The following is a 114,851-nucleotide window of genomic DNA, read 5'->3' as shown; positions in this document are numbered from 1 at the left end:
ACCGAGAAACTTGACGAGGCCTGTCTGACTGTGCTCCCTTGTAGAGAGCACTGTGAAGGCAGGGAGAGCTGTAGCCAAGGCCTGGACCGCAGGAGTGAAGCAGGGGTGGGGAGGGCAGAGCAGTTCTGCAGCGACTTGGGTGTGCCCCAGAACTGGCGTCAGGACCCAGCTCCTCAATACAGCACGAGGGAGATTTGGGGGGCACGGGGGAGGAGAACTTAGGGAGTTTTGAATTGGTAGTTTTGCTAAGATAAAAATAGCAACTCCCTGGCTCTGTCTGCTCAAAGGGCCTAGCCACAGTCACTTAGCACTCTGGGTCCTGCAAAAGCATTCCCCCGTAAAAGGCACTGGGCCCCCTGGGAGAGATGGTAACTTCCCGGCTGGGACAGAGAATGTCAGGAGGAGCCTAGAAACTAAAGTACTGGAAAACCATGGGACTATGTCCAAGGTGCAGGCCCAGAAGGGGCTTGAAGGGGCGCCCAGCGGCCAGATGGAAAGTTTGCACACAAAATAAATAATAAAAGTAACAAATCTAGCCCCTTGGGTGAAACGTGAATCCACGGGCCAATACTGGCACTTTAAAAAATGTTATAAAACAGGGGAGCCTAGGTGGCTCAGTCATTTGAGCATCTGACTCTTGGCTTCGGCTCAGGTCATGATCTGTGGTTTGTGGGTTCGAGCCCTGCATTGGGCTCTGTGCTGACAGTGTGGAGCCTGCTTGGGTTTCTCTGTCTCCCTCTCTCTCGGCCCCTCTCTTCTGCTCTCTCTCTTTCTCTCTCGAACTCGGAATAAATAAATCTTTCAAAAACTTAAAAAGTAAAAAAAACAAAAAAAAAACAAAAAACATGTATGGGGTGCCTGGGTGGCTCAGTCGGTTGAACGTCCGACTTTGGCTCAGGTCATGATCTCTCAGTCCGTGAGTTCGAGCCCCGTGTTGCCTCTGTGCTGACAGCTCAGAGCCTGGAGCCTGTTTCAGATTCTGTGTCTCTCTCTCTCTGCCCCTCCCCTGCTCGTGCTCTGTCTCTTTCGGTCTCAAAAATAAAAACATTAAAAAAACATTTTTTTAAATGTTGTAAAAGAGAACATTTTTCTTCGGAGAACACCAACTAATAAATGTACAAGGAATGACAAACCAAAAATCGCCATTTTGCAAACGTCCTGGTAATAACTGATTTCAAGAAAAATCATCTCAATGAATGTTAAAACCATAGATGAAACATTTTGTTAAATTTTTTTTAACGTTTGGGGATGGGCTAAATGAATAAGAGGCATTAAGGAATCTACTCCTGAAATCATGGTTTCACTATATGCTAACTAATTGGGATGTAAGTTTTAAAAAATAAAAAATAAAATTAAAAAAAATTTTAATGTGTATTCATTTTTGAGAGACAGAGAGAGACAGAGTGCAAGCGGGGGTGGGGCAGAGAGGGAGGGAGACACAGAATCCGAAGCAGGCTCCAGGCTCTGCGCTGTCAGCACAGAGCCCGACGCGGGCCTCGAACCCACAAACAGCGAGATCATGACCTGAGCCGAAGTCGGACACTTAACCGACTGAGCCACCCAGGCGCCCCATAGGTGAAAGATTTTTTAAGGAACAGGATGTGTAGGAATCTGGGGACATCAGCTTAGGGAAGTAATCAGACGTAAGATAACCGATAATGGATAGACTGACTTCATGTGCTTCCTTGGTGTCACGCCTCTGAGAAGGGCCCAGGATCTTCTTTGCAGTGTTCCCATCCCAAAAGTTTAACCTAAATCAGACCAAGAGGAAACAACCGGACAAACACAAATTGAGGGACTTCCTGCAAACCAGCTGGCCTGGGTGTTTTGAACATGTTAATATCAGCAAAGCCAGAGGCAAACACAACACAAAACAAAAGGCTGAGAACTGTTGAAGACTGAAGGAGGCTCAACCACTAACTGCCCTGGTGACCCTTGATTAATTCCTGGATGAAAACTACCTACAAAGAGCCCTGTTACGGCTAGTAGGACAATGAGGGGAATCCAGATTATGGAATGCGTATCAGATAATAATATTGAGTAGATCTGCCATTTCCAGAATGCAGTCACGGTATCGTGGTCGCGTACAAGGAGCTGCATGCCGGACGATGTCACCACCTCCGAAGCGAGAGCAGATACATGAATAAGGAGGGACAGAGAGGAAGAGAGAGAAAATGTCGCAGAATGTTAACATTTGGTAAAAAAACATGGATGTTCTTGAAACGTGTCTATAGATTTGAAATGTGCCCAAGCGAAGATGTGTTTAAAAACCGGACACGCTGCTCCCCTCTCTGGGCCTCACTTTCCCCTCTGTGAAATGGGCACGAGTCCGAGCGCCCCGAGCCCTGACATGCCGAGTGGATGATCAGATCCTTATCTCTGGGAGACAGAAAGTGACAGAAAGTCTCTGCCCCAGAGATAGGGATCTCTTGGGCAAGGTGCTGGGGGGTTCCTCCAAAAATGTTTACAGGCTGACATTTCCTGTCCGATGATCATTTGTGTGCCTGGACTGGAACAGGACCTGGTTGAGTTGTTCGTGAAGGTTCAGCCCAGAATCGCCCGTGAGAGAGAGAAGACCCAGGCACCCGTGGCCTTCTCCCAGACAGTGCAGTTTCTCATGAAAAAAAACAAAAAATAAAGCCCTCCTGTCTCTTGTCTTGCCCAAATATGGCAAGAACATCTGGGGAAAAGAGTTAAAATAATCTGCTAAGGCCTCCAAACATTCTGGGAAAAAAAAAAAAAAAAGTCTTGGATTTATAAACATCCACTTCAAAGATGCTGACTTTTGTTTGGTGAATTCTGAAGAGGGGCAAGTGCAAGGGGAAATGGGGTCACTGTGGCACGTTGGCTGGGAGACACCACGCTGGTGTGCGTGGAGGGAAATGGAGAACCAGGAGGCCCTGACAGGGGGGTTCCTGTGCCCAGCGCCCCGGGGTGCACATTCCAAAACCGTTTTTGGAATATATATATATATATATATATTTTTTTTTTTTTTTAATTTCCCTTTTTGATCAAGCAAATTCCAGGGCACCGAGCTGCAGTCTGACTTTACATCTGTTTGTGCGTCTCAGTGCATCAGACCATCTTCGTGAACCCTGGCCCAGATGACAAGCTTGTCAGGAGGCCGCAAAGCAGGAAGAGCTGGGATGTGAGAGGTTATGCAAACCCCAGCCCTGCGCAGACCTCCTCTGAACTTGAAACGTGGGGAATTTACGGGTGGGAAATTCTTGACCCCGACATGTTTCTCCAAGCACCAGAGAGGCCTGGGCCTCTGGTTTCCATGACTCTTTTCTTTAGAAGCCAGAGAAGTTGCCAGAAATCCTCACCGCAGTGAGCTCTTGCCTTTAGTGTTGTCTACGTCTGAAAAGTCCTGGAGGCTTTCCAAGGTGCTGAGACCCAGTCACTTTGTTTTTTGTTTTTTTTTTTTAATGTTTATTCATTTTTTCAATTATTTAAAAAAATTTTTTTTAACATTTATTCATTTTTTGAGAGACAGAGCATGAGTGCGGGAGGGGCAGAGAGAGAGGGAGACACAGAATCCGAAGCGGGCTCCAGGCTCCGAGCTGTCGGCACAGAGCCCGACGCGGGGCTCGAACCCACGGACCGTGAGATCATGACCTGAGCCGAAGTCGGACGCTTAACCGACTGAGCCACCCGGGTGCCCAATGTTTATTAATATTTGAGAGAGAGAGAGAGGGAATGGGTGGGAGACGGGCAGAGAGAGAGGGAGACACAGAATCCGAAGCAGACTCCAGGCTCTGAGCTGTCAGCACAGAGCCGGACTCAGGGCTCGAACCCATGAACCGTGAGATCATGACCTGAGCTGAAGTCAGACGCTTAACCGACTGAGCCACTCAGGTGCCCCTGGATCCAGTCACGTGAAAACAAAATGAAATGAATGTAAGTAAGGTAACCTGAGCCCCGAGCCTTGGGAGCCTGGCCATCCACCCCCCACCCCCCCACCCCCACCCCCAGCTCCAGGCTGTTCCGAGAAGCTCCCACCTCCCTCCCAGGCTCCAGCCACCTGTCCTGCAGAGCATCCCCACCCTGGTGGTCCCGGAGGCCCCTGCCCCTGCTTCCCTCGGGAGCAGTCCCTGCCCCTTTCCAAAGCCTTAGTGTCTTTCTCAGTAAATGTGGGCTCTCAAGGTGCCCCCTGGCAGAGCAGAGGCATGAAGTGTTTGCTGTGTGGCTGGGGGTTGGGGGCTGGGCAGTGCTGGCGGTTAGAGCTCTCATCTGCCTCTGCCCAGTGCCATCGGGTTCGTCCTGCCTTCTCTCGACTGTCCTCAGCCCTCCCTTCCCGGTCCCTGTCCTGCCAGATCCAACCATATTCGACAGATAATGAGCACCTACTGTGTGCTGGGCACACGAGTTCCCCCCCCGCCCAAGCGACTCATATCCCTGTCTTCCTTTACCGGTCCTGCTACGCTGCCTGGTGTGTGTATCAGTTTGCTAGGGCTGCAGAAACAGATTCCACAGGCTGGGGACTTAAGCCATAGAAACCTTGTTTCTCACGGTTCCAGAGGCTGGAAGTCTGAGATCACAGTGTGGGCAGGTCTGCTTCCTTCTGAGCCTCTCTCCTGGGCGTCCTCCCCCTGTGTCCTCACGTGGACATCCCTCTGTGTGCCTGTGTCCCGACCTCCTCTTTTTCTAAGGACACCGGTCACGTTGGATTAGGGCTCACCCTCCAGACCTTATTTTACTTAATTACCTCTTTAAAGGCCCCGTCTCCAAATACAGTCACTTTCGGAGATACCGGGGGTCAGGACCTCAGCATGTGCATTTGGGGGAACACAGCTCACGATAGGTTCTGTCCTTGCCTTCTTGCCTGGACCAGTAACCAGTAACAGCAGGAGCCCCCGGGTGCAGGGACTATGCTGAGCGTTTGACCTATATTAACTCATTTATCACATCTGGTCTGGGAGGCGGGTGTGATTATTGCCTCCAGTTTACAGATGGGGAAACTGAGGCTGAGGACCTAGAATGTAAACATCTCTCTGGAACAGTCTCTAACCCCAGCACCCAGCGTCGGCTGCTACGCTGGACAAATAGGTGTGTCCAGTGGCCCCCAGGTAAGACGTAGGAAGCAGATTTTAAATGTAGGTCATGGGACCCCAGTGCCCAGTCCCTAACCACTACGCCGCCCTGCCTCCTCCTGGGTCTCTTTAACCTGTCACCCCTCCAGCGCATCTCCACCCAGAAGCCAGCGGGGACTTCCTTTATTTATTTATTTATTTTTAATATAATTTATTGTCAAGTTAGCTAACATACAGTGTATATATACATTGTGCTCTTGGCTTTGGGAGTGGACTCCCATGATTCATCACTTACCTACGACACCCAGGGCTCATCCCAACGGGTGCCCTCCTCAGTGTCCATCACCCATTTTCCCCTCCCCTTCCCCCCATCAACCCTCAGTTTGTTCTCTGTATTTAAGGGTCTCTTATGGTTTGCCCCCCGTCTCTGTTTGAAACTATTTTTTCCAGAGGGGCCTTTCTAAAATATGAATCCAGGGGCGCCCGGGTGGCTCAGGCGGTTGAGCCTCCGACTTCAGCTCAGGTCACGATCTCGCAGTCTGTGAGTTCGAGCCCCGCCTCGGGCTCTGGGCTGACGGCTCAGAGCCTGGAGCCTGTTTCAGATTCGTGTCTCCCTCTCTCGCTGCCCCTCCCCCGTTCATGCTCTGTCTCTCTCTGTCTCAAAAATCAATAAACGTTAAAAAAAAATTTTTTTAAATATGAATCTGGTTGTCACCTCCCTTGTGCAAAAAACCCCCTCGGGGGCCTTGACGGTCTTCAGGATACAGCCACACTTCTTACCTCAGCGCCCAAGGCCCTGCATGCTGGGTCAGCTCCCGCCAACCTGTCTGCCTCCCCACTCTCCCCTCACCCCTGCCACCAGCCCCACCGGACACTGGCATGTCCCCAAGCTCCCCATGCTCTCTCTTTTGCCCTTTGTGGCTCCAAAAATGAGAGCTTTCTCTGTGCTCCCCAACTTTGATATCAATAACTGATGCTTTCTCAAGGCCCCTCCCCTGTGCCCACTGCTTGAGGTGACTGAGCCACGATCCTGCCTGGGGGTCCCCTGTCCTCCAAGGCCCAGCCCAAATCCGTCCTTCCCCCGGGAGTCTTCCTTCCGGGGCTCTCCCGCACACGACCTCTATAGCGCTGATGACATCATCCCACTGGCATGTCCTGCTCCCCAGGCCCCAGAATAAGAGCCCCTCCTGGGCCACGATGGAGTCTTCTTTATTATAGTGACTCCGGTGCCCTGCCCAGGGCACGTGCCCATCAGTGTTGAATGAATGAGTGAAAGAAGGAGCTATGGCAAGGCACGGAGCAGGTTGGCATCAGCGGGGGCAGGAGGAATGTTCCCCCTGAGGATATATTTTGAAGGTTGGGCCACCATCCACCATCCACCGGCTGGAGTGGCCGTAAACTGAGACGGGGGGGGGGGGGGGGGCGCAGGAAGAGTGGGTCTGGAGGGGACAGGGAATCAAGATGTCGGTTTTAGACCTTTGAATTCCCTTTTTCCCAGTTGAGGCTCTGGGAAAGAAGCAAATGGGCTAGAACAGGTCACCCAGAGCCTAGCGCCGTGATCCATCTACAATGTTCGTCCTGCTCCCGACGGTGTCCACTTTGGGGTCTACGAGACTGGTCCTCTGTCCTAGAGTCTTGGGGATCTCTTGGGGCCAGCAACAGCTTCTCCCACCCAGTGACACCTGAGGGTGGCAGGAGGTGAGGGGACTGATTTACAACCTGAATTTACCGAATGTCCCCAAGTTCCTTAGGGCGCAGGGGACTGAGGGCAGCCCCTCAGACCCGCCGGGTCCTGGAGACTTTCTTGGAGCCCCATCCCCCACTGCTCCTGCCACAGAGAGTCAAGGTCAAGGGCTGTGCCTCGAGGCACAGGAAGGTCAGATGGATGCTCGGACCCCCACCCCCTTGCCCGGGGCAGGGAGCGGGGGAGGGGTGGGCAAGGTGAGGCTTCTCTGGTTGAGCCTTGGCAAACTGGTTTGTCCATCTCTGGAATGAAGCCTGGATTAGACATTAATCTCTCTTTATCTGTGGGATCTGGAGGCTGGCAGGCATGGGGCCCTTTCTTGCCCGGCCCCAAATGGTCCTTGTTGGCTCAGAATTGCTCTCCCTCTGCCTCATGGCTCAGTCCCCACCGGCCCCTCACCCCCAACCAACCTGGGTGGGTCAGAGGCTTGACTTTCTAGCTCCAAGCGCTTCCCCCTCTCTCGCTTTCCTTCCTTCATCCCCCCACACCCACCCCTGCCCTTACAGGGGAGAAAACAGGATTCACAAGCTGCAGTGACTTCCTCTGTCTCCTGCTGGAAGCTGAGCCTGCTTCCCAGGCCGCTGGTTCTGTTTACGCTCTGTTACGCTGACTGTGTGTTTCAGGACTTCTGCGGGTCGGGGTGGGGGGGCGGGGGCTGTGGATGGAGGGATGGGTTGGGGCACCCCCAGACCTCGGGTGATGGCTGGGCACTGGGAGCCTGTACTCCAGGCCTCGGCCTGATTTAACTGCTGTTCACCCCCTCCCAAAGCCCACCCAACTCAGGCACTGCCCAGCCAGCTGGAAGCCCCGCCCCCACCGTGTGCGTTCACAGCCACCAAGGCCCGGAGGGAAGAGCCGGGGACAGCCACGCAGCACAGCCCAGCAGGGTAGGCTCAGAAACCCCTGTTCTTGCCCTATTTGTGCCCACATCTCGATCAATCTGGTGTTACTCCTGCATCTGAACACCCTGCCAATAACCACACATCTAAAATGAGTTTTCTGTGTCGCGTCCCCACCCTAACTCCACCCCCTGTCCGGAAAGGCAGGACAAACTAGTTCTTGTGAATCCGTGAATGCCTCAGGGCTCCCTAGACAGTTCCCTCCGGAGGCCAGGAGGCACCCAGGTTAAGCCCAAGGGACTTGTCAGCCCCTGCAGGCTGTGCTTTGGGCAAATAAAATGCTACACGATGTCCTCATTTGGAAATGATCATAATCTCTCCCTCATGGGTCTGCTCTAAGGATGAAATAGACTCATGGAATGGGGCGCCTGGGTGGCCCAGTCGGGGAAGCGTCAGACTCCTGATTTCAGCTCAGATTACGATCTCGCGGTTCTTGGGTTGGAGCCCCAGACTGGACTCCGTGCTGTGAGCACTGGAGCCTGCTTGGGATTCTGTCTCTCTGTCTCGGCCCCTCCCCTGCTCACTCTCTCTGAAAAACAAATAAACTTTAAAAAAATAATAAAATCAGTAACTAATGTATATAACAAAGGACTCAATTGTGAGGATTAAGTGACCCGGTAAAGGCTGACTAAGCAGATCCTGGGCAGTCGCTTGTTAAGCAGTTTTCCTCCAGACAAATAACCCGATCGCACGATCTAGACCATGGAGGGGAGGGGAGGGGAGGGTGTGTTTCCGGAGGGGCGGGTCTGCGGCTGCTCCTCAAATCCATCCGTATGGTTGAGCCCCGCCCCTTTCTCTAGACCCGCGTGTCCGATTCTGTAGCCTCCGGACACGTGCTGTTCACAGGTCATCCAAATTAAAGTAAAAAATTCAGCTCCTTAAGCGCACTTGCTTGTAGGATAAAGCGCCTAATTCCTTCCTTCAAATGAATATGCATTCAACAAGCGCTTATTAAGTGCTGGGGCGCCTGGGTGGCTCAGGGGCTTAAGCGCCAGACTGTTGGTTTCTGCTCAGGTCATGATCTCACGGTTTCAGGGGTTCGAGCCCCGGGTCGGGTTGAAATGGAGCCTGCTTGGGATTCTCTCTCTCCTTCTCTCTCTGCCTCTCCCACTCACGCTGTCTCTGGGTCTCTCAAAAATAAATAAACTTCTTACAAAGTGCCTACAACTGTGTGCTGGGAATACCATTATTCTAACAATTGCAGGGGGAAACAGCCCCTGCGCTCAGGATGCTCTGTATTAGGAAAAGGGGACATTCATCAAATAATCACACAGAAACACATTAAAAAAACAAAAAAACCTACAACAGGCTAGGGAGAGGCTCGGGGAGCCTAGAATCGGGCTTGGACTCCTTCCAGGCTGCAGGAAAGGCTCCCCAAGGAAGCGGCACCTAGGCTGGGCTCTGGGGGGGATGAGGTTTGGCTGGGCAGAGGGGTCCTGAGTCAGTGCAGGAAAGGTTTGCACACCAGAATGGGAAATTTGGGACTGCGCACAAACGAAGCATGGGGTGGCCCTTCCTAGGCCTCAAGGGGCAAGGAGAGAATCTGCTAGAAGACAGGAGAGCTGGCTCCTGCCGGTGGCCTCCAGGAGAGCCAGACACACCCAGCTCACTCTCCGCTAGCCTTCCATCTCCAGCCAGGACCCCCGCTGCTGGACCCTAAGGGAAGCTTGGGAGTGGGGAGCCCAATGGTGCAGCCCATGGGGGGCAGGGGGCCCAGAGGAGGGTGGGAAGATGAAAAAGGGATCAGCCTGGTCTTTTCCCTTCGGGCTGGATGGCTGAACGTACCACGGGAAGTGATATCTGAGGGTCTCCTCCTCGGTGTTTGAGTTCAGCCTGCAGCCCTAGGATTCTGACGTATGACGCTAACAAACGCGAACACTTAGAAAATCCGATTTTTGTTATGGAGAACGTAAAGCACACACAGAAGTAGAGATAAGAGAATGTGTGCCTGGGGCTCAGCCTCACCAAGAGTCAACACTTGGCCCACTTTGTTTCATCTGTCCTTCTGACTTAAACATTTTTTCTCATGAGCGGCGCCTGGGTGGCTCATTCGGTTAGGCGTCCGACTTCGGCTCAGGTCATGATCTCACGACTTGTGAGTTCGAGCCCCGTGTTGGGCTCTGTGCTGACAGCTCAGAGCCTGGAGCCTCTTTCCGACTCTGTGTCTCCCTCTCTCTCTGACCCTCCCCCATTCAATGCTCTGTCTCTCTCTGTCTCAAAAATAAATAAATGTTAAAAAATATTTTTAATTTTTTTAAATCAAATAAAAAATTTTAAAAAATTTTTATGGAAATTATAAATACATACAAAAGTCGACCGACGGCACAACAGTTCTCTGTGCCCACCCCCCAGCTGTGACAATTATCAACTTTTGTATTAATCTTACTTTGTCTGCCCTCACACCCACTTGCCCCTCCCCTTGAATTATTTTTCAACAAATCCTAATTTACCATTATGAAAGTTACAGAATACTGGACTATTCTACTGAGTCCTTGCCTTCGAGTAGGAAAATGTCTTCAAACAAAGATATTCTTTTTATTACTATTTTTTTAAGTTTATTTTATTTTTGAGAGAGAGAGCACGAGCAGGGGAGACAGAAACAGAATCCGCAGCAGGCTCCAGGCTCTGAGCCATCAGCACAGAGCCCCATGCGGGGCTAGAACCCACAAACCGTGAGATCATGACCTGAGCTGAAGTTAGACTCTTAACTGACTGAGCCCCCCCAGTGCCCCAACAAAGGTATTTTTTATTGATACAATAACCAAATGAATGATGAGACAGCACAAGCACATTCTATTATGGTCACTTTCTGTAAGACATTATGGTAACTTTTTAAAAATGTTTATTTATTTATTTTGAGAGAGAGTGAGCCGGTCAGCATGGGGAGAGACAGAGAAAGGAGAGAGAGAGAGAGAGAGAGGGAGAGAGAGAATCCCAAGCAGTCTCCTAGCTGTCAGCGTAGAACTCGATGCAGGGACTGGATCCCGTGAACCGTGAGATCATGACCCAAACCAAGATCGAGAGTCGGGCGCTTAACCAACTGAGCCACCCAGCCCCCCCCCCCCATTATTGTAACTTTTTAATGTTCTATATCATTATGGGCTTGGTTTTTCAAAGCGTTAGTGTGCTTTAATCAAGTATAGTCACTTTTTTTCTTTTGAGCTCCAAATCGTCAGGACTTTGGCCAGTGGGAGTCCCTTAAGTAAGCTCTTGTGTCCTCTTGACGTGACCCCAGGAATCCTTAAAAGCCTTTTTGCCCTGTGGCTCACCAAGATGTTATAGGTCCACCGCGTAGCTCCTGGCCCACACACAGGGACACAGGGGCATATATATATATATAATCATTAATAGCTGTTAATGTAGTTATTTAAAATCATGAGTTTGTGTCAATATTTCTAACGTAGTTCTCACATTCTTACTTACATTATTTGATTCTGTGATTGGTACTTACGTTCTTACCTGAAATCTTGACTCCTAACCCATGAACATATATACTTAGTTGTATTTTTGCTTAAAATACAATAAAATAGTTCGAAAATAACTTTGCCAGTATAAAAACCAAGAGGAAGGAAGGAAGGAAAGAAGGGAGGGAAAGAGGGAGGGAGGGAGGGAGGGAAAGAGGAAGGAAGGAAGGAGGAAGGAGGAAGGAGGAAGGAAGGAAGGAAGGAAGGAAGGAAGGAAGGATGGAAAGGGAGGAAGGGAGAAGGAAGGAGAGAAGGAAGAAGGAAGGAAGGAAGAAGGAAGGAAAGAAGGAGGAAGGAAGGAAGGAAGGAGGGAGAAAGGAAGGAAGGAGGAAGGAAGGAAGAAGGAAGGAAGAAAGGAAGGAAGGAAGGAAGGAATGAAGGAAGGAAGGAGGGATGGAAAGGGAGGAAGGGAGAAGGAAGGAGAGAAGGAAGAAGGAAGGAAAGAAGGAGGAAGGAAGGAAGGAGGAAGGAAGGAAGGAAGAAGGAAGGAAGGAAAGAAGGAGGAAGGAAGGGAGGAAGGAAGGAAGGAAGAAGGAAGGAAGGAAGGAAGGAAAGAAGGAGGAAGGAAGGAGGGAGGAAGGAAGGTGGAAGGAGGGAGGAAGGAAGGAAGGAAGGAAGGAAGAAGGAAGGAAGGAAAGAAGGAGGAAGGAAGGGAGGAAGGAAGGAAGGAAGGAAGAAGGAAGGAAGGAAGGAAAGAAGGAGGAAGGAAGGAGGGAGGAAGGAAGGTGGAAGGAGGGAGGAAGGAAGGAAGGAAGGAAGAAGGAAGGAAGGAAGGAAAGAAGGAGGAAGGAAGGAGGGAGGAAGGAAGGTGGAAGGAGGGAGGAAGGAAGGAGGAGGGAGGGAGGGAGGGAGGGAGGGAGGGAGGAAGGAAGGAAGGAAGGAGGACAACCGAATCAAGTTCAAAGTTTTCTAAGTGATTTCTTTTAGGGGAGGCTGCATCCCATTGCAACGGTGAATTTTATGCCTCACCTTGGCTAGACCACAGTGGCCAGATATTTCGTCAAACATTATTCTAGATGTTTCTGTGAGTCAGTGGACTCTGAGTAAAAGCAGATTACCCTCCATGATGTGGGTGGGGCTCATCCCATCAGTTGAAGGTTTCAGAACAAAAAAGACGGACCTCACCTGAGCAAGGGGGGATTCTGCCTCCTGATGGTGTTTGGACCTCAACCACAGCTGTTTCAGGTCTCCAGCCTGACGGCCTGCCCTGCAAACCTTGGACTTACTGAGCCTCCACAATCCCATGAGCCAGTTTATTAAAATCTCATTCTCTACACACACACACACACGCACACACACACACTGTTGTGGCCAGGTCTCCCCGGAGGACCCCAACGCACCTTCCAAGGATGCTCTATCCAATGCTCGTTCCAGAGCAGAGGGTTTTCAGCAGGGGTCCATTCTGCCCCCCGCAGACATGTGGCAATGTCCGGGCACAGCGCTGGTTGTCCCATCCGGGGTGATGAGGAGGGGCATCCAGCGGGTGGGGCTCAGAAATGTCTCTAAACAGCCTGTAACGCACAGGGCAACCGCACACAGCAAAGAATGATCCAGCCCCCAGTGCCCGCAGCGTGGGACCCCAAGAGCTCTGCTCTCAAGGCACGGTGTTAACCCCCTTGCCCCGTGTGATTTGTAAGCAGTCCCTTCACGAATAGTGAGTTTGATTGTTCCCTTTTGCTCTCGGTTTGAGCGGATAATGTGATGGTTCAATCCCGGGGGGCTTTCAGCTTTGGGCCTTTTCTTGGGGGCAACGTACAGCACCCGGAGGAGAGGGGGGTCCGCTCTACGGGGCCACTCTGGGATGATGCCGAATCAGGAGGGGACAGTGTTGCCCGAGGCTGCGTGCTGCTTGGGGCTGACCAGCATCCACCAGAGTCGTTGATGGGGGGGCCCCAGGGATGCGGGACTGGGGGGGCTTCCGCTCAGGAGGAGAAGAAGGGGAGACAAGAAGTAAAGGAGAGCTTTCACGAAGTAGGGGGCCACGGAAGGAGTGAGAGAGAGTAGGAGTGAGAAGCCAGAGGGCAGGAGGAGCCAGTGATCCTGGCATCCACGGGGTCTGTGCTGGGGCAACGGCGGAAGGGCTGGGGGTGAGTGGGGGGAGGGGAGGGGCAGGAACTGTGGGATGGACTGGAATTGGGCGGCGAGGGAGGGTGGAAGCGAGAGCGATGTCTCCCAGCCCAGCCAGCACGAGCGCTCGTGGATGTGGGTTCGAGGTCTGAGCTTGGGACGGCAGGACAAGCATCAGCTGAGAGCGGGAGCGGAAAGAAAGCAGAATTGTGACCCTCACGCCAGGAAAAACGAGCCCCAGCAGCGAATCGTCCGAGCAAAGACAGCGTCCCAAGGACCTCTCTGTCCCACGTAAAGTGCCCAGTTCGGTGGCCTTCAGTCTATCCACGGGGCCGCGCAGTCCTCACCCCTACTGGACATTTTCATCACACCAAAAAGAAGCCCCGTGCCCATTAGCAGTCACCCCTGCGCTCCCTCTCCCTGGTCTGGCCTCTCTTTGCGGGGATTCGCCTGTTCCGGGCATTTTGCACAATGGGTGTCAGACAACATGTGGCTTTTTGTGACCGTCTCCTTTCTCTGAGCGCAACATGTTCAAGGTTCATCCAGGTCACGGCATCTGTCAGGACTCCCTTCCTTTCTTACGGCCGTCTATTATCGCACGGACAACCCGCATTGCCTGTATCCGCTCATCGAAGATGGACCTTTGGGTGGTTCTCGCCTTGGGGCCATCAGGAACTGACGCTGCCGTGGGCCTTCGGGCACAGTGTCTGCGCCTTTCTCCCGGGGAGACACCTGGGGTGACACTGCTGGGACGGACGCCAACTCCAGGCCACCCTCTGAGAAACTGCAGCTGGTCTATTTAACATTCCCTCCGGCAGTGCCCCAGGGTCCCGCTGTCCCCACAGCCTCATCCAGGCTGTCGTTTTTGTCGCAGCCGCCCCAGTAGGCGTGAAACGGTATCTCCTTGCGCAGAGAGGTTTCTGAAAATTAAAACCCTGGCGAGATCACGTCGTTTGGGTTGGAGTATTGCAATGGCTTCCTGTTCATCTCAGGAAAATTCCAGAATCCTCCCCTGACCCTCCAAGCCTGGCAGGCACGGGTGCTGCCACCCTGGACACCCCTCCAGGGCGCCCCTCCTGCACCGCTGTGGCCTCCGTGCTGAGTTTCCGCCGCACGGGGCAGCTGTCCTCTGCATCAGGCTGCTGTCCTCACCTGCGCCCGCCTGACCCCCACTAATCTTTGACAATCCGAGTTGAAACGTCCCTCCCCATCCCCCCCCCGGAAGGGAAACCTTTTCCTGACCCCCATTCGCCGGCTTCTGAAAACCGTATTTAAATCATCACTTGTTCAGCTGTCTGTTCCCCCCACCACCCCACCCCTGCCTACAGCTGAAACCATTTATACCGGGCTCCCTATGTCCCCAGAGCCTAGGACAGTGCCCTAAATGAAAAGGTACAGAGCACGGCCGTCTCAGTGCGGGGTCTGGGCCGAATCAGCCTGCGGGAACCGGAGCGGAGGTCACTGTGAGTGGGAGATGCTTCCTAGGGTCAAATCTTCCCTGCTCCCCTGCTCAGTCCCTGGAGCCAGGCCTCGGTTGGCCTGTGCCCCCCGCTGGTCCCCGCTGGCCAAGAAGGGGGCCAGGAGAGAGTAAGGGTCTCACACATCCAGCGCCGACTATGTGCTAGCTAGGTGCTGTTGGAAGAGTTTTGTACCTTGGATCTGGTCCTCACCATATCCTTTGTGGTCGGAGCTCTTATGCCCATTTTAAAGGGAGGTGTGTCTGTTTCCTGGGGCTGGAAAAAAAAAATCGCCACAAGCCGGTGGCTTCCAACCCCCAAGATGTATTTTCTCACAGTTCCAGAGCCAACATCTGAAACCCAGGTGTCGGCTGGACCGTGCTCCCCCTGGAGGCTGCAGGGGAGAATCTCCTCCGCTTTCTGGCCACCTAGGGCATTGCTCGGCTGGTGGCCACATGGCTCCAATCTCTGCTCCGTGGGTCGCGTGGCCTCCTACGCCATCTCTGAACTCTGCTACTCTCTTGATAAGGAGACATGTGGTTGCATTTAGGGCTCACACAGATAACCCGGTGTAAACTCCTTCTTGAAATACCCTTCGTTGACCATCCTGGAAAGTACTATTCCCGGGCCACGGTGTTGGGGTGACAGAGTAGGGCCGGGGGCGCTGCAGTGTGGCTCCTGAGCTCATGTCTCCCCAGGGCCTGCTCACCACCCCCCCCCCCCCCAGGAGCAAGGGGCCAACCCCACCCATAGGAAGAGGTGCTGCGACCGGTCTGGTGACACTGGAGGGGCAGGGGGGGGGGAGCACCCCATCTCAGAGCACCTGCGTCGCAGAGGCCCAGAAACACCATATCTTGGAGCTGCAGGCACCCGGGCGGGTGACCCCAGAGGGCATCGTTGAGGGCTCCCTGTGTTCCAGGCTCTGCTAGAGTTTGCCAGGAGTGACCCGTTGCAGGTTATCTGAGGCGCATGTGTCTGTTGTCTCAAACGTCACCTCCCCAAGGGCGGTCTAGGGGCCCCAGGAGCGGAGCCTGGCCCACAGGTGTTTGGAGAGCCATAGTGTGAGTGGCTGACCCTCAGATCATCTGGCGAGGTGGGTCCCACCGTCCTGCAGGGGGGGACTCTTCCCTGGGGAACACTGAGGAGGGGGGAGCGGGCTTCTCATCCGGGGTGGAAAGGGGTGGGCAGGGTAGCATGGGCCCCTTCTGCAAGCCCCAGGCAGGCAGGCAGGCAGGGGGGAGGGGAGAGGGAGGACCCAGGTCCTCAGACCAGCAGAGAGAAGGGAGCCAGGAAGTCCTGGGCCTGGTGCTCAGGCAGGGCCCGGCCCCAGCTCTGCCTCTAGACGCCCTGCCCTCCGGATGTCTTAGCCAGCTCGGGCTGCCACAGCAAAGTACCGTAGACACGGGCGGCTGAAACCGCAGACATTCGGTTTCTCGTAGTTCTGGAAGCCAGATGTCTCCACGATCGCGAGTCAGGCTGATTCCCCTCCTGGTGAGGGCTCTCTTCCGGGCACGGAGATCGTGGCCTTCTCTCTGTGTGTGTCCGCACACGTCCTTTCCTCCGTTTGCACTCGGAGACGGCGAGCTCTCTGGTGTCTCTTCTCACGAGGACACTGATCCTATGGGATCCGGGTCCCACCCTTATGCCTTCATCTCACTCAATGACCTCCGTATAGGCTCCATCCCCAAATACGGCCACCCTGGGGGGTTAGAGCCTCAACCTCAGCGGATGGATTCAGCATGTCCTCCCTCCGAGAGGCTGGGCACAGGGTCTGGTGGCTCAGCGGGGGACGCTGCAGCTCGGAGCTGCCGAGCCTGAGGCCACACAGCTGGGAGGTGGGCGAGCCAGCACCCTTAGCCACTGCTGGCACCGCCCCAGACCTACTCACTCATTCATTCATTTGTCCAGTCACTCATTCCTGCACTAAGCCCCCACATGAGGCTCCTGCTTCCTCAACTTAGGGCCCCCAGGGTGAAGAGTCCTCACCCAGGAAAAGGCAGTGACACCCTCTCTCTTCCCCCCAGGATCATGACTCCGCCAACGCCCGCGCTCCTCCGGGAGCTGTGAGTTAAGGGGATGGGTGTGTTCCCACGTGTGGTCGCGGATTCCAGACAGCGGCACGAAGAGAGAGGTTCTTGAGGGCCCAAGCGAGACCTCACAAGCCTGCCAAGGGCCCGGGGTGGGCCCAGCCACGGGGCCCCGAACGAGTGATGGCAGACTCTGTGCTTAGCAGCACTGCTCATAACAAACCCTTCTAAGCCCTTCCTCTGTGCTGGGCCTTCTCCTGGGTCCTCTGCAGGCCTGGTCTCATTAACCCTCCTGAGAACGGAGGCCGGGGCTGGGGGTGGGGGGGTAGCTTCGATATCACCATCCCGTTTTGCAAAGGAAGAAATTAAAGCACAGAGAAGTTCAGTAGCTTACCTAAGGTCACACAGCGAGCCAGAGTTGGATGGAGCTGGGACCCGAACCCAGGAGGTGTCTCTCCAGCGTGCGTCACACATCCCCTACGTGGTGCGTGTATGAGCCAGAGGCCAGCAGGGACCCTGGGGAGGGGGGATCTGGATGTTCTAGAACATTCAGACGCAGCCTTTCCAAAGCCATCCTGCCTGCCAGACACGAGACATCCTGCCTACAAGAACAGCCACCGCTGTGAGGTCAAATCACGTGAGGGAAACAGATCATCACAGAGATAACCGGAAGCCTCTCTAATTTATTAATTGTAAGAAAATCATTTCCAAACATCTCTGAGTCCTTTGCCAGAGTGTCAGGAGCTGACCACTCCTCTTAAGCAGGAAACAGCAGGCAGAGATGTATGGTACCAGGGAGGGCGTCCCAGTGGAGGGACCAGCTGGTGCAAAGGCCAGAGGTTGGGAGCCGGAAGGGGTGGGGAAACTGAGGCAGGGCTCAGCCTGCAGGCTAGGAGGGCACTCCTCAGAGGTTACAGACATGAGATGGGACGGGGGTGGGAGCCAGGGAACCCATTACTGACCGTCTGTAGCCACTTAGGCCCTAAGCAAGGGAGGGGTGGGGGGCCAGGACCTCCACCACTGATGACCCAGGAAAGGTGCGTGGGGCTCCCAGCTCCCAGATGTATTCACCTGAATACCATTGCCAGAGTGGCCATTCTGGGGTCATGGGTGACCCAGGCCCATCCCTGCCCAGGGTGTCACTGTCCACTCCCTTGGAAGAAGGGAGCAGGGCCTGGCAGTGTGGACAGAGCCCAGGGGGCTCTGGGAGGCTGGGGGAGAAGCCTGGCCCAGCCTGAGACCCAGGATGACTTCCTGGAGGCGATGGTACCTCAACTGGGTGCCGAAGGGGGAAGAGAGGCAGTGAGGTGCCCAGAGTGTGCTTTTGGTGCGGAGGGCCCGAACCCCCAGAGCGCAGAGCAGGATCCCGCTGGGGACGAGCCCGGCTCCTTCTCGCGGCCCAGTGGGAGCCACGCTCTGGTGTCGGGCGCCCCCTGGCGGCGTCCCCCGGCACGGTTCGGATGGGGACCCTCCCTGGCTGTGGGGTGGAGGGCCCCCTGGCCTGCGAGTGCAAGCAGGGAGCCCAGCTAGGAAGTCATGTGGTGCCCCCACCCCCGGATGTGTCCCCTCCCCTCTGTCCCCCTGCCTTGGGCCCCTTCTCTCTCCCCCGTGGCCCCATCAACAACCACAGGCCGTCCTCCTGAAGGACCACACGTTGGACAGGAGTCCCAGCATCCCACCTCATTCCTCAGGGCTCATAGGTAGAAACCCACGGGTAGATAGGAGGAGACCCTCCACCATTTCTAAGGAGAAGTGCCTGCGAGCTTCCTGGAAACCAGAGCACAAAGGGAAATCATCTGCTTTTTTTTATTAGTTCAGTGCATAAGAATAGTGAGGCGTCACTATTAAGGACTGAGGAGTCACTAGTCAAGATTCCTCGAGATTTCTGGGGTCTCAAATGTCCCCCAGATTTGGGTGAACTACAAGAGCCCAGAACTCTGGGCAAACTCTGGGTCACAGGATGGAACCGGTTTCTAGAGCCTTCAGATCTCATGTTTCCCAACTGATCCTGGTAATTAGCAGCTCTGAAGAGGGACAGGCTGAGAGGGGAAGGTGTATCCTCAGAGAACCAGGCCTACCTCCCCTTTAGCGGTGGGGAAACGGAGGCAGGGAAGAGGGGAAGGGATGTGGCTAATGCCGCAGGGGTCAATTCTGCAAATATTTATATCAGCTGGACCGACGGAGGCACCGAGCAACAGACGTGAGTAAAGCCAGGTCCCCTGCGTCCCCCAGCAAGAGGGGGAGAAGGGGGCGTGTGGGCAGAGAGCTCTAGGCCAGCCATGGACTCAACAACCCAGCACAGAAACAGTGTACAAAGGAGTGTTCGTGCAAGTCCTGCCGCCCTCCTCACCCCCTCGCCCATTCAGACAGTCCCTGTGATCCTCTTACCCAATGGTATGATGTCCATCATGAATTGATGAGCTATCACTCTTCCCAGACTAAATCCAAAGCCTGGTGTTTAAAGTTCTTCTTAAATTTATTTATTTATTTATTTATTTATTTATTTATTTATTTATTTATTTTAGAGAAACAGACCAAGAGCAAGAAAGCACATGTGTGAATGGGCACGAGTTGCAGAGGGAGACAGAGAATCTTAAGCCCCCTCGGGGCTCATCTCAAGACCACAAGATCGTGGCCAAAATCAAGAGTTGGCCACTCAACCGACTGAGCCACCCAGGCGCCCCTAAAGTTCTCCTTTTCATTTTTAAAAAGTGTTTAAACATGTATTTATTTTAGGGAGACAGAGCATGAGTGGGGGGCGGGGGGCAGAGAGAGAGAGGGAGACACAGAATCGGAAACAGGCTCCAGGCTCCGAGCCGTCAGCCCAGAGCCCGACGCGGGGCTCGAACTCACGGACCGCGAGATCGTGACCTGAGCCGAAGTCGGACGCACAACCGACGGAGCCACCCAGGCGCCCCCAAAAATCATTCTTTTTATGTGAAGAGCACAATACACATGCAGGATGGAAACAGACATATGTGGGATTAAACATTCAGGGGGGCAATTGGGAGAGCAATGTGGAAAAGGGGTCCCTGGGGGAGGGTGGGGAGAAAAGAAGGCTGGGAAACACCATTTCGGATGCCGGGCCTTTGTTGGATGTATGCTTCACGGAGAGCAAAATGTTGAATTTGGACAAAGTCCAATTTATCAATCATTCCTTTTATAGCTTGTGCATTCTGTGTACAGCTTTCTGGGCCACCGAGATTTTCTCTTATTTTTTCTTGTAGCCATTTCCTATTTTTATTAATTCTTTTTAGGTCTATGACCCATTTCCTAGACGCAAAATTTAGTTTTTTGTGTGTAGTGCGAGGTCAGGGTGAAAATTCATGTTTTGTTTTGTTTTATGCGTCTGGACCTCCAATTGATCTAATGCTATTTGCTGCAACTCTCTTCTTTCCCCACTGATCCGTGTATGTGTGGGTCTATTTCTGGACTCTTAGTTCTGTTCCAGCTAACTCGAGTATTTTTAACATGCCATGCGGACCAAAGCGAAGCCCATCTTTGAGCCACCTGTTCTGGGCCCTGCCTCTCCCCCGCTTGGTCTCCCGTCTCCAGGCCTCAGCTCCAGCTCGACCTGGCCGGGAACCCTCTGCCCTGATGTTGCCCCACATCAGCATCTCCTCCTCTGCGAGGGAGGCCCCTGCTCTCCGTGGCATCTCTCTGTTGATTTGGTTCTGGGTAGACCTGGGGAAGGTCGGCAGACACCTTTGCGAGTGTGGCTCAGGCTGCTGAAAGGGAGCAGCACGGAGGCCCCGGCCAGCCCGCGGACCCTGCCAGCCGCTCGCCCTGCCTGCGCCCCCATCATCAAGGCATCCCCCCACTTTAAGAGCAGCACAAGAGAGAAGGAAGGTTAGCTCCAGCTGGCCTCTCTCCAGGGCCTTGAGGTGAGGTGCGCTGGGTGGGGGGGAAGGGGCATGCTGGGCTGTTAGCGCCTCATAATGACCACTGGAGCAACAGCATGTGGCTGGCCCTGTCCTTTAGGGGCCACGCCCCTCTGTCGTCGACTCCCCTCTGGTCAGCAGGGACTCGCAGGCTCCCGTGATGACGGCACAGACCTCACTCACACCCGGTTCACGGGCTCCGCGTGTATTTATCGAGCCCCTGGCTGTGAGTCAGGTGGGGATATGATGGTGAGCAAACAGACACACGGTCACTCTCAGGGGTCCCAGGCTGGGCGGGCAGTGAGAGAGCAGTCAAGAAGTCACGCCCATGAGCGGGTCGTCGTGGACCGCGGTGGGTGCTCTGAAGGACAGGAGTGCGTTCAGGGCGAAAACAGGGTTCCCTCCGAGAGATCAGAGGAGACAGGGATGGGACCTGGTTCAGAGATTCCTGGGGCCCCCGAGGGAACGGCGGCTGAACTGGAAGAGAAGGCGCGGAGAAAGTTCCAGGTGGAGGGAACAACAGATGTGAGGGTGAGCAGCTGGAGAGAGATGGCTTGCCGAGAAGCAGAAAGAAGGCCAGTGGGCAGGAGGGGCAGGGGTGAGCGAGGGGACACAAGGGGCGGGTGGCCGTCACCCGCTTCAGGCCGAGCCGGGGAAACCAGGAGGTGGGTGAGGTGAGACATTCGGAAATTTGAATGTGGCCAGTGATAAGAAAGGGTGAGAGGATTAACGTTAATTTTGTTAAGGAGGCGATGATATCGTGGCTGGAGGGGTGGTGGGTGGGGGGGGTGGGCTCAATGGGCGATGGGCATTTAAGGAGGCGTTTGTTGGGACGCGCGCTGGGCGTTACGTGTAAGTGATGAATCAGTAAATTCTACTCCTGAAACCAACACTGCACCGTGTGTTAACTAACTTGAATTTGGATAAATAAATTGAAAATAAAAAAAATAAAAAAAAATGATGCACATATCGAAGCATTTAGAATTGGACAATCACCGCATCCGAAACCGGCTTCAAAATATTAAGGAAAAAAGATAAAGAAAATGAGGCAAGATGTGAACAAGTATTTCAAGTTAGGTGATAGGTGTAAGAGGTGTCCGTTTTTCTATTCTCTCAGTTTGGGGGTTTATTTGAAATATTTCGCGTGAAACTGAAAAAAAAAAAGAACGGAAAAGTAGGGAACATAGATCATTAATAGGTAGATGAATAGATAGGCGGACAGACAGACGGACAGGCAAGGTTACGCTGGTTGTCCAGCAGAGGCTGGGGGTGGAGGGGCCCAGGCGTCCCCGGCCGGGAGACCCCATGGAGAGGCTCTCTGTTGTAGGTGAACTCTAAAATGACCACCAGTGCTCGTGTATAATCTGCTCCCCTTGAGTGTGAGTGAGACCTATCGATATGAGATGGTATCACTCCCATAATTGGCTATGTTAGATGGCAAAAGGGAATTTTGCATGTGTAAACCAGATCCCTAATCAGTTGAGTTAATCCAAAGGGGGATTATCCAGGGTGGGCCTGACCTAATCAGGTGAGCTCTCAAAGGGCATCTTAAAGACCAGGGAAAGTCCGAGAGAGGGGCACTCTTGTGGCCTTGGAGACACAGCTTCCATGAGTCCTACAGCTGCCAGGAAAGGACTTCTACTCAGGTGAGACCTCGGCTCTTGCTGGCACCAGGATTTCAGCCTGCCAGACCGGGCAGGAAGGAACCCAGTCGTGCTGGGCCTCAACCTCTGACCTACGACAACTGTGAGACCGGGAGCCGCTAAGTGTGTGGTGCTTTGTTACAGGGCGACAGGAAACAAATACGTGTTAACAGAGTTCAGACGGAACAGAGCCAACAGTGTGGATCGGGGCGGTGACAGTGGGGACGGAGGGAAGAGAGGGGCTCAGGAGCCCTCAGAAGATAAATCGCTTGACGGGTCAGAGACGAGAAGGAGGGAGGAGGCAAAGGCACAGCCTGCTGGATTTTTGGCTTGAGCGGCCGCCGTGGGGAAACCGCAGGAGGAGGTTGGGGTGTTTCGGGCCCTGAACTCGTCACGCCGTTGGCTGGGCCCGGGGCGAGGTGAGGCAGACGCGGGCAGTTGCTAGCATGGGAGGGGGGCTGGCGCCATGGGAGTGAGCAGGAGGGCCCAGGACGGAGCCTGAGCCCGCTGTGCCCTCCTCATTGCCTTTGGACTCGGTCTTCTTCCCCATTCCCGGCACTGACACCCCCAGCCCAGGACTCCTGGCCCTTTCCCTGACCCCGTGTAGCAACTCATTCCCCTCAGGGGCCTCCCTGACTCCCATTCTCTACGCTCATCCTTGCACACTCAAATCTGAGATCATGTCCCTGCTTGGCGTCTTTGGGCAGGGGGGTTCCCTGGGCTCCTGGGACAGCTCTGAGAGGGCAGGAACGATGTCTGACGCCCCCGGCCCGCCCCCCTGCCTGCCGGGCCCCGTGTGGGTGCTGCCGGCAAAGCTGTAGATAACTGCTGTGGTCTGTGACATTTCCGTGGCCTGTAGCCTGCAACCGTGGTGGACGGATGCTAGCTTTGAGTCAGAAGTTAGTGAACATAAAGATGTGATGTCGTTCCCACCCAGGTGCCCAGGCCTCACTAGAATTCGATCCGCAGACCCCAAGATCGTGAGGTGGAGCTCCCTCCCCCCATGAGGCGTGAATCGGTGCCCTTGGTGAGCAGAACAGCATCGCCAAGGAGGAAGAAAGCGTCAGGAAGCTGGGGCAGCAGAATCCGCAGGGCCCTTCCGCGGAGCAGGACCGATGGGGCCCCTGGCGGCCCCGTGCAGGGCGAGCAGGGTCAGGGCCTGAGGGTCAGGGGGCATTCTAGGCGGCAGGCACCGCAGGGGCGGCCTCGGGCAGGTAGGTCCCACCTCTCTGTGCCACGAGCACACGGGACAGAGGCCTCCGGGGGCCCTCGCAGGGTGCTTACAGTTGACTGCCTGCGCCTCGTTTTCATCGCTGGTGAATGGGGCCCTGATCCCACTGTCCACCAGAATTCTCCCTTGGCTAAGCGAGGGCTCGCTTATGGTGCACTTCTGTTTCGGTCATGGCCCACAGCTGAGCAAGGGACAAGCCTCTCAGTTGGCTTCTGCAGGAAGGGGCGTGTGTCGGTCCCTGTCACCGATACCCTGATGGGTATCACTTGCCATCTCTCAGCCCTGCTCTCCTCTGTGTGGTCTCCGGCCTCCGGAGGAAGCCAGCACCTGGTCTCGTAACAGCCCCACTGCAGCGACAGCCAGAGCCCCAGATTGGCCCCGACTGGACCAGCCCTGGACCCATCACTGTGCCAGAGAGATGCCTTGCTCGGATGGGCTAGCTCTGGCTCAAGTGCTCACCCCAGGTGGACCGAAATGGGGGCCAAGTGGGTCCCAGTGGGAAAAGCCAGACCCCTGGCCAGAAGATGGAATGTGTGCTTCACCCACAAAGCTAGCAGAAGCCCGCTGTGCTCCCCCAGAGATACGCCCACCTGGAATCCGGGACGGTGAGTGACCTTCTTTGGAAAATGTCGTGGCAGATGCAATTAAGTTAAGACCTTTGAGATGAGAGCATCGTGGGTTTAGGATGGGCCCAAGGACACTGTCAAGTGTCCTTCTGAGAGGCAGAGGCACAGACGGGAGAGGCCATGTGACAACGGAGGCGGAGACTGGGTGATGTGGTGACAAGCCGAAGAGTACTTGAAGCCAGCAGGAGCTGGAGAGGCAGGAAGGGTCCCCCTCTGGAGCCTCCGGAGGATCTCAGCCCTGTCAACACCTTGAATTCTTATTTCTGGCCTCTAGAGCCGTGAGGGAAATACATTCCTGTCATCAGCCACCACACACCCACCCTGGTCTCACTTATGAAACACCTTCCAGCATCTAGAGGTGACTCCCAAAGGTTGAGGGTCCTGCAGGGGCTGGGCCTCCAACCAGCCCCTTACCTGCCACTCCCAGGGTACACCACTGCTCCCAACACGTCCGCCAGGAGAGGACAGCAGTGGGTGCGGACAGCTGCTGGGTTCTAAACGCTCAGCAAGAAGCCTTCGCAAAGCAGGTGTCAGTGAGCATACCACCAGGACCGAAGTGAGACCAAAATGTACAAATACAGTCACAGCATTCTCCTCCAGGCTCATGGGCTCAAATCTCAGCTCTGCTGCTCCCTGGCTGTGTGAATAAGCCACTTGGTGTCTCCGAGCCTCAGTTTACTCTCCTGTCAAATGGGGATGCCCATATCATCTCAAACATGAACGTACCTTTTTCAAGTGTACTTAAAAAAAAAAAAAAACTGAAAGGAGTTTTATAATTTTGCTCTGGAATTTACTTGGCTTCCTGATTCTGCCTTAAAAGAAAAAAATTTTTTTAATGTTTGTTTATCCTTGAGAGAGAGGCAGACAGAGACAGAGTGTGAGTGGGGGAGAGTCAGAGAGAGACGGAGACACAGAATCCCAAGCAGGCTCCAGGCTCTGAGCCGTCAGCACAGAGCCCAACGCGGGGCTCGAACTCACGAACTGCGAGATCGTGACCCGAGCCAAAGTCGGATGCTTAACCGACTGAGCCACCCAGGAGCCCCCTGATTCTGCCTTTGATGACTGTGGACCAGTCACCTAACCTCTCTGTACCTCAGCTGGCTCATCTCTGAAAGAGGGATAATGAATGATGGCCCCAAGTCCCAGAATTCAATGTCAGCACTTGCAAAGTCAGAAAACATGGTCGGTCCTGCATCCATGTTTGCTAAATAAGATGAAATCCATATCAGTACACTTTATTTTCTGATTTCCCATTGGCTGTCTGGCATTCTCAGAATCCTTGCTGCATGAGAAAATCGAACCCACAAAGAGTTCTCAAATGTCCTGAAACTTCTATGAATGTCAAACCAAACATAAAGATGATCCGGTGTCATATCTTGTAGGTATTTAATGAAGCATCTATTAATTTTATTTATTATTTTTTTAAAAACTTAACGTCTATTTATTTTTAATTTTTTTTTCAACGTTTATTTATTTTTGGGACAGAGAGAGACAGAGCATGAGTGGGGGGCGGGGGGCAGAGAGAGAGGGAGACACAGAATTGGAAACAGTCTCCAGGCTCTGAGCCGTCAGCCCAGAGCCTGACGCGGGGCTCGAACTCACGGACCGCGAGATCGTGACCTGGCTGAAGTTGGACGCTTAACCGACTGCGCCACCCAGGCGCCCCAAACGTCTATTTATTTTTGACAGAGAGAGAGAGAGAGAGAGAGCGTGAGTGGGGGAGGAACAGAGAGAGAGGGAGACACAGAATCGGAAGCAGGCTCTCCAGCTCTCGGCCCTGGCTCACCCCGCCGGTCTTTCCATGATATCGGGGCTGGAAAGGTACGAGGGGACATTGAGTCAGCCTCCTCACTGACAGACGGGAGGCCCAGGGCTCTGGAGCGAAAGAGACCAGACAAAGTCCGAACTGTGTTGGTCCCAGGTCCCCGCTCCTGATGATAAAATTTCTTTCCCTGTTTGATCCCTGCCCACACTTGGCCTCGTCCCGGGGTAGCCCAAGCCTGTACTTCCCAGCAATGACCCCGGGGCCTTGCAGCTCCTCGAAGCGAATCTTCTCCCTTTGAGACTCATCACCCCACGTCCGTTCTCCAACGGGCCTTGCCTCCTAGAACCAGATGAGTTGATGCCAGATGGTGTGTGTGTGGCTGCCTCTCCCTTCCTCCTTCGGGAGCTTCAAATCCTGGCTCCAGATCTCACTTGCTGTGTGATGTTGAGCATCACTCGGCCTCTCTAGGTGGTGCTGGTCTTACCCAACACATGAAGACAATACGAGCTGCCTTCCAGGGCTCAGGACCGTAATCGTCCACATTCAAGGAGCTTCTGGCATAAAGCAGTTCCTTGGGCAATGTGAGCACGCCCCCCGTCCCCAGTCCTATCAGGCGTGTCTTCCTGCAAACCTTCTCGGGTCCTTTCTTCTCGCTACCGTGTCGGGGCCTAAAATAACTTTGAGGTTATCCCCTCCAGGAGAATTTTAGCAGGGATCTATTTTAAAAAAGCAGAGCAGCTGAGGATGTGAAAGTATTTTGTGTGCGGCGGGGCGGATGGTGGAAAGAGGGCCGGAGGACGGGAGGAGGGAGGCGGTGAGCCTTCTCAGGCGGTTCCCCTACCCTGGCGGCAGGTGAGAAAACTCCAGTGTTTCGGGCGCTGTTGCAATCGGGATCTGGGAGCGGTCGGGGTTCAATTTCCGGAAAAACAGAGGGATGAGGGACAGGGATTTCAGCAAAGGAGAACCGTAAGTGAGTCACAAGGAGGGAGAAGTCAGGCCAGGAAACTCACATGACTGTGAAAAGTATTTTAATAGATTCTCTGGAATGAATGAAAAGCCTCTGAACCTGACCCTTGTGGTTCTTGTGCTTAATGATCGAAGGTGGGGCTGTGCAGACCTAACTTACCCCCGGGGAACTGTCTTTTCTTCTTGAGGACCAAGGAGAAAAGATCAGAGCCCAACTCTAGACCCACGGAACTGTACGGGCAGGAGGGAATCTCAGCCGTCATCCGGTCCTGTCCACCCTCGTACAGACAGTAGACAGAAGCCTGGAGACGAGAAGGTCGGTGGCACCATTTCACACGAGTCCCTGAGGCCTTCAGCTATGTAAGAACCACCGGGAGAAGGGTTCTCTGGGAGCATCTCTTGGTGACACTGGCTCTTTGAATCCGTTCAGCCCCCAAACATTAGGGCTAGAAAAGAGAGCTGTATACACAAGAATGGTGCTTGGGCATTGCCCCGGCAAGAACGTTGGAAAACGAGAAAACTGACCTAGTAAAGCAGATGGGTTGTGGCTGACTTTTCCTTTTGCTCATCGTTGCTTAATGGTTGCCCTAGTGTGTTTTGCAATCACCACTCGGGGAAAAGAGGCTTCAGCTGCAGGGCTTTCGTGATTCCCTTTGTTGGCTTATTGTATTGTTTTTCTCTCGCTGCCCTAACTAACAAAAGAAGTGCCTCGAAACAACATAAATTTAGTATCTCACAGTTCTCTGAGTATGACTGGGGTCACACTTTGGGCTAAAACGAAGGTGCAGGCAGGGCTGTGTTCCTTTCTAAAGGCTCTAGGGGAGAATCTGTGTCCTGGCCTTTTCCAGCTTCTAGAAGCTGCCTGTGTTCCTTGACTTGTGTCCACCTTGTGTGATTAGATTGGGCCCCCACGGATAATCACGGAGGATCTCTCTGTCTCAAGGTCCGTACCCTTAATTCCAGCTGCAAAGTCCGTTTTGCCCTGTAACAAATATTCACAGGTTCCAAGGATTAGCGTTGGACATCTTTGGGGGACATTATTGGGCCTACACTTTTTTTCCCCCACGTGGCTTTTCTAAAAGCACAGCTCATTTATTTGCAGAAAAGAACATTTTCATCATCATAGGAAATATGGCTAAACCAGAATTTTTCCAAGGATCTTTTATTGTGTTTTAAATGTATTTTATTTTATTTTTATATTTTTATTATTTTATTTTTAAATTTTATGTATTTGATTTTTTAAGTGTATTTATTTATTTTGAGAGCGAGAGGGAAAGAGAGAGAGAGAGAGAGAGCGCAGGGGAGGGGCAGAGAGAGAGAAGGAGAGAAAGAATCCCAAGCAGGCTCCTTGCTGCCAGTGCAGAGCCCGACGCGGGGCTGGAACCCACGAAACCTTGAGATCATGACCTGAGCTGAAACCAAGAGTCGATGTCGAACTGACAGAGCCACCCAGGCGCCCCCAGTCAACAGATATTTTCTGACACCCATCCTGGGCTGGATACCGGGGTAAAGACCGTGAGCTGATCCAGTGCTGGTCCTATGGCACAGTCTACGGAGGTGACCGTGAGGGGAGAGGTGGAGCTGATGACGAACGAAGCAGGTAAGAACACAAACGCATTGGCCAAAACTAACCAGAAGGCTTACCGGTTGACGGTGGGCCTTGAAGCCAAGCTCAGTGGAGACGAGGGTATTTCAGGCCCCGGGGTGGTGGTGGGGGGCGGGGGGGAGGACAACATCAGCAAAGGGGAGGCAGGGGGAGCAGGCAGGGGTATGACCATCGGACTTGCCAGCCTGGCAGCCCTCGGCAAGTCTCATTTCCCGTTTCTACCAGCCCGAAGCCCAGCTGTCCAGACTCAGAACTGGTGGCCGTAGCCCTCAGGCCGGTGTCCTCATTTTACAGGAAGGGACACAGACCCAGAGGAGAAGAGAGGCCTGCCGATGGCCAAACATGTGCTTCATGACCTCTCTTGCCCCACACTTCCGTACAGAGTGCCCCCCCACCCCACCCCCAGGCCTGGCTCTGAGGGCACAGTGGGGCCAGACACGGGCCCAGGGGCCCCAAACCAGCAGTGAGGCCTGAAGCAGGGTCCAGACCACCCATTTCCTCCCCCAGGCTATTATGCCTCATGGTCCCAGGCCTCCTTACTGCCTCGTCCAAGAGGCTCTCCTGCTTCCTATCAGGCCTCCGGTCCATCCTTAATACATTCCTCCCACATTCATTTACAGGGCGTCCGCCATGTCTCCACAGTGTTCTAGGTACCAGCTGTGAGCTGTGCAGGAATCAGACACTGAACAGAATTCATAGCTATGCAGTGTGATGTCCCCGGAGGTGCGTGCTGTGCTGTGAAGACAAATAAAGCAGGGTAAGGGACTAGAGGCGGAGGGAAAGCGGGGTTTCAGGTGAGATGGTCAGGAAAGGTGCCACGGGGACCTGAGGGAAATGAGGGAACAGGTTTCACAACGATGGGGGAGAAGAGCACAGCTGATCCTTGAGGGATGTGGGGCTTTAAGGGTGCCATCCCCCACGCAGGTGAGAATCCCCGTGTAACTTCTGACTCCCCCCAAACTGGGCCGCCCGGTGCTGACCGATGGCACCGTCGCAATGTGTGTTAGGTTTGTGTTATGTATTCCACGTGTCTGTGTATGTATTTGCATACTAAATTCTTACAATACGGTAAGCTAGAGGAAAGGAAATGTTAAGAAAATCACAAGGAAAATACATTTATAGTACTGTACTGTATTTCTCGAAAAATATCTTCCTGTAAGTGGACCCTAGTCGTTCACACAGTTCACATACCCCGGGGTGTTCAAGGGTCAACAGCACTTGGGCGGGTGGGGCGGGGCCTGGAGGCAGGACTTCCCTAGAGGGGTCAGAGCTGAGACCCCACCCCCACCCCAGCACGGTCTCTCCATTTCTACCGCCCCCTAGAAGTGAGCTGGCAGGCGTGGGTGCCCGCGGAGGCCTCTGGCTGCTTCTCCCCTGGGTCTCCCTCTATCAGCGGGGGCCAGCTCACCAGGGACGCCTGGCTGGACCTTGGCCTTCATCAGGATCATATGCACAGCCGACCTCGTACCTCCCTACTTCTCAATCCCCTCATACCTAGTCAACACTCAGGGAGATACCCCCATTGTACAGCTGAGGAAACCGAGGCTCAGAGCCTTTCTCAACACCCTGCACTGCACTCGGGCCAAGGACTCAGCGCGGGGAGGGAAGCGCTTTGCCTCGTGGCCCCTTTGACACTTCTTTACGGGGAGGGATGAGTTCTTCCTGGGTTCCGCGGAGGATGCTCCCGGAACTGGACGGGGAGAAGAGAGTGGCAACGGCGGACGGAGGTGACAAAGTGTTGTCTCGAGGGACGGGGGGTGGGGAGGGGGATGGGAGGGCAGAGGGGGCGCAGAATAGGCCCCGAAGGGGTGATGGGAGGGGCTCAAGGACGCCAAAGTGCTGGATGATGTTTGCGGGCGGGGGACGGCCGCGGGGGTTGGGCCTGGAGGAGGTGGGCGCAGGGGCTGAGGGGCCGGGGAGGAACAGCAGACGAAGCGCGGACGGTCGAAGCGGGCTCAGGGCGGCCGCTGTGGGTAGAGAGCGGCTAGAGAGTGTCGGAGGTGGGCGGGGCCGGAGCGGCCGCGGTCGGTGGGGGTGGGGAAGGAACCCCGCCCGCCGGGCTCGGGGCCCTGGAAGCCCGGCCTGGGGCGGGGCCTCATCGGTCGGGGGCGGGGCCTACCGGCCCAGGGAGGGTGGGAGGTGGGGCGAGCAGCGCCGGGGGGCGGGACAGGACGTGCCGGGAGGGGGCGGGGTCTGGAGGGCCGGAGGCGGGGCGGGAAACGGCCGGGGGGCGGGGTCTAGCAGAAGGCGGTGTGGGGGCGGGGCGGAGTCGGGGGCGGGGCGGAGTCGGGGGCGGGGCGGGGCGGGGCGGGGCCGGGCCGGGCCGGGCGGGGCGGGCGGTGGCCCGGAGGCGCGCGGGCGGCCGCGGCGGCGCGGATCTGCGCTCGTTTCCCCGGACTCGGCAGGCGGGCGGCGGCGACGGCGACGGCGGCGGCGACGCGCACAAAGGCGGATTGTGGCTTCACTGGTGCTCGCGGCAGGCGGCGCCGGGGCGGGGGCGGCGGGGCGCGCCGGGGGCCCCGGCGGGCGCGGCGCGGGCGATGAGCCGGGGCCCGGCATGGCCTCTGCGCGGCCGCCGGGCCGGGCCTGCGCCTCGGCGCCCGCGGCCGCGGGGCTCCGGGCCGGGCCGCCCGCCCTCGCCGCCGCCGCCGCCGCCACCTCCCCCGAGCCTGCGGGCGGCGCCGAGGCCGAGGAGCGCTCGCTGCAGCGCATGCTGCGCGCCATAGCGGAGGAGCGCGGCCGTCTCAGCCTGCGCCGGGAGGTCTGCGGCCTCGGTGAGTGGGGTGGGCCGGGGCCGCCAGCGCCGCGGGTGTGCGCGCCTCGGTCTGTGCGTGCGACCCTGTCTCTGAGCCTGTCTCGTCTCTCTGTGTCTCCGTCTCTGCGCCTCCGTCCGTCTCTGCGTGCGTCTCGGACTCTGGGTGTCTCCGTCTCCGCGCCTGTCTCCGTCTCTCTGTTAACGTCTCTGCGTGTGTGTCTCTATGCGTGTGTCTGTCTCTGTGTCTCTGGCTCTGCCTGTCGTGGCCTCCTCCATGCGCCCCCCAGGTCTCCACGTATGGGTTTTTCCTGTATCCCTGTGTGTTGGTCTCTGATTTTGGTCCCAACAGCGGCTCTGCACACTCACGTCTCTGTATCTCTTCCTCTTTCCCGGGTCACTCGGTGTCTCCCTCTGTCTGTCCCTTCGAGTGTGTCTGTCCATCCTTCTCCTTCCTCTCCGGGGTTGTGACAGGTCCCTTCCTTCTCTAGGAAGCTCTCCCCGGGGTTTCGGTGCCGCTGCGGGGAGTGTGGGCGTGGGATCTGGGGAGACCCTTAGCCCATCACCAGGCGGGGGCGGAACAGGCCCCCAGTGGGCTTTGGGCCGACCTCCCTGCCAGCGTGTCCGGGCCACCGTCCCCCGCTTCCTGAAGCCTTTGTCTTCCCCGCACCTCTCCACACTGCCATTTCTTCCTCTCCCATTAGCTCCAACTGGGGACCTGTTGGGCCTTGGCCCCCCCCCTCCCCCCAACCCACCTACTCAGCGGAGGGAGCAGGGACTGCCGCCTCTCTGGGTGTGATCCTGCTTAGCTGAGGCCCTGAGTCCTACCTCTGCTGGTGGGGTGGGGTGGGGTGGGGGGCACCTGGTATTGTTTGGAAACGCCTGGGGCTGAAGGTGTGGGTGGGGTCTCCCGGAGTGGCTGGGTATGAGGTAATCACTACTGTTGGATCCTGCCCGACCCGAGCCGAGGAGCCCCCTTCCTTGTAGTGTGTGGTTGTCATTTCTTTTCCATGAAAAGACCCCTCCCTTCTTCGTGCCGGCATGATTTCATACCACATTGTCAGCCAACACCCCCCCTCCCCACCCCAATCTGAGCTGGGAGTTTCAGAGGGGGTGGCAGCGTTGTGAAGGAGGGGATGCCAGCCTTGGAGATTCTACCCTTGCCCCCTTCCCAAAGTGCCAGCATATCCCCTCTAAGGTCACACAGCAGCGGGGACATGGCACCCCTAGGGGTCCGGGCCCCTCAGCAGGCCACACCCTGAGTCTAGAGAGGAGAGGAAATGAATCCGAATCCTCGTTTTTGTTTTTTTGTAGTTACCTTAGCAGAAGACTACGTGTCCCCTCAGGAAGCAGGTCCCAGCCCAGCCTGCCCCAGGAATGACCTTTCCTGGAGCGAGGGTGGGCTGCCTTGGAAGTAGGGACGGGCCAGGAAATGGGTTTCTCAGATTTCTTTTCTGATAAGGCGTCAAGACTCAGTGTTGAGCAGACATTGAGGGATCCTCATGAGTTCATTCTAGCGTTCACTGAGCACCTACTGTGTGCCAGGCTGCGTGCCAGGCCCACCTGCCACCTGGCCCAGGATGTCTGGGGTGGGAGGGGTCTGACGGACCATCTGCTCCAAGCCCCTCCGCCCAGTTTGCTCCCAAGCTCCAGGCATCCCCTCCCCACCTCTCTGAGCACCTTCTCTCCTCTGCCAGGCCCCGCCCCCAGGAGCCCAGGGGGCCATTCCCTGAGGCCGATCCTAATGAATTCTAGCACCTGACATTTCCGGAGCTGCTTACCCTGTGCCAGGGCCTTTATGCGCTCTGTCAGTTCCATTCTGACTTGGCCTGATAGGAGTGTCGTCTCCGTTTCACAGATGAGCAGGAGGTTCTGGGAGGGGGGAGGCTTGCCCAGGGAAAGCCAGTGAGGAGGTGGCAGAGCTGGGCTTGACCTGTGGCCAGTCTGACAGCAGAGCTTGCCGTGTCCCTCCACTGCTCCCCAGATGTCCCTGGCCAGACCTCGCCGTGCCTGTCGCCCTGCATCTGGGGAGGAGAAATGCCCCGTAGTTCCCGTGTCTCCTCTCCGGGCACGCGGTCCCCACTCCCACACCCTTCCCCCCTCCCCTCCTCCCTCCTGCCTTACCCACCCCCCAACCCCCGTCCTGAACTCCTGAACTCCTGAACTCTGTCCCTGTGGCGCTCTGATGCTCTGTGCTTTTGTGCCCGCTCTCTTCTCCTCCCGGAAGGCCACCCCTACTCCCCTGCTCCACGCACACCTACAGGGGTCTCTCCAGGCCTCAGCTCCAATGCCACCACCCTAGGGACCCCACCTCCCCTTCCTGTGCCACTGCCTAGGCTCTTTGTGCCCGATGCATGTCTTCTGGATCATCAGGCTGATTGTGGCGCTGTAACAGTCTGTGTGACCGTGTCCCCGGTTAGCAAGCGAGCCCCTTGAGGCCACTGCCCAGTCTGTGACTCCTCAGTGCCCAGCACAGGGCACGTGCAGAGCAGGTACCCAGTAAACATTTAGCAGCACCAGGGAGAGGCTTTCTGGATGAGTAAATAAGGGTATGGGTGTACAGAGAGGAGAATCTTAGCCTCTTAGAAGGGTGCACTTTGTCCCTCTTTCATTTTTCACAAGAGAAATGCTGTGTTCAGAGAGGGCCAAGCTGGCTAGTGACCTAATGCCAGAGTAGAGTCAGGACCCAGTGGGTGGCCTGCCCACCCAGAACGCCGCCCCCAAAGAACCTTCGCGTGTCCAGTAGATCGCCCGGCCCTTTCTTCTCCACTTCACAGCTGTGACAACCTGTTACGTTCCTGCATTTAAACCTCCCAGATTGTTGCCGTGGTTGTTCAATTAACGCCGAGGCCCTTGAGAACCATGCCATGTTCTCTGAGGTTGTTTTGAAGGTGGGAGGGAGCCTCTGGTGGAGACGCTTGACCCTGCACACACTGTTGTCATTTCTGAGTCACAGCGTCTGTCTAAGAGGGGAGAAAGCGACTGCTTCTCCCCCCCTCCCCCCGCCCCAGGGATTGTCACTTGGCTGTGATGATGAAAGGCACCTCGTGCATCCAAACCTGTCTTTTGAATCTTCTCTCCGGCCGTGTCTGCAGCGGAGACGTGTTTTGCGTGTCAGGCAGGGGGATCGGGCCTGGTCCTGCCCGCTCGTGCCTGGTGGGAGGGCACCGCTGAGTAGGGGAGAGAAGCCGGGTGCGCGGGTGACTCAGCCGGAGGAGAGACCCTGCTGGAAGCAGCCAGGGCTGTGGCTCCTCCGAGCAGGATTGTAGGGTTTTATCCACAGGAAGCTGCTTGGGATTCCAGGCAGCTCCAGGGACTCAGATTCTCGGGCCGAATCTGCGGTGTGATGCAGACATCTGGACCAGACGCCTCCTCCCGGGGCTTGGGCTCTCTCCCGGGCCCTGGACGTCAGCTGAAGCGTCCCGTACCGGGAAGGCTCCCTCTCAACAGAGGCAGCACCCCGCTGACGTTCAACGGGGCCGCGTGGACTTGACCTGGCCCGTGGACAGGCGCTGGGAGGGGAGGGGCCTACATCGTGCTGAATGTCTTTGGGCTCTGCCTGGGCCGAACACCTTTCAGAGCGGCTCTGCCTGGACCGATGTCCCCTTTTAGGTGGCCTAGGGCATTCTGTCTCTGGCCGGGCGTGCTGGGGGGGGGGGGGGCGGCGGTGAGAGGAGTGTTCCGTGTTCACTGTTTCCTTTTATTCTTGAAATCGTCCTATAAGGTGGGTATCGGTACGCTCTTCTCTTTGTCCTGAGGACCAGATGCAGGTTTCGAGGTGAAGTAACGTGTCCCCGGGTCCGTGGCTGGTAAGTGGCAGGATGCGTCTGAGCCTAAGCTCTCAGCGGCGTTGGGACCCACCCATACCTGTCCTCAGGGTGCTGGTGGTCCAGTCATCACAGGTGTGCGCAGGTGGATTGAGGAAGGGCCCAGGTGGAGGCATGAGAGGTTCCCTCAGGGGCCACAGAGGAGGGAGCCACCACGGCTGCTCAGGGGGATTGTGCAGTGTGGGGCCTTTGAGAGGGGCCACGGCAGGGCAGGACTTGCCTGGGCGGAGGCGGGGAGGCTGGCCCGGCTGGAAGGAGAGTGGAGGCTGCAGCAGTGGTCTGGGCCCTCGGCCCGGCCTCGGGGGGTTTTGTGGCCATTGACTTGGGCTGCCTGCCCTGTGCCCGTCACACGGCAGCTGCAGTCATGCCCATGGGCGTAGAGTCTGTTGGCACCCCATTTTGCAGGTGAGAAAAGCAAGCTTCAGGAAGCCAGGCGAGTCACCCAAAGTCATGTCGCTGGGAGGTGGCAGAAGTGGGATTTGTGGCGTTCCAGCTGCGGCCCGTCAGATGCCGGTAGCCATCCTGCAGGGGGTTCGTGGAATGAGCCAGAAGGAATGAAGTGGGGAAACTGCCTTCCAGGGAGCCTGCCAGCCTGGCCCTTTCCCATTTTGCTAGGTGCGGCGTAGCTGGGCATCGGTGGGGGGGGGGGAGGGGGTTTAGTGGGAGGTGTGGCTGGGAGGGAAGACCAGGGGGCTGAGCCTCTGTGAAGTGGTGACCCAGAGTCTGTGGCGTCACGGGAATTGCAGGAGAAGTGACAGCTTCACGGGCAGCGTGAGGAGCAAACGAGACAGGGCAGGTCCAGACCCTACACGGAGTCGGACCCCAGCCTTGCTTTTGCTGTTGCTGTTACAGAGGATACAGAGCACCCGGGCCGGTGCCCGTGCATGGAATTGGGGTTGTGCTTGTGCGGTCCCTGAGGACAGTTCCCCGGGGTTCCCTGGGGCCCCACGCTCTCCAGCCCAACCGAGGCAGGCTGGGCCGGGTCTGGGCCCGTGCTGTGGGGAGGAAGTGTAACCGTTTGCGTGGTGAACGGTGCCTCTTTCGGTTCCTGGGCCTATTTTTAAGGCCTGTGGGTTCCGGCCTCTGTCCGTTTCTGGGGCTGGAGGAGGCCGCCCTGTGGTCTCTCCTGAGGCAGGGACTCTGTGTCCTTTCAGGGAAACCTGAGGACTTTGGACCTCACACTTCAGAGACCAGGCAAGGGGCGCCTGAGGGCTCAGTCGGTGGAGCGTCCGATTTTGGCTCAGGTCATGATCTCGCGGTCCATGAGTTCAAGCCCCACATCGGGCTCGCTGCTGTCAGCACAGAGCCCACTTTGGATCCTCTGTTTCCCCCCCGCCCCTCCCCCACCTGTGCAGGTACGCGCACTCTCTCTCTCTCTTTCAAAAATAAATACACATTAAAAATAAATAAATAAATGAGGAGACCAAGGGTCACATCTGCAGGGCTGTCTCTGCAAGGCAAGAGTGTGAGAGGTTGTGTGGCCTGCCCAGGGTGGGTGCCGTGGCCCCTCATGGCCGTATTTGCCTCCTTCCCCGAGCCTGGAAGCCTCGGGAATACCCGCTGAGCCGTGAGGCCACTCAGGAGAATCCGCATGCAGGATACTTGTTAAAAAAACAGCCTCAGACGCCCAAAACCAAGTTTTTTTTTTTCCATTGAAAAAGTGTTCCACGCACATTACAGAAACTGGAAAATTTAAGAGGATGGGAAAAAAAATCACAGTTCCAATCATACAGAGACGACCGTTAACTTTGCAAAGGCTTGCTTTCCAATCCTTCTAAAGCCTTCTTAAAGAATACTCGACATTCCAGACACAAAGTTTCCTAGTCACGCTTTCTTTTTTTAAATTTTTTTTTTTTTCAACGTTTTATTTATTTTTGGGACAGAGAGAGAGACAGAGCATGAACGGGGGAGGGGCAGAGAGAGAGGGAGACACAGAATCGGAAGCAGGCTCCAGGCTCTGAGCCGTCAGCCCAGAGCCTGACGCGGGGCTCGAACTCATGGACCGTGAGATCGTGACCTGGCTGAAGTCGGACGCTTAACCGACTGCGCCACCCAGGCGCCCCATCCTAGTCACGCTTTCTTACTCAAAACTCCTGAAGCATCTTCCGTGTTGTTCAAACGAAACACCGTCGCCACGACCGCAAGGTCATTGGGTGGCTGTGCCCTCGTTTCCTGGTTTGGGCTCAGGCAGCAGAACGTCCTGTGGGTCACAGCCCGGCCTGGGGAAGCCCAATGGACAGGAAGGATCCAGAAGTCCACCGGCCCGACCCTGTGTCTGCACAGACAGCGGGGTGAGGCTCAGAGAGGACCCTGCCACAGGTGGACCACAAGGGGCAGGGTGCCTGATCTGACCCACCTGTAGCCCCCCGCACAGGTGAGAGAGAGAGCTGATTAGCGACAGGGCAGAGGCAGAGGCTCCCTTATTTTCCGTTTGTAGTGACAGGGCCAGGACGTGTGAGGGGGAGAAGCTCAAGTGCACCCCTTTCAGGGCCCCCGTCGGCTACAGACGGGGGCTGGGATGTTGCTTTTGGACCTACAGGTAAGGGGTTGGAGCGGCTGGAGTTGAGCCCACAGCGGTGGGGGCCAAGGTCGGGGGCCACCCAGCTTGGAAGGAGCCTTTGCCCAGCCCAGGCTGGGCGGCAGGAGCATCAGCTCAGTTAGAGAGGGACCCCCTCCTTTTAAAAAGGGAATCCTGGGGCGCCCGAGCGGCTCAGTCGGTTAAGCGTCTGACCCTTGCTTTCGGCTCAGGTCATGATCTCACGGTTCTTGAGTTCGAGCCCCAAGTAGGGCTCTGCGTTGCTGGTGTGGAGCCTACTTGGGATTCTCTCTCTCAGAATAAGTAAAGAAACTTTGAAAAGAAAAAAAATAAGTAAAAGGGAGTCCTGTGTCTGACATGACATGAGACAAACATCCGGCCAGCTTGAGTTTTTAAAAGAATATAGGGGCGCCTGGGGGCTCAGTCGGTTGAGCGTCCGACTTCGGCTCAGGTCACGGTCTCACGGTTCGCGGGTTCGAGCCCCGCCTCGGGCTCTGTGCTGACAGCTCGGAGCCTGGAGCTGCTTCGGATTCTGTGTCTCCCTCTCTCTGCCCCTCCCCTTCTCACGCTCTCTCTCTCTCTCTCTCTCTCTCTCAAGAATGAATAAACATTTAAACAAATTAAAAAAATATATATATACATATATATTTCCCTCCCTTGAACGACCAGCAAATACTTGAAAAATGTCTGTTGGCAAAGCAGAGAAGAGGGGGCTTCCCCTCTTCTGAAAGGGGGGTTTTCAGGTTTTTGTCGTGTTGGTGGAGTTGTTGTTCCTGTTTATCTTTCAGGTAAAACCCCTTTGCTTTTGGATGTGCTTTGAAAAATCTTGAAAAACGCCTTTTAGACTTGGGTGTCTTAAGACAGTGCGGAGGCGGGATCCTCTCCCTCCCTCGCGGAGGAGGGAAACGCTCCCTCTGCCTGGGTCTGGCCTCACCCTGTCTGCTGGAGATCTGCGCCTCTCTGTGGCCCTTGGGGGGGGGAGGGGGTGGCTCTCCGGCGGCTTCCTGACCCCTTGACAGAATCAGTGCCCCTGCCACTCCGCCAGTCCCACCAGTCCCGTGGCCCTCAGGCTGCAGCCTTCATGACCAGCAGGTCCCCAGCTGCGTTTGCGGGGCCTCCCTGGGTGATGCCAACACGGTGCCACCTGCCCGATTCCAGATTCCTCCCGACCCCAGGAGGAGGGGAGCGGCCCCCACGCGGCGGGGCTCTGTGCAGCTGCAGGGCGCAGGGGTGCGGGCCTGTCTGCGCAGAGGCGCTGCGCCCGGGAGCCTGCCGGGGAGGCCACGAAGCCCGCTTGCTCCCGCAGAGGGTGGGAGCCAGAGCAGCCACGGCCCCGTACAACCCTGTGGCGAGGGGTGTTCGCCCCGTTGGCAGGAGAAAACGGCGAGGCCCAGAGAGGCTGGGGCGCTTTGTTCAGGGTCGCAGAGCAGCGAGGGTGGGACTCGAGGCTGTGGCCTGTGCGCTCTCGCGCTCAGACGCGCCGTCTCCCCAAGGGGAGGCGTTTGGCACCCACTCACCCGGTGGCCTCGCCCGGTCTGGTGTGTGAGCAGGAGCCAGGCCGCCTGGTTTCCACAGTGAGGGGAAGGGGATCGTGACACAGACGGATGTGGGACTGGCCCCTCCTGAGCACGCGGCTGTGCGGCCCAGGGCCGTGACCCAGACCTGGGGGGGGGCGGGGCGGGGGGGGAGCAGGTCCCCGGGGGGCTGGGGAGGGTGCATTGGGCGTGTCCGTGCGCTAGGGGACGTTGGCATTGGTGCGCAGAATGGATGCTGTCATGTGGCCTTGAGTCCCTCTCGCCAGGCTGTGTGTCCGCAGGGACACAGTGCTTGGAGCGGGCGGGCTGTGGACGCCTTGCAGGGCTGACCTAGGCCTCTGGGGCTCTGTGACCTGCCCCCACCCAGGTAGCCTGTCGAGGTGGGGCCCTGGGCCGTGGCCAGGGCCACGAGCAAGTGGTCTCCTGCCCGGGCAGCGGGGTGGGGCGCAGGTGGGCGCGAGGGTGGCCGGTCACAGCTCCGGTCTGGGATGGGGCGCCTTGCGCGTGTGTCTGGGAGCCTCGGTGACCCTGCAGAACCGCAGCTTGTCTCATAGGCTCTGTTTTAATGTGTCAGAGCGAAGCAGTGAGTCAGGAGTTCGAACAAGGCCACAGCAATGACGAGCTCACAGGAGATGGAGCTTTGAATGTGCAGCTACTCTTGGGCCATAAGTGCTCCGGCAGGATTGAGGTATCTGGGAGCAGTTTGTGGGGAGTGAGGTGTGGCGTTGAGTGACAGTGGCCGCGGGGCATTTGCAGGCGCTGCCGCTGCTGTTCTGGAGAGTCCAGAGGATCGCTTTTGGGAGCCTCGGGCCAAGGACCCCTCGGGCGGATGCCCTGCCCCGTGAGAGCGACCTGGCGGTCAGGGTCAGGGTTTATTTTTCACTATGCCCGGGGCCTCATGCAGAGCCCGCTCTCGGAGCCGGTGCTGATCCGCCCTGGCATGGATTCCAGTCCCAAGTGCCAAGGCCCATTATGGCCCTTCTGGGTAACCTGGGTCAGGTGCCTCTGTTTCCCGCACCGCGAAGTGGGTCATTAGGGAGATCCCGGATGTGACCGAGGGTTGTAAACGCGCTTCGAGGATTTCACGGCGCCGTGCATGTGTGAGAAGGGGTCGGGAGTAAAGCGCTTGCTGGTGGAGGCTCTGGGCGACCGTCAGCGCTTCCTTCCGTGGTGTCTGTCCTCTGAGGGAGCTGGAAGCCGGAGGTCGGTCATCATGACGTATTTATTTGTTCAGCCTTCGCTGGTGCCTGCTGGGCCCCCCCCCCCTCCCCCCCGTGCTGGGTACTGGGTCATCCTGCCAGCAAGGTGTGCCAGCAAGGTGTCTCGTCCTGGAGGGGAGGGACACCCAGGCAGGTGTGTGGAGCCGGTGTGCAGAGGCCGTGGCCTAGAGCTAGGAGCGCGGCTCGGAAGGCAGCCCTGGGCAGGAGTCTGGTCCTGCCGCCTACTTGGAACTTGACGTCAGACGGGTGACTCGAGCTGCGAGCTTCACGTTCCTCATCAGCTGAATGGAAGCAGTGACTTTACCTCACAGGGTGTCTGAGCTGGAGTGTGCATCGGAGGCGGAAGGGATCAGGTGCTCGGGGTGCAGGTGGCCTGGGGCGGTGGGGGGAGGTGACAGCTGCGGTGTCAGCACAGACAGGCTTGAGACCAGCACGGCCGGGGGCAGAGACCCTGCGGTGGGGGGACTGGCAGGCTGAGGCTACGTTGGAGTTTGGCCAGGGAGGAAGGGCGGGGGACCACACTGCAGACTTTGGGGGGGCTGTCTGGAGGGCCTGGCTCATATGGTGAGGAGGACGGGGAACCGGGCAGGGGTGTGGGGATCTGGCCACCTTGCATCACCGAAACCCCATGCTTCCCGGAGGACTGGCCAGGCCCGTGGGGAGGACTGGCCAGGCCCGTGGGATCCCTCACGTGGGGACCCGTCTGACCAGTGCTTCCCCTTCCAAGGGCCTCGTCACCACAGCCGGGCACCCCGGGCAGCTCCTTTGTTTGTCTTCTGTGCCCCGAGGCAGGGTCTTCAGCCAGCTAGGAGCACTGAGAGGCACTGAGAGGCACGAGTTGGTGAAAGGCCTATTGAGGGGCCACAGAGGCCTATTCATCCCGCCCCGGCTGCAGGGGTGTGGGGGTGGCCAGGGGCCAAGGTCTCCCTGGGACTCTCCCCAAAGAGGCTAGTTGACCTCCCACCTTTGGGAAGGGGCCAGGCGGAGCAGAGGTGTGCTCTCAGGAGACCCCTCCCCACAGCAGAGAGACTCCGCCCCACTCCCTCCCCGCCGTGGAACCCTTCAGGGCTCCCCTGGCCCCTGCCAGCATGGAGGCCCGGAGGCCCCATTCAGTGGGGTCCTCTCCAGCTCTGGCTCCCACTGGGCATCTTTACCCCTGGGCCCCTTCCCCAGCCGGCCTCACCGGGCATCGCCCCACAGGGGGGCCTTGAATGTACTTCCCCTGCCCTCGCCCACTTAACCTGTAGGTTTGAGCCCTCACATGAAATCCCTCCTCGGGGGAGCCTCCCTAGTGCTCCTGACCCTTACTGAGGCAGTATTAACACTCGTGTGTGTGTGTGTGTGTGTGTGTGTGTGTGTGTGCGCGCGCGCACGCGCGCGCGTGGGTGAGTTGTGGATAAATCCTCCCTCCCCTGATGCTCCGGGGGGCAGGGGCCGCCCCACACCCCGCACTGAGCATCCAGCCCCTACGAGTGGCACCCCGTGCCTTTTGGCTCCAGATTAAACAAGGTGTGGATGGGAGTGACCTTGGACAACCGTGTCCTCACTGGTAAATAAAACCTGCTTCACGCAGTGTTAACGTCGGCAATACAAGTATTCAGCACAGTGCCCAGCACTCGGTAAACCCTCGGTGTTATTTCAGTTCAGAAGTGTTTATAAACATACGACAGAGTATGTGACAACCAGGAAGAGTCATTCCAGCACTCTGAACACGAACCACCGTGGGCCTTTGGTTTACTTCCTTCAGTCTGTCTTAGGCTTATTCATTTGCTTATTTGTGAGGGGGGGAGGGGAAGAGAGAGAGGGAGAGGGAGAGAGAGAATCCCAAGCAGGCTCTGCGCTCTCAGCTCAGAGCCCGAAGTGGGACTCGATCTCACAAACCATGAGATCCTGGCCTGAGCCGAAACCCAGAGTCAGACATCTAACCGAATGAGCCACCCAGGCGCCCCTTCTGTGACTTTTAGAACAGAACACGCTCAGGGCACTGAACTCGAAGGGTATGAGGAGAGTCCTCGTGAAGAAGGCCCCTTTCTCTGTAGCCCGTCTTGGGACGCCGTGGTGGCACCAGCGAGGGCGTGAATAACGTTCGCTCACCCGCCAGCGTCCTGGGGAGGGCTTCCCGTGTATCCGCTCATTAAAACCCCCAGCAACCCCGAGAGGTGGATTCCATTCTTACTGTGGTTTTACACGTGGAAAACAGGGGCCTGGGGTCTGCCAGGCACCGGCCAGAACCGCTGGAGCCCGGCGCCCGCCCTCCTGTGCCTCCGAGCGCCAGCGTTCGGTCGCGGCCGGCTGTCCCGTCAGCAGGGGGGTACCCCTCGGGCTGCTTTGCTGCTCACTTTATCCTAGAGACCTTTCCTCACCGGCACAGGTAGAGCTCTTTCCCTTCTCGTGGAACAGCCTCATCGCAGCCCGCTCTGTAAACCATCTCTGACCTCTGGCGTGACTTCCCTGTTGAGGGGACCATTCCAGTATTTCGCAAAGGGCTACAATTAGTTACATTATTTGGGGCAAACCCTCGGGAGGAGAACTGCTGGGTGGAAGGTATGAGCATTTGTGGTTTTTGTTCCCCGCCGTGTCCGCGGAGATCATTACCCGTTCTCCTTCTGCTGCCAGACGCGAAGTCCTGTTCCTCGGCATCGCCTTCACCCGGGGGTGTTGTCAGGTGTTTAGATTTTTGTAGATCGAAGAGGCAAAAAGTAGGCGTTTGTGGTTTTCATGTGACATTCCTGTAATTGTGTAAGTGGAGCCTGTTTTCACGTTTGAATCTCCCCTCGCCGTTTGGATCTGCCTTTGCTTTGCATCCTGTTTCATTTTGTGTGCATTTGATGAAACTTGTTATTTATTAGGGAAAATCAACCTCAGTTAAGCGGTCCAGTAATTTTGGGGCGCCTGGTGGCTCAGTCGGTCAAGCGTCTCATTTCAGCTCAGGTCATGATCTCCCAGGTCGTGAGTTCGAGCCCCACATTGGACTCTGTGCTGACAGAGCGGAGCCTGCTTTGGATTCTGTGTCTCCCTCTCTTTCTGCCCCCCCCCCCCCGCCCCCAACGCTCATTCTCAAAAATAAATAAACATTAAAAAATTTAAAAAAAGAGTTCCAGTAATTTTTCTGGTGTGTTTTTTTCTTTTGTTTATGATGCATGTGGTGCTTTTTTGTTCCCCCCATAGAAATATTTTATTTTTATGTAGTTTGATTAATCTTTTCTTTGAAATCTTATGCGGTCTATTTAGAGAGGCTTTTTCATCTCTGAGAATAAAAAAAATTCTCTCACAGTTTATTTATTGATTTTTTTACGATTTTACTTTTAACATTAAAAGTAAATGTTTTCTGGAGTTTATTCTGGAGTTTATTTTGGTTGAGCACAGACCCAGCCTCGTTCTTTTTCCTTAGCCTGCCAGTTGCCCCAAGACCAGTTGCTGAAGGGTCCGTCTCCAGCCTGCTGGTTTGAAGCGCCATGTTTATATAAACTAAATTACGGTGTGTTTTTTCCGTGTTTGCTTTCTGTGTTCTTCCCTTGATCTGTCTGCTGATGTGCTATCACCGTGTTGCTTTCATTAACCAGTTCGTTCATGTCACTTGCTTATTCAGTTAGCCAATATTGATTGCTTCCTGTAGGCTGAGCACTCTTCTAGGGACTAAGTATGCAGCCGCGAACAGTATGATCACAGGGGAAAAGTATTCATACCTTCACGGAGACCTTCACGGAGCTTACGTTCTCATGGGGCATCTCTGTCCTCCTAGGGGTAGGTGTTGGCAAAGCGTGGGCCACTTCTGGCCTGATGGCTGTTTTTGTGTAAATAAACTTGTGTTCGAACATAGCCATGCCCATTTCTTCACATGTTGCTCTGGGTGATTTTGTAGTTGAGACAGGACCATATGGTCTGCAGAAGCTAAAATATTTTCTGTCTGGACCTTTTCAGGGAAGGTGTGTTGACTCCTGTCCTAAGGAGAGGCCGAGAGCAAAGTAAATAAATAGGTAGAATACGGATGGTGTGCTACAGTGCCAGGTTCAGGAAGCTGGAGAGGAGAGGTTGGGGTGGGGTTTGCAGGCTTTAGTCGGGTCAAGGGCTTGGAAAGGCTTCCCCGAGAAGGTAGGTGTTTGAGCGAGGTGCTGGAGGGAGGCCAGGAAGCACTTGATGGAGATTCGGAGGAAGTATCCCCCGCAGGGAGGATTTTAAGCAGGGAAGGGACAAGAACTGATTTCACAGGACCAGTTAGAAAGCCGTACCAGTAACGCAGGCAGGCAGGCGAGGGTGGCTTGGGCCCGGGTTGGAACAGTGGTTCCTGAGAGATGGTTGGATCCCAGGTTTGTGAGAAGATGGAATCCATGAAATGATACAAAGTCACAGTGGCAGGGAAAACAAAGGAAGCAGTGGTAGAAATGAACAAATGTGTACATTAACAAACCTGCCCAAGAAAATGATGGAAAAGTTTTTGTTGGAGTCAGCTTCTGGTTGAGACGGTAGCCGGAAGGTGATGCAGGGTCGGGACGTTTCTCGGTTTGTTTTCTAGCATCCGGTGAGCCTCGACGTTGTATTTGCCACAAGTCTGTGGGTTAACAGGTCCCCGCTCTCTCCTCTGTTCTTGACCTCGCTGGTCAGTTTCTGTCCTGCGCGAGGCGGACGAAGGCACCCCACGGCCCCGGGCAACACCAAAGGGTGATGATGGGTGGTTGGGGCTGTTAGTAGTGCCTGAGGGTTTTTAGCTTTTTCCGGTGTGGTTTTTAACAACGATAGGAACTCTGTCCCCACATGGTTCTTCCCGAAGTGTCCTGGCCGTTCGCGCTAATTCGGACACATTCTCTTGGCATTTTCTGTTGGCTCATGTTAGATTACCAAGTCGCTCCCTCTGTGATTTGAATATTCCCAGCTAAGATCTCGGCAAACCTGTCAATTATTCAAGTCTTTGAAAAAAAACTCTGAACGGAGCATTTCTTCCCGTTACACCTTCTGCCTGGACTTATACTTATGACTTCTAGTGTTTGAATCATTTTTCAGTTGAGTGTTTTGCATTTTCCAAGTCAGGTATAATGTCATCTGTAAGTCATGATAATTTTACTGGACTTTCACGATTTCTATTCTTAATATTTTGGTTGTCTAATTGCAGTGTCTAGTATCTTATCTAGTACCTCATTATACTGGATTGTGATAATACTTAATTTGTCTCCAACTTTTTCTACTTGAGCTGTAGACCATGTTTAAGGATCTACTCATTCATTCCTATTTTATGGAGAATTAAAAAAAAATTTTTTTTAACGTTTATTATGTATTGAGAGACAGAGAGAGAGACACAGAGCATGAGCAGGAGAGGGGCCAAGAGATGGGGAGGCACAGAACCCGAAGCAGGCTGCAGGCTCCGAGCTGTCAGCACAGAGCCCGACACGGGGCTCGAACTCACAGACTGTGAGATCATGACCTGAGCCGAAGTTGGTCGCCCAACCAACAGAGCCACCCAGGCGTCCTGAGAAATTTTTTTTTTTTTTTAATTTTTTTTTTTCAACGTTTATTTATTTTTGGGACAGAGAGAGACAGAGCATGAACGGGGGAGGGGCAGAGAGAGAGGGAGACACAGAATCGGAAACAGGCTCCAGGCTCCGAGCCATCAGCCCAGAGCCCGACGCGGGGCTCGAACTCACGGACTGCGAGATCGTGACCTGGCTGAAGTCGGACGCTTAACCGACTGCGCCACCCAGGCGTCCCGAAAAATTTTTTTTTAAATCAAGAAGGGATATTGTATTTTACTGAATGTTTTCTCAGTACCATGGAAATGATCACGTGTTATTATTATTATTATTTTTGATCTGTCAATATATAGTGCATATATGGATGGATTTCCTAATAGGGGACCGTTTTTGTATTAGATTAAATCCTGCTTGGAAATGGCATATGCTTTTTAGTATTGCTTCGAAGATTTTTGTGTTGCTGTCCACAAGCATGTGCTTTCCTGCATGCACATGTATATGCATGCACTATTTTTGGAATCAACATTATGCTGCCTTGTTAAAAAGAATTTGCAGATTTCTTAGGCTCTAAAAATGTATGAGTCGCACTGGAACTAGCTGTTTCTTGAGGCTCTGGTAGAATTGCCCTCTCAAAAACATCTCTTGGCCTGCTACTCGAAGTACCTTTTTTAGAAGTGGCTCTCGGACAGTTTTCTCTGATGTAATACACGGTTCTCATTTTTAATGGCTGTGAATGTTTTACTCGGGGTGTTGTTACAACGGCTTGCTTATTAAGCCACGTGGTTTAATGGTCTTAAAGTGGACGGGGGTGATTTCAAGGAATGCCTCCCAAAATCTAATTCACGATTTTTCAAAGGTCTGGTCAGTGGACAATAATTTGCCGGAGGCAGGGGAAACAGTCGGACCCCTTGGGAGCTGACGGCTATGAGTTCTTCCCATGTGGCCCATCGTCATTATTCATGGATCAGTATTTGGAAATTCACCTGCTTGCTAAAATGTATTGGTGGCCACCAAATCAGTACTTACGGTGCTTTTGTGATTAATTGCAGACATGCGCACAGTGGTGAAAAGTTTGAGTTGCCTGACGGGTGCAGGTTACCCCCCTCCCCGAGGTCGAACAAGGTGACATTCTGCTTCTGCCTTGTCTCAGCTCATACGGTACACGAGTGTCCTTTTGCGGTGGATTTAGTGCCTGTATTTTGCATTTTTGTGCTTTGTGTTGGTGATTTTGCTGTTGAAAACAACACCAAGGGGTGCCCGGGTGGCTCAGTCGGTTGAGCATCTGACTTCAGCTCAGGTCGTGATCTCATGGTTCGTGAGCTCGAGCCCTGCTCCCAGTGAGCCCCACTTCTCTCTCTCTCTCTCTCTCTCTCTCTGCCCCTCGTTCACGTGCGCCCCCATCTCAAAAAATAAAAATAACAAATAAAGCAACCCCAAGCATAATGCTTCAGTCTGTCTGGTCCCAGGCATGAGAAGGCTGTGACGGGCCCTTGTGGAGAAGGTCTGTGTGTTAAGTGAGCTTCGCTCAGGCGCAAGTTACTGTGCTGTTGGCCTGCGTTCGGTGTTGACGAATTGACAATGTATTAAATCAGGTGTCCTGAAACAAACACACATAAAACAAGGTTGCGTGTTGATTGGTGGACGACAGTGTGTCCAGAGGCTTGCGGAACCTAACTGGGTGGGTATCCCCTTAGGCGCGCTGGTGTGGCTCTGCCAACCCCGTGCTGGGGTGACAGTGTGACCCCGCTGACCCCACGCTGGGGTGACCCTGCTGACCACGTGCTGGCGTGACATGGCCAACCCCGTGTTTCTGGCTACTTTAAAGAACATAACAGGGCGCCCGGGTGGCTCTGTCAGTTGGGCATCTGACTTCAGTTCAGGTCATGGGCTCACTGTCTGTGAGTTCGAGCCCCGCGTTGGGCTCTGCGCTGACGGCTCGGATTCGGATTCTGTGTCTCCCTCTCTCTCTGCCCCTCCCCCGCTCACGCTCTGTCTCTGTCTGTCCCTCAAAAACGAATAAACGTTAAAAAAAAAATTTTAAAGATGCTGCTTTAGGACCCCGGGCCAGCAGGGGAGGTGGCCCTCGGGCGGGGGGCTGTCTGCAGTGTTGCCCAGGTGAGAGGCCCAGCATCAGGGGCTGCCTGTCTCCCATAAGTCCCTCCACTGGGTTCAAGGGTCCTGAAAACCCGCTGGCGAAGGAGACAGGGACACAGGGGCGGGGAGAGTGTTGCAGATGAGGGAGCTCCCTGCTGCAGTGGCAGCTGCCTGGCTTGTGACCCAGGGGATCTCTTGCGGGGCAGGCCTCGAAAAGGCCACGTTGCTGAGAGAGATGTGCAAAGCAGCAGCGCAGAGGGTCCCCACGAACCCATGTGTGGACGGAACTTTACAGCTTTGCAAAGGACGCTCTGTTGGCCTCTCACCCCGTCCTCACCGTCGGTTCCGGGAGGCTGGCAGGTGAGACTCATCTTACGGACGGAGTCACTGAGGTTCAGAGAAGTTGCGTGAATTGGCTGCCTGGCTAGTGCGGAGTAGAGCTGGGACCTGAACTTGGGCGTGCCTGCAAATTCTGACACCGCATGGTGCCTCCAGGAGCCAGAATTCTCGCCCAGTCTGGACTCTCGACACTAGCTTTGGACTTGGAGCGCGAGGTCTCCGAAGACTGGCGGGGGGAGGGGGGGTCCCTTCTCCACCCCTGTCCATTCTCTCTCTCTCTCTCATCAGCCCTATGACATTCACCAAAAGTTGTACCTTCACGGGAAAAGGGGGTGTCCTCTTCCTGTTAGCAATACTGGAAATAAAATACAAGCAGAAAGGAAAAGATAGTCCCTATCGGGTCCAGCAGCTCCCGTCACTCTCGTTGGTACTTTCTTGTGGCCCCCCAGCTCTGGGCAGCGTGTCTGCGGCCGAAGCCCTGGGCTCTTCCCCGAACGTCGGATTACACGCCATCCTGGACCTGCTACAACTTTTTATTGACGTCACTAGGGCCTGATTCACGTAAAACAAACTGCACGTGTGTAAAGCGGAAGCCCTGATGGGGTTCGTGGCTGCGCGTACCTGGGGAGCCACCACCACGAGAGGCAGAACGTGTGGGGACACTGGCCGTTTGCTGCTTGTCCCTGCAGGCAGAAACCCGCGTAGCCGTCTACTCTTGTCTTCGGCAGGTCTGGAGATGCATCCGTAGCATTGTGTGGATCAGAGTTTGTTTTTACTTTCAGTAATAGGCCACTGACTGGCTGTGTCACGTCGGTCCGTTTTCCTGGCCTCCAGTTTGGGGCTGTCACGAATAAAGCTTCTAGGAATATCTGTGGCCCGGTGTTTACGTAGACACGTCTCATCTCTTGGGTGAGTACCTAGGAAGGGCTCAGTCGGTGGCAAACACGTATGTTTGTAAGACCCCGCCAGTTTTTGTAAGTGGGATTTTTGTAAATACCAACCCTGCCCTCTTAAGAACGACAGCTCGTTCTTTGTCATGGATTTTTCATTACCAGTGGGATTAATGTTTTCCCACATTTTTGTTAACTGGTTATGCTACCTCTTTGGGTGTTTCGCCCATGTAGCTGTTAGGGTCTTAGGCATTTCCTTCCGTAACTTCTGTGATGTGAGTTCCTCCTATATTACGGACGTGTGTTGCTCGACTGCGGATTTCTCTCTCCTGGTTTTCGAGTTCCCTTTGATTTTCGTTTTGCTTCTCTGGGACACGAGGGCAGTTTCAAGCGTTCCGGAGGACAGCTCTTGACCTTTGTGATTTCTCTTCCCGCTCTTTGACTTTGAGCGTCCCGGGGGGTGGAGATGGTCTGGGGGTCTGTGCCCCCGCCGTGTCGCCCGTGGCCCCCTTCTGGCGGCTGTCCTGGTGGTTCTTTGACTTGAACACCTCTCCCGCCTCCCGGTGGGACCTTCTTCACCTTGTGTTAGCGTGAGGTGTGCGGGGCTTTCCCTGACGGTTTGAGTTTCTTCCTGCGGGGCTTGTTGGGTTGGTACTAAGATGACGTTAACGGCGTCCGTGGCGTAGACCGAATTTCGAAGCCCCTTGTTCTGTTCAGAGATCGGCGCTGGGTCTCCTAACTTGCACGTGCCGGGCGCCTGGTGGCAGGCTGGGCGAGGGTCAGCCCTCTCCTCTTCTCTCCCATCGCATCTGCTCGGTGCACACAGTAGGCCTACCCACCCCACGCACTCGTCCTGCTTCCACCATGGAGTCATTGCTTTGGGCCCTGGGGAGCCCAGCAAGTGGGGCTTCTTTGGGGCTTGTTAAGTCCGGGACCTGTGGCTGACAGAAGGTGGCCCGGGCTTCAGCCGGAGGGTCCTGACTGGGCCACTTCCCTGCTGTGGGCACCAGGGCGAGTTGCCCACCTCACTGAGCCCGTGAGGTTGGGATGAGCCATTAATTTTGCCAGCATTCATTGAGCGCCTCCTGTGTCCTCAGCTCTTTTCTGGGCTCCGAGATCTGGCAGTGACCGTGGTGACCCAGACGACGTCCCTGCTCCCGGGATGCGTTCCTACAGTGGAGGACAGACAGCAGCCAGAAGTGCAGACACCGGGGGGCAGGATGGTCGTGATGCAGTTAAATAAGATGTGGTATGACAGGAAGAACCCTGAGGGCACGTTAGTAATACGGGGTCAGGAGAGGCTCCGTGATGAGGCAGCATTTCAGCTGGAACCGGAATGCAGCGAGGACCTGCCTGGACAGGGGTCCCAGGGCAGACAGGTGGAGGCGTGGGCTGGCGCCGGGCAGGGGCGGGACTGTCACCGGGGGGTTGTGGGAACTCTAGGTTTTGTTCTGAATTCTGGGGGAAGGTTCTAAGGGGGGCAGGAAGAGATCCTTCAGTAAAGATCCCGTGGCTGTGGTGTGGAGGGTGGGCTGTTGGCGGGGGGGGGGGGGGGGGAGTGCAAGTGGCAGCTGGTGTGTCCCAGCAGAGGTGGCGCTCGCTGGGGTTGGGGGTTGAGGGGAGGGGGGGGACGGCTGGGCACGTGGCACCCACAGACCGCTGCCGGCCACCAGGCTGCTGGGGGTTTGGTGGGGGGCATTTGCGTGCCGGGCCCAGCACCGTCCCCTCCGAGAGGTTTGGGTGTGGCCGGTGGAAAGTGGGGGACCCCGGAAGGGTGAGCTTTGGGCCGAGCCTTCGTACGAGGCGTGAACTACTAGCCGGCCGTCTGCTTTAGGCTCCGGGGCCCGCGGACTTTACTCCTGGGCCGGGGTGGACGGGGTGCGACCAGAGTGTTTTTAGCGCCGTGAAGCAGGGAAACGGGGGCCCCCTCGCCTGGCCCCTGCTGCGCCCCTCTATCGAGGGCAAACGGGTGCTTGTTTTGTGCCACCCCTGGAACTTTGCTCCTGAAGCCAGACTCCATCCCCCGCCCGGGAAGCCTTCCGTCCTCTGCGCTCCTCGGGCGCGACAGCTGCTCACCGGGCATCCGGGTCCTTCGTTCCGCCAGGTTGCCCAGCATAGCGCGGGGGCGTTTGTCAAGAGCCTGAGTGCGGGTCCGAGGGGTCTGCGGCTGCATCAGCTTCTAACTGTGAACTTGAGAGGGTCCTTGAACCTCCCGACGGTGGGTTTCTTCTCCTGTGCGGTGGGCGGTGAAGACAGGGCGCTGTGACTCTTGAAGGGCTCCCCCACGTGGGGCTCCTCGCCCACGACCCACAGGTGGCAGGCGCGTCACGAATCACAGCCGGTGGCCTGCTCGTCATCCCTGACACTGACTGGGTGCCCAGCTGGCACCGGGTCACTGCCGGGTGACTTGTATCAGCACAGCGAAAGGGATCCCCCGCGGAAGGACGCTGACAGCCAGCTTCTGCCTCTCCGTGGCAGGTGGCGGGGTTTTGAGCCGCAACTCCAGCAACTCACGGCCAGAGTTGCTTCTGGGGAGTTTTCCAGGGCTGACGGGGCGCCTCCCCTCGCCTCTGCAGGCACCCGTAGTGCCTGAGGTGGGCGTGGTGGGAATTTCAAAGCAGTGATGACACCCGGTGGGCTTGGTTCCACCTGGTGCCGGTGCGCCTGGGGCCGACGGGCAGGCTCCCTGACCCGGACCCCCGATCAGAAGGCCCCTTCTGTCTTCCTCCCTCTGGGAGCCAAGCAGGGCATGGGAGTGGGTGGGCCACAGACTGCGGGCGGCGGCCTGGCAGAGGGCAGAGGCTGGTTTGGAGCCCCGGTTCTTTGGTCTCGGTGTGGCTGAAATGAACAAAAGCCCGGGGTTTTCTGCGACTCAGTCTTCCAGAGCCTCACGGCTGACCCCACGGGAGACCACAGTCCTGTGTTGGGGGAGGGGGCCGGCACGGGCCGGCTCTCGGGTCCCCCATCTCTAGGGGTGGGGATTAGGTCTTTTCTGGCATCCCAAACCCAGGACGAGGTCACAGTGGTGGAGTAGTTTCTGGAAAAGAGAGGAAGAAACCAGCAACAGTTTAATCTTTTGAGTTCGTGAGAAGCAGCCCTGTCGGGTACCTTGAAATTTCGTCGGGTCTGCCCAGAAAGGAAGGAAGCCCACCGTCGTAGACCCCGCTCTGTGCCAGGCACGGGCTCTGTATGTGCCGCTTCCCGGGCGGCTCTCGGTCAGTCGACATTCGCTGTGAGGAACCTACGGACCAGAGGGTCCCAAACAGCCTGCCTGCCGTCACCCAGCAAGTGGCAGAGCTGGAGCGGGCACCCAGGTCTCGTGCGGGAAGGACGATGACAGATTTATGTATCCCGAAGAAAAAGTATTTGTAACGAAAGAAAGAGTCCCCCCCGAAGATCAGGCAAGAACAGATCTGGCGTGAAAGGCTCCGCTGCGTGCAGGGGTGAGGGAGGGGGTGGACGCCTTCCCTGCTTTGTGCCTGCGGCCGGGGCTGTTCCTTTAAGTCGGGTTCTCCGTGGGAACTGCCGCAGCCTGGGGTGGGGGTGGGGGATGCTGGCCGAGGGTGGTGCCAGCCTGCCTGAGCTCCCTCCGGAGCCTGAGCCGTCGTCAGCTCCCAGCCCAGACAGCGGTGACGCTGACTCTCCTCAGGGCCTCCCTTCCCTCCGAAGCTGCTGATTCATCCACGCTGAGTCGCCGGGGCTGTGGGGCTGGGAGCCGGGGCTCTCGGGCTCTGCTGGGTGGAGGCATTGGGCCTGCTGGGAGGTGGCCCTGAGCCCCGGTCCCCTGGCCGGGGTGGGGGTGGCGGTGAGGGAGCAGGGGGCTTAGCGCATCGCAGAGAGAGCTCCAGCAGATTTCCAAGCAGACATGCAGGTTGGGGGTTGGGAGTGCGGAGAAGGCGGGGGAGACAGGGCTTGGCCAAGGTCACACGCCAGGGCCGGGTTGGCCCGTCCTTTCTCAGTCTTCTCTGGCCTCCCCGCTGCAGGGTGCTTCAAGGATGACCGCATCGTCTTCTGGACGTGGATGTTCTCTACCTACTTCATGGAGAAGTGGGCGCCGCGGCAGGACGACATGCTTTTCTACGTGCGCCGGAAGCTGGCATACGCGGGCAGCGAGGGCAGCGTGGACGGAAGGAAGGTGAGCAAGCCCCTCCGGGCCCAGCCCCGCATCCCTGCGGGGTCCGCTCTTAGCCAGCCGCGTCGGCCTCCCTGCAGTCCTCACGCAGGTGACCAGGGGAAAGTGATGCCCACGGAGCACTGCTGGGTGCCAGGGGCCGCGTGGAGACGGCCACACATGCCCGCTGGTCTTCGTGACCCTGGAAGGGCAGAGGTTCCATCACAATTGTACCTTCGAGGAAGCAGGTTCAGAGGCGAGGTGATTTGGCCGGCATCTCCCAACGGAGCAGAGATTTGACCCCGGGGCCAGGGTCGGCCCTGGCCACGGGCAGGATGCCGCAGCTCAGAGATGATGCTGGCAGATCTGAGCCCTTACCGTGCAGCAGACACGTTACCTGTCGTGTCCTCCCCGCCACCGGACAGGTCCGACGGGGAGACCAAGGGCTCCAAGGCGATGTGACTCACCTAGGGCGTTCCCTCCACTAAACCGAAGTGCGTGGACGAGTTTATAAGACAAACTTCGCACATGTCTAGCTCGTAAAACGTTTAAGCGACTTGTATGCCAAACGTGGAAATGCGTCGTTTTCCTTTCTGCCCCAAACTGGGAGGGCTGTGGAGGCGGGTCTGGAGCTCACAGACCCCTGACTCCAGGTGCAGTGGCCTCTGACCCCTCGGCCACGGCCTGTGAGCTGTGGCCCGTGTGTCAAGTGCGGGGAGCCCCCTCCCTGCCGTGTGCCTGTTGGGCGAGCCTGGCACTCACAGCATAGGTGTTCTGCGAACGGACAGGCCTGGTGGCTGCTGCAAAGGAGACGCTGTGATTGGGTGCTGCCGGAGTGAGAGCCGACGCAGGAGGACCCAGGGTTGGGTGGGGCCCTTGGGCATCCGCGTGGCGCGGCAGCCGGCTGTGTACCCGGAAGTGCGTCACACAGAGCCGGGCGACACGGCAAATCCGGTGACGGGAAGGGGTAGAAGTGGTCGGCAGAGGCCACTTGGGTGAGGTGAGTCTGCAAGGATGGAAGGAGGTTCCCTAGCAGGAGGGGCGATGGCCCAAAGGGGGGGCCTGCAGCCGCGTGAAAGCCCCGTGCATTCAGGTGGCCGTGGGTGGTAGCGTGCGGCCTGGGCACAGAAAGGTGGGGGGCGAAACGAGGTAGGCGCAGGCCAGACCGTGTGGAGGCTGAAGGTCGTGGCCAGGAGTTGGGGCTGATCCCTGAAGCTCTGATAAAGTGAGGAGGGGGGTGTGGTCAGAATGCCACTTAGCAGGCTCTCGGGCTGGAGGGGTTGGAGCAGAAACGAGGGAGGGGGTCAGGTGCGGGGGCACGGACATCAGGTCGGGACGCAGGGGCGCGGTCAGCGGGTAGGGTGCAGGGGCGCAGTCAGCGGGCGGGGTGCAGGGGTGTGGTCAGCGGGCGGGGTGCAGGGAGGCCAAGGAAGTGGGCTCAACTAGCAGGGCTTCAGGTGACCGAATGTGGGCCAGGTCCCTGACTCGGGCCCAGGGTGAGTGCGGTGCCCTCACAGGAGGGGACACGGGGACGCAGTTGAGTGTGGGGCAGGTTGAGTGCTAGGTGCCCGTGGGACATCAGACGACGATGTCTTCTGGTGGTGATCTCCTGTCTGAAAGTCAGAGAGACCAGGGACAGGATGTCGGGTCAGGACCACTGGCTCTGAGATGACACCTGGGGCCGTAGGCATGTGTGGGAAGCGGAGGGAGACTTTGAGGTGTGCCGGTCAGAGGGCCTGGGGCCGAGCTCTGAGCTAGCCTGAAGCCAGAGGGACCAGCAGGAGACCCTGAGCGGCTGGCTGGAGAGATGGGGGTCCCAGGAGAAGGGGGCATGGCCAGCGGGGACACGGGACCTGACGAGCCAAGTCCGGCAGGGTGAGAAGGGGGGCAGGGGGTGCCCTCCGGGAGGGACGAAGAGAAGGCCCCAGTTGGTGGAGTTGGCGGGGGCAGGTCTTGGTGGAGAGGTCCATGAGCTGAGCACCTCGGGAGCCTGGCCCAGGGCTCCTCTACCCCGGGTCACCACGCCCGTCCTGTTGGGGGGGTGCATCTGGGAGATCCGCCATTCCGGCTTTGTCTCCCCGTGACTTGCCATGTGACTCTGGCCGATCAGTTCCTCCCCGGGGCTCAGCCTGTCCGGGGGAAGGGGGCTGGGCAGATGCGCACTAAGGCTAGGGTCCTCTGATTGCACACACCTGGGAGACCAGACGTGTGGGACGGCGTGACCACATAAGTCCCCTGGCAGAGAGGGTGGTGAGCACCGAGGGAGCCTCACTGGCTGTGACCCTCACTGTGGGAATGCTTTTGTCGCTCGGCGCAGCCCAGGGGCACAGGCTCACGTGAGAGGAAACGGGAACCACCGAGCATTCTGCCCAAGGGCACGCCGCCAGGGGACCGCAGGGCCGTGGCCTCTGCGCTCCAGCAGGCACCACTCGGGCCTGCCGGCCTCTGCTGGAGTTCACGTTGCAGACATTGGGAGTCTTTTCCCAAAGGCCACCTGCTCAGATCAGAGGCTCTAATAAGGATCTGAGACTCGCAGCTGGACCTTGAATTTTGGGGCGGGGGGAGGCCCCAGCTCTGGTTAGAGATGGTTTTCTCAGCCCTACCCAGCCTTGAACTCTCCGGGAGGCAGGCGGGAGAACAGAGAGGCCAGGTCCCAGGCATGTTCCCAGGGGGGCCAGGTGAAGAGGTGGGAAGGAAAGTTTCTTGGATCCAGGACTGAGGAGTTTGGGGACCAAGTGCAAACTCTCGGGAAGGTTTGGGGAGCATGTGGCAAGTCCAGCTGCCCCCATGCTAGAATGTTCCATTGAACACCGCAGTGAGCAAATGCAGAGGCCCCTCCCCCTCCGCACTGGGAGCACAGAAGTGACTCAGACCTGGCCCTGCCCTGGGGGAGGGGGGGGGCTGCAGTCTGTTGGGACACACAGACGGCACAACCGGGGACACAGGGCGGTCGGTGCTGTTGTAGTGGGAAGAACGGGGGCGGGGGTTAGGGGGAGCCCACAAGAGAAGGCGGTGACACCTGGCCTCAGCGTTGTAGGACAGAGTGAGGGGACCGCGGTGGCCCAAGAGCATTCCCACTGGAGGGACCAGCGCACGTGGAGCTGGAGGGGGCGCCAAGCACCTACCAGAGCGGACTGGGTGGCGTGTGTAGTGTTGGGAGGGCAGGGGGCGGGCGGCGATGTGGGGAGATCCTGCGGGCCTCAAGGGTGCAGGGTGGGCAGGGAGGGACACACAGGGAGAGCCGACAGCCGTTCCCAGGCAGCCCCTCCGCCCCCACCGCCCAAAGGAACAGAAAGGGAGGAAAGCGCTGGGCAGGCGCAGTGTGGGCGCTTCCGCGGCGGCGCCTGCGCGCTGAGGCTTCTCTGCGGCAAGCCCACCCCCTCCCCCTTCCTGCGGCTGAGCTGGTACCCGGTTGCCATAGCGACCCGCGGGGGGGGGGAGGGGGGCTTCCGGCGCTCGGCCGGTGGTGGCGGGTGGCAGGGTGGACAGCCCCCTACAGGCAGGTTGCACGGAAGCCGTGTGGGTGGGACGGGAGGCTGGGCTCCCCACGTCCTGCTGCAGGGCCCGAGGGACGCCCCCCCCCGCCCCCCCCCCCCGCCACAGGCGCACTTCGTGACCGCCCGGGGGTCGCATCGCTGGAGTCCGCGTCCGCGTGAACACCTGCCCACCCAGTAGTGGGGCGGGGGTGGGGGGGAAGAGCCCCGGAGGTCACGGCCACGCTCATCCGTGCCCATCCTCGCAGCCGGCAGAGACTGAGCCCGAGGTGGACGTGGAGGTGTACCGGCGTGACTCCAAGAAGCTGCCGGGCCTCGGGGACCCTGACATTGACTGGGAGGAGAGCGTCTGCCTGAATCTCATCCTGCAGAAGGTACAGGGGTGTAGTGGGGGGCGGGGCTCCCGGAGGAGGGCTGTCGTCGGCCCCGAGGGACAGCAGTCCCCTCCACGCATGCCATCCTGCGCGCTCTCTTCCAGCTGGACTACATGGTGACATGCGCCGTGTGTACCCGCGCCGATGGGGGGGACATCCACATCCATAAGAAGAAGTCCCAGGTAAGCAGTGGGGCTGAGGGCCCGCGGGCCTCCTGACGGCCAGCGCAGCCCAGAAGTGGCAGCCACCGGCTGCTCAGGGTTTTGGTGGGGGGACACCACCCGCCCCCTCCTCCTTCCCTGCCTCGAGGTGAACGTCTGAGCAGAAAGCCACGCGGCTCCTGGGGTCCTGTGTCGCCTGCAAGGAGGGCACAGAACCAGGTCGTCCCCAGCAGCTCCTTGCGGAGCGACGTAGGACCTGACCTGGCTTTGGCCTGGCCCTGAGCAGCGTGACCACAGCGACCTGTCCCTCGAGTGGCTGTGGGCCTGGGTGCGGGGGTCGGGCCTCGCTCGACCCTCCACGTCTCCTTCCTTTCAGCAAGTGTTCGCGTCCCCCAGTAAACACCCCATGGACAGCAAGGGCGAAGAATCCAAGATCAGCTACCCCAACATCTTCTTCATGATCGACAGCTTCGAGGAGGTGAGCCACACGCGCCCAGCCATGTCTCCCCTCAGGCTCCCGGTCGGGGGCGCGGAAAGCTGGCCTCCCTGGGGCCTCACGTGCTTGCAGACAGGCGAGGGCGGTCCCGACTCCGACCCCTGCGGCTCCCCCTCTTCCTGGTGCTGGACTTGGGGCCAGGGGGGGCCCCCCCTAGCCCTGAGCCTGTTTTCTCATCTGTAAAAATGAGCGTCACGATCATGTGTCCTACTTACCTTACCCGTCAGGGTCGAAGATCAAACGAGCGCATGGGTGGAAAGATGCGTCATGAACGCCTATAAAAAGGGCTGCCCGGGCAGGAGTCATTAGTGTCTCCGTGAAAACTCCAAATAAGTGCCTCCCCGCCTTGGGATGCTAAGACGTCAGGGGGGCCGGGCTTCGGAAGTTTCTGGGCCAGTCTGGGAAAACTGGGACGCGCGGCAGAAAGTGACTCACCCGGGGAGCACCGGGCGCACCCTGCCCCCACTCCGTTCCTGCCCAGCTGCTCTCCTCCTCCGAGGTGCTTGTACTCGCCTGCAGGTGGCCAGGACCCCAGGGAAGACTCGCAGAGAAGGGAGCACGTGTTGCGGGGTCTCACCTCCGTTTCACGGTGCCTTGAAGCACCACCTTAGTTAGGCTCAGGGGACGAAGTGCCCTCTCTAGGCTCGCACAGCCCGTGCGTGGCACAGCCGAGATTTGAACCTGAGTCTGGGGGACCTGGAAGCTGGGTCCGCACACCAGCTCCTGGAGCAGTGACAGGATGCAGAGCCCCCTGTGGACCGGTCTCCCAGGTGGATGGCCAGTCTGCGTGCTCCTGAGGGCAGGGGTGGGGCGGCTGGGGCTGGGTGCCCGAAGCCAGAGGCAAGGACGTGCTGGACAGCGGGACGGACAGACCACGCGCGCCGTTCAACTCCACGTGAGGGCGTGCAATGAGCGTCATCGTCCTCCCAGTGGCCAGCGGGTGGTGCATCCCCTTCCTGTCCCAGAGCCACTGTCGTGAACCTCCCCCTGCCAGACACCGGCCCTGCTCCCCCCGCCATGGTTAGGCCGCCCCTGTGCTGGTCCCTGTGCCATAGGGGCGGGGCTGCGGCCCTGGGCGAACAGCGTGACATCTGTGTCCCCTGCCAGATGCGAGCTTCTGAGCAGTCCTCCTGGCGGCCCCGGGCAAGGGAGGGGTGGTGGCCTGGGAGGCAGCCAGTGGTTTGGGAGGTGGGCAGCTGACACTTGTCCCCTCTCCTCCTCTGTGCCCCATCCCAGGTGTTCAGCGACATGACAGTGGGGGAAGGAGAGATGGTCTGTGTGGAGCTGGTGGCCAGTGACAAAACCAACATGTTCCAGGGTGTCATCTTTCAGGGCTCCATCCGCTACGAGGCACTCAAGAAGGTGTATGACAACCGAGTACGTGCGCGGGTGGCCCCGCGGCCCCTCTGTCCTGGTCCGGCTCCGCCCCTCCTCCGCACCTGTGGCCCCGCGCGCCTCTAGATGCTTCGGGGCCTGCGTTAATGTTCCTCCTCGCTGATCCGGGCACGCTTGATCCGAGGGACAGGAGGCCCCACCCCGAGTGCAGACACTCCTGAAGCCGGCCCTGGCTGGAGGGAACGGGGAGGAACCGGGTGGACGGGCCGCTGTCCTGCAGCCGGGCACCGTCCTGAGGCTGGCCCCTCCCGGGCCACTAGTGACTTGTGTCCCCAGGAAGAGCCCATCCCTCCGTGCGCTGACTCAGGCCGTCCCCCGCCTGCCCACAGGTGAGCGTGGCTGCCCGCATGGCACAGAAGATGTCATTCGGCTTTTACAAGTACAACAACATGGAGTTTGTGCGCATGAAGGGACCCCAGGGCAAGGGCCACGCTGAGATGGCAGTCAGCCGCGTGTCTACCGGGGACACCTCCCCCTGCGGGACGGAAGAGGACTCCAGCCCGGCCTCACCCATGCATGAGCGGGTAAGGGCTGCACAGCTCGGGGAGGGGCCTCCCGTCCCTCGGATCTGCTTCCCACCGCCTCCCTGGTCCTTACAGCCCCCCGGTGAGGTAGGTGGCATCACCCCACCCCTCGGGTGAGGAGGCCGGGGTTCAAAGAGGGCAGTGACTTGCCCACGGTCACACAGCAGGTCCGTGCGTGGGCCAGCTTCCCTGAACTGCCAGCTGCAGCTGGGCTAAGCCTAAGGGGAACCCGGGCTGGTCCTGGCACCTGCCTCCGGGGACACGCTGGCCGAGCGTGGGCGCACAGCCAGCCTTCCCTGGGGACTGCCTTGGGGATGACGATGAGTTAGCCTCTCCTCCTGCCCTGTGAGGATGAGCGGGAGCACGCAAGTTCCCGGAGCCGCCCAGCTCTTCCCTCGGCCTGGCCCACCGGCTTACCAGGTGTCGTACATGTTGAACTCTAGCAGCAGCCCGTGGGTAGGCATGGGTGTTCCTGTCTGCTTGCCGGATTTACTGGCGCTGCCCCAGGTCACACGGCTCTCGGGTGGCAGCACGGAGCCTTTGAACCCCGCTCTTTCTAGGCCACCGTCCTTCCGCAGGGGTGGGAAGCCGAGGTCGGTGGCAGCTGTATTCCCAGGGCCTCCCGTGGGGCCCGGGGCTCGGGCGGGAGAAAGTCTGCAACCCGCTGGCTGCTTTTGCCCCGCTTGGGTCTGGCAGGGGGTTGCCGCTTGGAGCTGTGGGTCTTGGCAGGGGTGAGGTGAGTGAGGGTGCCGGGGGCCGGGAAGCAGCTTTGGCCAGCCCGCCTCCAGGAAAGGACTGGGGGGTGAGACACCGTGGGCTGGAACCCGGGCACCGCTGCTCGCGTGACCTGGGACCAGTCTCTTCCCATCCAGGAGCGGGAGCCCCGCGGTGGTGGGAGGCTCAGAGTTGCTGCTGAACAGCGGACACCTGACTCGGGCGTGACCTCAGGGGTGCTTCCCCAGCCACCAGTCACCACTGGCTGTTGACGTGCTTGGGAGAGTGACTCTGAAGGGCGTAGAACGCCCTTAGTGCTGACGTGCCCGAGATGAGGAAGCCTGTGTTTGCTACACTTTTTAGTGTAAAACTGTTAGCCGCGCATATGCCCAGGCAGCCAGATAGCAGGTGTCTCTCTCTCCTTCGTAGCCTTTTTGGTTTCGTTCCTTCTGCAACGGATGCGTTTGAGAAGCAAAATAAAAATAATAAGGGCAATTTTTTTTTTTTTTTTTTACCAAGACCAGGGTGGGGGTTCCAAGCGGAGGCTTCCCCTATCTGTGAAACAGAGGCTGTTGATAGATTTCTGAGCTGACGGCGGAGAAGAGGAGTCTGACTCCTCTCCCCGGCCCTGCGGGATGTGTATGTGAAAGGCCTCGCGAACAGAGAGATGTGTTACTGGACTTGCCCGAGTCTCGCTGTCCCCATCCATCGAGGGGCAGTGACAGTCCCTCCCTCCCGGGGAGAAGGAGATGGCGCCTGGTTCAGAGTCTCAGGGAGGCCCGGGGTCGAGGGAGGGGACCCGCCAGGGTCATGCCGGTGCCGGTGGCGGGGCCTGACCTCCCGGGGACTGCTCCGGCCCCCCACCACCTCTGTGCTTCCCGCCGCTTGCCCCCCTTTACCAGAGGGGTCCTTTGTAACCAGCTCACGACAAATACAGACTGTGTGTGTATTGTGGTATCTGGTGTTTTGTTTTGTTTTTTCTATCTTTTAAAAACCTTCCCCGGCTTGTGGGAGGACCGTCTGCAGCCCAGCGGCCGCCGCGACTTTGCTGGATGTCGGAAGCCGTGACGAGGAGGCTGATGGGGCTCCTGAAGTCTCAGTCCCAGCTCACGTTGTTCCTCAGATTCTTGTTTGCGTGGGGAGGAGGGAGGAGATGGGCCAAGTTCCCTCTGCCTGGAACGCCCTTCCCCCCCTTCTTCACCTGGCGAACTCCTACTCGTCCTTCAAGACCCATCTCAAGCGGCGTCTCCTCCGGGAAGCCTTTCCTGATGTCCCAGGCTGTCGACCCCATTTGCTCTGTGCCCCTCTGTATCCTGTGCTTCCCTTTTTCTGTCTCAGTAGCCAGCATTCAGTCTGTGGTTGTCGCTTTGCGAGTGTGTCGCCCCCCCAGCAGACTGTGAGCTCCTTGAGGGCAGGGCCCGGTGTTGTGTGCCTGTCTGTCCCTTGTGCTGCGCCTGCCTGGCCCCGCGTGGGTGTCCAGAACGTTTGGTGCCTGAGTGGTGTGGTTACGAGAGACGAGGGGACGGAAGTGTTGGCTGCTTCGCCATTGCACTTCCTCGAAAGGGTGCGGGGGCCGAGAGGGACGGGGGGCTTCTCAGCCTAGAAGAAATTGGGGTGAAGAGCTTAGGAGGCCGAAGACCTGGGTTGAACCCTGGTTTGGACCCCCTCCTGCTGGGTGACCTTGGGCGGGTCAAGGTCGCTGTCCCACCTTAGTTTACCGATCTGTCCGATGGGGCTCCCGTCTTGCGGATTGGTTGGGAAGCTTGTGTGGACCCGTGTGCCGTGGCAGGGGGCTCGGGCAGCGTCCGCAGCCAGGCTTTGTGCTGGCCCCTCCTTGGGCAGAGCTGGCAGCGAGGTCCTCCTGCCCTCCCTCGAGCTGGACCGGCCCCCGGGGCCCGCCTAGCCCCAGGAAGGCCCGCCCTCCGGTGGGTGGGGTCGGGGCCCTCCAGGGGTCCCTGGGCTGCCCCGTGACTGCGGCTCTTTGTTCCCAGGTGACCTCCTTCAGCACGCCCCCCACCCCGGAGCGGAACAACCGGCCCGCCTTCTTCTCCCCGTCCCTCAAGAGGAAGGTGCCCCGGAACCGGATCGCTGAGATGAAGAAGTCTCACTCGGCCAACGACAGTGAGGAGTTCTTCCGGGAGGACAACGGAGGGGGTGAGTGCGGCCGTTTCTGCCCGGAGGGCCAGCCGCGGCCGTGTTTCCTCGTGGTTCGGTCCCTCGTCCCTCGTCCGCAGCTGGAGAGCTGGCAGGTGCCCGTCAGGGCTGGGGAGGAGCTGTGGACGGCCAGACAGAAGTCCCTGCCCTGAGGAGCTCCGCTCTGTGGAGAATAGGAGGCACCGTCGGTTTGCAGACTTTTCCGGATGTTGATGGTGTGACTGTTGCACACGGAGGGTCCGAGAAATCCTCGCCTAGTGGGAGACGAGCTCTCTGGTTGATTCCTGCACTCGGTGACTTCAGGCTGCCGCTGTGCTCCTCCTCAGTGCCCTCCCTCTAGAGCCTGCACGGGGGTGACCGTCAGGGTCTCCTCAGGGCCCACCTCCCCGCCTGTGGTGACCGGGCGTCTCTGCCTGGGTCTGTGGGGGCCCCATCCAGCCCACTCGTGCCCTGCAGAGTCTCCCAGCTGCCCTGCACCTCCCACCGTCTCCCCGGCCGGGGCAGGCCCGGCAGCCAGCGAGCCCCACGCCGCGGGGGCGGGAGGCCATCGGGAGGTTTTAAGCAGGGAGTGACGGAATCAGATGTGAAGGCTCGAGTAGCACTGAGTGGTCCCTGCAGCGAAGGGGCTGTAGGAGGCAGGCTGGCTCCCGGAGATGAGATGTGGGTACTGGGCACCGGGCACGTGCCCTGCAGGGGTGAAAGGGTGGCCCCTGGCTGGAGCTGGGGCCGTCCTCGTTCTGAGCGCCAGGGCCCAGAGACAGAGGGCCCCAGCCTCGACCTGCTCGTGTGTGCTTGGGCAAAGCACCCTCCCCACCTTGGCTCCTTTCCAGATCAGTAGGGAAGGGCTGGTAGGCACCCCAGCCTGCCTCCCTGGGTGATCCATCAGAGTGGGTGGGGCCTCCCAGCCTCGCCCTGGGCCCTGCACGCTGGTGGCCTACTTCCGGTGACAGATGGGCCACGGGGAAGCAGAGAACACAGGGGGACGATGAGCCAGGCCCTGCAGAAGAGACTGTCCGGGATGGGGAAGGGGGGTCGGGGACGGCTGGAGGGGCGGGCAGGAGGGAGTGGGGCAGCCACAGGCCAGGGGCGGGCAGCTCTGCGGTAGGTTGGGGCACGGAGGGGCTGGCGGTCAAGGGCCCAGGCTGCGGCAGAGGCCGCACCGGCCCCTTAGGCAGCCGCCTGTGGTGGGGGAGTGCTCCCCTGGTCCTCCCAGGGGCCCTGACTCGGCCTTCTCCCCTCCAGCGGATCTGCACAATGCCACCAACCTGCGGTCTCGGTCCCTGTCTGGCACGGGGCGGTCCCTGGTTGGGTCCTGGCTGAAGCTGAACAGAGCGGATGGAAATTTCCTTCTCTATGCACACTTGACCTACGTCACTTTGCCGCTGCATCGGATTTTAACAGGTAACTACGCTGCTGGAGGCCGAAAACCGGATGGCTTTTTCGTAGCCGACCTGAGACCTGCTCCTGGGGCTGTCCTTCCCCGTCCTGTTGTTTCCAGCCCCGAGCCCATCAGCAGGTGTCCGTGTTGGGTTCTCGGCCTCCCGTCGAGGCCTGTGGATGGGGCCCCTTCTCACAGCTCTCTGGAGGCTCCTCCTGTCCCCCTTGGGTGACTTGCGGGCCTCTGGGTGTGAGTCTCGGGTGGGCGGGGCAAGGCGCCTGGGGCCGGGCAGGGGCTCCAGACTCGGTCCGGCCGGTACCGGAGCCCCGCTTCCCCCCCGCCATGGCTGGGCCGTGCAGCTGCTCCGAGGCCGGTTCCCGTCTGGAGGATGGGGACGACCGGTCTCGCAGCCCCGGGAGGGCGCGCGAGGAAACGCGCGGAAGTGCTTGGTGCGGACTGCCCGCGGAAACGGAGCGCTCGGGGTATTCACCTCCTGGTCTCGCCCGCCCCCTCCCGCCGCCCTAGACATCCTGGAGGTGCGGCAGAAGCCCATCCTGATGACCTAGCCGTGTGCAGAGCCCGCGCGGAGCCCCCCCAGCCCTGCCCGGCCCCGGGCGTGCTGCCAAGTGCCTACCCGTCCACCGCCACCGGGGTCTTCTGTGACAGCCCAGCCAGGCGGGGCCGCTCGACTCCGGGGGCCGGGGCCGACTCCACGAACACCAGCCCAAACTGAAGTGCCTCTTTCTCCTCCCCTGCTGGCTCTGCTCCTGCCCCTGTGCCCAGCCGCCATCACGCCCCCCCCCCGCCCCCCCCCCGGCCCCAGCCCGTCTCTGGAGGGCCCTCGGCACCCAGAGAGGCCCAGAGACGCCAAGAGGCTGTAAGAGCAGAGGAGCGGCCGGCACCCGGCGTGTGTCCAGACCTACGGATCCGACGTTCACGCTCGGACAGACCGCAGGTGGAGAGACCCCCCCCCCGCCCCACCCCAGTCGGGGGCACTCAGTGTGTCGGACCATCAACACTTCCCCGAGGAGAACTGGCTTCAGAGTCTGTAACACTGTACCGGTGAACTCCGGCGTCCGAGTTAGTCCCGACCCGTCCGCCCTCCCTCGTTCACCGCTTGGTTATAAATGGGTTACCGCGGGGTTTTAAACGGGGCACGCGGCTGTTGAGGGTTTTGCCCTGGGCTGGGAATACCTCACCCCACGCCTGGTTCCAGAAAGGCCTCGAGCTGAGCAGACAGGCCCCGATCCTGCCAGAACGGCCTTTGCTTCCAGCCAAAGAGCATCACCAACACACACACCTCCGCCTTGGAGATAATCCCGCTCTGCGCCTCGGCTGGCCTGACCCGCAGAATTTGGACTCTGAGGGCAGGTGGGACGGCTCGGTCGTCAGACAGAGAAGAGTGTTTTGGGGGAGTGTGGTGGAGTCGGCCCCCTCCCGGGAAGGTTCTGGGTAGAACCTCCATCCCATCCCAGGGCCGGGGCTGGGGGTGGGGGGGGGGGCGCGGGGGAGCTGGGAAGGGGATGGGGTGTTTCCCGGAGCTCGTTTCCTTTGACTGAGTGTGCTGGTCCCGTTTCTCAGACCAGCTCACTGAGGCAAAGCGGAACTGGCCTCCACGCGGCTGGTCTGGTGGGTTGGCGTGAGCGGCCTGGTTCCGGCTGGAAGGAGTCCTGCCGGTGATGACAAACCACGAGCCTTCTCCAGAGCGGAAGCGTGTGCCCTGCCCCCATGGGAATAAACTGTAAGCTGGGTCTCTGTCGCCACGTTGTTTTGTTTGAAGTCCCCAGGAACACGTGAGGGTTTCCAGTCGTGCGTAGAGATCCTCTCTGCGAGGAGAGAAGGGGCCGGAGGGGCTCGCCCCCACCTGTTCTATTCTGCGCACGCTCCAAGGGTTTGCGCTGGGCTCTGGGAACAGGGGCTGCTTTGGGGCTTTCTCTAGATTTTGTATGCTGTTATTAAAAGCAAGCTATTGCGTTTCATTCTGCCTCAGTTTGCCCACCTGTACAATGGGGCTGATACCACCTACCTCACCGAAGTCTCCAGGGTTGCAGTGTACGACTGGGTCGGGCGGCCACCCTGCATGGCTCGGCTCGGGGGTAGACCTGGGATGCCTTCCCGCCCCCCAGCACCCGTGTGTGTGTGTGTGTGTGTGTGTGTGTGTGTGCCGGGGCTGGGCTGGAACAATCTCGCATTCTCGGCAGCGCCCACCTCCCGCTTGGCTGTATCCCAGCTGCTTCAGGACTTTGCGTTCCGGAGCAGTGTTTCAGGACAGCACAGAGCCGGGCCTCGCCCCTCAGACCCCTGAGCGCGGCCCCGTGTTCCAGGAGTACTCTCCGGGGGACCCAAACGCTGTCCCCCAGTTTGTGTCTAGGGTGGCTGAAGTACAGCTTTTTCTTCGGGAATTTTTTCATCCCTGGTCATCTGGGGTCTTAAGACTCTGGAACTCAGGTCTCGGGAGAAATACGGTCCTGACGTCTCTCCCGTGGAAGAATGAGGTAGCTCCCACGCGGAAGTCCAGAGGGGCACGAAAGGGTCCCCCCCCCCCCCCCCCCGCCGCCGGAACCAGGCCCTGAGGCTCAGCCCCCGCTCCTGGGGGCCCCTGGGCACATCAGACGCCTCCTCCGTAAGGTGACACACGTGAGTTCTGCCCGCGTCACAGGCGAGCTGAGGGTTAGTGATGGTACCGTGCGCGTACAGGTGCTTGGCGGGTCCTAGAAATGTGTGCAACGGTGGTGTTTGGAGACAACCCCTCATCTGTGACACACGCGAGCGATGCGCACGACGGCCTGGCTGTTTTCCATCCAGCATGAAGGCGGCGCCAGCCTGCGCGGGCACCGTGCTGTCGTCACGCCCAGCCCGCGGGCGAGGAAACCGCACAGCGACAGCTGGAGTCCCATCCAGGCAGCTGGCCCCGGCCGTACCGCGCCGTGACAGACGGACACGCGTCGTGGAGGCCACCTTTCTCGATCTTTGCAGGACATGCTGGTTTTAGAAGCACTTGGTAGCTGGGCAGTAAGCTGTCCCCCCGAGGCTTATTTTTTCAAAGCGACCAACATCAGTGGCAAAGTAACAGTAACAAGGGACAGGGCCGAGACCGGGGCCCCAGCGCCCTGGTCCTGCTGTGTTCCTGGCGTTGGCACGGTTTGCCTTCTCGCAAGGCCATCTTGCATTCTGCTGGAAGCGTGCCCGTCTCCTGTGTAACGTGGGGATGGCCAGAGCACGCGTGCATTTCTCAAATGGGAACTGGAGTCAAAGTACAGTTTTCCTGGGAAGAAACGAGGCGTCGCTTTTGGGGCCATGAACGAGAACGTTCTCTCTTGACCAGAAATGTCACGGTCCCAGAGTCAACGGACGGTGTGTCGCCTCCACTCCACCTGTTAGCGCCTCCAAAGCTGCGGGAGCGTTTGGTCTCCCACGTGGAGGTCTTACAGGAACTGCCCGTTGCTTCTACAAACAGCCGAGGCTCAGTATGTCAGAAAAAGAATATTATTTATGATATTACATAGTCAACAAAGAGCAACAAATAAGAAAACGAGGAAAATATTCTGCAGCCCAATCTACTTGCAGACGGAAGGGTTTTCCGAAGAGCCCCGTTCTTGCCAACGTTTGGGCTTTTCAAGGACCGTGAACAGACCCTCAGAAATGAGGTTTCTGTTCTACACGGAGCAGTGGCAGTGAACCACACGGAGGCTTGTTGCTGGTTTCCTCACATAGAGTCTAGCCAGTAGACCCTATGGTGAAACTTTTTTCTCCCCCGTTAAAAGACATTCCAGAAGGCGGGCCCTGTGCGGTCGGTAAATTCTAACGACTGACGTGACTGCATTTGACCCTGTCATAATTTGGAGGTCTTGAGGCGCTGGCTGAGATTCTTTAAAGGTGTCCCACGTTAAGAGGCTGCCAGCGTTTTCCATGAGCCTGGATAGCTTCCGCCCGGGCACCTGTTCTGGGCGGTTTTGCACATTAGCGAGAATGGGGGTTTCATAGCCAGTTTCAAGCCCAAGTATCTTTTGACATGACGTTGATTCTTCCTGTTCAGGCTGCTTCTCGTCTCTGTAGCAGAAAGCAGAATTCTCTTAAAACACATCGCCACCCTGACGGGGACACAGGCTCCAGGAGAGAGGGAGGCAAGGGCCGGCCGACACCTCCCCCAGAGCGTGAGCCTGAAGTGACCTCCCGGTCCCATGGCCTGAGTCGGCCTGGGTGTGTGTGTGTGGGGGGGGAGGGGGGTCACCTCTGGCTGCTTTCCTCTGTTCTTTTCCACCTGGTGTGGCACTGACCTGGTCCTCGGGGGGAGAAGGGAGTCCTCTGGCCTTTTCTCTGAACCTCTGGAACGAAGAGCCTGGAGAACCCCTTGGTTCCCACACACAGAAGCCAGGCTGCCAGGCTGCCCAGGGGCCTGGGGCGGGGGTCAAAGCGCCACGGCGGGTAGCCCCCCGAAGTGGAGGAAGCCGCAGATGCACGGAGAGAGTTAGTTCGCGGTTTTCCTTGGTCCCCAAGGCAAGCGGGCACCTTTATTTCTGCGCCTCCGGTCCTGATGCACAGGAGACCAGATGTAACGGTGATGCCCCAGCTCTGCCGAGGTGGCAGCGGCGGGAAGCTTTCAGTCCTTCTTACCTTCCTTGTGCTTTTACGCACGTCCTCAGCTTGCAGGGGAGGGCGGGCGGGTTGGGTGTAAATAGGGACCTTTTCTGGTTTCCAGACGGACTCTGTGTGTGAGAGTACTCAACCCTGCAAAGAAAACCTGTCGAGATTCTTTTTCACGACCTTGAGGCTTGAGTAACGTGGTTTCTACAAAACCTGTTTTAGCAAAAACAGCACGACGGCATCATTGGACACGTTAGGATCTGACTGTCCGTGGCGTTTCCATAGCAGCAGCAGCGGCAGCTTCTGGGCCACCCGTCTTCGGTATACGGAAACCATTTCTGAGCAGCTCTTGGTTGGCTGTGAGCTGTGCTGTGCGGGTTTTGCATTTCTGTTGAAGGTTGATTTGCATGTTGGATATTAAATTTCTTTTTCCTCCGTGTTTTCCTCCAGTGGATCTGTACTTGGTTATTTTCTTTTCCTTAATGGGAATTTCAAATTAAATACGGATATTATAGCAATTCGAGAAACTCGGTGATTGAACCTTAATTTGCCTCCCCTCCCCCCCCACCAAAGATTTCTTCTTCAACTGTTTTTGGAGTTTTCACACGAATTCCTGTTTTGGAAGTGTCGGAGCCGGACAGCATCCACCCCAGGGCCCCGGCTCCTGGGAGCTGGGGACTCAGGCCCGGGACTGGCGTGCCCGGGGCTTTGGTTTAGGCAGAGGTGGTTATTTGCAAAAACAAATCCCAAGAGACATGTCTCTGGTTTAGCTCCAGTCCCCGTGAAGCAGTACACGCCCTTCCGCCACACCATCAAATTTCCCACACTTAATTTCTAGAGAAACTCTTAAAAAGCCCTCATGGCAGCGGGAACGTGACTAGGGGCAGAGTGAGGGGTCCCAAGTTCAGGGACAGGCTTGCAGGCCCTCGACAGGCTGCTCGGCCTCCGGGAAGATGGCTTTCTGGGCCGTGGCTCTCTGTTGCCTTGAGACTCTGCAGTTAATCACGCTGAGTGGAGCGTGTTGCCTGTTTTCAAGCGGGCTCTACCCGCCAGAGGTTGAGGCGGGCCGGTCGCAGACGGTGGCAGCCTCTGCGTCTCGGGGCTTTTTGTTCCCACGCGCCAACAGACTCTCAGTTGGGTCTAAGGTGCAGAGCACGCGTCAGCTCCCACGGTGGGAAGCAATGGGACAGGAAGTGAAACGGGAGGGGGGTCTGAGAGGAGCACACACGCAGATCCAGAAATATGGCGAGAACGGTCACATCGGTGACCCCTCTGACAGTCTTCATGTTCAAAACATCTGCACCAGAATTTTCGGAGGCAGCATCACCAAGGGCAGCCCGGGTGAGAGCGTGCTGACAGCAGGCGGTCTAGGAGCTGAAAAAAAGGCAACGTCCTGGTTGCCATCCAGATCCAACCCCCTTCTCGCTAGATAAGGAGGCCTTTTTAAAACAGTCACCTGAAAGGTCTTCAACAGGTGTCTGGAGGGGGCTGTCTGGGGGGCTCCCTGCAGTGAACTCATCCTGTGAACTGCCTACTCCTTGAAGGGCTAACGCTGCCGTTTCGGCTCTTTTTTCCACCCTGGATGAACTTTTAGGGATCGTCATGTCCTAGCTTAGAAGAACATGTCGATTGGAAGAACAGACGTTTGGGAATTTTATATTGGGAGGAGGGGAAAACGGAAGAGAAATTCATTGGTACAAGAACATAGGCCATTGTATGTACACATGGTGAACGGGGGACACGGTGGACTTCGTGCTGGGCTGTTAAAATGACAGAACAGCGGAGAGAATTAAAGGGCAAGTGTTGGCTTTGGGGGGGGACGAGAAACCTAAAGGCGTCCTTTCTTTTGCTCCCAGATTCGTTGATTCCCTCTTGCCCTGGCCTCTACAAAAGCCGACGGGCGTGACAAGGGATTTCTTTCCTATGTGTGGATTAAGGTCGTTCATCTTGGAACCGGACTTTAATAGGACAATCGGATTGCTCAGTTGGAAACAACCATGGTTTTTAGTGAACTTCATCGTTGTTTTGAATAAACAACTTTGTTTCAGAAGGCTTTCATCCATTCCAGAAGCCAGTGAGTGGAGTCCTTGGACAGGCGCACACACGCCTTCGAGCGGCACGCTGGGCAGAGCCTGCGTGGCTCTGGGTCTCCCCAGGCGCGTGGCAGCGGGGGCTGGGTTTTCTCAGCCACAAAGTGGGTTCACCACCTCCCGCCCTGGGTGCACAGAGGGTGGAGACGCGCGTGTGAAGAGGCTGCCAGAGTTCCTGTCCACAGTCCCGGCCGTCCCCCTGCTGAAACGTGCCCCAAGGGCATCTCCTCGGTTATCTTTAAACAAAAGTCCTAAGGGAGCACGAGGGAGACAGCCCAGGAGTTCTCACGCTTGAGCCTATCCACCGGAGGAAACCCGGATGGTCAGCGATGAAGCGTTCCAGAACGAGTGGTGATGGCTGCACGTCTCTGCGCCTGTACCAACACCGACTGAATCCTGCACTTCCGGGCGTGAATTTCTCAATAGACACAGAGCAAAATCCATCCCCAGGCTCCGCTTCCGGCAGGTCTGGGGGGAGGGGCCCCAGGGTCTGCAGTTTGAACAAGTTCCCAGGTGTTACCCTTTTGAGAACCCTGTTCTCACCCAGCCGTCCTGAGCGCCTACAGTAGGGCTGGTGCGTTTCCGGGACAGGCTCCCTCCTCAGAAAGCACCCTCTTGTGTCGCTCGGATGGCACCCATTGGACCTTTGCAGCTTGGGAGTGCTGCAAAGTGACGGGGAGGTCGGTCCTCCCAGTACCGACCCAGGTGATGCCTCCGGTACAGCCTGGTGCGGAGTCGGCCCCGGACCGACGACACAGTAGTATCCTAACGACTACCGCAGTTTAATCTGTGAACACCTCGAGAGCGGTTTGCCAAATCGCTGAAAATTTCAAATTCTATAACCTCAGTGTATTTTTTTCTTGATCATTTTGGTCCTTAGTCTTAAAATATCCTTAGGAGGGTTCAGATTTCTGACAGACGACCCGGACACAGATGCCAGCTCTGCTCACTTACGTGGAAGAAACACACTCACCTGCCCAAACCCCTGGCTTTGCAAAACCCACCACAGGGCCGTCCGGGAGGTCGGCCCGGGCACTGGATGCAGAGGGCAGCGCGCCCAGCGCAGTGCTTCCCATGGTGGCCGGTGACCATCCACCGTCCCCGCCGCAACGCTCATTTGTGAAAACACGAATCCGACACGGCGAACTCCGGTGGCCTGGAAGGGGCCTCACCTGCACGCACGGGGGCCGATGGGCAGGTCTGTCCTCACCTCCAGATCTTCCTGCGACCTGGGGGCTTCTGGGCGCTGCCTCCCCACACCTCTCCTCCCTCTGGTCCGCTTGACTTGTGCCGACACCAGGAGCATCACAGGAGCATAAAAGTGTCCAACACTGAGACTTTGTTTACTTTCCATTTATTCACATTTCATGGATATTACACTTCCTCAAAAGCTAATACAAATTGAGATTACATTGTCTGACAATTCAAGTATTTTAGTTTTAGAAAACAATTTCCTATGTGACATAGGAAGCAAACATCTTATCCAACTGATTGCTAACAAGTTTTACAGCTGTTACACCTGCACCTGCATCGGCAGAGTCCACGGTCCTCAGCACGATGGCCTCTGGCCAAGAACGTACCAGTGTGTAGAGCGCGGCCTGGATGGGCTGCTCCCGGCCACCTGCTGGTACCACAGGACACGTCAGGTCCTACCACAGATTCTCACTTCCAGAGCGAGCACGAGTACCCGGGGACTGGGGAGTGAGCCACTTGGTCTGCAAAGCCTTCAAACGCCCGCGCTTGCGTCCTCCCTGCTCCGAAGTAAAGAGTAACTGACGAATGCTCAAAAAGCAAACAACTTGTTTAAACTTTAAAACTAAACCGAAAAAAGGCTCAGTGACAACTTGTTCTGAACTCTGACGGTAAGGTGAATTGTTTTTTCTCTACCCCGGAACAGGTAGATCTTTTTTGGCATGCAGCTGATCAAAACTATAATGTAGAACTGAAATTGTACAACAATAATAATCCTTGTCAAGAGAATCAGTTTAACAAATGGCCAGACTTGTCCTTCCGTAGAAAACACAACCTACACACTGCTTTAAAAACGGGACACACGTTTCCAGCCCGTAATTCTAAAAAGAAGACAGCACAACGCCCAAGTTTTTGCTTACTGGGGAATGCTCCAGAGATGGGACAGGCACCAGTTTGGAAAAAAAAAAGAAAAAAAGAAAAAAAAAGGCCACTGGGACACTCAGTATGACGCAGCACGGTTAGGATCAAAGGTGATCCTTCGGGCCACGCAGATGATACACATCACAGATCCTTCAACTAAATACAAAAATTTCCATCTACATCAGACACTTTAAAGCCAAATTTCTAGTTATTTTGTTAAAAATAATTCTAACTAAAGCCAAGGGGTGGAACTGAGCTATTAGTACGGTGGGGGGTGAGCTCTCTGGGGGGCCCCGCCCCCGAGTAACATATAAGCACTTGGCCTTTACAGTAAAATCCACACACACTCACGCTCTTTTCTATTAGTACATAATTAAAGTGGAGGCCAAAGTTCCTAACACACAAGGGACACGGAGGAAATAGCACGTTGTGAGTGATGGCGCACATGTCACATCTGCCCCTGTAATGATCACTTTCACAGTGACAGCTGTAGCAGCAAGTTTGCCGGGAATGTTAGAAAAAGAGAAAGCCACACATACCCACTACTTCAAAGAGATATGAGCTATTTTTCCAGGGGGGTTGAGAGGTGGCCCAATTCTGATGTTTTCGGGCCATTTCTGGCAAACGTCCCACCGGACAGGCCGAGGCTACTGCCACCGAGGCGCTCCTGAAGGCGCCTGGGGACCACGGGAGCACGTGACGCCAACGGAGGACACACGGGGCCCCACATGTCCTCGTCCTTCCAACGGCTGGATAAACCTCAGGTGAGGGAACAGGACCAATGACGCGGAAACGGTGTCAGCCACCTGCTTACCACAGATCGCCGGTAACAGAAACTCACCCACGTACTCTTTCTAAAAGGAAAATGCAACAGAAGTGGCCACGCTCTCCCTGTTCTCCCAGGTCAGAGTCTGACCACGTCTCACAAAGTGTAAGCACCTCTCTGTGTATTTGTCCAGAGTCCCACACACGCGGGGGCCAAATTCTCTCAGCAGAACCAGAAAATAAGTACAAGAATCTCATGATAAATGCTGGGCCAACTACCACACTTCAAGTGTTTAACACAGTTGATCATAAAACGGTTTCCCTGCCCCCCTTATATCTAAAACTTACAGCTTCTTTTTTAAAAAAAGCAACTGTACCATCTACAGTTATCGTGACTGTTCTTTCCTAAGTCAGAAAACATTCTATGCGCTGAAGATCAGAATATACAAACGTGAGCCCTCAGGCACGGACCCTGAGCCTTTAAAACAAGACCATTAAATGACTAACGAGGAATGAAAGTGGACATTTAAACATTAAAAACTGCATCTAATTCATGTGCCCAGAGTCTTCCCAGAAGGCTAGGATTAGCGACCCAACAGCGGTGGCGAAGTGACGGGATCTTCTCATGCACAACCATGGCTCCCTTCCAAATGGACACGCCGAGTATCTTACTCTTAAAAAAGTCAATGGAAACTTATCAAATGCAGAATAATATACTTCTGTCTCAAGTTAAAGGCAACATTTGCACACACGATCTCAATTCCATGACCTTATTGCAGGTTTCCTGGTGAACTCACATGGCTCATGTGTAGTAAAAGCTCTGAGATCCTCAGGGTTCATCACGGTACAAATGAACTAGGACAGATTCACTTTCTTTTTTGTACCGTGCTCGAACTTTAACTTAATTTTTTTTCCCCCAGGTTTTGCGGTCTATGGTCTATCAACTATAAGCTACCAAATTTGTGCTTTTAAACCCTCATTCCTGACCACCCCCCATTCTGTCTGTAGGGGACGCACTGGTAACAGCACCTCAGGAATGCCACTACAAAACCCCATCTACAAAACCAAAGAACAAACTCGTTTCCTTTTAGAATGAAAAAGCAGTTCCTGAATCAGGTAAAACAGGCCACAGGGCTAAAAGGCCGATGTCTGCAAATGATAAGCTAAAGCCTCTAATGCGGAGGGGGAGCATTTGGTAGTCAAGATTCAGCTTTAAAACAAGACGACGCGGCAAAGGAAAAACACCTCTGTCACGGCGTGGTAGCGAGATTCATTTGGAAAGGGTGCTGTCCTCCCAAATCAGTCAAGCCCACCAGAGAGAATGCCACAGGCAAGTTTCCTCCTGGACGCAGGGGTTGCCGGCACGCCTTGCAGGCCGCAGCAGCGCACCCCAAAACCCGTGGATCGGAACGGCCTTTGGGAAGTCTAATCGATACCCTGATTTTAGTCTATTAAGAAATCACTTGCGGTCAGTTTAATAAATGAACATTAAAAATCTTCCAAAAAATTTCATTCAAACGTATTTTACACATCAGACAGTTGTTAAGAAGGGAAAATACGGTTTCTTGACGCTTAACATTTACAGGTTTTATTGGCCACATTCATCTTCCTCACAAAGTTGTAAGTTACCGTCCGCGGCGGGCTGACTACGCGGAGGGCGGGGGAGGGGGGGGCAGCAGCTCGGCAGCGACTCCGCAGCGGGAGGGCGTTCAGGCGTCCTTTTTCTCCAGTAAAATTTTGTGCAGCTCATCTGCGTCCTCACCTGTTTTTACCCGGATTAACATGGTGACCGGGACGGTGGCGTTCTTCTCATCGATGGGTGGGTTTGGGACACACACAATAAGTACGTTGTTTTTCCCTGTTCGGGTGCATGGCATATTGGGCGGGATCAGGACATTCAGCAGTATGTTGCCTGCATTTAAGCAAAGGAAAAGGTACATCAAAATCACACAGACCCCGTGTCGGGAGACTACAGCTTTAATACGCGAAACATTCAATCCAGAAGCCCTCTTCAACTTAACCGATCTAACGCGGGGGGCCATCAGGGAGGTCACGGGAAAGGGCACTGGATCCCTGGTGCACATGCCAGCACGGCGTCCCTCCAAGAGGACCACGAGAACTCTGGCAGGCCCTGGCCCTGCTGCGGGGAAACCACCTTCCACCCCGCTCCTGCCCACATCCCCGGCCTCCGTTGCAGCAGCCAGGCCCTGCTGAGAGGCGTCCGTTCTTACACGAAAGGAAGAACACTTTGGCACGACCCGGAGCCTTCACGAGGTCATTGGAATAAAGGCAGAATGGTCAGCAAAGAAACCTCTGTCCGAGGCAAGCATGGCTCCCGGATGGGTAGTGGGGGGGGGGGGGGGGGGGGAGGGGGGGGGGAGACCCACTAGTACCATGATGGCGTCACCCATGCATCAAGCCTTCGGGGAAAAAAAGCCACAGGGAAGTTTCTGTATCCAGCCTGGCAGGGCCCAGAGCTACCCACCACTTCCTCTCAGACCTGCCCCGTCCTCCTTCCGGCGGGCTGTTCTGAGGGCGAAGCTGGGTGTGGGGTGAAGGATGGACTGCAGCACGTTCAAGTTTTTTGCCTACATAAACCAGATTCCTTCAAACGGTTAACTCCCTTCTGTGTTTATTAAACCATCCACTTTATCGATAGCTTCTTAGTTACATTTCTAACACAAATTAAAACGAAAACCATTTTGGTGACTTCTTGGCTATAGTTTTTAACACACCTATATCTCCTTACACATTGTCACTTAATTAAATCTGTAAATAGTCAGTAAATACAGGATGCATTTGGTTTCAACGACTGCTATTCCGACCCCAAACACAGCAACATACTCGACCTAGAGGACTGCAGTGAGCGAGGGAAGTCTTTTACACCATGTGGTTATGAGGACTTGGGCCACTTGAAAAAACAGATACCCACCTAAATTGGTGTCTGCCCGCACTAAAAGCTGTGTCTTCTGATTTGTTGTAGGTTTTAAATGCAAAGTACCCACACCTTTCTCTTTAAATTCATTGTCTTTCTTGTAAAATAGTTTACACCTATGGGGAAAAATAGGGATCATCAGATATTCCAAAGACAAACCAAGTCACAAGTTTTCTGACCACCACCGTTCACATTTGTTGTGGAAAGACCCGCCTTAAACGAGCAGAGGAAGCTTCAGGATGAATCCTTGATTGATTCAAGCTGGGTCTGGGCACAAACCAGAACAAGCAAACTGGTTAGATACTGTAGAACCCCTCCCTAATTTTAAAATAATAATCCTTAAAATAGTGGCTCATGGGGCGCCTGGCTGGCTGTCAGCTGAGCGTCCGACTCTTGATTTCAGTTCAGGTCACGAGGCACGGAGCCTGCTTGGGATTCTCTCTCTCTCTCTCTCTCTCTCTCTCTCTCTCTCTCTCTCCTCCTCTCCCCCATGCGCACATATACCTGCTCTCTCCGAAACAAAAATAAAATTGCCACTAGCTCCTAAAAAAATAACCCAGTGGGTCACATACAACTTTTAAAATGACACTTTCTAAAATGGACACTTTCTCAGTTCAGTCAAAATCACAGCTAAGCAGCCCACAGGTCTCTGCCGTGCTCCTCTGGCCCCGAGCTCAAGAGGTTGACCGGGTCCTTTAAGGACAGGAATAAATGCAGGACACTCTGCTCCCATCTCTCTTCCCTCTTTTCCTATTTATTTTTTAAGTTTCTTCTGGACTCCTTCAATTCTGGGTCTACCAAATGCTGAAATCTTGGAAAACATTCTTAAGCAAGGCTGAACTACCAGTAATGTAATCAAGTGCCTCCCCAGCCTGCCGTGTCCCACGTCTCCTTAGGTTGTTAATAAACAAACCCAAACCACTGCCTGCTCCCTTGATTTGTTCCAGCTAGCAAAGAATCTCAGGTCAGGATCACTCCTTTGTATCATCTGTGTAATGAAGGATAAGCAAAAGGAATTGTTGGATTCTTGAAAGTTCTCAGATATAACACTTGGGGATTCCATAGAATATGGTGACCTGTTATGAAACTCAGTCTGAAATTTTTGTTACTTAGAAAAACACACGTAGGGAAGCTTCTAAAATGGCACAAATAAGTATTCTGTAAATATCTTTGTTAAAAAGCACTAATCTCATCTCACTGGGATGAGAGAATTCAAAATTTCCTCTGATCTTTCTTCTGAAAGCAACAGCCCTCATATAAAAACAAACAAAAAAACCCGAAACAACTCTCATCACTGGGGGAAAGACCAAGGGATGGTCACTGTGCACAACTTGCTGGCTGAGAAAAGCCACAAAGGCCAGCCATGTCCCCATGAAGACAGGAGGCCGCCTGAGGAAGAGTGGGAGTAAAACCAAATCTGGAATCAGTGACGAGGTGACTTTGTGCAGGAAGGAGGAGGGGCAGAGAAGGAGAGAAGCCCGAGCGGAGATGGGGCAGGTGGGTCACGGAAAAACCTATCTCTAAAGCACTTTAAAAAGCAGGAAAGAAGAGGAGCACTGGGGTGACTCAGTCAGTTAAGTGTCCAACTTTGGCTCAGGTCGCGATCTCACAGTTCGTGGGATCGAGCCCTGCGTCGGGTTCTGCGGCGGAGCCTGCTTGGGGTTCACTCTCTGCCCCTCCCCCACTCGCTGTCTTGCCCTCTTAAAAAAAAAAAAGGCAGAAAAGAAAAATAACAAAGAGTAGGATATGCCCACAGGAAATTTACAGAATCAGCTTGCTGTGAACACACAGGTCAAGAATTCTTCCTTGTCCAGTTCAAAGGGCAAGCACAGCCTGACCCTGGGACGGGATGCTCAGCGCGTTCCGTGGGCCCCTTTCTTCCTCCCACGTCTCCGAAGACGTGCTCACCGAACGCACTCCCAGGGCTCCCACTTACTTTTTGGAGTAAAACGCATCTTCTTCCTTCACTTCAGTAACTACCACTTTGGGTGGCTCATCATTCTCTTCTTCATCTCCGCCTTTTATAAAAACAAGACCGACTCAGTAAAATTCAAATCGAATGCTTAACGACGTAACAGAAGAAGCTGTCTATCCCCGCACCCCCCGCCCCCCCATCCTCAACCTAAAATCCTACGTAAGCCCATGTAGAAATCGAAAGCACACGTCTAACTGGGCGTGGGGGAGCAGGAGGACTCGCGGGATTTTAACGGTTTGCTGAAAAATTGGAACAGTTTTTAACAGGACCCTACTTCTCCCTCCTAGATGTCAATTTGTAGAAGGCCTTGGAATGAAAAGTTACCGACATGATTCAGTGCCCACATTTTAACAGGAAAATAACCAATCAACACCCACACATACTCAAGATTACCCCACTAGAGAAGAAGAATGTCAGATGGGGTTCTAGCCCCCTTCCCCCCCAAATGCTCCTGCTAAGGAGCTAAGGAATAATCGATCTGAGCAACGGCCAAAGATAAGGAAGCTAAACTTGTTTACAGGACTTGTCAGAGAAACCACCCCCGTGTGTAAGCAAGCTTTGCCTGAACTGCCACACCGCTTGGGGCTCGGGTCCCAAGGGTCCCCTCCCTGACCGAGCCCAGGGCCCCAGGCACAGGGGAGATTGAAGTCACTATGGGATGCAAGTAACATCCTCTGGAGAAAGACAGTCTCAGGAAACTCAATAAATTAAACAGCAACAATTCTGGTGCTCAAACAATTCAAAGACAAGATGTAAATTTTAAGAAGGCAGTCCTGGGGGGCCCCTGGGGGGCTCTGTCCGTTAAGCGCCCGACTCCTGGTGTCCACGCAGGTCACGAGCTCACCGTCGCGAGTGGAGCCCCACGTCAGGCCCGCGCCGAGGGTGGAGCCTGCTTGGGATTCTCTCTCCCTCTGCCCCTCCCCTGGCTTGCACCGTCTCTCTCAGAAGGCAGGCAGTCCGGAGTTAGGTTCTCCGGGGCAGGCCCCGGGCATCCCGGTATTTTAGCAAGCTTAGTCCTTCCGATGCGTCAACCACCTCAAGCACCCGGAGACGCAGGCACCCTCACTTCCACATCCCTCCCACAGGCTCTGCCACTGCCCCGGGCCCACTGGTCCCGTTCAGCGCAGGGGAAGGGCAGGGGCGGTCTCCATCCTACGCTGTGCACGGGGCAGCCGGTGCCTGAGGGCGCACCTGAGCGGCCAGGCAGAGGGGTACGGGCAGTCTCGGGCCAGGGAGGAGGGACACGAACATTGGGTGGCAAACCGGCCACCGTGGGTTCCTCTCTTTCTCCCTCTCACGAAGTTAACATCTCCTGAGACGGACACTTTTTAACTGCTGACGAAGAAGCATCTTCACACGTGTGGGCTGTTCACAGTCACCGCGTGATGACAAGCGATCGGGACCCGAACCCCTCTCCTCAAAGAGCTAAGAAAAGAGGGAGGGAAGGCTGACTGGGGGCACTGATACTACACAAGGTGGAAACTTCTGGAAAGGCGGCTGCAACCCAGACACATCCAGGGAAAACCCCGTCAATTTGTTCCCCATGGCTAACAAGAGTCTACCTGTTTTATGTATAGTAGAGCACTTTTCTGCCGTGTGACCTCACCTATGATTATAAAAACCTAAACACGAGAAATCCCATAGATGTTTATAACCAGTTGTTTTAAATTTTTTTTTAACATTTATTCATCTGTGAGAGACAGAGAGAGACGGCATGAGCGGGGAAGGGGCAGAGAGAGGGAGACACAGAATTGGAAGCAGGCTCCAGGCTCCGAGCTGTCAGCACAGAGCCGGACGCGGAGCTTGAACTCACGAACTGCGAGATCATGAGTTGGGCCGAAGTCGGACGCTCAACTGACTGAGTCACCCAGGTGCCCCTATGACCAGTTCTTTCAATAAGACACAATTGTCAAACGAAGTTAATTCACTTAATTTTTATTTTAGAGAGAGCATGAGCAGGGGAGAGGGAGAGAAAGAGAGAGGAGAGAGGTGAGAGGAGGAGAGAAGAGAGGGGAGGGGAGAAGAGAGGGGAGGGGAGGGGAGAGGGGAGGGGAGGGGAGAGGGGAGGGGAGGGAGGGGGAGGGGGAGGGGGAGGGGGAGGGAGAATCCTAAGCAGGCTCCACGCTCAGCACAGAGCCCAACGTGGGGTTTGATCCCACGACCCTGTGATCATGACCTGAGCTGAAATCAAGACTCGGGCACTTAACCAACTGAGCCACCCAGGCGCCCCTCACTTAATTTTTTACATGTAAAGCCACACGTTTCATAATTTTCAAAGTCATCGTGCCAGATATCTATATGTTCCTCACTTTTACCTTTATATTCTTAATCCTTACAATAAACTCTACAAAAACGGTCTTACTCCATTTTACAAGTAGGGAAAACAGACTCAGAAACAGCTGGCCAACTTTGTCCGGGATCACACCTAGGAAATGACAGTCACAGTGTGAATCCAGATCCGTCCGAAACACACACCTACGCTCGTGCCACTACACACCAACTCGGACACACCCGGAGCCGACTCGCGAGGACGGCCTGGAACTTTGTCATTACCTTTGCGTTCGTTGCTGCCGCCGCCGTCGGCTTGTACCTCCAGCGTCTTTGTGGCGAACGGTGAAGAGACCGGTTTATTCTGGCTAATATCTTTGCCAAATAAACTGGAGTTTCCAGAAGAGAATGAAAACCCAGTCAGGGGGCCAGAGTTTAAGGAGCCCAAGGCAGAACTCTCGATCTTCTTGCTAAAGTGAAACGAGGCACCTGCGGCTCCCGCCGACGGGTCCGCTTTCTTTTCAGGATCCGCCTCCGTCTTCTTTTCAGACGTGTCCTCGGTTTTGCCGCCATGAAACAAAAATGTCGACTCTTGCTGTGACTTCGTTGACCCAAAGAGGGAGGGAGACGGGGTGGCGCCCGGCGTCTTGTCGGAGTCGCTTTCGGAATCCCTGCAGCTGCCGCTGCTCCCGAGCTGCTGCTCGATCCCTGCCAGGTATTTCTCGTAGTCTTTGAAGATGGGCGTCAGGTCGCAGAGCGGGTTTGTGTTCACGTGCTTCACGATCCAGTCCCGCACCGAGCAGTTTAAGGCAGCCAGCTGCTTGTGATAGGCGTTCCTGGGGCAGGCCGTGCTAGAGGGGAGGCCGGAGGAAGAGGGCTGCTGGCTGTCACCGTTAGTTTTGGGATTTAAAATCTTTTTATCGACCAAGGAGGTAGGACCATTTGTGGCAACAGATCCTATAGGAAATGAAAGTTTGAAGAGTTTACTGAGAGGCTGATTGGATTCTATCCCCCAGATTTTTATGCTGCACTGCCTTCGTATTTTCTTTTACCGTACCCTAGTTTTGTGACAGTTCAAGAAGCGTGTGCACGTCTGACATTTAGGAAGCAGTGATCACAAAAATCAAACTTTGTACAAAAACGGGGCTCGCGTCAATTAAACCTCTAAAGGTTTAAAATGGTCTTTTCTTTCAAAAGGATGCCTGATGCCTGCCTTCCCCGAGAACTGTCACAACGGTCAGAGGAAAGCTTAACCCCCAACACCTTGGGATGAGCATGTACTCGTGCAGTTAAAATCTTAACAGGGGGGCGCGTGGGTGGCGCAGTCAGTTAAGCGTCCGACATCAGCCAGGTCACGATCTCGCGGTCCGGGAGTTCGAGCCCCATGTCAGGCTCTGGGCTGATGGCTCAGAGCCTGGAGCCTGTTTCCGATTCTGTGTCTCCCTCTTTCTCTGCCCCTCCCCCGTTCATGCTCTGTCTCTCTCTGTCCCAAAAATAAATAAACGTTGAAAAAAAAAATTAAAAAAAAAAAAAAAAAATCTTAACAGGAAGCGCTAGCTTCATCACACCGAACACTCCGCCTAATTAACACCCAACAGGCCACACTTCAAATACCTAGCGAAGTACAATCCAACCAGCCAGGGTCACTTCTGAAAACCGAAGACCGCAGCGCAGGATTCCATTCTCTGTCACTGATCCCGAGAGCTCTTGACCAACTCTCTCAGAACAGATCAGGCAATCAACACACGCCGGGCAAAACCAATCTAGGCCGGAGGACCCCCTAGGTTCCCGGTGGGAACGCACCACACAGAAAGTCCTCGGCCCCCACAGAACGAATGAGGAGACGGGAAGGCAGGTCTTTACAGAGGGTCCACTGAGAGCGTCCTCTTCTCCTTTGACCCTCAGGTCAATTCCGAGGGTCACTCTCATTTCACAGTTGAAGATCTGGACGCTCACAGGCTAAGGGACTTTACCAGGGTCACAGAGCCGGCGACCAGCAGCACTGAGAACAGAACCTCGGTCTATCCTGGCTCAAAAGCTTCTGCTGTATTCACTTCCTCTGCAAATAGCCGATATCTAATTTGCATCCCTTTCGGTATCACCCTGTTTCTGCTCGTTTAGTCCCAGGACCCAGGATAAGTACAAGAAAAGTATCTTTGCAGAGTTACTTTTCAGATGGTCTTTACCCAGATGTGACCAGGAGGAGGGGAACCTACTCACCAAAGGCTGCCTTGGTCTCGCTCGCTGCCCTGGCACTGGAGAAGGGAGGGGCACTAGTTATGCTGCTTCCATTAGACAGTCCTTCCAGAGGCTTCCCTCCAGCACCGTTACCAAATCCAGAAAACCCTCCTCCTCCAGATGGTACGACCAAACCTTTAAAACCTTTAAAGGCCCCTCCACCATCAGACTGAAATACAAAGAAAGAGCACACGTTAGATAACTCTCTTTTATAACTAAATAAGTAACAGTATTGTCTTGGCTCCACAGCACCTAGAATCCTTATGCCAGCAGCATTAAAGGAAGACTGCCAGCACAAGCTGGGAATGAGGCAGATCTTCCTCCTGATGACACAGCTCTGCCATCCAAAGCCGCCTTCCTGAGACAGCCATGAAGGACAGTCCCGATTTACAGTGAGATTTGTTTTTATTTATTTATTTATTATTTTTTTAAATTTTTTTTTTCAACGTTTATTTATTTTTGGGACAGAGAGAGACAGAGCATGAACGGGGGAGGGGCAGAGAGAGAGGGAGACACAGAATCGGAAACAGGCTCCAGGCTCTGAGCCATCAGCCCAGAGCCCGACGCGGGGCTCGAACTCACGGACCGCGAGATCGTGACCTGGCTGAAGTCGGACGCTTAACCGACTGCGCCACCCAGGCGCCCCGAGATTTGTTTTTAAAAATAGATTTAGGAAACAGAAGACAAAAAAGACTAAGGCGATAAAGTTGTGTACGCAGCCTCAGAATTGTAACTAAAAGCAAACATTTCAATACAACGAATCCCTAAGGAACCATTTTTCACATATTATGCAATCAAAAAGACCATTAGCCCAAGGATGCTGTAGAAACATCAAGTCAGGTGAACTCCAAGTGCTTTACCCACTTACCTGTAATCTCCTAAGCCCTTCTGCAGCCTTTAGTCTCTGGGAACTGGTGAAGTTGACTCTCAGATCTAGACTTTCCCTTAGTTGAGAAATCCACAGGCAAGATTTTTATTCTCCACTTTCTTGCGACTTCCAGTAAGTAGCAGGGTCTTTCTAGCACTTTCAACCCACTGTGGCTGGCTCTCTCACCTCTCTAACCTGAGATGCTCTGGAAACATCTGGCACGCCTATGAACTTCTAACACTGCTCTCTGCCCCTGGAAACTTTTGGAGAAACGTCCTCGGTTTACAGTGCTCGACTGAAGTTCCTATTTCCCTCCCATTCAAAACAGTGGTTCTACCGCAGCAGGGGATGGTCTGCTTTTTGGATCAAGGATCCAAGGGAGGCTCTAGGAAATACTCTCAAATACATATGCTCAGAACATCCACGGGAGTGCACCAACCTTAAGTTCACGCACAAACGAATTAGAATCATGAGCTCACAAAAAATTACTTACACTAGAAACTCTTCATTTTCTAAATGGGCCAGTTAGCCTAATATTATTGCAAAGTTTTAAAAAATCGTTCAAAAAGCTTCAATCATAAACATAGGATTTCACATGGTTACTGACCATGGATACAATTGTGGCAATAAAATTAGGCCAGAAAAACCCAGAAAACAAAAACAAAAGCATCAGCCTTAACTTGCGTAAATTTCAATGCATGTAATAAATATAGTTCTTCGGTTCTGACACTCTATAAATTTGATTTTTAATGAATCAATATCCCGAAGACACCACACAGAGCGCTATCATTTTATAAGATTCCATGGACGAAGCATAAAAAGCTGTGAGTAGCTCCTCAGAGCCTTTTACTTTGCATGAGATTTAAAAACCAGAAGATAGTTATAGTTATTTTAGAGACTGCTGACAGTACATTGGCTCTAGAGCCATCACAAAAATTCAAGAACCACTGGCTTTTAAACGAAGGAATGGAGTCATTCAGAAAAATGAGAGTACAAGCGAAAGAGATAATCCACCAGGGCTCACACCCGTGTCTGTCAATCTCCCTCGCGTACTTTGATTTTTCTCCATGGCACTTAGAGGAAAACTAAAATTATATATTTCAGCGTGTCTCTTCCATCGTTAGGACGTAAGGCCCGCCAGGCACGGATATTTTACTCACTCCTGTCTTCACCCACCAATGAATCTCTAGTGCTCAGCACAACAAATCCAGGACAGTTGACATGGGAACACCCGGGGGTTGGGGACGCCAACATCCCTCCCTTATCAAAAAAATAATCAATCTGCGTATAAATGCAATTCAAACCCGTACTGTCAACAGTCAACTGTATACAGGAAAAGTCACATTTCAGCACTTAAGCAGATGATATAACTGTTAATTTCCCTAATATACAAGCTCTGATGGAAACCTGACGCTGCAAGTTATAGTCGAAATTATGTGTGTCTTTTATTTCCTTTAGCAGCCAGAGGGCCCCAACCCCCTTCCCTCTGGCCCAGTCTGGACTGTGGTGGACACGGCTTGTGCTTCTTCACTGTCCCTCATCTGACAGCTGGGCCATCCCTCCCTGAGGCGGTCTTCCTCTGGTTTCTGTCTACACCGTGAGCTGCCACTCTCAGCCACCCTCCCTGGTTTCAACCTCCTGCGTGGTGAGGACTCTCACAGCTGCACCTCCGGTTCCAGGAAGCCACCCACAGACCTAGTGGTCTTTTGGAACTTCACCTCAATGTACCCCAGGCTCTCAGAACACATTTCCCCAACTGAACCGATCGCTTCCTCCACAATTAAGTTGTCCTTCCCTCCTGCTGCCCCCTCTCCGAGGAAGAGCCATCAAACTTCACTAAGGGCTTGATACCTAGGTTTGACCGGTCACCAGTCTTTAAGAATGAAATCGGATCAGTGAAAACTTGGAATAACAAAACTGAACAGAGTCACCACGGAAGGTGCAGGGGAGCAGATTCATTCCAAAGCTGCCACCCCGGATGTTCAAAGCAGCTTCTCCAGCCTGACAACGGATGTCCGGGCCACCGAGTCAGCACTCGGGTATCTGGAAGGTATGTGAGGGCTGGGAATTGTACCGGGGAAGACTAGTTAAACGTGGGAGTGACTGCTGAATACGGACCACGCGATTTCCATTCACAAGTTACAGTTCATCTTTTATCCTTGTGAACACAGGAAGGAGAACACCGTAACCCACTGTGCTGGGAAGAAAACCCGCACCTGCCATGCTTCTTTCAGAGCTAAAGGACTCCCCCTGACCCTCCCCTCGACGCCAGGATGCGGCAGGACTCTGAGGACACCTTGCGTTTCCCTTCCTTACGCCACCTGCCACTACTTCTGTTTGTATCGTTCCACGTGTCTTTCCCTCTCCTTATTGCCGTTCGGCTGGAGTCTTGTCTATAGGATCCACATTGGATTTCTGCAACTCGGTAAGGTACACATCTCACGCTTCTTGTTGTCCATGTCCCGTGGTCTACGTCAAGGATTTTCACAAGTGGAGTTAGCATTTTAAAAAGCATTTATCGATCTGACGGCTCCCAGAGGTAGAAATGCTCTGCAACTCAGGAGTCAAATTAGCGTTTCATGCCAAGGGCGGTAAGAAAACACTCACTTCAAATGCAACATTTCTACGCTTTGCTTTCTTTATGGCTCTATTCTTCAAGACTTCCTCACTGGCCACTGAGAATGTTCCCACCTGCAGGTGTACAAATGAAACAGCAGTAAGATGAGGCCCCCCCAAAAAAATGAACAAACAAGCCTAACCAAACTTATCTTCGTATCTGCTGGTTTTAACATACTGTTAATACTGATAACAAAGTAAGGAGAGGGCAGATTAAAATAAAGTTTATGTCTGTTGTCTACATCGTGAATCCCAAAGCTACTTAGATGAATCAGAAATCTCCCAGAACGAGGTGCCTAGGTGGCTCAGTCAAATATCTGACTCTTGATTTCGGCTCAGGTCATGATTCATGGTACACGAGTTCCAGGCCCGTTCTGGGATCCAGATCAAGCCCCCAAAATGGGCTACGTGCTGGGCTGGGCTCCGTGAGGGGCGTGGAACCTGCTTACGATTCTCTCTCTCCCTCTGCCTCTCCCCTGCTAGTGTACTCTCTCTCAAAAAAAAAGGAAAAGAAAGAAGTCTCCCAGGATCTATGCAAATCCAGGCTTTGCATACAACCTGGAGAGGAGCACACACAGAAAAAGTTTTGCTAAGACCAAGACCATCAAAAGTTTGGTAGAAAACTATTCAGAACTGGTTCTTCAAATTTTAAATATATTTAAAGACACGTATCTTAGAATAAAAATCCACTTTTAAGAAGCAAAATCTATTCTTCAAAAGCCAACAGTTACCTTAAAGATCATCAACAGTTAACGGTGGGGGAGCCAGTTCTCAAACCCAAGCGCCCAAATCTAGTACGTTACTACTTCAGTTTCCAAAAACACATTTTATTTTTATCACGTGTGCATACCATTTTTAAGAGAAAACTTGCCCATTTGTCCATCACCCAAAAGCCCACTGATGTACCCGGGACTCCTAAGGGCCCCTGCTCGGAAGCTACCGCTCTTCCCAGGAGCTAAAGTACCTCGTCCATAATCAGAAGTTGGCTGAAGATCTTTGGGTTTATTTCAACCCTTCTTTTACCCTGTGGGGCTGGCATGAGATACTTTCTGTAAGAAGGTGTCATCCATAGTTATTTCAGGGAAGGTTAAAGAGACCTCCATGCTTACAGACGGGACTATTTGGTTGCATTTGTCCCCAAATGGAATGCCCTTTCAGACTCATTAGATTCAATGCAAATGGAGGTCCTTTCATACCTGAAATATCTTAGCATCAAAGCAAATCATTATACTGCAGTCTTAAATCTTACTAGGCCCAGAATGAAACTCGGCAGAAGATCTGGAAAAAACCTGAGTTACCAAAGACCTGGTTAAAAAGCACCAAGTCAGTTAGAAATGTGAAAAACCTTGTCGAAATATTAATAAGCTTGTGATTTTGGTTTCCCTAAACATAGGAATACATGTATTTGCAAAGGAAAAAACGTTCATACGACAAGACAGATTCAGCAAGAAGACAGTTTTAGAATAAGCTTGGAAACAGTTTTGCAGATTTCTACTTCTTTTTTTTAAACTTAGCACTATTCTATTGGCCTGGGAGCATCAAACTGCTGACAAGGCACTAAAAATGCAGCTGTTATTTCTATTCTTTGTAAGAGAGGAAAGGAAATATTTCTGAGGGAAGACCATTTTTATTTTGTGAGGAAAGAAACTAGGCCATCCAAATTCTATTTCATTGTCGTGGGGGTGGGGGCGGGGGTGGGGGGGTCTCAGATCTGTGCGAACACGAAGTAAGACAGGCCTCCAAGAAGCATTAGCGTAAGGGAGGTGCCCCCCATCAGAAATCTCAAATTACGGGTGCGGCAGACGGAGAAGTCACGTGGTGTAGTACCACTTCTCACGTTCGGGCGCGATGCTAAGTTCACGACCAGATCACTTACTCACCCTTCAGGCTTGACTAAAACTATGAGTTTAGAATGCAGCAAGTATATGAAATTCAGGAAGGTGCTTCTACAAAGGTGCAGAATATTTCAGGAACGGGAACTAGTGGGAAAAAGACAGCCAAATGTAATAAATAAATTTCTATACTAAGTACAGATTATAAGAAACCATACTATTTCCTGTTCCGGCTGTTCTTTAAAAGGCCTTTTTTTTTTTTTTTTAATAAAAAATTTTTTTTAACGTTTATTTATTTTTGAGACACAGAGAGATGGAGCATGAACGGGGGAGGGGCAGAGAGAGAGGGAGACACAGCATCTGAAGCAGGCCCCAGGCCCTGAGCTGTCAGCACAGAGCCCGACGCGGGGCTCGAACCCACGAACCGTGAGATCATGACCTGAGCTGAAGTCAGCTGCTTAACTGATGGAGCCACCCAGGCGCCCCTAAAAGGCCTTTTGATTTTCCTACCAAATCTGCCCGAGGAATCCCAAAATGAATTTAAATTTAGAAGCAGCAGGGAATCGTTTTTGGGGAAAGATCTTACCTCCTCTGCTTCATCTTCTTGATCCCAGTTCCTGTCGGTCAATTCCTTCTCAGCAATTCTTTTGGCCATTGTTTCAACCCTACATTAAAAGTGAAAGAAGTGAAAAGTTTACTTTTCTGGATCAAGATGTAATTCCTTACAAAGAATTTTTAAAGAATCTTTACGAAGAATTTTAAACAATGCTAAACCAGCTCCGTTTGAAAAAACACTATAACACTGGTTTTTAAAAATCTGAAGTACTGTATACGTAATCAACAAGTGATTAATTTATTCTATGCAAATTACAATCACAGTCTTGCTACAGGCAAAACACTTTAAACACTTCAAATTCTCTTAAAGATGATTCAGTAAAGAAGCTCATCCTTAGACAAGAATTTTAATAAGGCAGTGGAAATACCTTCACAGCATGAGTACTCTTCTTTAGGCTACAGACAATTGATAGCAATAAATTTCCCGAGACTGAACATTTAATTACCCCAATCTGTATACTGCTAAGCTAGAATATCATTTAAAAGTTCAAAATGTAATTAATATCGATGTGTTAACATTCTGAAAATTTACATATAACCCTTCAAGAATAAGACATCAGCTCAACTCTAAAGCCACTGTTATGAGGCGGGGGGCAACAGTATTATCTCTGCAGTGGACACAGGCAGCTAACCAGAGAGGGTACTTGAAACCATCCCTTAAAATTTGCAATGTTTTCTGATCCTAATATATGTTGTTTACTATAAAAAACAAAAATACCAAAACACTCAACAGAGAGCTCCATTGTGAGTGCTGAACTGGCTCGTTCTCTAACTCACCAGCTAAATGGACCAAGCAAATTCCATTTCCCGTGCTACCCGCCTTGCCTGGAATTCACCAGTTCATTCAGGGTCCCTGAAACCTGTAACCTGTCTAGACTCCTTTCTGAAGGTCTTTCCCCACTCATTTTACTCAACACCACAACCTACCAGAGTCAGTTCCTAGAATTTCATGGTCATTAAGATACACATTTACACCCGGCCTATTTCTCTTTAGTATCTACACAATAAAATTCAAATGTTGACATTCCAAAGTCCTCCAAACTCTGGCCCCCTGTGGAGTCATTACATAGGGGATTTTCAGCTTTTAGTAATATCTTAGTAATATCTAAACTTCTCTTTTACAAGTACGTACACGCTTCCTTTCCTGATTATAGAATAAATGGTTTTAAAGCCCAAGTTGCTAACACATGAAATATGAGACCCAGCCATTACCTGCAAATCCTTTTTTAAGGTCTCCCCCCACCAAATACCTCGTTAAGTTTTGCCATTAATCTTTGTTATTCAAACAATCAAGGTACTTTCAGACATGATCTTACTGAACTCCAAAGGTTCAGAGGCCAGGTCTCTGCTGGGATTCTTTTCCTACGCAGTAAGTAACACCTCCACCAGAGGGCAGAAGAGGGGAGAAGTTGAAATAGTCGCTTTGGCTGTAACTGTAAGTGATTAAGGCAAAAAAGGGTGACGCTGAAAGTGCAAAAACCATAGTAAAATTTCAGCATCTAACTCACACCCACAAGTGAGGAGACAACCAGCAGAGTAAAACAACCGAAATGAACACAGCTGCGTCCGTATCCTACCCTATTTATTGAATCTGTGACCTCGCCACAGGGCAGGGATCTTCGCTGTGTTTACTGACCCCCTCCAAATGCCCCGAACCTGTCCATCTTCTAGGAGGTATTCCAGAAGTGCTCAATCAGTGACCCGGGCACTACGGATTTCGGAAAATACTACAAGATGCCGGCATCTCAGTTCTGCCATTTTCTTGCTAGACCTTTGGCAAGTTATTTAATTGTTGTGACTTGGCCTCCTCATCTGTAGACAAGGCAGGTGTGATGAAGTAAGATCAAGAAAAAAAGTTAGTTTAGGGGTGCCTGGGTGGCTCAGTCGGTTAAGCGTCCGACTTCGGCTGAGGTCACGATCTCACGGTCTGTGAGTTCGAGCCCCGCATCGGGCTGTGTGCTGACAGCTCAGAGCCTGGAGCCCGTTTCAGATTCTTGTGTCTCCCTCTCTCTGTGCCTCTCCCCTGCTCATGCTCAGTCTCTGTCTCAAAAATTAAAAAAAAAAAAAAAAAAAAAAAGAAAAGAAGAAAAAAAGTTAGTTTAGCACAGGGCCCAGAACAGTGGAAGGGCTTAATGAATCTTATCAAAGAAACAAATTTTGTTAGAAGCAAAGGCTATAAAAAATACTATTTTTTTCTTCAAAATGTACAAAGTACGGTGTGGAAAAAAAGACTTCAATTATGAGCCAGGCTTTAAAATATATTTTAGCAAATCCATATTTTATTTCAAAGCACGATGCTTCAGTTAATAAATTTTCTTTTTATGCAAAAAGAAGGGGGGGGGGGACGGAAGTCTCTGTTAAGTACTCAGAACGAGGCCTAGCACCTAAGGAGTCTTATGTCCCGGCTATTACTAAGAATTTAGGGGCACCTGGCTGACTGAGCCAGTAGAGCGAGGGACTCTTGATCTCAGGGTTGTTGGTTTCAGCCCCACTTTGGGTGTAGTTTACTTAAAAATAAAATCTGTTTAAAAAAAAAAAAAAAGGATTTAGAAAACGTTTGGGCTTGTGGTTAAAAAGGTACCAGCTTTTGAAAGGATTCCTAGGGAGGAAACACTGTCATAGCAAATTGAGAGTTTTCGTAATTGGGAAAAAGCTATTATTTGCGCCGGATAGAATCATGCGGTCTCTGCTATCAGGTGCTGCCTCATCCTTGGGGCTGAACTTGAGTCAACACCAGGGTACCTTAAGATGAAAACACATTTGCCCATATTTGACCGAGGAAAACAACAACAACAAAAAACAAGGGGGCAGACCCCGGAGACTGAAATGCCAGGGGAAAACGAAGTCTCAAAATTGCTTCTTGAGGGAACAGAGTAAAAGAGCCGATCGATAGCCCGGGATTGCACTAAGAAAGTGAAGCCGAGGCAGAGGTAGTGTCGGGAGCGAGGAGAGGGCGGCGAGCTGGCCAAGAAGGAAGAAGTACCGAGGGGAACGGCTAGGAAGGATGGCCGGATCAGGATGGTCCCTGCCCGCTCCGGCCTCCGCCGGGGCCGCCTCACCCAAGGTGGGCGCTGCAGCCCCGACAGGTCGGTCCGGCGCCCGGCTTCACAAACAGCACCCGACTACGCGCCGCTGGGATCGTCCCGCCCCACCCTCCCCGGCTGACCCCACCACCCCACGGCCCGGACCCCTTATCCCGGCTTCTCCTTCCAGATCCGAGTCCCGCACCCGGACCCCAGCTTCCTCCACCCCAGACCCAGGTTCCCTCACCCCGGCTCCCGCCCAGAGTTTCCCTTCCAGGTCCGAGTCCTGCGCCCGGACCCCAGCTTCCTGCTCCTCAGGCCCGGGCCCCTCACCCCGCCCAGAATCCCCCTTCCAGGTCCGAGTCCCGCGCCCGGACCCCAGCTTCCTCCACCCCAAGCCCGGGCCGCTCACCCCGGCTCCAGCCCAGGGTCCTCCTTCCGGGTCCGAGTCCCGGATTTGGACCCCGGCTTCCTGCCCAGGGTTCCCCTTCCAGCTCCGACTCCCGCACCCGGACCCCGGCTGCCTCCTCCCCAGGCCTGGGACCCGCAGCCCAGCTCCCCCTTCCAGGCCGAGTCCCGTGCCGTGACCCCGGCGCCTCTCCCCAGGCTCGGCTCCTTCTCCTGCCACGCTGCCCGCCCTCCTCTTACCTCCCAGGCGGCCGCCGCGGCACTCGCTGGGTTGTGGGTGCGGCGAAAGCCGGGTGCGCGACAGCGAGCAGGTGCGAGGTTGCAGCCGCGCGGGCCTCGGGTCTGGAGCGGCCGCTGCTCGCCCGGTTGGGCGCGCCTGGCCGCTTCCGGTGCGCCGAGGTTCTCGAAAGACTTGGTGGTCAGCAAGCCCCGGGTCTCAAACACCATGTCCTCTGGGGGCCTCGCCTCGCCTCTCTGTGTTCGGCAGTGAGGGAGAGCCGCCGCTCAGCCAGAGACCGCCGGGGGAACGGCGCCGAATATGCTCCAAGCCGCCATTTTACAACTCCAATCTCCCCCCTCCCCCCACCCAACTCTATAAAAAGGAAGGAAAGAAACGCCCGCGTCTAGTTACTGCGCAAGCGCGCCCGTGCTCAGGCGCGCAGCACCTCCCTCCGCGGGCACTGGAACGACACGCAGCGCAGGCGCCCAGCTGCTAGGAAACCGTCGCCGGGAGGAGCGCTCCCGTCTCACGCATGCGCGCGCATGCGTGCATTCACGCACGCGCGGGCCTCGGCCGGGGGAGCCGGCGCCGGCGGCGGGAGTTTGCTCGCGGTGGTCACGTGTCGGCGGGGGGGGACGCGTCTGAGGCGCGGGTGTCGCGCGGGTCTGTGCTGTCGGGTGAAGTGGCTCTGCCAGGCGCTCTGGACCGCACGGTCAGGCAGTGAGCGTGACCGGGGCACGGGGTGTTCCGTGCGAGGCGCCGCGGGACTGCGAAGAGACAGGCGGCGGTCGGGAAACGTGAGTGGATTTGGGATGCCCGGCGCCGCCTCCTGTCCCCAGAGGGCTGGCCCAGGCGACCCTGCTCTGATGGCGGCGACGTCCGTCCCTGGCCGCTCAGGGCAGGGAGGCCTGGGACTGCGGAGCGCGGAGCACCGGCCTCGGTGGTGGATGAGAAAAAAAAACGGATCTACTTGGACACCCGGCTCGTATTTGCTTTCCGCAGCGGGTGCCCCGGAGGCGAAGTAACTTGCTTCAAATCGGGCCACTGGTGAGGACCAACGAAGAGGCGGTGCGCAGACGCGATGTTAAACTGCGCAGCTAATGCATCCGTCCCTGCGCTCTCGTCGGAATACTACCGCGTAGCCCTTCCAAGTGCTTCGGTGCAGGGCTTCGTGTAGCGGAGGATTAGGTTACGCCGCACGGAGCAGCGCGTCTGTCCCTGCCTATTGGGGGTCACGAGACTTGTCAGCCGCGGACACCCCGGGAGTCACTCGCGAGAATTAACTATTTGGGAAGCTTGCTTCAGAAAAGGAACATTCCTGGAGCGCTGGTTCTTAACCTTTTCGGTGGGGGAGGGGTTTATGGCTGTTGAGCATTTGAAAACCTAAAGGTTTGTGCATCCGTGCTCGTAGAGGACAAGTTCGCATACGATTTCCCGTGCGTGGGAGCCCTCCCTGAAAGCCCATCCTCGGACCACTGTGTTAGGGAGTCCTTATCCAGCTCGATTGCACACACAAGGGTTAAAGAAAGGTGGTCCCTCGGGCGCCTAGGTGGCTCGGCTTTTGACTTCAGCTCGGGTCATGATCTCCAGCCCCGCCGTCGGGCTCTGTGCTGACAGCTCAGAGCCTGGAGCCTGCTTCAGATTCTGTCCCCCCACTCACTCTGCCCCTCCCCCACTCGCATTCTGTCTCACTCAATAAACATTTTTTAAAAATTAAAACAAAAAACAGTGGTCCCTGCGTTGGCCATTTAAAAGAAAGCCTGATGTATTCTCTGCCCTTATGGTGACTTCCCCTAGGAATCCAAAAAGGTAGATGTTGCCAGATGTTTGGTCTTTCCCCTGAGGATAGGTAATGAAAAAAATGTCCAGCCAGGAAACTGGGTTAGTTGTTGCCTGACTTTGTCTCACTGCCCTTGTTAATTGTATGTGTAACTAGTCCAAGAACGTTGACTAATCGTGTGTCATCGCGTGGGCTTTAATGCCATGCTCATTAGTGGTTTTGTTTTTATCAGTTTCTGCAGTACAGCTCCTTCTGGGTGATACATGACTTATCAGAGCCATCCGTTTGGTTAGTGCCAGAACCCAGGTCTCACTTCAGCCTGACGTCCCATTCCACAAGCCCTTTCAACAACCGTTGAACACCTGCCTATGTTGGGGACTCCACAGATGTTTGGTGCCGAGCCAAGTGGCCACTCATGTCTGCCGTCTGTCCCAGGTCAGCCTTCCTATTCTTTACAGGGACTGTCCTAGACTCTCATCGCTTAGACCTTTGCAGCCACCTTCCTCCCTGTTCCACCTGCCAACCCCCAGTCTCACCTCACTTCATCTGTAGTTGGGTTGTAGGCACCCAACCAGTTACTAAAAGAACGAACCCATCTGTTTCCTTATTGAGAGAAATATTATCCCAGACTTTCCTGATCTGATCAGCAGCTTGTGAGTCTTCGTATTTGGTTCTGTGTGAAGCTCATTCATCCCAAAATGTCTCTAGTGCCCGTTTGTTTATTTATTTATTTATTTATTTATTTAGCGTTTTTATTTATTTTTGAGACAGAGACAGAGCAGGAGCAGGGGAGGGGCAGAGAGAGAGGGAGACACAGAATCTGAAGCAGGCTCTGGGCTCCAAGCTGTCAGCACAGAGCCCGATGCGGGGCTGAAACCCACGGACCGTGAGATCATGACCTGAGCCGAAGCCGGACGCTTAACTGACTGAGCCACCCAGGCGCCCCTCTAGTGCCTATTTATTTATTTATTTATTTATTTATTTTTTTTTTTTTCAACGTTTATTTATTTTTGGGACAGAGAGAGACAGAGCATGAACAGGGAAGGGGCAGAGAGAGAGGGAGACACAGAATCGGAAACAGGCTCCAGGCTCTGAGCCATCAGCCCAGAGCCCGACGCGGGGCTCGAACTCACGGACTGCGAGATCGTGACCTGACTGAAGTCGGACGCTTAACCGACTGCGCCACCCAGGCGCCCCAGTCTAGTGCCTATTTAAAAAAAAAAAAGAGAGAGAGAGAGAGAGAGACTGTGCGAGTGGGGGAGGGGCAGAGAGTGAGAATCCCAAGCAGGCTCCTTGCTGCCGGAGCTGACCCCGACTCCAGGCTCGAACCCACAAAGCCACGAGATCATGACCTGAGCCGAAACCAAGAGTTGGACGCTTAACTGACTGAGCCCCCCAGGTCCCCCTCTAGTGCCTTCCTGTAAAGGGAACGGTAATTGTTAACGTGAAAGTAGAAATGCTAGATTACTTGCTGTGTAATATCTGGGTTGTTACCACATAAGAGACAGCTTAGGTAAGTAGGGGTAGCCTTTCGCGCAGGTACAGGTGACCCTTGAACAACACAGACTTGAACCGTACGGGTCCACTTAGGTGTGGATTTTTTTCAATAAATAGGGTATAGTACTGTATTTTTCTGATGACTTTCTTAGCACTCTTCTGTCTAGCTTATTTTATGCTAAGAATACAGTGTACAATGCGTATACAAGCTCTGTCAACGGTTAATTGACTATGATTTGAGTAAGACTTCCAGTCAACAGTGGTTCGGTTTTGGGGGAGTCAAAAGTTATACTTGGATTTTTGACAGGGGAGGCTGTCAGTGACCCTTACTCCCGTGTTCAGGGATCAACCGTATTTACCATTGAAATGTAGTGAGTTAAAATCACAACTTTTATTCTGGAAATAATACAAAAGTTTCCTTGTGAGGCGAAGCAAAATAGTACATTTACTTCTTAATTGCGAATTGTAGCGTGAGGTGATGGGATGCCTTTCTAATGCAAATAAAAAGATTTATGCATTTAATAGCACTTTGGCTGACTTGCACATTATGTGTTAAAATTCCCTGCTTACTGAAATGACAGCGTTAAACTGGCTATAACTCAGGAGAATAGAGGCAGTTTGCACACAGACCTCTACCTCCATTGAATTTGGCTGCGTCCATTTAGTGAAGGTCTTTGTGAAATTTTTTTTTTTTATTTTTAAAAAAAAATTTTTTTTTTTCAACGTTTATTTATTTTTGGGACAGAGAGAGACAGAGCATGAACGGGGGAGGGGCAGAGAGAGGGAGACACAGAATCGGAAACAGGCTCCAGGCTCCGAGCCATCAGCCCAGAGCCTGACGCGGGGCTGGAACTCACGGACCGCGAGATCGTGACCTGGCTGAAGTCGGACGCTTAACCGACTGCGCCACCCAGGCGCCCCATGAAATTTATGAAATAGTTCTCCAAAGGTGTTAGACAGTATTTGTGAAATCCCTTTCACTTTGCTTAACCACCGAGGATTTTTATGGTTGCCCAGGCCGGGTCATTTTCTTATGTTCAGTTAATAAATACCCACACCTGTTGGTTTACCTGCTTCACCTAATTCAAAACGAGTTCATTTAGTCCTGCCTTTGTGCTGCTTGAGTTCCACTAGTGGACAGGAACCGCCACTGAGTCAGCTTCACACTGCGATCAAGTCATTAACGTCGTGGACAATTGAAGTCTAGTTTAACCCGGTGAAGAAAATTGCAAGATAAGATCTGTTGAATGGCTGCTGTGTCCTGGCCTCTGGTTCAGGTAGACTTGAACTTTGAGATTGGTATCATTCTCTATTAGGACGTAACAGAAAGCGCAGTTCAACAGGACGCCTACAGGGCCACTCTGCTCCCGATGTTACGGAATTCACATATGAGATGTACCGTCAGCCCTGCAGTGGGGCTGCTGGTGTGGAGTAGGGCTGCAGAAGTTCCCGACTAATAGAAGCCACCACCTCCTTTGTATCTGCAATGGCCTATTCATTTATTTTTAAGGAGGCTTCATGCCCCGTGCAGAGCCCAATGTGGGGGCTTAAGCTCACAACCCTGAGATCCAGACCTGAGCTGAGATCAAGAATCTGATATTTAAGCGACTGAGGCACCCAGGTGCCCCTCGAGTGACCTCTTTATTATTTTTTTAATTTTAGAGAGCATCCAAGTGGGAGAGAGGAGCAGAGAGAGAGAGAGAGAGAGAGAGAGAATCCCAAGCAGGCTCCACACACATCACAGAGCCTTCCACGGGGCTTGATCTCACGACCGCAAGATCATGACCTGAGCTGAAATCAAGAGCCTGATGCTCAACTGACCAAGCCGCCCAGGTGCTCTTTAAATCTAGAAATGACCTCTTAAAATCTAGAAATGTACTTGCACCTTTGTCTTTTATTTTGGGCCATTTGTCGAAGAGAATTTGTGCCCCGTCCTGGAGTATCTTTTATCTAAAGAAAGGGGAAAAAAGGTTAGAACAAACGGGGAGAGAGCAGGCAGTGCCGAAAAGAATATCACGTGCTGCTTTCCTCATCCCATTCTTCAGTTCCCCAGGAGGGTGACTGAGTATTGATAAAACGATATCCACGGTCAGGAGGAGGTAGGTGCTAAAGGCAGCAGAATGAAGAATTTGGGGTCGTTATCCCCAGACCATAGAGCATGGAATTCTTAAATGATTGTGCCCCCAAACGCCATAGTTCTTAGAAGATACGCATTTCCCCCGATTCGTCTGAGATCCAGAAATCCACAGGGTGATGTGTCTCCAACAGACACTCCCCAAGAGCCTTGTTTCCTCCCATGCTGCTTCTTGCCTGAACTTGAAGCTTCTGGGAGTCCTCCTCCTCTAGTTGTTGGGAAGGCAGAGGCTATCCAAAGTGAGAGAGGAAAGGGAAATGAATAAAATCCAGAGACGTAGAACGTGAGCTCTGGCATTAATTGCCTCTTGATTCCCCAACAGGCTGCTTGCCAGCTGGATGGCCTTGGACAAGCTATTGAACTCTTGGACAAGAGCTCACTCAGTTTCCTCACCTGTAAATTGAAGGTAGTAATAATACCTTCATTAAGTTGTAAGGATTGAATGGGAATATTAAAGGTTTTAAGTTGTTTTTTTCTTTTTTTTTTTTAATGTTTATTTTACTCTTGAAAGAGAGAGGGTGTGTGGGTGCGAGCGGGGGAGGGGCAGAGGGAGACAAAGGATCCGAAGCAGGTTCTGCTCTGACAGCAGAGAGCCCAGTGTAGGGATTGAGCTCATCGTGAGATCATGACCTTTGCCGAAGTTGGACACTTAACTGACTGACCCATCCAGACACCCCGAAATTATTTTTTCTAACGGGATTCTTGTTTTAAAAGATTTTAGTTACAAAACAATAGTTTCCATTTACTAATCAAAAATGTACCATTCAGAGGTTTTGGCTTCCACACCATAACTAATGTAATTCACCGTGTTCTTACGATTCGAGCTGAAAGCAAAGAACTGTGATGTTTTAACTCGAGTAGTTTTATTGTCAGATTTATGATTTCCAGTGGGCTTTTGGAACGTTGCCCAAGGGCCGGAGACTCCCTATCCCCCTTTATAGATTCTAGACTAGATCTTTCTTTCGATGTCGACATGTTTGGTTTCATAACAAAAAAATAAGGGGCGCCTGGGTGGCGCAGTCGGTTAAGCGTCCGACTTCAGCCAGGTCACGATCTCGCGGTCTGGGAGTTCGAGCCCCGCGTCAGGCTCTGGGCTGATGGCTCAGAGCCTGGAGCCTGTTTCCGATTCTGTGTCTCCCTCTCTCTCTGCCCCTCCCCCGTTCATGCTCTGTCTCTCTCTGTCCCAAAAATAAATAAACGTTGAAAAAAAAAAAAAAATATCAGTGATTAAACTGGGATTTAGCTGGATTCTCAAGACTTTGAGCAGTGCCTGACGTGCGTCGTCCTAGAGGTCCCTCTCCATCGGGTGCTCCCAACGTGTCATAGCTTTTGTGTTTTTCACATTTCAGACATCAGTGCAAAAGGATGAAGACAAACTGCTACATCTTGTGCAGCTGTTACTTATTTTCTCGTGAGGCTTTACGGTCTCTGAAAAAGCACTAGCAGTATTTAGCATGTTTAAAAAAATGCCCCAAATACCGTGAAGTGTATAGAGTAGCCTATCGTATCACGTTTCTGGGAACAAGATTTTGCCAACAAGAATTAAAAGAATGAAAGAAAACCGTCAGGAGATATCGTGGCCCAATGATGGCAGAGGCAAAAATTGTTCTGGGATCTGAAGCGGGAGAGATCCCCGCAGAGGGCAGCGGTGAAGGACGCGTCGCAGCACTGGGGCTGAGTGGCCTCCAAGGTGAGTGGGTTTTGCGTACGTGGAAAGGGGGCAGAGGTGGCGACGGAACGGTGAAGTGACTAAGGTGCACGAGTCTTCGAGACAAAGCCAGAGAGAGGCCTCACGAGAGCACGTCCGCCACGTCTTTGAAGAGATCCGGCTTGCTTCCACTCCCCGCCATGTCTAACGTGTTTGGAATAAGACGCTTTTCTCCTTTCTGGTCGCTGGTGCCTCCGAGTGATCAACAGTGTCGAGGTTTGCTGAGCGCAGGCGCTTTCCTAGATGCAGCCAAGGACGGTGCCTGGCCTGCCTCTGAGGACTCTTCGGAATAACGTAATGCAAACGCGCTATCTGTGAGACTTGTCCTCAACCAGCCCACAGTCTTCCTGCACCTGGTCTGTCGTTGCGCCTCCAAGTTGACGTGCTTGGATCCTTCATCTGTTTTGTGGCTCGCCCTCTCTCATTCTTGGCCTTCTTTCTGCCTGTCCACCTGCCACCCCTGCCACATACTTTTTCTCCGAGTCTGTGGCTTTCGGGGACTCTTCTGGTAAGGAGGAGGAGAGGGATAGATGCATACGCGTTTAGCAGTGAACAAATAAATGCCTGCACATGATGTAACGGCCATGTGACCTAAGGTCGCATCACGTGGAGTATAGTACTTGAAACAAGGGAGGTGGTCTCTTCTGACTCTGGAGTAGGCACGAGGCGAGGCGGCATAGAGGGTAGAGGTTAAGAATACAGGGCTCTGGAGACAGGCTGCCTACATTTCAGTACCAGCTTTCATTTCCTAACTTAGTGGGCTTGAGCAACATACTTAACTTCCATGTCTGTTTCCTCATTTCCAATATGGGGAATAATAATAGTAATCTTATCTAATGGAGTTGTTGGCATTAAATTGAAGTTCTGTAATCGAAGTGCTTAGAAGGGAGCCTGGCACATAAGTACTCCATAAAAGTTAGTTTTTACAGTTGTCAGTTCCGGGAAGCATTCTTTAAAGAAGCGTGCAGACGCAGTGTGGCAGACTTCGAGGATGTGACTGTGGGGGTGAGGGGACAGGCCATGCACTCTAAGTGGAGGCCGCAGGAATCAGGGAGGCCGAGACTAGAAAAGAACACTCAAGAGGATGTACGGTTTTTTTCAGGGATCTGTGGGCGTCTCCTCTTGTGTTTGTCATCTGTCACAGTGCGTATGGCCCCAACGTGACGGCCTTTGTAATAGTCTTGGAGGAGGTGAAGGAGGCAGGGGGGATAGGGGTGACAGGTGTATTTCCATGATCACGTCACAGTCCAGATTCCAGTCCTGTCCTCACCACGTGTGACCTGCAGCTTTACTCACATCTTGGGCAGCTCAGTTTATTGATCTGTAAAATGGAAATAATAAAGACTTGTGCTGTTTTCATGGAAAGAGGTGACAGGGATGCTAGCGGTTTGTAGTGGGGCAGAAGGGTACCTGCAGGTGTCCGAGATCTGGCCCTCAGCCTGGCAGGTGTAAGCTTCTGTTAGTAACTTGCCCACAGGCGATTTTGGCGACAGACTGATGCTAATTTCTCTCTTTCAGCGCTGGAGTAGTGGCCCCCAAAAGATGTATCCATGGTCCTCGTTTCCAAATAAAGTAGCATTTACAAATCCCTGGGATTAAGACTTGCTGTCTTGGGGTGCCTGGGTGTGGCTCAGTCGGTTAAGCATCCAACTTCGGCTCAGGTCATGATCTCACAGTTTGTGAGTTCGAGCCCCGCGTCGGGCTCTGTGCTGACAGCTCGGAGCCTGGAGCCTGCCTTGGATTCTGTGTCTCCCTCTCTGCCCCTCCCCACTCATGCTCTGTCTCTCTGTCTTAAAAATAAATAAAACATTAAAAAAAAAAAAAAAAAAAAAGACTTGCTGTCTTTGCGTGGCCGTTGTTCAAGCTGCTGTGATGGACCGAGGAAACAGAACATATCCCCCTCTTAGGTGTTTGTTTATGTTGATAATTTCCTAATCAATATTCAACCATACAAAAGGAGATACAGAGAATAATGTCTTCTCTCTTCATCTCAAAGGGGGCTATGTGGATATATCTCCTTTCTGATCATTCATTTAGCTGTACCCTTATGATTTATAAACTTTTCTCTGTATATCAAACTTTGATTTAAAATTTTACCTACTGAAAACCCGAAAACATCTTTCCATCCCTGAATTTTCTCTTGTGATTTCCTCACCTGAATGTCTTTCCCTCTTCTCTGCTTATTCCAAATTCGTCTTCATCTGTCAAAGCCCACCTCACCTCCTTTCCTGAGCGCTCCGCCTTTTTTTTTTTTTTTTTTTTACTTACAGTTCTGTTATTCATTTATTCATGTATGCCTGCCTTCATTCGTTCATTCAATGGCATTTATCAAGATGGTATTAAATATGAGACTTGGCCAGGCCCAGGTGATACCTTTGTTGTCAGGGGGAGTGGGAGTCGGCCAGGAACAGACAAGGAAGCAGAGATGGTCTTTCCTTGCTGGCTCTGCTGAGTGTCCCAGCTTTTGAGGAGTCCCCACTCAGAATCCCACAGCTGTATCGATATCATGCTCCATAGCATCTTTATCTGCGGCGTGATGGCATTTAAAATAAGAGTGTGTATGGTGGGAGTGTGAACACGTGACCGTAGAGCCTTCCCATGTACGTTGAAGATCCTAGAGCAGTGGGTTTCAGCTTCATGGTCCCTTGTTCTCCAGAGGCCTTAAAGATGTGGTAATGGGTCTAGTCAGCTTAAGACAACCAGGGACATTGCTGGGGTTGCAAAATGAGTGAGATGGGGTCCCTGCTGACAGGGATTCAGAATCTAGAGGGGGGATGCAGTCACAACCACAAAATTGCGATACGATATGCTAAGTGCTACGATGCAGACACAGTGTGTGTGTGGGGGGGGGGGAGCATACACTTCAGCACATGTGACTCTCCAGAAAGTCTTGTCTCCAGCCACAACACACACACACATACACTCACACGCTCCCCACAACAAGTCCTCACAGGTCGATGTGAATGTCAGGTTCTCCTCTTGGTTGAGATTTTATCAACAGTATGGTGATTCTAGATGTTACCTGCTGATCACATCTGACCGGCCTACTGTCTTTGATTTTTGGAAATGAAGTATTTATAAGTTAATAAGTGTACTTTGGCAGATGAAGTCTTTCAAAAGCTAGGAGTCCACTGGGGGGAGAAGTGACCAAATGGCATAAAAGGAGTCCCTTCCCTCGCAGGCGGTGTCTCACGTGTATCATCCCTGTGGTAGCTTTTGCCATGGGCTGAGCTGTGCCCTCTCCCTTCCCACACCCCTCCGGTGTTGCAGGAGTAACCCCATGACTCAGAAGGGGCCACATTTGGAGTTAGTGTTTCTAAAGAGGCCATTAAATTAAAATGAGTTCATTAAGGTGGGCCCTCATCCGAGGTGAATGCCATCTTTGCAAGAAGGGGGGTTTTGGACACAGTCGCACGTACAGAGGGACAGGTGGGTGAGGACCCAGGGAGAAGGCAGCCGTCTGCAAGCCGAGGAGGGAGGCCTCAGAGGACACCCACCTTGCTGACACCTAGTTTCAGATTTCTCGCCTCTGGAAGGAGAAAATTAATTTCTGTTGTGAAGATCCCTAGTCTGTAGGGGGCGCCTGGGTGGCTCAGGCGGTTGAGCGTCCGACTTGATACTGGCTCAGGTGAGGGTTTTGCAGTTCACGAGTTTGAGCCCCACGTAGGGCGCCGCGCGGACAGTGCGGAGCCTGCTTGGGATTCTCTCTCCCCTGTCCCTCTGTCCCTATCTACTCGTGCTCTCTCTCTCTCAAAATAAATAAACTTAAAAAAAGAGATCTAGTCTAACAGCTCTAGTAAATGAACATGTTGAGTGCTATTTTCTTACGTGGGAAACGTAGGCTCTTTGGCACTCAGGGACCTTCACATCTTGTCCCCAGTCCCTTTTAATCCAGCCCCTCCCCTCCCAAGCCTCCTTGTCATGCCTTCTGTACCCTCTACCCTGTAGCCTCTCAATGTTCACCAGATACATCCTGCCTTTTGAGGTGTCAGTCCTTGCTGGGGATTCTCTCTTCCCGGGTTGCTGTTTCCTCGCCTAGTCGGGCCTCTTTGAAAACCTTGCTCAAATCCGTGCTCTGTGGAGCCTTTCAGAACTCGCAGGCTGAGTTGGAAGCACTGATCACGTATTTTCACGAGATGTCCCTTCTTACTAGATTCTGTGCTCCTGAAGCAGAGGGCTTTGTCTCATTTATCTGCCTCTCTCTAGAGCCAAACATGGTATATAAGTCTGCTCAGGTTGCTGTAACAAAATGAGCGGGGTGGCGTAAGCAACGGACATTTATTTTATCACAGTTTTGGAGGTGGAAAGTCCCAGATCAAACCCTGGCAGGGTCCATTCCTGGCTAGTCGATGGCTGGCTTCTCACTAAGTCCTCACACGGCCTTTCCTCTGCACTGAGGGAGACAGCAAGAGAAAGGAAAAGAAGCGTTTCTGTGTTGTCTTTTTACAGGACGCTGATATTAGATCAGGGCCCCACCTTTATGGTCTTATCCGGCCTTAATTCCTTCTACACCCTGTCTCCGGACACAGTGACTTCTGGGATTAGGGCTTCAACACAATGAATCTGGCTCTGGGGGCACAATTCAGTCCATAACGTGGTCGATAAGGGCTTAAATTGATTTGGAAAAAAAAAAAAAAAGGGCTCAAAGTGTTGTTAGGAAACACTAGTCTCAGTCTAGACATGAGCTATAGACAAATAATGCTATTTGAATAAAGAGAATATTTTGAAGGAGAAGTGCGTGTAGAATATTGAAAACCCTGAACACAAGTGGAATGAGATAACCTAGGATTCTATGTGTCTACCTTATTGCATGTGAGACTATTTGCACCGAGCTGTATTAGGCAAGGATACTCTGAGCACTGTAATTGGAATCTTTTCCAGAAGAACATGTTAGATTTCAGATATCTATAATAGCAATAAAGCTCCCAATCTACGATTTAGCTGAATTATTTCCATAATTGTTTTGAGACTCTTTTGCCAGGAAAACTCACATTTGTTCAACTGCCAAGTGCAAAAACAAATCTATGATATTTACCTGTGGATAAAATTCATAAGGAAAGAACATCTCCGAGCATGTTAGGAAGACAAAGACTGAAGGGGGAGACGGGACTGGCTAAAACTCCTCATTATGGAGACTGATGAATGAAATTCTGGTTCAGCATTTCACTTTGAGTTTGCTTATAGTAGAAACCCACATTGTGAGAGAGGAGTGATGGGGAAACAAGCAGTTAAGAAACTAAAATAGTCTATGATATGGGGCGCCTGGGTGGCGCAGTCGGTTGGGCGTCCGACTTCAGCCAGGTCACGATCTCGCGGTCCGTGAGTTCGAGCCCCGCGTCAGGCTCTGGGCTGATGGCTCAGAGCCTGGAGCCTGTTTCCGATTCTGTGTCTCTCTCTCTCTCTCTCTCTCTGCCCCTCCCCCGTTCATGCTCTGTCTCTCTCTGTCCCAAAAATAAATAAACGTTGAAAAAAAAATTAAAAAAAAATAAATAAAATAGTCTATGATACATAAAGCTATGTACTGAGAAGTTGGGGAATCTAGGAATAGTGACTTGACCTGGGATGCAGTCTACACAGATTCTTACATAGATTCTAGCTGGAGATAAGATCCTGACAGCTGTGTAGTTTGGCAATTATGACTTTCAGGTGAAATATATGGTTTGGGTGAAATACAATGTAAAGTTTGAGGATATTGGCGATACGGGGCACATCACTTTCACGAGAGAAAACTGAAGAGGTCATTAGGGGTCAGTATGCCAGTTTTCAGCTACAACTTTGGTCATGACCTTCATATGGTGCCAGATGGTGAGATCTGTTAGCTATCTCTGGAGAAAATGAATATTATCATTGTGCACTGTGAACTATGAACCCTGATGTCACACCCTAGAAGCTATTTATAGAAGAATATTGATCTCCAGTGGAAAAGCTCACAGGTTTTCTGGGCTCCAAACAAGATATCAAAGATGGAAGCACTTCTGGGATGATAAGGACCTCCAAAAATCAACTAATGTTTCATAAAAGCAACCAAAGTATATGAAGCAAAAAGAGACAGAATTGAAGGGAGAAATAGACAACTCAACAATAATAGTTGCAGATTTCAATGTCCTACTGTCTATAGTGGATAGACCACCTTGGCAGAAGATCCCCAAGGAAACAGATGACTTAAACAACTCTCTAAACCCGCTAGACCTAACATAACAAGCATCTTCAGAGCACTTCGCCCAACAACACCAGAGGACACATTCTTCTCAGGGGCACATGGAACATTCTCCAGGATAGACCATATGTTATGTCATAAAACAAGTCTCCGAAGCTTGAAAGAATTGAAATCCTACAAAGTCTGTTCTGAAACCACAGTAGAGTGAGATGAGAGAGGGAGGAAATTTGGGGAATTCAAAAATACGGAATATTGAAGCAGCACATTCATAACGAAGAGTCAAAATCACCAGAGAAACTGGGAAATACATAGAGATGAAAGAAAAGGCAATATACGAGAACTTAAGGAAAGCAGCAAATGCCACCCATAGAACAAAATTTATATTAGAAGAAAGTTCTCAAATCAATAAACAAAACTTCCACTCTAAGAAACGTAAAAAAGAGAGAGAGTGGGAATAAGTGAAAAAGAGAAAAGAATTAGAAAAGAAGACCAAAGACTGATTTAAAAAAAAAAAAAAACAAAAGTAAAAATTAGCAAAATTTTAGCTAGTCTGACCAAGAAGGAAAGAGAGAACACACAAACTGTTAAATCTGAAATGAAAGAGGAAACATCACAACTGACTTCAAGCAATAAAAGGGACTCTAAGGAATATATGAATAACTATGCTAAGAAATGATATGACCGAGAAGCAATGAACAGTTATATAAATGTTTATAATTGTTATGTCTTCTTGTTGTATTGAACCTTTTATTAATATATAATGTCCTTCTTTGTCTTTTGTATCCTTTTCTGATTTAAAGTCTATTTTGTCTGATATCAGTAGAGCCACTGCTGCTCTGTGCTGATCACTATTTGCATGGAATAGTGCACTCTCTCATTTTCAGTCTGTTTTGTGTTTGGATCTGAAGTGTCTCTTGTAGACAGCATATAGTTGGATCATGCATTTTTATTTCTTGTGCCAAACTGGATCTTTTGAATGGGCATTTAATCCATTCACGGCTAAAGTAATTACTGATGAGAAGGACTTTGATCATTTTGCTATTTGTTTTCTGCATGCCTTATAGCTTCTTTGTCCCTCATCTCCTGCATTACTACCTGCTTTTGTGTTCAGTTGACTTTTTTAGTGAAATGTTTAAATTCCTTTCCCATTTCCTTTTGTGTATATCCCAGGGCCGTGTTCTTTGTGGTTACTGTGGAGATTGTATTTAACATCCTAAAGTGACAATATTCTAATTTGAATGTATACCAGCCTAACTTCAGCAACATACAAAAGCTCTGCTTCTTTACAGCTCTGTCCTCACCCCTTTTGGTTGTTGATGTCCCCCAGATTGTATCTATATATGTTGTATGCCCAAACATAAGCTGGTAATTCTTGTAAATGCATTCATCTCCTATGTAGAAAACAAAATTTGGAGTTATAAACCAAAGTTACGACCACATTAGCTTTTAGAGTAATAATCCTGTTCATGTAAGTCTCTAAATCATGCAGAAAACAAAAAATGCATTTACAAACCATTGCTACAATACTAGCTTTTAAATAATTGCCCACGTATTTGCCTTTATTGAGATCTTTATTTCTCTGTACGGCTTCAAGTTTCTATCTGGTGTACTTTTATTTCACCTCACAGGACTCCCTTTAGCATTTCTTGTAGGGCAGGTCTAGTGTTAACGAGCTCCCTCAAATTTGATTTATCTGGGAATGTCTTAATTTCTCCCTTCTCTTAAAAAACATTTTATTCATTTTTGAGAGACAGAGACAGAGTGTGAGCAGGGGAGGGGCAGAGAGAGAGGGAGACACAGAATCCGAAGCAGGCTCCAGGCTCTGAGCTGTCAGCACAGAGCCCGACGCAGGGCTCAAACTCACGAACTGTGAGATCATGACTAGAGACGAAGTCAGACACTTAACTGACTGAGCCACCCAGGCACCCCTTTCCCTCACTTTTTTTTAAATGTTTATTTATTTTTGAGAGAAAAAGAGAGACAGAGTGCGAGTGGGGGAGGGGCAGAGGGAGAGGGAGACACAGAATCTGAAGCAGGCTCCAGGCTCCGAGCCATCAGCTCAGAGCCCAACGCAGGGCTCGAACCCACAAACCATGAGATCATGACCTGAGCCAGAGTCGGATGCCTAACTGACTGAGCCACCCAGCCGACCCATCTCCCTCACTTTTGAAGGATATAGGATTCTTGGTTTACAGGGTTGTTTTTTTTTTTTTCTTTTAGCGTTTTGAGTATATTGGCCCCCTACCTTATGGCCTTCAAAATTTCTAATAAGAAATCTGCTGATAATCTTATTGAGGATCCCTTGTATATGACAGTTTGCTTGTCTGTTGTTACTTTCAAGATTTGCTGTTTGTCTTTAAAAAGTTTAAAGTTTAAAAAGTTTATTGTGTTGGTGTGGGTCTCTTTGAGTTCATTTTACTTGGACTTCATTGAGCTTCTTGGATGTTTATATTCATGTCTTTCATCAGGTTTAAGAAGTTTTCAGCCATTATTTCTTCAAATATTCTCTCTGCCCCTTTCTCCTATTGTGAGACTCCCGCATTATGTATGTTAGGCTCCTTGATGGTGTCCTACAGGTCCGTTAGGCTTTGTTCACTTTTTTCCAATGTTTTTTCTTTCTATTCCTGAGAATTAATCATTTCCACTGTCATATCTTCAAGTTCAAGGATGCTTTCTTCTGCTTGCTCAAATCTATCTTTGAATCTTTGTAGTGAATTTTCTGTTTGAGTTATCATACTTTTCGGTTCCAGAATTTTTTGGTTTCTTTTTAGGGTAACTGCTGCTTTATTCCTATTTGCATTTTGTTCCTACATCATTTTTTTGACTTTGTTCACATCTTTCTATAGTTCTTTGAGCATCTTTAAGACCGTTGTTTTAAAGTCTTTGTCTAGTAGATCTGCCGTTCAGGTCTTTTTTTTCAGGGATAGTTTCTGGTTTTTGTTTTTCCTTGGAGCCATACTTTCTGCTGCTTTGCACGCTTTGTGTTTTTTGTTGTTGTTGAAAACTGGACTTTTGAATCTAACAATGTGGTAACAGTAGAAATTATATTCTCTCCCTCTTTTCCAGGTTTGGTGTTTTTGGGTATTTTGTTTCATTTTGCTTGTTTATTTAATTATTTTTTAACATTTATTCAGTTTTGAAGGAGAGAGACAGAGTGTGAGCGGGGGAGGGGCAGAGAGAGGGAGACACAGATCCGAAGCAGGCTCCAGGCTTCGAGCTGTCAGCACAGATTCTGATGCGGGGCTCGAACTCACAGATCACGAGATCATGACCTGAACTGAAGTCAGACACTTAACCGACTAAGCCACCCAGGCACCCCCAGAATGACTTAAAAAAATTTTTTTAAATGTTTTTATTTATTTCTGAGAGAGAGAGAGAGAGAGAGAGAGAGAGAGAATGAGTGGGGGAGGGGCAGAGAGAGAGGGAGACACAGAATCCAAGGCAGGCTCCAGGCTCCGAGCTGTCAGCACAGAGCCTGACGCGGGGCTCGAACCCACAAACAGTAAGATCATGACCTGATCCGAAGTCAGACACTTAACCAACTGAGCCACCCAGGCGCCCCTCTTTTGTTTGTTTTTGTTTGATTGTAGGCTGTCTCAGTGCTGAAGATCAGCCTGAGGGTAAACTTTAAGGTCTTCTCAGGTCTTTTCCAAGCCTTTCCCTGGGTATGCGTGGATCACTTTCTTTTTTTCCTTACACGCAAGTGTTTTTTAATGTCCTAATCTTTAACGTCTGGCTTCCAATAGGGGAGGAGGAGAAGAATGAGGCCGGGGGAGGGGGGAAAGGGCACTGGCCCTTTAGATCTACAGAAGTCACTTCCGGCCTGGGGGGGAGGGGCTTGCAGCTGTGCCGGAAGGTGCACCAACAGTGGCTGCCCATTCCTGCCTGCCCCCTGGTGGTCAGAAGCAGCAGTCAGCGGCCAGAGCTCAGATCACCACCCTTCGGATTGGGAAGGCAGGGTCCTTCTCGCCCACCTTCGCCCTCACCAGCTGTGCGCCTGCTGCTGCAGGAACCAGCCGCGTCGAGTCTCGAGTCTCCTTCCTTAAATCCTTTTCTTTTGGTAAAGCAGCTTGATTTGCATTGTGCTTCTTATATGCACGGGTCTGCCTCAGCTCTCTGAGTTCCGATTCACCACATTTTTATCTCAGGACCAACAACTTAACTATGATAGCTTCATAGTAAGTCTTGATAACTAGCCCAGTAAGTCTCCCTACATTATTCAAAGCGTTCTTGATATACTTGGCTCTTTGCACTTCCGCATACATTTTGGAATCAGTTTAAAAGTTCTCCAAAAAGCCCTGTTGAGACTTTACGTAAAACTGCATTTAATGTTAACATTTAATGTTAGTTTGAGGAGGATTCCCATCGTTAAAATGTCAAATTTCCTTACCGACTTACGTTATTCAAAAAGTTTTGTGATGTTACTCATCTTTTGTTTGATTTGTTCCTAGATACCTTAAATGCTTTGTAGCGATTGCAAAATGGTACTGCTTTAAAAATTAGTTCCCAAATATTTATTGTAGTCATTTGGCCAATAATTAATTTCTGGATATTCATCTTACATCCTGCAGTCTCACTGAACTCTCTTCTACCAATGGCTTGTCCTTGATCCTCTTTGATCTGCAATAGTGGGGTCTTCTGCTAACGACTTTTTTGTTTCTTCATTTCCAACATAAAGAGTGTGTGTGTGTGTGTGTGTGTGTGTGTGTGTGTGTGTGAGTGTTTTGTCTTAACGGCATCGGCCAAGAGGGGGTAGAATGGAACAGTGGAGGGGAAGTGTAAAAAGTATTATTACTCGGTCCTAAGTTATTACAGTTTCTGAGTTCTTCCCCCAAGAATTATTTTGAAGTTTATTTTTTTTTAATGGCAATAGTGTAGACACTTTTTTGCTTATTTTTTGTTATATTTTTATGATCTTGAGTTCAGGACTTGGTCTTTACTACGTTAGTTTTTCGTATTTGTTGAGTCTTGCATTATAGCTTAGTACATGATCAATATTCACAAATGTTCAGTCTGTCCTTCGAAAGATGGTGAATCCTCCTACTTCACTGTGGGTTTGTCAGTCTCTCCTTGTAATTCTGTCAATTTTTGGTCTGTATGTTTTGAGATTATGTTGTTAGGTTCCAAGCAGGTTCAGAAATTTTGTGCCTGTGTGAGAAAATGTTCCTTTTACCACAGCCTCTTAGGTCTAACGACACTTTCCATCTTTCAGCTTTTTTCTGATATTAAGATAAGTGCACCAGCTTTCTTTGGGGTAATATTTTCCTCGTAAACCACTTTCCCCTCGAGTCTCAGTCTTTCCGGTACTTCAGCTTTTGGTACGTGTCTCGTAAATATCATACAGGTGCATTTTTCTTATTTCTACCTTGTCTGTGATCTCTGTCTTCCGGTGGTAACTTAGATAGGTAACGTAGATACGTATGCGTTCATTTCTGCCATCTCCTTTTGTACTTTCTACTTTTTGTGTTTTTTTTATTTATTTGATTTAAAAAAAAAACCTCTTCTTGTCTTTGGTTGGATCGATTGAATTTTCATTACATCCCTTCATCCACTCCCACCCCTCCTTTTTCCATACTTAACATTCATTTTGACTTAATCTGAAATTAATAAATATCTCTCCTTTAGTCTTGAATCATGCCAAAGCCCTAAAATGCTTTAACCCAAACACCCCCTCCTGTCTCTATGCCATTATTGTCAATTTTTTACTTCCATCTCTCATTCTTACAGCCCTCAAATCACTTACTAGTGCTATTGTTTCCAAACAGGCAGTGCTGATTTAGATTTGCCACATAGTTACCATTACTTTCTAGTTGATAAACTTAACATTTCTCTCTTCCAGATTCTTTTTTTTTTTTTTACCCTGAAATAAATCCTATAGCGTTTCTTTCAGTGAAAACCTTTATAGTGGTACTCTCTTAGTCTCTTAAGAAAGAAAACCCTCTTCTCTCCCTCATTGTGGTATTGGCATTTAGCTGGAAAGGGAATTCTACATGGGCCTTTATTTTCTCTCAGCAGAAAAATCCGATTATGTTCCTTTATAGAGAGATTCTGGTGTGCCAAATCCAGTTAGTGGAGGAACTGAGACTCGAATCCATGCCCGTGTAGCACCAGAGCGTAGTTTTTAGCCACATCTTTTGTATTTGGACCCACCGAGTAACACAACATTTGAACAACAACAAACTATGTCTACGTCATGACAACACATAGGCAGATTTGAAAATGAAACGTCCAGTCCAGCTGAGCAAGTGCTTTTAGGAACCTTCTCTTATGCTAGGCAGCATGGGGGAGACAAAGGGGCGTGGTTCTGTGACGGGCAGAAGTGCAGTCCCATGAGGGGAGCAGGAGGCGGCCCGGCAGCATTTATCCCATTACACTTGAGCGCCCTGGCCGGGGTTCCGGGTCTCCTGATACGCGGAAATCGAAGGCACGTCAGGCTGTCTCTGAGCCACGAATGTCCTTGTATGTTGACTGTCTCCAGTTGTGCGTGTGCACTGGCCGGGGAGCACCTAGAAGGCAAGCCCAAGACAAAGGTGTGCACGTTCCTTCACAGTTTATTTTGAACGCGAATGATTCCGGAGACCGGGAGAGTGCGGCAGGAAAGGGGGAGAGCCAGTACAAGTGTGCATTCTCAAGTCGGTCCCTGGGGCTCTGTGTTACTCAAGGATCCCCAGAGAAGCAGGACGAAGAGATTTATTTTAAATAGTTGGCTCATATGATTACAGAAGCTAGGAAGCCCAAAATCTGCAGTGTGGGCCGGCAGGCCCGAGACTCACAAGAGCCGTTGGTACACGTGAAGTCCAAAGATAGTCTGCTGGAGAACTTGCTCTGGGAGGTCGGTCTTTGTTCTCTTCGGGCCTTCAACTGATTGGTTGAGGCCCACCCATATTCTGTGGATGGCATTCTTTACTTAACATTCGCTGTTTCGATGTCAATCTCATCCAAAACACCCTCCAAGTTGGCACATAAAATTAACCATCACAGACTCAATCCCTGGATCCCTCCTAGTAGCGTGTAAAGTGTGCCTTGGACGGTGCGACTCTGGACAGAGAGGGGGCACTTGTTTACGGGTGCCCCGTGTTCCGTGGCCACGACCTGTCCTCTGGGATTAACTGTCGTTTCCTGGTTGTGGACTGTGGATGTGTGAGTGCTGGGCAGATTGTCACAGGTGTCCCACACTGCTGCGTCAGGGCAGGCTTGGAGCCAGAGACACGCGGGGCGTTCCAGTCACACCCGCAGGAAACGGACTGCCACAGCGCTGGCCGGAGTAAAAGCCAGGATGAGAGGGTTGAAGGCAGAGCGTAAGAGGCACCTAATTCCTTCTGGATGCCTTACTCTACGAATGCCCTACTTCTCTGCTTCCTGCCAGAGAGCTTTGACTTACCGCTTTTCCCACTCCTGGTGGGAACAAGCATTTACCTTTTCATCCCTCTCCGGGAATCGTCACGCTCTTCTCTGTGTCTGAATGACCCTTCTCTGTCCATTGGTGGCAAGGTGTCCCGCAGTCCTTATGACCATACCGTCCTGCAATCACTGTTGAACTCCCTGACGGCCACGAAGTCCTCGAGGGCGAGGACCTGCCCCGTGTTTCCTGGTTCCTCGGTTCCTTGGTTCTTATGAATTGCTTAATAAACGTGGCTGGAAGAAATGGAACAGGTTTTTTCTCTTTGACTCTGCCAGTATTTTATCACCACAGGGGTTGTTCTCACCGTACATTTAATACTCTGTGATTGTGCCTTGACCCAGTCCCTGAGCCCCTCTGGGCCCGTTTTCTCACCCATGATGTGAGGGAAATGTGACCTACTCAAAGGTTTGTTGCTGGGTGAGATGAAGCAGTGGCTAGAAAAGCACTTGTACAAAGCGAGGCTCTGGCTCGGGCTGAGTGTGACCGTGGCCGTGGCGGAGGTGGCCCTCTGGCCCCCCGGGTCCGCTCTCCACACCTTCCACAGGAATAGACTTGCCATCGGGCTGAGTGGGAAGTGACACCTCCCGTCTCCTTTGTTGCTGGGGAGGCCTGGTGGCCAAGTGCAGGGGGATGTGCAGACACAGTGGTACAACTCCTGGGGTGTCCCGAACACGGACGACGGGCCCTTCCCCGTCCCCTTCTCGTAAGCTGCCCTGTGAGTGTGCTCACCGCCTACACTTGACCCCGGGCAGAGGACCGTGCCCTCGGGGCCAGCACAGCAACGAGGCGGAAAGGGTCTGGGTCACCGTCCTGGACCTTGGGACTGTTAGGTGACCGGGAAGTAAACTTTTCTGTAAGCCTGTAAAAGTTTCTGTAAAAACTCTGAAATTTTAGACTTTCTCTGGTTCAGCAGCCTGGACTTTGTCCTGTCATTATAAGCACAGTGTTGGAGGGGGGGGTGCCTGGGTGGCTCCGTCTGTTAAGCGTCTGACTTCGGCTTCATGATCTCGTGGTTCTTGGGTTTGAGCCTGGAGCCTGCTTCACAATCTGTGTTTCCTTCTCTCTCTCTGCCCCTTTCCCACTCATACTGTCTGTCTGTCTCTCTCAAAAATAAACATTAAAAATTTTTTTGTAATAAAATTAAGTACAGTGTTGTGGCTCCTGGGTGGCTCAGCTGGTTAAGCGTCCAACTTCGGCTCAGGTCATGGTCTCACGGTTCGTCGGTTTGAGCCCCATGTCGGGCTCTGTACTGACAGCTCAGAGTCTGGAGCCTGCTTCAGATTCTGTCTCCTCCTCTCGCTTTGCCCCTCCCCTGCTTGTGCTCTCTCTCTCTCTTCTTTCCCTCTCTCTCTCTCTCTCTCTCTCTCTGTCTCAAAAATAAATAAATAAACATTAAAAAAAATAAGTACAGTGTCAGCTTGAGCCTCAGCTGACCAATGCCTTCCCTACCTTTGACACTAAACTCATGTTGGACAAGAATCACGTGGCCGTCTTTCTCAATGAGGACACGAGGTTGGAGGCGCAGGAGAAGTTGAGGACTCTATTACGCCTTGCTTGCTTTTCCCGCGTGCGCGTAGAGTGACTCTAGACACAAACATTGACTTCATAGCAAACCATGCACTTCGCGAAGCCTTGGGCAGAGAGGGTGGAGCTCATACAATGAACTCTTTGCTTTCCTTCTTGTGGCCTTGGCCAGGTCTTTCTGTGACACAGCATTTATTAACCAGAGTCTCCCTGTAAGTTGCAGCTGAAGAAATTT

The 114,851-nt window shown here is 53.6% G+C and overlaps 2 protein-coding genes and 1 long non-coding RNA gene across 8 annotated transcripts; 2 read left to right on the top strand and 1 right to left on the bottom strand.

The window, feature by feature from the left end:
* The first annotated feature begins 30,072 nt into the window (after window positions 1–30,072).
* On the top strand, window positions 30,073–68,967 carry KIAA0930 (KIAA0930 ortholog). 4 transcript variants are annotated; one of them, XR_006709211.1, is made up of 11 exons: window positions 31,016–31,183; window positions 53,048–53,199; window positions 56,918–57,043; window positions 57,148–57,225; window positions 57,581–57,682; window positions 58,937–59,077; window positions 59,425–59,619; window positions 62,325–62,487; window positions 63,730–63,888; window positions 64,391–65,236; window positions 65,447–68,967. XR_006709211.1 is itself a non-coding variant. In XM_045465385.1 (10 exons), the coding sequence occupies exons 1-10, from the start codon at window positions 30,088–30,090 to the stop codon at window positions 64,429–64,431; spliced, it is 1,206 nt and encodes a 401-aa protein (XP_045321341.1). In that variant the 5' UTR covers window positions 30,073–30,087; the 3' UTR covers window positions 64,432–68,967. The 4 variants fall into 4 exon arrangements, 3 of the variants coding, with proteins under 3 accessions (XP_045321341.1, XP_045321338.1, XP_045321342.1); XM_045465385.1 differs by lacking the exon at window positions 31,016–31,183 and adding an exon at window positions 30,073–30,136 and having other exon boundaries at window positions 64,391–68,967; XM_045465382.1 differs by having other exon boundaries at window positions 64,391–68,967.
* A 2,910-nt stretch (window positions 68,968–71,877) lies between these two features.
* On the bottom strand, window positions 71,878–92,886 carry NUP50 (nucleoporin 50). 2 transcript variants are annotated; one of them, XM_045465380.1, is made up of 8 exons: window positions 92,435–92,886; window positions 88,735–88,813; window positions 86,308–86,391; window positions 82,815–83,001; window positions 80,880–81,551; window positions 78,288–78,369; window positions 76,349–76,467; window positions 71,878–75,328 (listed from the first exon to the last, which is right to left on the bottom strand). In XM_045465380.1, the coding sequence occupies exons 2-8, from the start codon at window positions 88,801–88,803 to the stop codon at window positions 75,126–75,128; spliced, it is 1,416 nt and encodes a 471-aa protein (XP_045321336.1). In that variant the 5' UTR covers window positions 88,804–88,813; window positions 92,435–92,886; the 3' UTR covers window positions 71,878–75,125. The 2 variants fall into 2 exon arrangements, with proteins under 2 accessions (XP_045321336.1, XP_045321337.1); XM_045465381.1 differs by lacking the exon at window positions 92,435–92,886 and adding an exon at window positions 92,369–92,407.
* An 86-nt stretch (window positions 92,887–92,972) lies between these two features.
* LOC123590458 lies at window positions 92,973–97,569 on the top strand. Of its 2 annotated transcripts, none has more exons than XR_006708771.1 (3): window positions 92,973–93,803; window positions 94,427–94,629; window positions 97,354–97,569. It is a non-coding gene; the product is annotated as an uncharacterized LOC123590458 (long non-coding RNA). The 2 variants fall into 2 exon arrangements; XR_006708770.1 differs by having other exon boundaries at window positions 93,029–93,211.
* Window positions 97,570–114,851: the final 17,282 nt, after the last annotated feature.

This window comes from Leopardus geoffroyi, chromosome B4, assembly GCF_018350155.1.
Source record: "Leopardus geoffroyi isolate Oge1 chromosome B4, O.geoffroyi_Oge1_pat1.0, whole genome shotgun sequence".
Lineage (NCBI taxonomy): Eukaryota > Metazoa > Chordata > Mammalia > Carnivora > Felidae > Leopardus > Leopardus geoffroyi.
The sequence above is the reverse complement of the archived record's forward strand: the minus strand, read 5'-3'. Positions and strand labels throughout refer to the sequence as shown.

Coding starts and splice junctions, on each gene's coding strand:
- KIAA0930 (XM_045465382.1), top strand. CDS start 31,120: ATGCTGCGCGCCATAGCGGAGGAGCGCGGCCGTCTCAGCCTGCGCCGG. Junction 53,200..56,917: donor GCAGCGTGGACGGAAGGAAG/GTGAGCAAGCCC, acceptor CCATCCTCGCAG/CCGGCAGAGACTGAGCCCGA. Junction 62,488..63,729: donor CCGGGAGGACAACGGAGGGG/GTGAGTGCGGCC, acceptor TCTCCCCTCCAG/CGGATCTGCACAATGCCACC.
- NUP50 (XM_045465380.1), bottom strand. CDS start 88,803: ATGGCCAAAAGAATTGCTGAGAAGGAATTGACCGACAGGAACTGGGAT. Junction 76,468..78,287: donor GATGCGTTTTACTCCAAAAA/GTAAGTGGGAGC, acceptor TTTTCCCCATAG/GTGTAAACTATTTTACAAGA. Junction 75,329..76,348: donor GCGGGCAGACACCAATTTAG/GTGGGTATCTGT, acceptor GCTTAAATGCAG/GCAACATACTGCTGAATGTC.